Genomic DNA, 127,767 nt, shown 5'->3' on the forward strand with positions numbered 1-127,767 from the left:
TGGTAACTCTGCTCCCCCTGTCTATTCTGGAAGTTCTAGGTGTCCTCCATGGCCCTTCCACCATTATGTTTTTGGAAAACCCCGCAGATGGAATGGGCCTGAGAACAGGAGAGCTGGATGCCAGAAGCCACTGCCCAGTGTGAGGCTCCTAGGAGGGGCATCTCCTCTCCGTGGGCTCTGATCTAACCTCCCCTCTCCCCCACCCCCACCCCTCTCCTCCTGCATTTCCTGATTGATCCCTGGATAATGGTCCATACCAGGAATGACCTGGGAGAGGTTTTATGAGTCTTTAAGTGGAAAAAAAAAAAGAAATCTTTAGACAAGTTACTGAAAGTAACTTCCAGCTTTACCGGGAAAGACCTCATTCCAATGTTTAAGGCTAGTTGACAGGGTGTCAAATTGCTTAACCACTCACATCTGAGCAAGTGCTACCTCTCTCTCCAGCTCCCCGCAGCATCCACCTGTGGCAACTTGGCCAAAAGAAGGCAAGAAAGCTCTTTCCCCTCGCCAGCACCAGCGTGGCTTTGGAGTCAGTGGAGGCTGAGAGAAAGAGCCCCGCCCTGAGGTTTGAGGGGCCTCCAGCCACAGCCAGAGGAACGGGGGTTTCCAGAGTGGCCCAGCAGGGAAACCAGGCAAGGCCACCTGGCCCAAGTCTTCCCTGCCCAGAGAGCCCCATGAACTGCTTTGGGCCACACTCCCCGTTTGGGCCCCCTGCAAAAAGATACCACGGGAGCCACACCTGAGAAGGCAGAAGGACAGCCCTTTAGCCTGGGGTCCCAGCAGGTGTGTCCTGTGAGACCTGTGGCCACATAAGTTCCTTGTCTCTCCAGGTCACTGAAGGGACTGTGCTGGGCATCTTGGTGGTCAGGGACATGGGAACACCTCTAAACTCTGAAGAAGGACAGAGAGACTCTTCCTGGAAGCAAGGATTCCAGGGAGACACCTTGCCCAGAACTGGGGGACTGTGTCCTGAGTAGACCCCTGGGAGGCAATGTGGGGCTGTGGGGTCCTCTTCTGAGAAGGGAGCAGGTGAGTTTTCCGGGGGTGGGGTCCTGCTTTGTCCAGATATGTCCTTGTGTAAGACTCATTTACAAACACCTCCAAGTCCACCTAGGGGTGGCCCCAGAGGTGGGGGTAGAGGAGGAGAGTGAAGGGTGCAGACTTAGGGCCCCCTGAGCCACCCAGGGAGCCAAGGGTCAGTGGGAACATCTTGGGAGTCTAGTGCAGGGGTGGAGGACGAGCACTAAGAACATGCCAAGTCATGCAATAAAGTGACCCGTGACCACGAGACACAGGTGGCCGTACACCAAAAGAGGCAGATAGAAATTTAGACCCAGGATCTGAGAACCTTGAGAGGGGCTGGAGGGTCCCAGGAACCCTCAGGAACAGCTCTTCTAGGGGCACAGACATCCCAATACACACATTTCTCATGGAAGCTTTTTGGGGTGCAGAGTGAGTTACCAGGATCCTGAACTTAGTATGGAATCACGGTTCCTGGCAATAAATTGCTGTCATTTGTCCCTGGACATGCACAGGGGAGCTGACTGCTGTGGGGGTCACTGCAGGACTAGAATCTTCTGGTGTCTGCTCTGTGACCACAGAAACCCAGGGGGATTTCTCAACAGGAGAACCTGGAGACCATGCCTGCAAGGACCACCCTCATGGGATGGCCAAGGAGCTCGTGGTACCCAGGTCACCAAGTGACGAAGTTGTGAGGTTGCCTGGGGAATCGTGGGGGCATGTAGATTTCTGAGGTCAGCACGTGGGCCCAGCACTGCTGGATGGTCTGCACAAAGAGGGGCCTGCCCTCCTGATGATGGCTCTTAACACCTGCAGGGAAACTGCTCCCAGGGCTCCTGGAGGTCCATATTGAGAGTGTCCTGCCAGCCTTGTGGGGTCACCTTCCCCTGATGCAGAAGCAGACCTCTCTCCCTTGAGGCCCAGGGGACACCTGGCTCAGGTGCCACCTGTGTGCCCTGGACACGCAGAGCCCCAGAGCTCTGGCACAGCCTGGGGTGTGGTGGTGTCCGGGCAAGAAAGGCCCTGGGAAGGGGGTCATTCAAGGGCAGAGGCCACTCTGCAGGGATGCTGGACCTGGCAGCAATGCACTGCTTCAGTACTCCCTTGGGTTGGGTCTCCAACCTGTGGGATGGAAGGGCCACTCCTTCCTGTGTTGCAGTCGGGGGAACTAGATCCATCGTCAAGGTCAGCCCTGAAAATGGAGGCTGCGCTACCTCCATTCCTGGAAAGAAAATCAGTCCCCTCCAGTCCAGGTGATTCAGAAAGTCATTCAGCAATGTTCGGGGCCCCCACTTTAGGCTTTGAATTAGAGCTGAGCGGCTTAGGAGGCCAGATCCCTGTCCGTGGCTCCAGGAGCAGGTTTTCTGCTGGGGGACAGGATCCTCACAAACACCTGTGTCTTTGTGGGACACTCCCCTCTGACAAGCTGGGAGGCAGGGTGCAGTTGTGGGAAATCGTGTTTACATGAGCAGAGGGCCACCATGTGGTGGGGGCACAGGAGACTGTGAGAATGAGTCCCACAGCCTTTCTGGAATCAAAAAACTGGCAAATGTGAAAAAGTGCATAATTTGTTTTATTGAACAGGCTGCTTATGTACGTTTGGAGGACCAGGTTCAAGGACTCAGCATCCCTCCAGGACAATAGCCTCAAGAGAAGAACAGACAGAGCAGGAGGAGATCTGGGGTTTCTCCCAGGAATGAGGTGGAACAGGGATTTCTGCAGATTTGCAAGGAGTCCCCGACCACTGAGCATGGGGTTACAGCCCCACGAGCCCCTGTCATGTTTGGCTTGGGCTCTGGTTCTGGCCTGCTCATGTATTCTTCCAGCAGAGTTCCAGAAACTCAGAGGGTGGAGTTAGAGGGGCTGCGTTTGGAACTTAGTGAGGAGTTGGAGGATCCTTTATATTGAGTCCCTTCATCCTAATCACCGTAGCTGAAGCCCAACACCCCCCAGGCCCCCATGGTTTCCGTGGAGGGAGAACAAGCCTGGCAGGCGACCTAGGGGTCCCACTACTGTGTCCTTCCCTTGTCTTCGTTCCCTTTCACCCCGGAAGGTGTGATTGTCTCGTGTCATGGTGGCCTCCACAATGTCCCTCCCAGTAATCTCTCTTCTCCATCAGGTGGGGTTCCCAACCCCGCTCAGCCTTCTCTGCATGGATGCTGAAGGACCAGGCCCACCTGAAGTTCTGAGCTCGAGCAGTAAGGTGGAAACAAAGAAACCAATGGAAAAAAGAAGCAAGTGATTGTGGCAAAGCTCCCCACCACAGAGAAGCTGCCCTGAGTGGAAGGGAGAGTGTGGGCATGCCCGTTTGTTTCCTATCTCCCAGTGCTCTTAGCTTTCTTATTGCCTACCTGCATGGTTACAACAAAATGATCTGCAAAACTGAAAATATTTACTCTCTCGCTTTTACAGAAAAGGCTGGCCAGCCTCTGGTCCGGTACCAGGCAAGAGATTGGAGTTCCTTTCCAGTTTGGAAACATCTTGGCAGGCCCAGGTTTGCAAAGGTCTTTAAGAGTAGTTACGGAGTTTTGCTTTTAAACTTTTTTACGGCTGTATATACTTGTGAGATGTGGTTGTGATGTATAATTCTGAGCCGGGATTTTCTCAAACTGTTTCTCACTTCTTATACCAGACATTCCTAAATTCCAAGTGGAACTGCATATTAAGGAAGCCATGGAATTTAGCAAAAGGATACAGATCTCATTTCCTTTTAAGCATCGATGTACCTCCATCATGGCAGTATTTGTTATGTGTTATTGATAGGGGAACTAAGTAGTAAACAGATTAATAGAAAATAGGGGATTTTAGGTACACAGGTTCATCTTTTCAACATTGTTTGTAATATTTGCAGTTTAAGATGACCATTCCTGAGAAACAGGCAGCCTCTTAGAATGAAATAGCATTTCCTCTGAACCATAATTAATTTTTATTTTGTAGACAGCAGGAAGGGTAATAACACGTCACACATTTGGGGACGTCAAAGAGAAAATGTAACTTTCTGGGAGCGCACTCCCCCGCCTCCCCCTGCCCTTTTTACTGTCCCATTCTCCCTGGAAGGCTCTTTCTTATCTTCTGCTCATGGCTCCAGTAACTCTTTCTTCCTCCTTGTTCCTCAGCTGGTAAGGTTAGTTTTCTACTTTGAACAAGCAAACAAGCCAACAGAAGAGAAATTTCACAAGCAACTCCCAGCACATCCGCTCGCCTTCTGATGTCTGTGACCTCACTCTCGGTGCCCCACCGCTTATTAAAAGTGGCATCGAAAGCCAGTTCCTCCAAAAGTCCCCGAGGCCCCATCCCTCCCATCTTCTCTGGGTTGTCACTCCCAAAACCATCCTCTCTTTCACTGCCTCATCTATTTTGTTCTCCTGCTAGTTGGCACCATCAGTATATAAACGTCCATCCTCTTAAACCAACAGCACTCCTTGACCCTAATTCACCCCCACCAATTGCCACCCTGTGTCTTTGCAGCAAATCTTTAAGGAGTTGTTTAAACTCACTGTCTGCATCTTCTCTTGAGCCATCCCCTTTTACACCCATTCTGGCTTTTCGCCTGATCCCTCGCTCTATGGAAACTGCCCTGTCAAGGCCATCAGTGACCCCATGTTGCTAAATATAGTGGTCAATTTTGACTCCTCATCATGCTTGGCCCCTCAGCAGCATTTGACCCAGCTCTTCCATCCCTCCTACCCCGTGTTCCTGCTTCACTCAACCCCCAGCCCATCTCTCTGTCTGTTTCTGCTTTTGGCCTGCTGGCTGGTCCTTTGCCAATGTCTCCTGTTTTTTCCAAACATATACTGTGGGTGTTCCCCAGGGTGGGTTCCTGGGCCTCTCCTCTCTCTCTCTGCTATTCCTTTGGTGGAAGCAACCCAGCCTTGGAAATTGGCATGCCATCAATTTCTCGATTTCTCCAAAATTCCCTGATTTCCCCTTTCCATCTGAGCCTTTATCCCTGAGACTCACATCACATTCTTTTCCTTTCATTCATCTTGCTTTCACATTCATACATATGTTCTACTATGAAATTACTTTTCCAAATTTTGAATCAGTACATATATATCATGTAAAATGCTCAAATATGTATTATTTCCACTAAGATGCTAATTCTACCTTAGAACATTTCTGCACTTCTGTATTTATGTGAATAAAGCGAATAGTATTTCTACAAGCCTCATAGTTAAACACTGTTAGTTTGGGGCTATTATGTAACATGAAATAATGGTACATCAACATAGTCGTTTTTCATTTATTTTTATGTAACACCGAGATGAGGTTTATGCCCTGAAGACTGGTTTTATTGAAATTTTACCTACGTTACGGACAGTCAGTTTATGTGAAAGCCCTCATTTCTCCCCTTTTTGATATATGCTCCATTTGGCTATATATAACATATAACTTGGCATGAAACAAAATTCCCAAATCATTCACATAATACAATTAATATGTTTAATTATATTTTTTAAATGTTAAAAAGAAAAAGAAAACAGATTCCTCTACCTATTAGGCACTTCTGTGGCAATATGTAACACACCCCTTAACCATGACATTGAAGAACTGAGCTGATACCAGCCCCTTTCCACCTGCTCAGCCCCACCTTTTCCCATCCCCTTTCCCATCCGGAGAGGACATCCCTCCCATTGTCCAGGCCCAGATGTTGGAACCATGTCCTTTCTCTCTCTTTCTTTTACACTCACAGACAGCAAATCCAGCTTGTTAGAAAATTCTGGATATTCTGTCTTAATTAAATACCTGCTCTCTGCTCCCCGCCCTCCTAAGAGCCACCTTCAGCCTTTCCTGGATACCAATAGCCTTCTGTTTCCATCTTTGCTTTCCTACAATCTCCCATCCACACAGAGTCAGAGGGAGCCTGTAAAAACATACATTGGGGGTGGTGGGTGTTGCTCAGTGGTAGGGCGCATGCTTAGCATGCTTGAGATCCTGGGTTCAATCACCAGCACATTCATTAAAATAAATAAATTACTTCCCCCCAAAAAACACAAACACAAAAGCATAAGTTGGACTACATCACCCCTCCCCTCAAAACTCACTAAACGGGTCACCATGTCATTAGGAGCCAAAGTCGTCACAAAGGCCTCAGGACCCGGCGTGCTCTGCCTCTCTGCCCACACTCTCCCCCTCACTCTGGGGGCCTCTGGCTCCGGCTCTTCCTTCTTCCTCCGGATCTATTCTGCTTCAAGTTCATTACTCCGTGAGATCTGCCAGGATTGCCTTATTCTCTCCTGCCTGCCTCCCACCCCACCGCCATCACCCGAGTTTGCTCATATCACTCTTTTTTAAAAATTTTTCCAAACTCTTGCTACCCCAACATGCTGCCTGTTTCCTCTGCTAAAATTCTGAGCCCCCAGTGATGGGGAGTCATGTCTATTTTGTTGACTGATAAAGCCCGAGAGCCTTGGGAACGGTCTAGTTAGGAGATTCCCGTATGTAGTAGGAGCTTATACACATTTGCTGAATGAATGTAGATGCCCTGGTCCAATCCGATGGAGCACTTCTGTGACGTGCTCAAAGAATAACTCTCCTTTCCACCTGAGAGGGGGTGACAACTTCCCTGGTGATTAAAGGCAAGAATTTTTTGCTTTATGCTGTTAACCTTAGGCGGGGAGACTGGGGGATCTTCATATATATTTTTAAATTTGGTTCACTCTGCAGTTGGTCTTTGGTCTCTGTATAATTTTGAGAAACTCTTTATAAGTGATCATTCTTTGATCTGATTGAACAGGTTCCAGGGGGAAGGACCAAGCCTGTCCCATCAGCCATTCTATGTGTCTTGTCCTGGGACCCAGTGGATGCTCAGCATGTAAGTGAACCGACAGGAGTGAGTGAAGAGATGGGAGCATCTCATTATTGTGGCGGATCTCTGTCCAATGCCTTGAGATTTGGGGAAGGGTTTACGAGTGCAGAAGGGAGAGGTCAGGTCCTCTGTGCTTTTCCTGAGTGCCCTGGCCTTACCCATTCCCCCAGCCCCCTCTGGGCAGCCAAGCCAAGGAGCTGGGCCACCAATAATCCACCTTCACCCCAATTCCGGGGGTAGGTACACATGGTTGTAGACACTGGAGTCAGGTCCTTGGAGGAATTCCTCACCGAACTATGTTTTGGACCTTTTATTTTTCTCTAGAACCTCCAGCTGAAGAAGATTGTTTTAGACACATGAAAGTTGAGGACACCTTCTGTCCCCTCACAACCCAGGTGGGGCTGGGAGTCTGCTGTTTCTATAGCCGGTGGGCTCGTGTTGATTTGGGCATCCCTGTGCCTGAATTCCTGCAGTACACTCGGTGGTAAGGATGGGGGTGCCTGGCAGGGAGGGAAGCGGGTTGGGAGACTGTACAGCTGGGCTGATGTTAACCTGGGGTGAGCGGGAGCTTGCTGATGCATGGCATCTCGGGGCAGGGAACTCTCCACACTCAAGAGGGGTTCCCACTCCCGCAGGGTCCCTTTGATCAGGGTGCTGGGCTGTCAGGAGACCACAGGGGTCCCAGTGAGGATTAGGGTGCCTTCAGGCAATGGGAAGTGTGGGGTCCAGTGGCAATTGAATTAACTGTGCACCCAAACCCAGCCCCCACCTCTTTCAGCCTGTTTCCTAATCTGCAAAACTGGAATGTTATTAAACATCTCACGGGGTCATTGATGGGCTGGGACAGACTAGACAGTCAGGAGCTGGAATTCCTCTGTCCCCTGATTGTTTGCCTTCTTTCTGACTATTTGCTCTCACAAGCTCAGTCTCTCTGTCTCTCGCTCTTTCACTTCTAAGTGTCTCTCATGCTCTGGTTTCATTTGATTTCCAACCACCGCCCCTCCCCTCCGCCAAACTCCAGATGAGTGAACTTGATTTCTATGTGTCAGTTCCAAATTCCCAGGAAAGATGCTCTGTCACCTCTGGATCTGCTGTCCAACCCATGAGTTGTGACCAGAGGAGCGAGTCCTTCTGGGACCAGCAGAGGGTCTCTGCCGAGCCCCCAGCCACCACTGTGGGAGCACATAGCTCTCCGTGGAGGAAGTACTGGCTGTGACCTTGTGTCACTAAGTGTGAATTTATGTCTTCTCTTGAACCACCTTCATCCTCCTAAACAAAGATGAAAATTAAACACTCCCGGGATTTGTGTCATGGAACACTCAGGTTGGGGGCTAATGGGGCTGGAATTTCTGCTGTATTTAAGGGGCTACACTGAATCCCCAACGAGAGCCTACAAAGGGAACAGCACCGGCCCCACCCAGCACTTAGGGCGCTGAGTCTGCGTGACGGTGAGCCAGGCTTCTGACCACAGCTCAGGGGTCTGGTCTGACCAATTAGCCTTTGAAACCAACCAGCTTTGGATTCCTCAACCCCACCCTGAGGTTTTACCTGAACCATCAGCTTCTGTATCTCTGAAGACAGATGCTGAGGACCCTTCACGTAAGCCGTTCGCACAGCCCTGTTCAGGCCTTTGTGCTGCACGGTCTGCCCGGCGAGCTGACCGAGGTTGGTATTTTACTGATGTTAGAAGTAGTCTGGTTTCCCGATGTACTGTTTCACTGAACAAGCAACAGAAGCCACTTCTCGCTGATAAAAGCAGAAAAGGGACATAATGAAAAGATACTGGGAGGGTGTGTGGAGTGGCCAGGACCGGAGCCAACCCAGGAGCTGTAGGAGGTGTTAGGGAGCCCCAGGCACCAGGCTGGGAGGGGTGCTACCGGGCCCCCTGCCACCCCAGAAGGGACCCCCCTCCACCCGACCCTCCACCTCACTCACTGCAGGTTCATGTCCCGGCAGGGCCAGGTCACACTGAAGCCACCAGCACACACCTCAGTTGGGGAGCTGGCCCCGTCTGAGCTGCGGGCGTGCCTGGTGTGGGGAGAGGCCCAGTTAGAGGAAGGCAGTTCCCCTACTGTTCCGAGTTAAGGTGCAAGTCAGTGCCCATCACTCAGGAGAGCCAGGCTGGACGGACCTCATTGTGGTGACTAGGCTGTCTGAGTTCACTTATTACTTTCTACGTTTGAAGGCCCTGGAGGGAGAAAAAGTGAAGGTTCTAGTACTTATTTTGTGTTTCCCACGTACCAGGTGTGGTAAACAAGCCACTTCAGACAAGGCCCGGAGCAACCACGTAAATAGGCCACGGAGCAAGTCGTGCAGTCAGGCCTCTGTGGTCCCGAAACCCGTGTCCCCATCGGCTCCATAGTTACCAGTGGAAACTAGGGGGATTTATGGGACTGTGTGCTCCTGTGAGGGCTGGGATATGTGTGTTTAAGTCCACATCTTCAGAAACTCGGCTAGAACCACAGCCACTGATTGCACGGTGGCAGAGGAAGGGAGGATTCCAGCCTCTGGTCCAGCTCGTGTGGAGCTCAGAAGTTCTTCCTCCTGTCCTGAAAATAACACCAAATCTGAGGGAGCTGCAAACCCACTGCTCTTCTTAGATCCCAGAAGACTGAGGGGGAAAGCTGCTTCCAACCCAGAGAGGTTGCAAAGGGAACAGCGGGCAGGCTTGGAGAGTCACAGCTCCCAAGGCAGAACCTGCTTTTGTAAGAACCCTGGGGGCAGGCAGATTTAACAGGTCCCTGAGGCCAGCAGGAGGCTCAGTGTGGGGAAATCAGAGTGTGACAACTCCAGGGGGCCAGTCAGAGGGGCCCCATGCTCTTTTTCATGTATTTTACATCCAGGACCGTGTCCTGTTCTCAGAATGAAGGTCAGAGGATAACTCCTCATGCTTCCTGCCTGGAGAGGAGAAAATAACTGTATTGAAATACACCCAGAACATTCTGTTTCATTGGGGGAAGTTGTTTTTTGTTTGTTTTTTTAATGAGAAATTATTTTACCAGAGCCTAACCAACCTGGGAGAAGGGAAATCCCTTCTGTGTCACCCAAATTGGGGTGGGGGGAAAGAGACACACTTGTGGAGGTCACAGCTCAGGGCACAGGCTCAATGAGAACTAATCACAGGACTGCAGATGCCCTGCTCTGTCCCGCTCCCCCAACACCTTACCTCCATGTCAGTAGGGCCCGTGTGTAATAACAGGAATAATACTAACAGAAGTAAATGTCTCAGGAGTGTCTAGGGAAAACCCAAAGACAGCGGGGAGATGAAAACAAGGACACACAGGCTGTTTTAGCCTCTCACACCAATAGCTGTAGCAAACTACACACAGCCCAGCCCCAGTAGATAAACAGACAACCTCACAGAAGAAATTATTTATTTTGGTTCTCTTACCCAGTGCATTCCATGGTGCATCCTCGCCTAGAATTGAGTGGAAGCAAGTCCATCTCAGAAGGGACATAACTGAAGAGGGATGGCTTCCCAGACTCTGAGGGGCAGAGAGAGCACCAGCCTGGGTTAGAGAAAGGTGAGGGGTGGGGTAGGGTGTGGGCTGCCTTCTTCCCCATATAAGGAACCTTCCTGAGGCCAGCACAGTAGGAGGGAGGGCCATGGGGTGGAAGCAGCCAGACTTCATCCTGAGAACTGTTGGGATGCCTCAAAGGGACCATTCAGGTGCCCAAACTGGGCCCTGATTGAGGGAGCCAGTCGGTCTGACTCAGAGCCCAGGACTGAGGTGGGCTCACAGCAGGCCGGTATTACTTGGCCGGATCCATTTCACTTCTCCGAAGCCCTGTGTAAAACATGAAGCGTGGACGGCCTGGTGAGCACAGCTCTGCCCTCAAGACCGGTTTCAACTCCTCTCTTCCCAGAGAACAGCATCTCTGAACCCGTCCTGGGTGACCTCACAGAGATCACCCTAGTGGCCCAGGCTAGTGACCGGGAACATGTACCTTCCTGCAGGCAACCCCTGACGTCCACTGATGCATCATATACTGGCAAAGAGTGAGTCACTGTGCATTGGTCTAACAGCAGAGACTCTGCCAAAGGCCCAAGAGGTGGTGTGTGGGACATGCAGGGGTGCAGGAGTGTAAGCAGTGCAAAAGTGTAACTGGTGACAGGGGTGCAGGGGCTGTGGAGGGCGCAGGCATTTCAGGGGATGTGGGGGTGGAGGGATGCAGAATTGCAGAGAGTAGCAGGGGTGCAGAGGTGCAGGGAGTGTAGGGATGCAGGGAGGTGCTCAGGGACCTGGCCAGGATAAGAAGGCAAGTGCACATCCTTGCAGTCAGCCTGACCCCGGTAGGCTATTGCAATGCTTTTGGGCTGCGGCGGCGGCGGTGGCGGTTGGGAGGCTGCCCGGGCAAGCCGATCGATTTCTTCTCTTCCCTGCAGCCTGGCCTGGGGTGGGGCTTGGCCGCCGGAGATTCGCCAGATGTTGCACTCCAGGTAAGCTTGCTCCTGGTAGGTGGGGCGGTTAGGTCAGAAGGCAGTGGCAGCGGCAGAGGGGCGGAGCGGGTCTACCCCTGGTGAACGGGTGGAATAGCTGCCTTGTCCCGGCTGCTGGGCCTGGGAGCGGCCTCTTCTTCCCCAGGTCGCCGGACACTCCTGTCCCACTCAGCTTGCTGAGTGCGGAGTGGGGGCGGGGCCGTTAAGGTGCGGGACCCACGGGGGGAGGGAGGCTGCCGCGGGGGAGCCGATCAATTCGCTCCGCTCTCCCCAGAGGCGGAGCCAGGGGCGGCTTCTGCTGCCCTAGAGGCGGGACGCGGGTCTCCAGATGAACTTGCTCCTGGGAGGCGGCGGCGGAGGCGGCAGGGGCAGGGGATGTGTTCCAGGGAGTTGCTCCATTTCTTCTCTCCCCCACGGCCTGGCTTGGGGGCGACGTCTGCCGCCGGAGATTTGCCTCAGGTCCGACTCCAGGTGAGCTTGCTCCTGGGAGATGGGTGCGGTGCGGTCAGGGGGCTGGTAAGGTGGTGGCTGCAGGCATAGGGAGGCTGCCCCGGAGGAGACTGTGGATTAGCTCCATGTCTGCACCGCGTGGCCTGAAGGCGGCCTCTGCTGCTCCAGGTCCCGGGACACCCCTGTCCCACTTTGCCTGCTGGGGGCGGGAGGCAGGGTAGTCAGGGTGCAGGGGTGGCGGTGGTCGGGGGCCTGCAGCGGGGGAGCGGACCATTTGCTCCCATCTTCCCCGCGTCTTGTCCTGGGGGCGGTCGCTGTTGCCCTGTGTTATGAGACGCGTGTATCCTAGTCGGCCTGACCCCGGGAGTTGGACTTGGTACTTTGGGGGTGGTGGCAGCAGCGGCAGGTTTTCCCATGGAACTTGTCCATTTGCTCCCACTTCCCCCCATGGTTTGCCCTGGGGGCGGTCCCTGTTGTCCCAAGTTCGTCGGACGTCCATCTCCAGGTCAGCCTGCTCCCTAGAGGAGGCCACTGTGAGGTCATGGGCAAGAGTGGTGGCTGCTGCGGGGGTAGGGGCTGCCTTGGGGAGCTGGTGGATTGGCTCCCGTCTCCCCGATGGCCTGGTGTGGGAGTGGCCTCTCCTGCCCCAGGTCACCAGACGCACCTGTCCCACTCAGCCTGCTGGGGGAGGGGCGCCCTGGGCGGTGCCTTTAAGGTGCGGGGGTGGCGATGGCGGGGGTAGAAGACCTGCAGCGCGGAGCCTGTCAATTTGCTCTCCTCTTCCCCGTGACCAATCCTGGGGGCGTCCTCTGCTGCCCAAGAAGCCGGATGCCCGTCTCCAGGTCAGCTTGCTCCTGGGAGACGGGCCCGATGCGGTCAAGGGGCAGAGGCAGTTGCGACGGCCGGCTGCCCCGCCTAATGGGGCCACTTCTTCTCCTCTCCCCTGACCTGGCCTGGGGACGTCCTCTCTGGCGCAAGATTCGCCTGACACCCCACACCTGGTCTGATTGCTCCTGGAAGGTGGGCGCGGTGAGATCAGGAGGTGGAGAGGACAGGGGCTGCCCCTGGAGAGCTGGAGGATAAGCTCCAATCTCTCTGCAGGCCTGACGTGGGGGCGGCCTCTGCTGCCCCTCGTTCCCAGGTCACACTTCTTCGGGTCATATTTCCCCGGGGTTGCGGTAGGGTGCGGGGGCGTCGGGGTGTTGGCGGGGGTATGGAGCCTGTCACTCGGGAGCTGGGGGTTTAGCGCCCATCTTTTCCGCAGATTGGCCTGTGGGCAGCCTCTGTTGCTCCAGATCGCAAAGCAATTTCCCTGACAGCTTAGCCACCAGAGGTGGGCAGGATGGGCTGAGAGGGCTGAGGCAGCCGCCAAGGCAGCGACGGAGGGGGCTGTCCCTGGCCAGCTGGTCAATTTGTTCCCATCTCAACCTTTGCTGCCCCAGTTTCGCAGAACGCCCTTCTCCAGTTTATTCTTCTCCAGGGAGGTGGGCACAGTGCATGCAGCCCGAGGTCTGGGCTCTCCCTTGGGAGGGGCAGAACTCTCTTGTTCTCCTTTGTCTTTATTCTTCAGCGAAGTGGTTACTGGACGCAATTCTTAATTCTGAGAAAGTGTAGCCTGTGTTATGGAAGAGCTGCTGGACAGTGAGGTTTCTGGGTGGATTTTCACATCAGCTGATGCCCCAGGCAGGCAGGAAAGCTATTACTCAGAGCTTCTTAGTCTGGGGTTGGGGATGGCCCCGCCATCCTCGCCATGCTTTTTAAAAATGTGTTACTCCCCTCTTTTTCCTAGGTGACATTTTAGGTTATTGGGTCTCAGATTGCTGGCACACTCATCCCTGTTCTCAGACATCTTTTAAACTTGGGTGAAGTGATAAGTAGGGGAAGATGATTTACTGAAAGGTAAGAATACTTAAATTCGCATTAAAGCTACATTCTGTCAATCTTTCTAAAATGATTTTCCTCTGATTCTAAATCCACGACCTAGTGAATGTTGTACTCCTGTGTAAAATCATTGATCTTCACATCACATTTGTTGAGTGGTCAACGAGATTTGTTAATTAGATTATTCCTGAAAGGAAAAGTTCAGGCTTTTCAGAATTCCTTGTCTGATGTCACCCAGGCAGTCACAGTAGAAGACAGAGCTGATATAAAAATCCCTCAGCTGCCTGAACTGCAAAGCTTCTGGGATTACTGATCCCTGAAATGCAGGTGACTCTTGATGATAATCTGGGGGATGGTTTAAATGATCAGATTCTTCCAGTCCTATAAATGGGTTCCGTGGCCCCAGCCCCGGGAGAACTGGACATAAGGGCCATATCATGTGTGGTGGGATGGGAAGGCAAGGTGTAAGAGCTGGAATCACTGAGATTCCACACTCGCTAAACACAGACTCCAGAGCCTAATTGTTGTCAGGTTCTGTTCTGGATTTGAGAGTGTGTTCATACATGATTCTTGCCCTTCTGGAGTCACTGCCTGGGTGGAAGTAACCTTTACATAGATCTGTGGAGGATGACATTTAAGTAGATGGGCTGTTATGGTTCTCAATGTGCCCAGGCTTGCTCTTCCAGGCACTCGTGGGACTAACGCGAGTCATGTTATTCACTCATTCACTGATTTATTACCCTTGAATTGATCACTCGTCCCACAGTAAGTGAAACAAGGTAACAGGAAGCTGAGTTTTGTCCCCTCTCCTATCACTGATTGTTTTTCAGTCGGGCGCCCTGCGTATGCATTGTGAAACGGTGGTATTTCGTGCCCAATGGGGCAGCACTGTCAGTTCTGAGAATCAGGGGAGACACATGGGTAGGACAGCACCCTGACACACATGGCACCCCCCATCCCGTGAGACAGAATTGTCGATGCTCAGGTGACCCGATGTAGACTGCGGTGCTAAACCTGAGCATGTTTAGTTATCCCGGTGGCTATGAAAATACAGACTACCAGTCGCTACCTCTGGAGACTCTGAGGGTGTGCACCCCAGGATTCTGCATTTTAAGAAGCACTTTAACGAATCCTGATGAAGAGATCTGAGTGTCCCACGGAGAAACACTGGTGTGCGAGGCACCAATATTGAGGATTCTCAGGGAACGATGTCTTTTTAGGATGGTCCATGGGCCCTCACTTTAGACTTTTGCCTTGAGTTTAATTTTATGTGTTCAGAAGTGATGTCTTTCAATTCCAGTGCATGTCAGCATGCTCTGTGCAGGGATTTACTCTCAGTAGATGGCAAAAACTATGATTCTTCAGGTCACCGAGCTACACTGTGAACGATATTTTATTTTGGTTTTCTTTGTAGCAATGCAGAGTCTCCCGAGAAGAGATTTAGACTCAACAGCTTTGTGTCAGACTTTGGAAGACCGCTGCTGCCCAAGGTGTTCTCTGGCAGTGCAATGATGAATCTAGGTCCCTCTTTCACTGCTACATCAATGAAGTGGACCACTTGGACAAGGCCAAAGCTGGTATCCCTACCATAGCCCTTTACAGTGTTATTCGGCTCCAGGAAGCCATCAGATGCAGCAGGTGTCCAGAGGAGGAGCCGAACAGACTCATGAAATGTGACATCCCCAACTTTATCAACACGGACCAGAACTCTGCCTTTGTGGAAGATGATTTCCTGATTTTGTAACTACCGATTGTTCTAGAAAATAAGCCAGTTGCCCAGAACTCACACAAAGACTTGAATTGAGAAACGTGCTTTCTCAGGTATCTTTCTGAAGATGTGAAGTCTGTCTTTGTATGGAAGGAAGTCCCCTTTCACAAAACTGAATGTGTTTGTGTCTGAGAGAGGGAAATGGAGACAGAAAGACGAAGAAGCAGAAGAGAGCCCCCTCAGAAGAGATCTAGTTAAGGTGAGTTTTTGTGCCTTTAAAAAACATTTGGGGTTTTAGGGGGAACAAAGTATTTACACTGTCTTATTCTCCTCATTGGAAACCTTGGCCCCGTCGTCAGAGTCAGCGGCCTTGAACGGGGGTTGCACGCTGCGTTTCATCTGGCACTGCCACTTCCACGCTCTGCCTTTAGCACGTTGCTTTGCCTGTCAGGGTTGCCACCCTTTTAACTGTAAGGTGAGGAGTCTGGAGTAGATGATCCACCCCAGCTCTGCTGTTTTGCAAATTTCTGATTTCGTATTCGGATGAGTCTGGGATACACCCAGAGCAGTATAAACCAGGCCCTACCTCCTGCCTATTGCTGGGGCATCCCTCAGGTCTGTGCCTTCTACTCAACCCTTTACTGAGCCCAGCTTTTGTCAGGAGCCCAAGTGCCTACCGGGATGGCAGGGGACTTGTCTTTCGTGGTCACGGTGGCCAAGAATTCTATTGGTGTGCTGAAACAACTCTTCTGAGATCCTCCACCCACCCCTGCTCAAACCTAATGACAGCACTACGGTTCCTTTCCTAGGAGGAGGATCAATCCATGGTGCATTTTATGACAATCCTGTCCCCAGGGATGCACGGAAGTTTATCAGCTGAGTGAGGGGAGGTGCCTCTGTGTCCCTGTATCTCTGTCTGCTGACAGTTCGCTGCCACCGGCTACTGAACAAGAAAAGTGCTATTCACCATGTTGTGTGTTTTCCAAATGTGTAGGTGATGGTCTTGTGGCTCGTGCGTGGGCTTTGATTTGGGATGGTGAAGGGCTTATAAATACCTCATCAACATGTATTCGAGGTGGCCTGGTGCCACACAGATTTGATTCATGAAGGCATCAAGCCTGCACACTGGTTTGGAAACAACTTGGTTTTGATCATTCACACTGCATGCATGACTCGCTGCTAATCTCTGGGTGGTTTTTTCATTTCAGATTTATTCACCCCATGTCTTGCTTAAGCTGAAAAATACATTTATTTCACCAGAATATTCTCTGATTCTTTGTTTACACACATCCAGTTTTTTTAATTCCTTTAAAAATGATTCTGTGTTTATAATGCCTCCTAATTTCTATCATCTCTATGTTGCCAGTGGCCTGAGACATGCACCAGATTTGATGCCGGAACAGTTCCACCAAAAGAAATCCCTTTGCCGTAATATCTTTTGAGGAAAATATTATTCTTTAAGGCTCTAACAGTAAATCGTAGAAGAAAGCATGGAACATTTCTTGTAGTTAATACATGTTCATGCGAAAAGAAATGATATTTTCATTAAACAATGTTGATTTTAATAACTTTTACAAATGTGAACATTATTATTCATAATTTAAGTAACCAGATAAAACCACAGTTATTTATTATGAAGATTGAAAACTATTTACACGGTCTCTTAATTATAAGTAGCTTTATTAGAAGACTGAAGGGTATTTAAAAGATGGAAAAATACCCATGATGACACCATCATTTTTATTAACTAAATATCAAGAACTGTGCAGGGATAAGATTTAACCCTCTGCAAACTGCCAAGTTAGCATGAGGTAGTTTGTGGATGCTGCCAGAGGACAGGACACTCCCCCAGGATCAGAGACAAAGGACTCCCTGCCAGCACAGAAGGCAGCCTGTGGTTCAAGTTCATATTGGTTCCTGAGTTCCTTTCCTATTGCTGTTGTAACAAAGGACCACAGACTCAGTGGCTTAAAGCAATACACATTCATCTTCTCACTGTTCTAGGGTGCAGTAGTGCAAAGTCAATGTCAGTGGGCTAAAACCAACGAGTGGCCAAGGCTAAGTTCCACACCTAGGCTCTTGGGAGGGATTCATCATCCTACCTTTCCCAGCTTGCAGAGGTGCTCACACTCCTTGGCCCAGGGCCCTGTGTCACTGTGACCTCTGCTGCCACTTTACATCTCTGTCTCTGACTATATAGATATAGAGGAAGAGTCTTCTACATCTGGTATGGACCCTTTTTCCTACATGTGCAGATGAAAACCCCTTCCCTCCAGGGTGCGGTGGCATCAGCTCACAAGATGACCACTCTGGGCTTTAAGTGTCCTCTTTGTATTGTCATCAGGGAACTTCTCTTTCCATAGTTAGCTCTGTGTTACGTTGTTGTTATATTTTACCCAGAATTACTGAAAGTTTTACTTAAAAGGGATCCTAATTAGCTCTGTTTACCTGTTTCCAGAGCTGAAAGCTTCAGTTCTAGAGTATCAGTTTGATTTTTCCTAAAAATACATTCCAGTATATTTCTCTGGTGAAAGTCTCTACCCTGTTATCTATTCTCCCATCATTTCCTTATTTTCTTGAATATATTAAAAGTATTTTATAGCCTTTATTGGTAACTCTGATGCCTACATCACCTGGGATTTGCATCCTTTGTCTAATGCTCCTTATTCTCATGTTATCTGTCATATAGTCTGGACATGTTGCATGTCTAGAAATTCTTTATTACATGGCAGACATTGCAAATGAAAAATCCATGTTATCTTCTGTGAGATCTTTTCTACCTTCCCGTTAGGCAGACAGTGTGAGGGACTGATCATGTCAATCCAATCAGGCGCTGAGGTGGATCAGGACTAAAGTGCCTTTTTTCTTAAAACAGCTTTGAGGTATACTTGGCAAAATAATTTTCACACGTTTAAAGTGTACAGCTTAATACGTTTTGACGTAAGAATATCCCCAAGGAACCATGACCACACTCAAGACAGTGAACATACCCATCACCCACAAAGCTTCTCTCCTGACTTTTTTTGTCCCTCCCTCCCTCCCCGTCTCTTCCCCTGGGAACCATTGGTCTGCTTTCTATCACAACATATTGGTTTGCATTTTCAAGATCCTTATATGAATGGATTCATGCAGTATCTACTCTATGTTGTCTGACTTCTTTCATTCAGTGTAATTATTTTGAGAATCATCTGTGTTGCTGTATTAATAGCTTATTTGTCTTATAGTAGAGTATTGTTTAGTGCTGAGTTTTTACTGAAGAGTTTATTGTGAGCAGTGTTTGTATAGACCATCATTTCTTTCTGCATTTACTTCTTGATGGATGCATGGGTTATTTACAACTTGTGCTATTATAAGTAAAATAGCAGTGAATATTTGGTTATAAGTCTTTGTATGGACATATGCTTTTCCTTTCTAAAGCACCAGATGAGGAATGTCTGGGTTATATGATACATAGGTGTTTACATTTTTAAAAGAATCTGTTAAAGACTTTTCTAAAATGGTTGTACTATTGTAAATTCCTCGTGGTGTGTATCAGTTCTGGTTGCTCTACTTCCTTGCCAGCATCTTGTAAGGTCAGTCTTTCTAACTGTATTCATTCTAGTATGTATGTGAACTAGTATCTCACTGTGGTTTTTAAAAGTATTTCTCTAATCATTAATGACACCTTTAATCAGCATCTTTTCATATGCTTATTATCCATCTGGATATCTTTACTGAAGTGTGTTTTCTGGCCTCATTCATTCAGGTGTTTGAATTATTATTGAATTTTGAGACCTCTTTATTCTGGATCAGATACAAAGAGAGACCATTATCAGATATATGATCTGCAAATAGCTTCTGTCTATGGCTTGTCTTTTCATTTGCTTAGCAGTGTTTAGAAGAGCATTGAAGAGTCTTCATGTTCATAAAGTTCACTCTATCAGTTTCTTTTTAAAATAGATGATACTTTTGGTGTCATAGCAAAGAAAAATTTGCCAAACCCAAGGCCATAAAGCTTAAGCCTATGCTTGTTCTCCTAGCTGTTTTATAGTTTTAGATTTCCTATTAAGATCTATGATCCATTTTGAGGTAAATTTTGTATATTTTGTGAGGTGTGAATCAAAGTTCATTTTTTTTTTTTGCGTATCACTATCAAATTGTTCCAGCACTACATGCTGAAAAGATCCTTTCTCCACAGCATCCTTTTTGAGAATCAATTGTCTGTATAAGTCTTGGTTTAGTTCTGAACATTCTATTGTGTTCCATTATTCTATTTTCCTGTTTTACACCAACACCCTAATTTCTGATTACTGTAGCTTTATAAAAAAAAAGTTTGAAAATCAGATAGTGCAAGTCTTCCAACATTGTTTTTCTTGTTCAAAGTTGTTTTGGATTTTTGGGATCCTTTGAATTTTTATATGAATTATAGAATAAGTTTTTAAATTCCTTACATCCTGTTCTGCCAAAATTCCACCCATGTCTTTGGCCGTCTCCAGAGCCACATTTTCTGAAGAAGTCTCTCTAGATCCCAGGTGAAAGGAATTTCTCTTTCGTCTGTGCTCAAATCACATTTGATATTATTTGATTCCATTTAATCATATTTGCCTGTATGTACTTGTCTGATCTTTCCAGCCATTTAGTAAATCTCAAAAGATTAGGAATCTTGACTTGGTTCCCTCTGTGTGCTGAGAAACTAGTTCTATGCTTTGCAGGAGTGAGCCCTGCAGTAAGAGGTATCTGCAGCACACATCTAGCTCATTGCTTGAATATTGTCAAGGAATTCTGCAGATTTAGAATTGTTTATTGATTGTTGTCTCCAAGACGGCTCAGTCTTTTTTATTTCTATTGCTACTGCTGCAGTTTCAAAGAACAATGGGCTAGTTATTTTCCAAATATCAAATCATACTCTAATTGTGTTGTCATGCAAATTATGTGCTGCTGTGTCTTAACAACCTGCTTAGTGTTCACAGGCTCCTTCACTCATGGAAAATTTGGGAGAATGTCATATCCTTAGAGATAGCAATGCTGTCTTTGGCGACCTGAGCAGCAGTATCTGAATTCACTCCTGCTGTTTTTCCAGTGTCCCCTCTAGACCTCCTCCAGCCCTCCATGGGGGGCCCTGCAGTTCTGCCCTAGAAAAGCCTGTTGCTTCTCAGGAAGACTTCCCTATGAAACATAATCATGTCCTTCTTGTGGGGACATTCAGTCCAGAGACCTGAAAGCAGGGGAAAATGTTCAGCCTGCTTTTGGTAGAACCTAAATTCTTCCATACTTGTTAGAAGCAATTTCAATGAGGAAACTGTTTTGGCATCTAACAAATCAGCATAAATGACTGATGAGGAAGATCAGCTTCCCCATCCCACTCAGTCGTCATGTTGATGTGACACACACATTGGCAAACATTTTCCCCTGTGAGCAACGTAAAGTTCAAGACGTTATGAATGGCTTTTTATTTTTATTTCTTAGTCTTTCCACATTCACTGTGTCTCGTGAGATTATATGAATCCTGCTTATTTTCAGCCCAGCACTAAACTTTTTAAAAGGATCACGTGTTTAAAAGGCTAGTGGACAATTTTTTAGAAGACAGAAATCCTTAGATTTTGGTCCCAGAGTTGAATCTTGGTTAGTGGTGAATGAAAATTCCCGTTAAAATTTTAAATTCAGTGATATAAAGTCTTAAAAATAGTTAAATATTAGTCAATTTCATTAAACACTATAAGAGTTATTTACCTTTAAGCCTGTTTCTGGGGCAATTTTGCAATGATTCCCTCCCTTTATCGATTCCCTCTTTATCAGAATCCTTGAGAGGCCCCTGTCATCATTGTCAGTATCATCATCATCATCATGGAACTGATTCTTCTGGAAGATTCTAGGAAAATAAAGAGATGGACGGGATTATGTGTAGGTCAGTGTGTGCATGTACAATAAGAACAGCTGTCAGGCATTAGATGCAAGATACCCATTTCATTTAGGGGAGAATGTGGTCATGAAATCCTGATGTGGTGAATGAAGGAAGCGGTGGGAACAGGATAGTCAATGCAAAGGAGGAGGAAGTGAGTGAGTTGGAGAGCATAGATCCTTGGTTAGTTGATCAGCACATTGGTAAGAATGAGGGGAGTGTGATGGCAGAATCATGTCCCTCCCCGGCCACAGGGTAGCCACCTGTGACATGTTACTGTACATGGCAAAAGGGATGACAGATATTTTAGGATTAAAAATCTTAGAGGATTTCTGTCTCCTAAATTGTCTATTAGTTAGCCTTTAAACCCATGATACATTATTATAGATTAGTGCAGGGGCACAAATAAAAAGGATTCATATAATCTCACCAGACAAACTGAATGTAGAAAGGATAAGGAAGAAAAACAAAAAGTCACTTGTAAGTGCCTTGAACCATAAATTGCTCATGAGGAAATGTTACACAAGGTGAATGTCACAGCCACATACATACTGCCTGAGTGGGATGGGACAAGGGGATCCTGAGATGAGACAATAGGGTGAGTAGTCTGGATTGTCCAGGTGGGCTGAATGTAATCACAGGGGTCCTTAAAATGGAGGATATTTCCCAGCTGAGTTTAAAATCAGAGGGAGGTGTAGCGATGGAGCAATGTTCAGAAAGGCTGCTGACCATGAAAATGGAGGAAGTTGAGGGGCACAAGCTAAGGAAGGTGGGTGACCTCTGTAAACTGGAAAAAAAAAAAAGGAAACATTCTCTTCTAGACCCTCTAGAAGGAAGGAACCCTGCTGGTATCTTGAATTTATCCCAATGAGAACTGTGTTGGATCTCTGACATCCACAGCCATAAGCTGATAAGTCTGTGCTGGTTTAAGCTATTAAGCTTAATGGAATTTGTTACAGTGGTAATAGGAAAATAACATAGTGAGCGGTAGTGTAAGGGATTAAAGGTCTAGGATGGGGTGTGGAGAGAATTCTGACATTTACACCTAAAAAACAACCAGGTGAAGTGGGAAGGTGTTTTAAGGAAGTCCTACCTGGCAGGGCTGTCAAGCAGACTGGAGTGAGCGAATCCTTGGAGTTAGAGGAATCAATTAAACCTCTACAAGGAAAATAAGAAATAAAATGTAGCAGGGCTTCAGTGTTAGTAGATGTAGGAATGGAAATGGGCAGAGAGATATAAACATTATTTTGAAATTAGCTACAGGTTTGATGACTGCATGTTTGGGAGGGTTAGCCGATGTGTGGACTGAATGCATCCCCTCAAAATCCATATGTCGAAACCTCATCTCCCAGGTTGATGATATAAGGATGCGGGGCCTTTGGGAGGTGATTAGTAGGATAAAATGAGGTCATGAGAGTATTGCCCTCATGAATGGTATTAGTGTTCTTATACAGGGCCCCAAAGTGCTTGCTTCTCTCTCCTCTCTGGGCCATGAAGATAGTGGGAAGACAGCCATCTTCGAGCTGGCAATCCTCTCCCAGATACATTGACCTTGAAAGCCTCAGCCTCCAAACCATAAGGAATATGCTGGTTGTTTAAGCCACCCGACACACGGTAATTTGTTACAGAATCCCAGACTGACGAAGACAGTGGAGAATGCCACTGCGTTTGGCACTGATTGCCTGGAGAATGCTGAAACCCAGGGAAGTGGGCAGCACAGACGTTTACTCATTTAATCCTGCCAACACTGTAGGGGATAGAGTCTACATTTTCCTCGCTATTTAAAAGGTAAGGAAAAAGAGGCACAAATAATAACAATGACAACGACAACAACAGCAACAACAGCAACAATAATTTGTCCAAGATTCACACAGAACTCCCTGGAGGGAGAGTGAGAATTAATACTTATGCAGGCTGGCCCCAGAGCCCCTGCTCATAACTACTAAGTCAGATCACCTTGCTTATTTAGATCAGTTTTTTTTCAACTGTGATATGAGTGTACTGTGTCCAGTAACTTATAATTTCAAAATACCTCACTGTAAGGGAAACATTAGTTGCAGGCATTACAACCCACAGAAAGCTAGACATACAAAAATAACTTGTTAGGGCAAGATAACCAATAATGTTTTTAAATATTATACCTGCTGACCCTTTGCAATAAAGTGTTTATTTATAATTCTGTCTGGCTACAGAATAACATCATAATCCTGCATGTGGCTGGTGGCTCCCGTGTTGGACAGCACGGGTCTAGAGAATTTAAATGACTTGCCCAGCCTTGCCCAGGAAGCTCGTGGTGGGATCAGAGCTATAGTCTGGGACTGTTCCTTCCTATCCAACAATTCCCTCATGGAAGTTTAGAAGCTTCTCCTTTGGTGCCCAGCTGTCTATCCGTACTTATGACATCTTGTCAGGTGCCCCGGCCTGGTCCTGAACATCAGCCAGAACCCACTTCTGCTCTTTTTTGGCCAGGTAATACCTTCTAGCAACTTCCATTGCCTTCTTGGCATCAGTTTTTACATGGAAGGGTAGTGGCTAGAGAAGGAAATGTGTCCACATGACAGGTTTTTCATAAATATAGTAGGAGTGGTCAAGAGAAGAAAACCTCAGGAATACGAGTGGAAGCAGGTCATTTAATATACCAAATGCGTACTTTCAATGTATGTTTGTGTTTCCGAGTCCACGCTTGTTCTACTCGTGCATTATAGGCCAACACATCAGGAGACAAGGATTTGGGGCAAGAAATAGCGGCTTTAATTTGTAAAGCCAGCGGAGAAGATGGTAGACCAATGTCCTGGAGAACCATCATCCCAAGTCAGAATTCAGGCTCTTCTTATATTAAAAAGGGGAAGCGGGAATGCTTGGTTGTTGCAAACTTGGTGTATGAATTCTTTGTTGTTAGAATCCTTTGTTCTTGCAGCTCTTCACCTGGGTCAGATCCGTGTAAACCTCCAACAAGCAAATGTTATTTTCTATTCTGTATCTTGTTATCTTTATACGAATGGAAAAGTGATAATATCCTTCAAAGTCAGAGCCTTGAGAATAGGGTCTCCTGTATATTTCAGGATCTAGGCAACATTGTTTCACAAAAGGTGCAGAAACAGCAAGACTAAGCCTAGGAAACAGGGCACAGGTTTAAAGTCAAAGGAACAGATCTAATATGGAGTCAGATTTGTTCTTTCCTATTTCAGTAGTGCCATGGAGAAGGCACTGTGGGCAGCTTTCTGTAGGGTCCTGGAGGCTTTCTCTCTCAGCCTCTGTGCGCCTCTATTGAAAACCCGTCATCGCTATCTGGCCTGCTGGAAAACCAGTCCGCCTGTTTTGCCCTGAAGTTGTGTTCTGTTTATAACTCATCTCTACTCCTTGGAAAACAACTCAATAAAAACTCAGTTGGTTTCCCACCAGCCCTGAGCAGGGGTGAGGGATAGCATGTTATTATTTTATTAAAAAAATATATAAAAGAGTTTTAAAACAGCACTGGGCACATAGGAGAGAGACAATCAATGCTTCCTGGCTTAAATCGAAAATGATGACTCAGTGAGTCTATGGCTGCTGTATTTGCTGAGCTAGTTACTCCTTTGCTCCATTACACATTTATTTTAACTGAAAAAGAAATATATGCATATGGTTAAAAAAATTCAAACAGAGCAAAAAATACTCAAGTGAAAGAAGTTTTCCCTCATCCTCTGTTCTTACATGCCTCCCTGGAGATGCCAATGTTTACAATCCTTTGTGTGCTTTTCCAGATATGCTATGCAAGTTCCCACCAATGTATGCAAATTCCTTTAAAGTTTTACTTATTTTTAACTTTAAGGGATTTAAATCCTCAAGTGGCTTCTGCCACAGTAATAGAAAAGAAGAAATCTGACTCCATATTAGATCTGTTCCTTTGACTTTAACCCTGTGCTCTGTCTCCTAGGCTTCTTCTTGCTTGTAAAACAATGTTGCCTAGAGCCTAAAATATACAGGAGAGCCTATTCTGAAGGCTCTGACCTTTAAGGGTATTTAACACTTTTCCAATCATATAAAGATAACACGTTGCAGAATAGAAAATAACGTTTGTTTTGTTGGAGGTTTACAGGGATCTGACCCAGGGAGATAGCTGCAAGAACAAAGGATTCTAACAAGAAGGAATTCCTACACCAAGAAGTTTGCAAAAACCAAGCACATAGGAAAGCAGCCTGAATTCTGACTTGGGAGATGGTTTTCCAGGACATTAGTTTGCCATCTAGGTCTACAGAAACTTGCTATTCCATGCCCCAACACTTGGTCTCCCAACTTACTGGCCTGTCCTGCACTGAGGAGAATGAATTTGGACTCAATAACACTTCTACCTACCTAGCAAGTTGGACACTGGGACTGAGGGCAGCTCTCCCACACACAGGGGCCTACGGTGAGCCCTTGATTATTCCCCGAGGTTGGGGTGTGGTTTACCCAGGAGGGATGGGGACTCTACACCAACACTCAGGCAGTCTGCTCCTCCTGGGGCTCTGACATTTTACCTCCCGCTCCCTGCCAGCCCAACATTTGGGACAGTGGAGCTAAGGCAGAGATCGTGCCTGCCTGTTTCCCAGCGTGTAAAAGGGGAATATGTACTCTTCCCAAGGTAGTTCTGAGAAACAACACCTGCGGGTGCTTGGTTCCCTGAGCAACAGTAAACCTAGCTCCTTGTGGGGGCAACGGGTATGATACCCGTAGGGTTTCTGCAGAGACCTTAGCTGGAGGGCTGGGCCAGGGACGTAAAATATGAGCTGTGGGCAATGACGGGTAAGAGAAGGGTGTATAGGCAGGACTGCTGCCTCCTTCGGGGTGCCACAAGAGGTAAAACGCTTTCTCCCCATCTCTGTTACTCCCCTCCCAATTCCAGATAACTGCCTTCCCTCTGCTCCTCCTGTCCATGTGTCTCCCTCCACTTTTCCCCGCCTCCCCTCCTCCTCCCCTATTCTCCCTCCCTCGGTTCCCCTTCTCTCTCAGGACCCAGAGCGGATCGCTGGCCCTCCTGCGCATGCGCAGTTGCTGCCAGCTGGACCGCGGGTTGGAAGCTCCAGCTCCGAGCCGGGGATCGGCCCCAATGGCTTCTCAGCTCTGTCGCCCTGTAGGCCTTTGGCTACTGCCTGGGGCCGGGGCCTCTGGCTGTGGAAGTGCAAGGTGAGGGGATATCGGGAAAGGGGTGAGGCGGCTGCGGGAGGGCGGTCGGCGTGTCACAGCCCCCCAGGGCGCCAGTCAGCGTGTGTTCAGCTGGATTGCTCGGGCCAGACCCCTCTGCCCGCGCCACCTGCCCCGGCGCACCGGCCACAGCTGCCCAGGGCCAGGTGTGCCCCTGCCGCCTCTTGACCCAGCCGGGCTCCCCTCAGTCCGCGGCTGGCATCCGCTTCCCCTCTCCCGCCGGCGAGTCCTCCCCTCCCGGTCTTCCTCTCCTTGGCCGCCGACCCGTCCCCACCACTGGGCGGGCTGTGTCCCGGGCGGGCGGGGTCTGCACACCCGGACGGGGCGGGCGGCTTGGGCTGGGGCTGGGGCTGGCCTCCGAGCGGGGCTGCAGCCCGCGTCCCCCACCCCGCTCTCCCTGCCCCGCGACCCCGGGGCTGCCTTCCTCTCCCTTTCCCGATCCCTGAGGTCCAGATTAGCGGCGTGGGCGCTGCTCCCCAGGCTGAGAGCCCGCGGCTGTAACTCCCAGCTTCTCCTGGTGGAGTCGGGAAAAGGGAGCGGCAGTGCTGAGGGAGCTTCTGTCTCCTTGATCAGGATTTCTGCCCCAGGTAAGTACCTTGAACACTTTCAGGTGTTATGATGGCGGTGCTTGTTGATGTCACATGTTTTTATACTGAGAGGGATTACAGTGGTGAAAGCAGGGCTTGGTTCAGTTAAAAATGAGCTGAAGGCATGAGGCTGTCTCATCCTCCATCATTCACTCTCCCAGGGTGAAACGTGAGACCGTCGATCTTAAAAAGATACTTATAGTCCGTAACTAGTCCAGCCCAGCTACTGTGTGTTAACAGGAACAGCACAACCTGAGGCGTTGGAGACCCAGGGACATTGCACTCCTAAAGAGCTCCTGGCAAAATCTGGTTTGTTTTGTTTTTTTTTGTTTGTTTGTTTTACTTAAATTGTGGGACAGACTAGTAGTATAGAGGGAAAAATAATTGGCAAGAAGGATTTTTTCATATAACAGCTTTATTGTGATATTGTTCACACACCATGAAGTCCACCCACTTGAATGTTACAATTCAGCAGCTTTTAGCATATTCACATTTGTGCAACCATTATTATTCCAGAACGTTTTCATCACATCAGAAAGACCAGTTGAAATGCATGACCTATCCACCCCTTCCCAGTGGTGGTTCTAAAGAAGTTTCTTGGCTGTTCCTGACCATAAATTAACTTGTTACATTCCATGAAATATCTGGGAGGAATTCTAATCAGAATTGCAATGAATCTGTCTATCAAAGCAGGAAGAATTAATGTCTTTATGGCATAAACTTCTTCTACACATGAATATATCTGGGACCCTATCTTTTCATCTGTCCAGAGCCAGGCCTATGGGAAATCCTCATTAATTCTTGGGTTTGTGAATGATGAGATTCAATACATCATTAGATGGAACTGTAGCCTTTCACTGAAGAGAAAAGTAACCTCGTAGAAGCCAAGTGATTCTCTGATGGTTAGAATGAGAGACCGCCAGTGCTGGAGTATTCGAGTGGACTTGGTGCTTGCAGAGTTCTCCACCACCTACAGCTAAGGGGATTACCGTGTTCTTTTACTTTTTTCTTTATGGCGTTGCTTTTATTTTTACTTATTATATAAAATTATTTTTTATTGAAGTGTTGTAAATTTACCATGTTAGCTTCAGATGTACAGCAGAGATTCAGTTATAAGCTTATGCATATGTATATAAATGTTTTTCAGATTGTTTCTAGTACAACTCATTACAAGAAATTGAAAATAGTACCCTGTGCTATATAGTAGGTCCTTGTCATTTATTTTATATTTATTAATGTGTATCTGTTAATCCTCCCTTTCCTGCCTGCTAACAACAGTTTGCTTTCTATGTCCATGAGTCTATTTCTAGCAGCACCGTTTTTGCTAGCAATATATGCTGGTTGGCTCTTTTCTGTTTCAGTAGTTCCATCTTATGTGTGGGCGTTTTTCTTCTGGTGGGCCTGTGTGTGGTTTGCACACGTGATAATAGAGATCTGTATTTGGGAGAACTCCAGGCCTCGTGTAGTCCCTCGTATGGAGCGCCCACTGAACTGATGCTTGAACTTGGAAAAAAACAGTAAATGTTGGAATTTCCACTATGGTTGAGACTTCCAGGTTTCTATAACCTCTTTAGCCCACCTAAATTTTGGCTGCACCCAATACTGGATAATTTGGTGGAACTTCATGGTATGGTGGTGTAGAGACAGGGCCTTGTATGCTTCTTCTCTTTCCTTTTTCTAACAATCATTTTCCTGGGCCTTCCAGGTACTCCCCCAGAAGGGCCCAGGGCTGGCTTGGTGCTGCACTGAGGCAATATTTGTTAATAAGTCCCTTTCCTCATCTCTTCTGAGCCTCCATTTCCTTCTCTACACAATGAGGGCTTAGACTAGATAAGTGCTTTTCAGTTTCTTTTAAAGCCATGTTTCCTTTGAGAAACAGAAAATTCAAATCTCTCCTCCCATCACAACCCTTTAGATTTTGACACGTCCTCCAAGGAGTCACATAGCTCTTTGTGGTAAATTGACGTGATTGTGATTCCACGTGGCACAGAAAAGACTCTTCAGAGATTTATTGCAGGGAGAGGGCAGGAAAGGGGCAGTATGTCACACTTTCTTGTGTGAGCACTGGAGCAAAGGCTTGGGTTTAAATACAGTGTCTGATGTGGCATCTCTCTAATCTTGCACAATGTGATAAACCTCTATCCCTAGTTTCTTAATGTGTCAAGTTGGGGTGGTAATGTTTTAAGGCTTTTGTGAAACATTATACACATAAGCCATTTGTGTCTCGGTAGATACAAGACCTGCTAGAGAGTCGGAATTTCTTTAAAAATACATATATATTGTCCACATCACTCTGTCTGTGTGTATTTTGAAGTTCCTGGAGGGTGAGGGTTGAGTGTAATGTCCATCGTGGGACAGGTGGCCCATGGGTCTGTGTGCCTCAGATTGCCCCCTCCTCCCCAGTCCTCTTCCTCTCAGTCCAGGATGAAGTTCCCTAGTAGATTTACACACAGGTCTTGTGGAAATGGCTTTTCATTTTATTGTTTCACCAAGGAGGGTTGCCATCATGATCTCTGTGGTCAGGTTTTGGTGACCTGAAGGCTATGCAATTGGGGATTTCTATTTTATAAAAAGAAAAAAAATTACAAATACAAAATTAGACCTAGGTTGGTGGCAGGGGCTTTTGAAAGTGGGGACCATTAGCTTTTTTAGCTTCAGGTGCAGTGGCCTCTGGCCACGAGGACACATCCTCATGCTCTGAATTTGGAGGGACCAGTGGGTTCAGTGGGAATATTTACTGAGTGCATCTCATGGGCTGCGCATTCTCTTATTTGTACTGTGTGTTCCTTATTTGAGATGGTGAGCTGATTTAAACTCAATAGCCTCTTTAAAATAATAGACTTTTTATTTTTAGATGTAATGTAGATTCCCATGTAGTTGTAAGAGATAATATGGAGAGGGCCTATGGACTCTTTGCCCAATTTTCTTTAATAGTTCCATCTTGCAAAGTTGGGGTACTATTCATTCGTGACTCACTAACCCTTTTAGGTTTGTGTTATTGCCCTCATTTCTATTTATGAATAAACTGGTGTTGAGAGAAGCACACAGGTCTGCCCAGGTCACCCACGTGGTTAGTGAAGATTTGGGTGGAACGTGGGCTTGGCATTTCCAAGCAGTACCATTATGATGGTCTGTGGCAGGGAGCAGCATTCACTTTGCTTGTTTATTCATTCATTCAACAAACATTTATTGAATAAACTCTGTGGGTCAGATGCTTTCATAGGGTTATCTGATTCTTCAGCAGTATGGAGAATCAGGTAATGTTTTCTTTTTCTTTTTTTTTTTAATATGAGAAAAATATCTCTGAGAGGTTATAATCTCCCCAAGGGAAAAATAGCTCATAAATGAGGGATAGTACATTTGTACAGTTCCTTCTTCTTATGCAGGTGGTACCCTAGGCATTTTACATTTGCAAACTTCCATAATCCAGATATATTCTTGTAAGGCAAGAAGTTTTTTTTTAATTGAAGTATAGTCAAGTTTACAATGTTGTGTCAATTGCAAGGTGGTTTGTTTTGAATTTTGAATGGAGAAAATATTTTTTGAGTGGGTTAATTAAGTTTATTTATTTGTTTCATTTTTCTAAAATGAGGTACTGAGGATTGAGCCTAGGTCCTTGAACATGCTAAGCACGTGCTCTACCACTGAACTGTACCCTCCTCCCCAAAGCAAGTTTTCTTACCCATTATTCTGCACCTTAGGAGTTCAAATAAATTGGCGTTGAAATCCAGATATTTTGATCCTACTATGGTTCTTTGCATTATATCCTGCTGAGGGGTGGGGAAGCAGTTCCTTTATTCATTCATTTATTCAGCAGTTTTGAGCACCGACTTTGCATCAGGGCCTGCCTAGGTGCTTGGAAACAGAAAACAAGAAATGATCCTTTTCTGCAGGGGATGGAAGCCTAGACCAAAAGCTGGGTAATGTGATCTGAGCTTCAGTAGCCATGTGCAGACGCTGAGGGCAAACTTATCCCCGATTTGCTTGGACTTCCCTTGCCTTCTGGCTGGTGCACACCAGGTCGCCGCATCCCAGTGAGGCCCGCAGCCCACAGCACAGTATGTACATCGATTTACCCTCCCTTCTCGGCAGCGCCTGCAACATGAACGCCCCTGACTACATGCAGTGCGCTGAGGACCGCCAGACTCTCCCGATTGTGGTCCAACCCGTGGGGATCATCTTAGAGAATTTCTTTTGCATCTATAATGGAATCTCCTTGGTGAGCCAGATCAGACCGTGCGGCTCCCAGTGGGCACTCTGTATCTACTATAGGTATCTCTATGCGCCCGAGAATGGATGGAGTGACTTCCAGACCCACCGCAATGTCAAGGGCCTTGTCACCATTACTGACTGCCTCTTGGCCAAGACCTTCTAGAAGCTCCACGCACAGAGGAGCTGTATGGCACCACGCTCTACGACTCTCAGCTCTTTGTCTTTGTGCTGTATGGGGAGGTGGCCGAGCAGCCGCACACCGACGTGGCCTTCAATCTATGAGGACTGCAGGGTGGTGGAGAAGAGGATCGGCGACTTCACTGAGTCACTCTTCATCTTGCCCAAGTCCAAGTGGCTGGATGGGGACCCCGAAAATTCTGGGGAGAAGACCCCCCTCCTCTACATCCTATTTGAGAAGGAGGACTTCGTGGGACTGGACACAGACAGCAGGCAAGTCAACCTGAAGGCCGGGCCACCCTGGCTGTGTGACAGATTGCTTCCCTACATCCAGAATGGGATCATCAAGGAGGAGGGCTTTCTTGTAGCCAAGGCGGGAAGGAGGTGTAGCCCGCCGGTTTTCAGACGTTTAAAACTAAATCCGCCTTTGTTTCAGAGAGATCCTTTTAGGGTTAGTGTGGACACTTACTCCCCTCTTTCAGCCAGGACACTTGGGGGGACCCCTGGAGTTGCTGTCCAATAGAGTAGCCACAGCTACTGTTGTTAGTAGTGCTGGGGAGGAGGCCGGTCTGAGCTGAGATGTGCTGTAGGTCAAATGCACATCAGACGCTGAAACTTGTCTAGTAAAAAGAATATAAACTATCTTGTTACTTTCTATATTGATTACACGTCAAAATGATAGTATTTTACATACAGTAGAATAAGTAAGGTCTGTTCTTAAATCAGTTACTTGGTTCTTTTTTTGTTGTTACATTTTAAACGTGGCAACTGAGAAACATTATTTACATGACTCTCATTTCATTCCTGTTGGACAGCCTGTCCTGGGACAGTTTCATCCCTTTGCTTATAAATGAGACTCTGAATCCCGAGACGCAGAACGAGGTGCTGGTTGAGCTCAGGGTGGAGCCGATGTCTTCTGCCTCCCAGGCCCAGCACCAGCACGGCTCAGGCCCTCTCCCCTGCCTGACAGCCACCATGCCAAGTTAGGGCATCAGAAACACTGCCAGGGGCTTCCGAATTAGCTCCTTACGCAGGGAAAGGCATGTCACGGTGTATGGGACACAGCAGGGAAAAATTCGTCCTCACTTTGTCCCTGTGATTAGGTCAAAGACCCCACTCTGCCTTGGAAGTGCAGATGATCTCTTCTGGGCTGCCTAACCCCTCACCCTCTACTATGTTTCCCTGTGTATCTTTCAAGCTGTCCCTCGGGCAGAAGAGGGTGAGACGTCTTTGCCGAGAGGTGGTCCCCCTTTACTGGGGAGAGTGAGGTGAGCTGTGTCCCCCCGGCCTACGGCCTCGGGCCTTGAGTCTGGAGAGCGCTCATGGCGGTCCCACAGGTGACGGTCGGAGGACATGGCACGTGCTGCCGGGCCCGCTGTGCAGGAGGGGCTCTGTGATTCTCTGTGATTCTAAGGTCAGATTCTACTTTCTTGTTGTTGGTAAGATGGAGGAGAAGATGCCAGAGAATTGATAAAAAGAAAATCCACACCAGTCCTGTGAATGACAGACACAGGGGATCCGTGTCCCACCTGCGTGTGGTGCCTGGCAGGCTCTGGAATAATTTTCACTTCCTCCCCGGACATTCCTCTATGGCTTAAGGAAGGGGAGAGGCATGTCGTGGCCATGATCTGTACTTGTCCTCACAGGGCCCTGTGATCTACATGCCCACACTACACTTCTGCTCCTTGGAGATGAGGTGTCAGGTTTAGGAAACTGGGCACTGCTGAGGGCATAGCTGCCAGAACCGTGCTACACCAAGGCTGGCTCCGTTCACCTCACCTGTCACCTCCTGTTGAGTCCTAAGGCGTCATTCAAGGTAGGTGCATCGGTGCAATGAAAGCAGGGACCTCCTTCACCCCCTGGACAGACTGGTGGTTGATCAGTGGAAGCCTGGAGCCCTGCCCCAGCCCCACGCCAGTGCCTCCTATTTTGTCATAGGAGGCACTGGTGACATTTTTGCTCAGCAACTGCTTGGCTCTGATTCTGCAGAGCCAACAGAGAATGCCAGCTTGTTTTTGCCTTTTGAAGTCTGCCCTTGGGATTTGGCGGAGTAGCTGGATGTGTGCTTAGCCCATAGTGGTTGACACTGTCACCATTGTTTACCCAGAACCTCGTGTACCAGGCATGGCTGCCGGCATCAAAATACAGCAGCACATTAAACCTCCCTCCTGGTGGGTCTGTCTGTTCTGGTACCATAAGGGCTCAGCCAGCATCTGAACGTCAGTGAGATAACGTGGCCAGTGAGCTCGGGTCAAGCACGTTCTCCTCCAGTGACTTTTACTCCATTGTTGCTTTTACTATTACACAGTCATTAATTTTTTAAACAATGCTTTGGTTCAGGAGCAGAACCTAATTCTCCCCTGTTCCTCTTGGTGGGAGTGAGTAAAGTTGTCCAGCTTGAAATGCGACCACATTTTCTAGCTCAAAAGCTGTCTACACGCATCTAGGTGAAGTTTTGGTTTGGGGCGCTGACCACGTTGGGGTCCCCCGGCAGCATCGCTCCCCTCAGGCCCCTGCCTTCCCTGGATCAGGAGGTGAGGGTGGGTCTCACCGTCCCCGCATCCCTGTCCTCATCACACTCACGTAATTTCTTGTAAATGCTGTCAAAGTCATTTTTGTTCTCGTGTGTTTCTAATTTTGGCTGTTCCTCTATTCCTTTTTCTATTTTCCTTTATCCCTTATACCACCCCGTGAGCATGTTGTTGGGTCTGAAAATGTGGGCTGTGCACACCCTGCATTGGAATAGCCAGATCGCCCTCTGTGCCGTCTCCATCGCTATAAAAAGCAAAAACTTAACAGTTGCCATGATTCGTATATTATCCTAGTCATCTTATTTTCTACTTTTTTGGAATTTTTGCTATGTTAGCACATCACCCACTGGAGTTTGATATATGTTAAAGTCCTTGCTTTGAGGAACCTATTAGTTCGTCCTTATATTTGGTAACAAATGCTCTCTTACTAATTTTGTTTATTTGTTTTGAAGAAGTGAGATGCGAATTGATTTAGGCGGCTGCTGAGGGATTTTTTTCATGGAGTATTTAAACTTGGAAAGTCAAAATCTGCAGCACCTTGCTTGATTCTGGCTTTTACACAAACGTGCTCGGCACACGGTTCCTGGCTGTCGCTGTGTGACGTGCGTGACGGCGCTTCCTGGCCGGCGGTCACTGGTGAGGTAGTGGCCGGCTCGGGGGTGAGCAGCTGCAGGGGACGCTGTTGGAGGAAGCAGTCACCGGTTTTTTGTTTTTTGGTTTTTTTTTTTGCATTCACCTTCCCAGTGCCATTTACTTTACTTTGCATTCATAGAGGGGCAGGAGCGGGCCTAAAACCATGCCACTCTTTTGTTCCCTTTATGAGGCTGGTTTTTCTAAGTATCAGGAAAACATTGCCTTGTCCTAAGGAGCTGGTTCACTTGGATCTGGCGGACACAGGGACCCCTAAATGGGACCATAGCTTCCTCTCTGCTTCAGCCAGTGGGCATTCAGAGCCGGGTCTGTGGTTTGCCTCAGCAGCCGTGCAGGCCTCCCTGCACCTGCCTTTACTTTTACCCCTTTTTGGCAGTAAATAGCTGACTCTGTGTCTGTTGCAGCTGATGTCCACCACTGACGGCCGTGTGGTTATTTTGCGGTAGTGAGTCTCCAACACCCCTGTCAGCCGTGAAGGGACCTTGCATTCTCACCCCGACCCTGGTTCATCTCACCCAGGGAAAGGGCTTGGCCACCACCATCATGCTGGACATGAGGCCTTGTTTCTCCTTTCATGCTCTGGTCCAAATGTGGACACTTCATCCTTCACTGACTTGGTCTCGCTTGAGACAGTCCAGACTTTCTGAAAGAGTCCATCACATTCTGTGGGGGAACAGAACAGAAGTAAGGGTCGCAAGTAGGAGTCTAGGCTGTCTGGGTTGGCAAATGCAGGCTGGGATCTGTGATGGCCGGTCTGTGCCCTGGAAACTGGCCTTTCCCGTGGCTCCCGAGAGAAAAGGGGTCAGAGCGAGAACAGACTTGCCTGGGTTCCTACCATCCTCATCTGCTCACTGACAGGAGTGTCAGCTAACTAGGAGCTCCCCCAGACCTCGGGCCCTTCAAACCTCAGATCACGGGAGATCCTTGAGTCCCTTCTTCTGGTCCTTCTTTGTGAGAATCCAGTGCCTTCTGAGGTGACTGGCAGCAGGAGATGCCTCCCCCTCCAGGGAACTCCCTTCGGAGGACTGTGACTCAGTGCACCTTGCTGTGAGCTTGTGGGTTTCCATCGTGCTCCCTGCAGAACCAGACTTGAGACTGGCTTAGCGACAGAAATAACAAGACTGATTCCAGGGCAGGGCCAGGTGGAGGGAACAGTGGAAATTGAATGTGACCTCAAACACCTAGGTGGGTGCTGGGGCTGTTACTAAAATGGGGAGCCTGGGAGGTACCTGCCAGGAATCGAAGTCTAGAGTAAATGGTGGACATAAGGCCTTTTTTTTTTGACATATGGCATTTTTAAGATGCCATTTGTCATCCAAGTTAGGACTTCCAAGAGGCACTCGTGTCTATGAGCCTGGGGCTCAGGTGAAGGAGCCGGACTAGAGATACACATTGGGATTCGTCATTCTTAGCTGGTGTTCACAGCCGTGCAAGTGGATCAGCTCATCTCAAGAGGTGCAGACTGTGTCTGAGGGGGGGCAGGGCTGTGTCTGGTTTGGAGGAAAGCCCGGACCATGCAGCTTTGGTGTGTCAGACAGCGGCGTTTGTGATTTTCAGAGCAATGGCATTTATCCTTAAGGTTCTGGGGGGTGGGCAGGCCCACCCAGGAAGAAATCTGAAGAGAGGGTTTTGGCCACGTGTGCGCGTCTTGGGACGATCCAGAGGCTTCAGGGTCCAGAAGGGGAAACTCCTCAGAAGCTGGAGTCGGAGTGGGGAGTTGGGAGAATGTAGTCACACTCTCCTGTGATGAAGGGAGGGAGGCCTAGGGAGTCCGCACCCTAGCGGACTCTCTTTCCCACGAACAAAAGGCAATCAGACAGAAGATTTGAGGTAAGAAGGGATGGGCGTTGGGAGAGGAGCCAACCTGGAGGACGGTGGTTGAACAATTCTTGAATAGTCTCCCTGAAACATAGAGTTAAAAAAACCCAGACTCTTAAGAATATTGATAGTGACTGGGGAGGAGGCAGTTGTTTTTCTGACCTCCTAAGGGTAAGGTATGTATCCGGGGATATACAGAAGAATCGGGCAGTCTGTTCCTGGGGCTTCACCCTTACCAGGGGGAACAGTGCAAGTTTAAAGGGGGAGAAGGGCAGCGGAGGGAAACTAGCCAGGCCCCGTGTCACGTACCAGTCGGCCGCCCTACTTGCGTGTTGCATTCACATCCATGCCTCCCAAGTGGGCGGTGGCAGCCCCGTTTTGAAGATTGGGAAGCCTCCTCAGAGGTTTAAGGAATTGGTTCATTTAGCAGCTAGTAAATGCTGTAGCAGGATTCCAGCAGGGCCTTGTCAGACTTCAAGGGCATGTTCTCTCTACTAATTCCGGTTGTACCTGAAATGGTGAAGTGAGTCAGTTTCGGAGCCTTTCAGAGAAAGTACGCTTTAAGTGCCTCAGGACTGTTGCACAAAGCTCAGTGTTCTTTCATGGTTCAGAACCACCGCAGTGCTTTTTGCCCCACAGATGTAAGGTCTTACTCCTTTGACGATGGCGTGGTTGTAAATGACATACAGGTGCAAAACCACACTTAGCAGCTTCTGAAGGGAAACTCTCCTGTTCTCCCTTGATCGGCTTTCTTCCACGGGATGTAACTGTGCTGCAGCTAAGGCCTGAGCTTTCCGTATGGAGTGAGGGTTTGATATCCAAATTTAGCATAAAACAGTCAGATGGAGAAAATCGAAGATGACAATATATTTTGGGGTTTCATTAGACAAGACATACTATCTGTTAATGGCTCATAAAGCTAATGAGATTGAGTACAGAACATTGCATTTCTTACTTTCTACTGAGAGCTGTCTTCCAACATAAGGTTCTCTGCTTTGGAACTTCAGCTCAGCCACTAGGGCGCCTGTCATTGTGTTGGTGTGATTGCATTTACACAGTGCATGTAATCTGGGCTTCCTTAGCCCCAAACACTCCAGTGCAGAATCATAGGCTGTAGCCATCACTTAGTTATACAAATACTTCTAAAACTATATGATACCAAAAAAAATAAATAAATAAAAATAAAGAGAGAGAGGGAGATTGCCTTTATCAAAGTTCCTTTGGATTTTAACTGCAAAGTGTTGTTGAGCAGCTCTGGTTTCCTTTGGATATGAATATATACATTTCTTTGCATGTAACTTGGATTTCAGGCTTGAACACCAAGCTCTTGTTTTCCATGAGCCACAAAAATCATAGCCAAATGACACACGTATGAAACAGTTTATTCTTTTTATCTGAGACAGAATCCTTGAATTTGGGACTTGAGCTGCGACTTTCCTGTTTGCTCTTCCCACCCCTCTTGTCACCTCACTCCTTTTTCCCACGTGGCCTCCAAGAGGTCATGGTCTCATAGGAGCAGGTGGACAAATACCAGTTGGTCGCCAAGCAGTGCTGCTGTAGATGGAGCCAGCCAAGAGCTAAAGGACATCATCAGGGAGGACTTCCTGGAAGAAATTGGCTCTACATTCAGTTCTGAGGACAGAGTAAGAGTCAGCCAGGGGAAGGAATCAAGAGGGTGACTCAGGTGGCAGGAGCAGCCTGGGTAGAGGCCTGGAGGCTTGTGGGGTGAGGACTCGGGGAGACTGCCCTGTGTGGTCCAGGGTGGTGGGTGACCCTGCTTTGAAGGACACTGGAGAGGGCCTAGGGGTGGAGGGCTTTGGAGGAGCTTGGTTTTTACTAGAACTGACACAGAAGAGGCAGTGAAGGGTGTCAGCAGGAAGTGACCCTTAGGAGAGCAGCTCTGCCTGTCCTTTTGATTCCCACCCCTTCATTTTTTATTCACAACACACGCAATTCTGAGTGTCTAGGGGAGAGGGGGTGGACCTACAGTAGTAAGCAAAATGTACTTGCTTCTTGAGAGCTTAGCAGTGTCAGAAGTTGACTTAGATTAAAATGTTTTATTAACACAGCAGGGCACCTAATCCAAAGTGCGGAGGTTGGAGGGAAGGAAGACTTCCTTGACAAACAGTTAAAATGAGCCTGGAGGCTAGTGGGAAGTAGCAGCAGGTCACGGGGCCCCTGAGGTCACTGGGGACCTGGTACTGAGGTGAGGATGGACAAGCAGGGTCGGGGGTGGGGCTAGAACTCTACCAGGGAGCCTCTGATGGGTTTGAAGTGGGGGAGATGTAATCAAATTTGTGCTTTGGGAAGGCTGCCTTGGCTGTGTGTGTGTGTGTGTGTGTGTGTGTGTGTGTAGCGGGGAAGAGGGGGAGGGTGTCACCAACTGGGAGGGTCATTAGAAGACCATTCACAGGCTCGGAGGCCACCAGTGGGAGAGGGGCGTCGGGACTGCTTGGGGACCGCAGGGGCAGAGTGGATGCCGGGTTTCCTTGTGTGGAGGGCTTGTTAGCGGGGTCGCTCTAGCGACACCTTGTGGCTGGAAGTAAACAGATGGAGGCCGCCAGGTGGACTTACCTCTTCTCTCCTTCCCTGCCTTGTGTGATGATCTTAGCTCTGCCAACATATGGAACAGAAGAGCTAAGTTCCAGAGTAGCCCAGGACTTTGCTGGGCTCGTTCAAGTGAGAGCAGATAGGATTTAGGCTTGTGTTGAGATCTGTAAGTTAACTTAGCTAGAAACGTCCTGTCTTTTGGATTTTCATAGGGGTAGTAATTCTTGATAAAGATTGCTTTCTTGGTGAGAGGAAATTTAATACAACTGATGTCTTTCTCAAAAAATATCTTATCTTTTAAGAAATTTAATATTCAAAATAATAGGAATATTTTAAAATGATAAACTAAGGCTTTCGTGTAGTTTCTTTGGTTTCTGAGTTGATGTGTAGGTAGACCCTTTGCATTACATAATAGCACATCTTTGACAGTATTTAAAGAGCTGTTAGTGAGCGCCCCCAATTTGAAAGCATCATTAAAGCTTGCTCTGAAATAGTGAAGTCATATAGGTCTTGTTTGCAGAAGCCAGATATTTGGTTTATAATCTGCAGCATAGCTCCCTTTATAAAATAATAATAGATTCAAAATTAACAAAGTGGAAAATAATTGATTTTTTTTAAAAAATGAAACATAAACTTTCTTGTGCTATTGTTGTAACTGGAAATTTTGAAAAGAAAAATCCTATTGTAATATCATCTAAGTGAAATACATATATGCCTGTCACATTTGAATAGTAACTGCACAGTGGTTTTTGAAGTCAGGATCATTCCAGCTCAGATACTGGCAGTGATGGTTGCTGGTTTTCAATGGAAGAGCCTAAATTTGCTTTCTTAGCTTTATTCTTTTTTTTCTTATATTTTCTTTTCTTTTCTTTTCTTCTCTTTTCTTTTCTTTTCTCTCTCTTTTTTTTTTTTGGGGGGGGTAGTGCGAGGGTTGAGTAGTGCTGTGCCAGCATGATTTGGGGGCAATTTGTGGGCAGATGTCGTGCAGCAGCAGTGAGATATTTCCATGCATTTTACTTTCCGGACATCACCAGGGAACATGTGTGGTTTGTGCCTGCAGGATGGGATGCTGCAGGACTCCCTGGTCCATCAATGTTATGTCTTGGAGCTGCTCCGGTCAGTGAATGATTTTCTGTGGCTTGGAGCTAATGTGGTCTGATGCAGATGATCAGATGTGTAACTAAAGTACTGTTACTTGAAATAAGAGAAAAGCTAGCAAAAATGTCTCTAAAATACAGGATGAGGGAGGAGAATTGGCTGAGCTGCTTGCAGTGGGGATATTCTTAGGTGACTCCCTCACTGTGTCTCCTGTCACTATCCCCCACAGCCCTGCATGGCAGTCCTACTGAAGCAACCATGCACTTTCTCAGAAACGCGCTGAATTTCCTTGTGCCTCTGATTGTTCACTTTTTTTTTTGAAAGCACATCTTGCCCTTTGCTTAAATGCCATCCCTGCTAGCCACCACTTACACTCATTCTTCTGGACCTCATCCATATATAGCTGCTGAATGAAAGAACAAAATGTAGTATCTCCATTTAGTGGAATATTATTCAGACATAAGAGTGAATAAAAAAGAAAAAATAAATAAAGGGGAATATGAAAAAAGCCATCTGCTCTGGGTAGTCCACCCTGACTGCTCAACCCGGCCTTTTCCCTTTGAAACCCCACCCCTTATACCCCACTCTACTATTTTTGATAGTATTTACCACCTTCTAATAAAGTTTAACATTTTCAAAAAAAAAAGAGACATGCTGATACCACTTCAACATGGGAAAGCCTTGATAACAGCACGTTAACTGAAAGGAACCAGACACAAACAGCCACATATTGTTGATTTCAGTGATCTTAGAAATGCCCAGAATTGGCTCATGCAGTGGCAGAGAGCAGATGATGGTTGCAAGGGGCTGGGTGGAGGGGGGTTGTGGAGTGACTGCTAGTGACAGGGGTGTTCTATTGGGGTGATGAAGTGTTCTGGAAATAGATGGTGGTGAGGGCTGCACAACCGTGAGTGTGCAGAAGACTGCTGAGCGCTGTCTCTGGGAGTGCTTGTTGTTGGGGCGGCTTTATTTTGTTCTCATCCTGTAATGTGAAGGGTCATCTTGTGCTGAGACCATTCAACTCCTGTGAGTGGTAAGGCTAAGAGACTTTGCAGAGTCATGTTTCTTTTTTCCCCCTTGCTGAGTGTAGGCAAAAATGGTTTAAGCCTGAGAAAGTGCTCCATATGCAGAAATGTCTTTCAGTTTTGGCTGGTGTAAAAATCTTGTGAGCTTTTTAATCATTTAGGACAGTCTGTAGGGGGAAACAGCCTGTGAAGCCTGGGTGAGACTTGGAAGAGCCGCGCTACCCTCCCAGACACGGGTGGGGATTTCACCCCCATTCAGGCAGTGAAGGGCCAAGACCCGTGAGAGGAGTTGACAGTCATGAATATTTATGTGTATCCGCTGCTTCATCTTGGATATTAATTTCTAGCTGAGTCATTTTGTGGCGGCAGCCTCATCCTACATCAGGAATTTATAGTATCTGCTCTTTGAGGTGAAGAGCTGACAGACTTGATTATTTAACAGTCTATCTTGTATTGATATCTCAGATTCCTTTGTCAATTGCAAAACAGCAGAAATACAGACGTCCTTTAATGCCGATGTGACCTGGAGCAGGTTTAGTTTCTGTACCTCAGTGACCTTATCTGCGTGTGGGGAAGATGATAACAGTGCTTCCCTCAGAGGGGCTGGTGAGAGGAGACTGAGAAGCATAAATGGAAGACTTACACGAGATGCTCATGAATGACAAAATTTAGTGCTCTCAGCCTGGTGAGGCCTCAGGGGCAGAGATGTCAGAACAGAGCAGTCCTAGCCGGAGTTCGATCCGCATTGGCAGGTTTTATGATCACTATCACCACTGTGGGTTATCAGGTAGTTTTAAGACTTGGTAATATGAATTCATGAATAATGTTAAAGACTAGACAACTCAGATCCGGTTTACATAGTTCTCAAGATTTCCTGTGAGAAATGGATATTTTTTCCCCATCTTAAATCTGAGTGGATTCTCTAAAAAAATTCTGTAGTCCTCCATCTTTTTCCTTTAATTCTCCTTTTTTTTAAATAAAAGTTTTTAAATGGAGTTACTGGGGACTGAACTGAGGGCCTCATGCGTGCTGAGCACATACTCTCTCAACTGAGGTATACTCTCCCCCATAATTTTTTTAAACTTTACTTTCTTAGTATTCAGAGGTTAGAGGCCTCTAATTCTTTTTTTGGAGACTTGTCCATAAACCGGTAAATCTAAAATTAATGGACAAAATTTGGTTTATTAAAAAAATCATTAGAACTTTTATCAATCCATTCAAAAGGAAATGCTTATTGAGTTAAAATGTTTCTCCTTTATGGTGATTTCTAATTTTTGGTCTAGCTTAACTTATTAAAAGTAATCCTCATCATCATAATGACCAAGCTTGCTGTGAGTGGACACCTACCAAAGGCTAAACTGTTTTTCTCATGTTTTACTTCAAAGCAGGTGTTTGACGGTAGGTATCAATGTCTCCTTTTTGCAGCTGAGGGATTGAGAGGTGGGCAGCTTGTCCCAAATCAAACGCAGCTGGCGGTGCCTAGCTCGGTGCTGGAACCCAGGCTGCACAGGATGCATTCTCAATTTCTCCTCTGATCAGCCTCCCGTTGAGTGGTTTCCCGAACTCCTGTGAGTCCATAAATGACCGATTTTGGCGATCTCAGCCTGATGAGGCCTTCAAAGGAGAGACACCAGTGAGAATGTGAGACAGAGCGGCATAAATTAAAATTGTACATTTTCACAAATGTTGCATTCTCAGGTAATGACTTAAATAGTTTATGTTTTCTTTATATTAGTGCTATGTAAGCACTAAAAACAAAACATTAAAAATGATTATAGTGCAAAATAGGAGTGGGCTTTGAAAGTCCAATCATTGCTAATGATGTTGCTTGTTTTTCTCTAGTGGTGCTTATTGACAGAATAATTTACAATGACTGAATTTGTTTTATGTATGTAGTCTTAGTATGGAGGAAAAGTTTGTCAGTGCATATTGAAAGTAAAATCTTTACTCTTTTCTTTCCTGATGATAAATATGTACGTTGTTTCCATGGCTTAAGTATATTTCCTCATTTGTGAAATTTGAGTGATGCCGTTTACCATGTCTGACTGTGAGAGGTAGACGCCTTGTATACAAAGCATCCAAGAGCTGCTTAGTAAAAATGTGCTGTCACAATGACAGATAGTTTAGAAGGATCAACTGTGAATACTAAAGAGGGTGGCTTGTTTCTGATGCATATTCAATATGGATATATATGAATATGGCTTAAAGTAACAAGGATTCAGGGTTTTGTGTGTGTGTGTGCGTGCAGTATGAAGTTTTAATGAAATCTGTATCATTCTATTGAGACAGGGACTAGTTAAATTGACTTAAGCAGACGACCTTGAAGATTATTTACACAGAATGTGTATTGTTACAACTCAGTGTTCATGCTGCCGTGTAACTATACACTCAGACATTTAAATTCGTAGGACTCTGACCAGAAGCATTAAGTTTAGAAAAATCCACATTGATCATTTTCAGGGAATAAGCTTCTCTCTTTTGTGATTAAAGAAAATTTTGATTTATTTTTCTGCACTCTTAATAGGTTTTAAAATATCAAAACATTGATTTGACATGTCAGCTTTTTTAATAGAAAAAAGCTCATGCTGTTTTAATATGTAAATAAATGTTTTTGTATTTCAATACACTTCTATGATTTCCTGGCTCTTTGAGAAGTATTTTGCAAGATACTTAGATTACCTCCTGTTGGAAAAATACAGACATGACTTTTATGAATATAGGCCTAGTACAGGTCTGTTGGTTTTTGCTACAGTGCAAGACATGAAGACTAGGAGAGCAGTATGTACTACATAAGCTTTTAGTTATCTGATTCTTGTTTCTGATCCACAGGCAATTTTTGTGTTGCACCTTTCCAGGCAACCAGGAAGGCCTTTTAAGCCATAGGTGGCGCTGTTGCACCTTCTTACAGTCTTAACTTTCCTGTTTGTAAAGGAAGTCTTAAACGTTTTTTTTTTTTTTTGATTCCTTTGCTTAATGCTTCAGGGTAGCACAATGTCCATTATGTCTGACTACCTGGAACTATTATTCTGCTTATGTCTTAGTTTTATTCTATCATCTCGCTGTGAACATTTCAGACTTCCTGTGCAAACAGTTGCAACATCGGACTTTTCTTGCAGTGTTAGAAACCAGTGAGCCGGGATTTTATAAAAGAGCTAGAAGCGGCCTCTGGAGCACCTTAAAGCTGAAAAGTGTACTGAGTTCCCTAAGTATTATCCCCACCGCTGTGTGTCAATGGGTGGTAGGAGATTTGGTACATATACAAAGGGGTGTGGTGTTTTGACTTGGGTTTGTGTGCACGCGCTGCCACTGAGCTACGTGATCCTGAGTCAGTTCGTTCTGAGTTTTTCCCTCGTCTGTGAGATAGGGACACTCATTTCTGCTTTGTAGAATTGTGAGAATTAGAAATTATGTAAAGTGTTTAGCACAGTGTGTATGACAAGAGGGCTCATAATCTTAACTGCTATTTGGTGTGAAGCCATCATTTGATAGTCTTTGGCAATTACTGAGAAACAGGAAAATAAGAAAAGCTGGTTTTATGATGAAAGATATTTGAGGAGGTTCCATAGTTCCTATACACATAATTTAGCATCAGCAGAGTCAGGACAGTTACACAGTCGCCCTGAACCAATGTTAAGCCACAGAATTTTTGTTACTTCATATATGTTGGGGCTTAAGGGGACCCAATACTTATACACATGTTGTGTCCAGCAGCCAACTGAGAGATGACAAAGAAGAACAGGCAGGCGATAAATGTCTCCTTTATTACTGATGAAGCCACGTTCTCCATGAAATTCAGGGCTGTGGGAGAGTGAGTGTCATGACACTATGTCCCAGAATTAGAGACTTACGCAGTCCCAGGTAACTCTGTTCCACAGCGAGCATTCCCTTGAGAGATTCTGACCCATAATGCACAGGACTGTCTTGCCATGGAACTGAGCATCCCGGCTGCTTCCTAAGGGTGGCCAACACTGGAGGGGAAGGAAAGCTTTCATATGCCCTGCTTGTCTCCCCGGACTCACACCTCAATCTGTTAGTGTGAGGAGGGCTAGCCGTGGGCCAGTGGTCAGGAGTGTGAAGGGAGAAGCAGTCTCCCATGGACCAGAGGAGTGGGGAGGAGGGAATCCCCCCTCAGTTTAAACAGGTGGTGGCTTGAAACAGAAGGGTGCTCCTCAAGAGTTTATAAGAGGGGAAATAAGGATTTCCTTTGGGACTCAGAATAGTCATGAAACACAGAAGATGATTAGATGGGAGACTTGTAAATCACTTTCTTATTAAATTGAAATTTGTTGGGCACCAAAAATGTGCTACATTCTTTTCTGAGAGTTTTACAGAAATGAATCCTCCAATTTTCACAAGTGAGTAAGAAAGATTTGATTGTTATCCCAGGTTTACAGTGTGGAAATTGAGGCACACAGAGGGTAAGTAATTTGGCCAAGGTAACAGAGCTAGTAAGTGGCAGAGCTGGGATTTAAATCCTGGCTATCTGGTTTCCAGGCTCCCAGGGATGGGCTTTGGGTGTTTACAGGTATCTGCATCCCTGGATCTCTGTACCTCTGCATCAGTTAGACCAGAAAGGACAGGGAAAGTGGAGTTATACAGGTGCTCACAGTCGTGTCTCAGCCACTGTCCATGGAGTGTGCCCCGTGATTGGCATTAATTGTTTTCCAGGCAGTAGATCTGTTCTTATAACAGAAATTTAGTCCATTGAGTTAATCTAGAAACCCTTCCTGCTCTGCTTCTGTCCACGCTTGCCATGTGACTGCCTGCCCGAGATTGGGCCGTGGAGGAGAATCTGTACTCATGGTTGAACTCTGATATTTCAATCTGGTTTGTAGTTTCACATCTCCTGTTACATTAATAAATTAAATTTCTGGTTTTCTTGCATCAGTGTGTCATAAGTTTGCTTAATGTGAAACCAGTCCATGGGAGCCCAGGGGTGCTGACGGTATAATTTCTGAGCATGTGGCATTTCTACCCGTGCAGAAATGGCTGGAGGATGTCCACCTTCCTCACTGATTTCTCCCAGCAGCAGGGTCCTCTCCCACCCCCGGATGTGAGGATGGGATCTCTCTGAGTAGGCCATTCAGAGGCCGAGTCCACCAATCCGAAAATGATGAAGTACCTGGAAGTGGGTTTAATAGAAGACAAGGGCTTCCAGGTTGTCAGATGTGCTGTTCGAGTCCATTTGGTGAAAAGCTGTCCACTGTCTGTGGTTGAGCTGCTTCTTTGCTGTTTAAAAGTCTGTATTACATGAAGGGATTTTAAAAAGCAGAAAGGTGTGATTTCAGGTGGTACATCCGCACCGGTGAGTAGTGCTGGATGACCGCCTGTGTGAGGAATAGACAGAGTCTTACAAACTTCATAAAACAGCTTTTAAAGCTCTTCCATCTGAGTGCACTTCGTATGGGGTCCAGTTCATGACTGGTCGCGCTGAGAGGGCACGTACCTGATGATGGCAGAAAGGACACGGAGGCATCAAAAAGGTCCCAGACATGTTCTGTGTTTAGAGGATGGGGCACAGAGTAATATATTTGAGCTGGTTTTTCATTGAACACTTTTGAGTATTTTCTAGGACTCCCCAATCCCCCATGGTTCCATGCAGCTGGGTGTCCCCTCAGTGCAGCTCTGTCAGCGCTTGCCCTGGGCTGATGCGGTGTCACGGGGAGCAGGACGGTCAGTGTCCCCGGCTCCTCCGAGCTCCGTCTCCTCATCCGCAGAGCCGGGTTTCTCATCCGTGTCTACTTAGTAGGATTGCTGAGAATCACACGTGATGGTTGTCAGGTGTGATTTGTGGTTGTCTCTGTGATTGGCGTATAGTCAATATTTGATAGAAACTCTTGTTTTTTATTATAATTGTGGCTCCTAGATTGCAGTGGTTTTTAGTCTGCATTTATTTTTTTATATAAATTTATTCTTATTTTTAAGTAAGCACTTGTATTTATTTATTTTCATGAAGGTACTGGGGATTGAAGCCAGGAACATGTGCGTGCACAACAGGTGCTCTACAATGGAGTAATACCCACCATCCTTGTCTGCACTTAAAAATAAATATTTCAATACACAAAATATTTCTTAAACACCATCATGGGTCCTATTTTCTGCATAGACAATTGAATACATATGCCATCTCAATAAGAATAAATGTCATAGGGACATACCTTTCTAAATCTGTTTACATGTTTTAAAACGATCATAGCTAGTGAAAAACACGAGTCTTGGATCCACTACTTCTTAGGGTCTGCTTTGCCATCATGGGGAATTACATTCTACAGAGAAGGCTAATTGGATCTCATTGATATTTGGATGATTTTGCAATGTTCAAGGCTTTCAAAAGCTGACCGTTTTGTATTTTAAACTAACTACAAAGTTATCTTCTAGAAGTTGTAAGTCCTTAGCTTGTGAAGTGCCCAGTAATTCAGTTTGTATATGTCTGTGTCTCTGTGAACGTGTATGTGTGTGATTTCAGGAATGTAGCAATAAGTTCCATATAGCCTTCTGAAATCTTTCTCCTCCAGTTCAAGGTGTAGGTATATATTTACACAAATAAATTGATACTCTTTTGTGATTTGGCATATTGGTGGGAATAAGAGGTTCTCATAATTGTTTCAGAAGGGTTGGGGAGCATGAGCTTAGAAAATGGGAGGAGATAGAGGCAGGGAGGTTCTTTAAACTTTGTGCAAGATGAGAAACAGTAGCTTTTCTTTTTTCTTCTAAAGCAAACTGGCACTGAATTGTAACATACTAATACTCAGAATTGCTTTTCTGATCAGAGACAAGTGCCTCAGATTTTTCAAGGCAACATGAATGATGAAATGTGTTTTAGCAGTTATCTTTAAAAGTAGTTTTATTTTTCAAGTATAAGTCTATAGACTGTTCTTTTTTTCCAGCTGTACAAGAATTTCTCATTGATCCAGGTACGTGATCAATGTGTTTAGTTTCTTTGGGTTATTTATTTTTTTTAAGTGCTTGATTCATTCTGGTGTGAATGAATGTTTAAAATTTCTGGATTTTGATCTTTAAAACTTGCTGATTTATCAGAACTGCAAAAAACCTGATGTTTGTTCCTTGTTTGGTGGGGCAACCTATTGATTTATGTTGTCTGTTATAGAGGGAAATTCTTCCTCTAGCCTGTAGATAATTAAGTGAATGGTTTGCAGTGTGCCTTAAAAATTATTTGAATGCATTGAGCATGTTTGTCCAGTGAATTTTGGATTGAGTCATAATAATGACTTTGCTTTGATTCTGTGGCTTTTGTCCTCTCCACAAGAATTTGAATTCTGTTGCATTTTGTATTCATGTTCTTAACAGGGGAAGGAATTTTGCATTTTTTACAGAGGTGGGTTTTCCTATCCCCTCTGAATTCCTTCTGTAATTGATACAGCGAAAATCTGTTATTGCAGTGCTTAATTATTTCATAAAAAATTTTTTGGCTTAATCAGAAACAATGACAAAGAATGATAATAAAAAATACGAAAACCTTCCTTCCTTTGAAGAATAGAAATGAGGTGGTCAGGCTCACGCATGCTTTGTACCTGACACACTTACTCTCATGTCATTGTGTATCATGAGTCGGAGATGGAGTTGCTTCAGGTTTATAGATTTTTGTTTTAACATTTGTGTTGAATTCATTCTCTAGGCATGATGATTCCTGTTGCCTTTGTGGAAAGTGTAGATGAAGGGAAACAAATGCTTTGTTTTGTTTTCAGGAGGCCTGAGATGCTGATGAGAAAAGAGTAGAGGGGGGGCTGAGGAAAATAGTGATAGACCCTCACCTCCAGGCTGAAATTGATGAACAAAGAAATCAATTAAGTGTATTGGTATTTGACTAATAGAAGTCAGACAGCCCAGACTGTCTAGTTATGCCCAAAGGAAAGTACTGAATTCACCTGCAGAATTAGGTGCTTTACCATGTAGAAGCAGCTTAGAGCAATCAGAAAAATCAGTCTTATGATGAGATATAAAAAGAATATAATATCTTTTATTTCTGAAACTTTTCTACATTAAGTTGTGTAGAGCTAAAATTAAGTTTCAAGCACCAGGAGTTAAGAGTTTAGGTGGTTCTGTGGGATCGTTATTCAGGGATGTGTCTAGACCCTGCTGGAGTGGCCGAAGCTGGCAGGAAAAGATCCAGAGCCAGGATTTGTCATCCTAGGATGTCCTCCATAATGGTTCCATGTGGGAGCCCATGATTGAGTTAACAAGTTGTAACACATCGCAGCCGCCTGTCAACTTTAAGAAAAAAAATGTGCTTATTCACTGCTTTAAAGCAAACACCTGTGCATCCTCACTCCTGTCTCCTTGCCATAAAAAGCAGAGACAATGCCTTGCTTGCATATTTGAGGTTATAGATAGCACACTGCTTATTGCAGAGCAATGACCCAGGCCCTCAGCTATAAACGCCAGGCCTGCGTGGTGTTAGATAGTCTATTATCCCCAAAACAGGGACCAGGCTGGTCTGGTGGTCTGCTTTGTAATGAACATGTCTAAAAAATGTATCTTGTTCCCCTCAGCCCATGACTTCCCTAAAGGTAAACTAAGCCTTAGTACTCATGGTGGAGTCTACAATCTCTGTCTCATCCCTTCTTTCCCCAAGTTCTTGCCTACTATCTCACAACTGTTATTGACTTTTTACTTTGATTATACACAATAAATATGGGAGCATTTGAGAGACTCGTGGATTTGGCTCCCTAATCCCTCTCGCTTTCTTTCCTTTTTCCGCAGTCTTGAGAAATTCATTCCGTGTCGGTAAGACTTCCGCCAGCCAGAACCCACAGTTCCAGGTGAGAAGGATGCAGGCTTTATCCCTCCTACCCGAGGGAGAGAGAGGAGATAATTGAGATATGCTCCCCTGTGGTCCCTTCCTGCCCCAGGGCCACTCCAGTTCACCTGCAGCCTTCTGGCCTCTGCTCACAGGGCCTCTGTCCCAGGATTGACCGCAGCCTTTTATTCCCTTGTCAACATTCCCTGTGCCTTTCAGAGGTTGCTCTCTTCTCTGCAATTCAACCCTGGCAGATGTGATGGTGGTCAGCGTGCTGATGGGCAGTTACTTGGGGACTCCCAGGAGCCATGCTGATTCTCCTGAGTCATTCGGGGTTACAGAACTGTCAAGCACTGCAGGAAGCCCATTCACGTGAGTTCAACACAGCATTACATCACTTTCATTTTATTTTTGAATTTTCAGTGGAGAAATTATTTGTAGCACACTGTTCCAGATTTTAGGCCGCCTGCTTTCCTCACCACCATTTCCTTGTTGGCTCTGGTGCTTGTTTTAAGAACCAGGTTTCTTCTCTGGTCATTTGTAGCAGCTGGGCTTGCCGAATCCTTGATTTGCATTTGAAGCAGAATGCTTCTTCGTGATGTCAAACTGATTTTCCTTGTCATGTCTGAATATTTCTTGTACACTCAGCAACAGTTTCAAGTGAAATGCTCTTGTCCAATTTCGGTTAACTAATATTTGCTGATCTCCTGCTTTCATGCTGAGGGCAGTTTCTTCTTCCTGTAATAAATGTTAGCAATTTGCATTTACTATGGAAGGTACTAATCCGAGGTGCTTTTGTTCTTAACAGTTTTAATACAAATCACCCATTAAAATGTACAGCGGATTTTACTCTATGCCCAGAAATGTGCATCCCAGTCAATCTTAGAATATTTTCTTCCCCCCAACAGGAAACCCAGTACGCATAAGCAGACATTATCAACTTCCCCATCCTCCCCAAGCCCCAGGGAGCCACTCTTCTGTCTCTGTGGATTTGCCTGTGCTGAACATTTCATGCAAATCGAGTCACTTCATGTAAGTGGAACCGTCTATTTTGACTGACTTCTTTCACACTGAGTAACGTTTTCAATGTTTGTCCATGTTGTGGCCTGAGTCAGTACTCTATGCTTTGCTATTGCTGAATAATATTTCACTGTATGGCTGGGCCCCTTTATTTACCCATTCATCACGTGATAGTCATTTGGGTTGTTTCTGTTTTTTGGCTCTGAAAATTAATGGCGAAAAGTAATGGTGAATATTCCTGTAGGAGTTTTTATGTTAACATTTGTTTTCAGTTCTCTTACTTGTGTGCCCAGGAAGCAGAATTGCTGGATCATTCAGAAGCCAAATGTTCAACTCTCTGAGGACGTGCCAGGATGTTTTCCAAAGTGGTCACGCTGTGTTACATCCTCACAAGCAATGGCTGAGGGCTCTGCTTCCTCTGTGTCCTCATTAGTGCTTGTTAATCTTTTTTTGATTTTAACCTATTGTAGTGAATGTGAAGTGGTTTCTCCTAGTTGTTTTGACTTGATTTCCTTTAGAGCTAATGTTATTGAACACCGTTTCATTGTGCTTATTGGCCATTTGTATATTTTCCTTGAAAAATATCTTTTCAGATTCTTTTTTCATTTTTTAATTGAGTTGCCTTTTTATTGTTGAGCTGTGGAATTTTTTTTTTGATACACAAATTCCTTATCAGATAAATGATTTGAAAAAATTTTCTCCTGAGTGTTGTTTTTTCACTTTCTGGATGGTGTCTTTTGAAGCAAAGTTTTAAAGTTTAATGAACTCCAATTTATCTCTGTTTTCATTTTTCCTTGTGCTTTTGGGGTAATATTTAATATCTGATGTATTTTATTAAAACTTGTATATATAAAATAACTTAATTCTTAGGACCGTTCTAGGAGATGGGTGCGGTTGTTGTCCCCAGTCTATGCATCGGAGACTGAGATGCAGAGAATTTGACTGACATATTAGTGTCAAAGCTACCCAGTGCTGTGGGAATTCAGACCCTCATGTTTTTCCCTAGCATCTGAGCTCAACACCACCATGCTCCAATCTTTCCAGGAAACGTTAATGAAAAAATCTTTACTTTTTTGATTTCTTGTTAGATTTTTTTCTTATTGGGGACCTCAAATTCTCATTTTCTTTTCGGATATCAGTGTCGATTTATTTTAGGTCTCATGTAGGGAGAAGCATTGCTATCAGTTAACTTCTTTATTACTCACTCTCCAGTGATGATTGTTGCTAGTTGATCTAATCAAGTCATGCTTAAGTCTTTCCTGCTCATGACACTAACAGCAGAGTCATGACATATAGAATGCTCAAAGAAGAAAGTACTTGATTGATTTTATTTTGCCAACAAATCAAACCAATCAGATAAAACCCTGGTGTTGACACAGACTATAAACCCTCCAGAATAGGGTCACTGTCTTCATTGTGTTTCATTTGTTGGGTCACAGTGTCTGGATAGTGCCTTGCTGTCCAGCAGTTTTGTGAGGATACGGTGCTCGTGAATCATTGTAAGGACAGAATTTTGACAACAGACTGTGTTGTTCATTTCACGACGGGAAAGGTAATATAGAATTACTGTTCAGATCTGTTTTAAAATTAAGCTTTGAATTTTGAGAATATTTCAAGAAGCCATACAAAGCTCTTTTTCACTAATTTTAGATCTATCTTAGACACATTATGTTTACATAGCAGAGTAACTTATCAAGTAGATTTGACAAAAGGAGTGTTATATTGATTATTTGTTTTAGTTGAAATATTCTACCAGGGATAAAGTCATAAGTGCCCATAAATGAACAAATATATTTGTATTTAAATGCAACATGGGAGCAGACTACATATGTTTCTATATAATATATATGACTGTGTGTTTTAATCTTTCTGTCAGTGTTTTAATAGTTTTTCAGCAATTTTGTAACTTTAGAATTCTTCTATGGAAATCACCCCCAATTCTAGTGCAGTTTGTACTGTGTATCCTGTCTTATGCATGGGATTCCACTGTCCCCTCAGTGAGGAATTTCCTCTCCTATTGTGTTAGGAGCAGAGTTAAAGGAACTGTGATTTCTAGGCCTTTGCTCTCCATGTGTTTGCAGTTGGCTCTCAGTCACGATTTTCCCTTTCCAGAGTTTTTATTGTTAAATTAGAATTTCTGAAAATAACTATTAATATGTTGCATTGGTCTCCCTAGAAACTTGACGTCTTTGTGCTTTTCAGTTTTCAATTTATGAAAAATGCAAATGCACTCTTGTTTTTAAGTTGTCCTTTTTCAATAGATATTTATCTCTTAATTGATAGAATAATTTTTTCCCAATGAATGAATCAGTGTGCATGTTTTAAAGGATAACTTACTTTTTATTTTTCTTATTGTAACAGTAATATTCATTGTAGAGAATTTAGTAAATAAGGATTAACACAGTAATAACTTCACAATGGCCTCTAATCTCACCTGGAGATACAGTTGTAAGGTTTGAAATTGAGAATTATAAGTCCTCTCAAATTTTTCTTTTTCAAGTACGTATAGGTTACTGAGATCCTCGAATTCCCATATGAATTGTAGCAGCAGATAGTCAGTTTCTGCAGAGGAGCCCGCTGGGATTGTGATCGAGACCACGTTGAATATACGGATCGCTCTGGGGAGCACTGCCATTCCAAGAGCACTTTCTTTTGATAGGGGAATGTGTGTGGAGTGTCTGTCCTGGTATTTAGGTCTTCTTTAACTTTTTTTTTCAACAATGCTTTGAGTTTACAGAGTATTATTTTACTTTAATTATCTTTGCCTTTATATTGAGGACAAGTGTGCAAGGTACCGGGATCAGAAGTGTATTTGAGCCCCGCAACTTGCTGCCACCATGGACGCTGCGCTCTTGCTTCACCCGCTGTACAATCTTGCACAGAATACGACCTCAGTAACTCTCTCTTGAATGAATGATTATATGATTGTTGGATGATGCTTGAGAGTCCTTGTGATGATTTTTTTCCCCAGCCTTTCCCCAGTTCTTAACTATGCCCTTTCTCTTCCTAAACTCCAGCCTGGGTTTCAGCCTGCCTGTGGCATTGATTTTCCTTGTCTGTGGACTCTTCCTTTCACTGGTTCCCGATAATGTTACATGTGGGCTGTGGAAACTTGCTAGATGTCAAGAAAGAGCTAATCCATTGTAGGCCAGTATTTTTAGAGTTTGTTATTGTTTTATTGATTGAAATTAAATGAGGCTGCCCCCTGAGCCCTCCCGTGAGCACTTTTGACCTTCCTACAGCTGATACTGCTCTAGTTGCTGCATGTGCCCTTTCCCCAGCCTTGATTTTGTAATTGAATAAGTCACCATCACTGGAGCCCTCTCTTTAAAAGATAAAGAGAACATTTGCTCCTTTTCCCTGTTTGGAGACTTCGATGAGATGAGATCCCAGATAAAGAATGGAGCCCCACCTCTTTCTGACCCCCGCTGTTTCCGTTCCTTTCTTCAGGGGAAAAGAGTACAATTCAACAGTATAAAGATTGATTGTGAGCTAATGAGATAGACAAGACAACCGATCATTTATTAAATAACCTTTCATGATAGAAACAAATGTATTATACACACAAACAGCACACAAAGCACTGTAGTACCATGGTTACAATCGTGGGTCCGAGTTCGTGTCCTGCTCTGGAGAGACCAGTCCTGTGAGATGGAGAACTGGTAAGTCGGCTTAGCCTCTCCAGAACTGGTTTTCTGTCCTGCAGAGACGGGGCTCGCTAGGCGTCCCCCCCGTAGAGGTGCTGTGGGGTGTAAATGATGCGCATGGGCAGCCTGAGCACAGCTGCTAATTCCTCGTAAGTGCAGGGTAGCATAGCTTTTGCGGTGATGGCTTTATGACCGCCCCATGTAGACTGTCAGTGCTCTGAAGGGATGCCTTGTGGTTTGGAGATGGGATTCTCACTTCTGTAAATACCCAAGTGTAGTGTTATTGGGCCCTGCTGATTTCAGTCTATTCTTTAGAAAGTACATATTGTAGATATATTTTTCAAGCATGCGTGCTTTTTTTCTTTTACTATTTAAAGTTCTACCCTCTCATCTCTTGGTATTACTTTTCATGGAATCCAGGAAACAGTCCTAAGCTACCTGCCTCTTCACACTTTTCCGTGGTGGTTTCCTTCCCTGATTAGAAGAGGGTTTTGCATAGGAAATTTTATTTGTTCCCCTTTTCTTGGAGTCTCTCTCTCTGTCTGCCCATCTCTCACCTCTCAATCTGTCCATTTCTCAACCCACTGCTTCTTCTGACATGTTCCAAAACGCATTTCAGGTAGCTTACAGAAGAACAGATTCCAAATAAACAGGTGAGAAAATGGGGCCCAGTTCAGACAGTGAGGCTAGGAGGCGAGCCTGTGTGAGGATTGCAGGCGTGAGACACATGTCTCTGCCATGTGACTTATAAGATCGACAGCAGCAGTGTGCTTCAAGCTCCCAGCAGACACAGGGAAGCAGGATTTGAGGGAGATGCTTACTGGCTGTGAAATAAATAAGTGACTTAGGAGAAGCCCAGCCTTTCCAGCTACTAAGGCTTAGGAGAATATTTTGAGTGTCTTCCAAAATCAGAGTATGGCATCTTTTCTTTTTCAGAGTTCTATGTATAGTTGGTTACATTCTATACCTGGAAATTTCTCCAAAACTGCTTCCCACGTGAGTCCCATGGCTCGGGGATTGGGTGGTTCTGCTCATTGATGGGGGTTGGCCAGAAACAGAAAATGAGAGCCTCAAAGGGGCCTGGGATTTGTCAGTTATGTTTTGTCAGTGCTGTAGGGTTCAAGAAATGCTTTCACCGTTTCTCTCCATCTGAGGCGGCAGCGTAATCTCTTACCAGCATCAGGAGCTCAGGGCCACGGGATGGTGGGGGCTGACTGCACTGCCGTCAAGACAGCTGAGCTAGTCACTGCAGGTGTGGTTCTTTTACATACTGCATTTCATGTTCTTTACTAGAATGTTTCAACAGGGAGTTAATTAACTGAGTTAATTAACATTTAATAAATATGATCTTTGTTGAAAAGACAGTTATAGGCAGAATATAAGCTGTGAAGTCTTTAAAAATGGTTTCATTACTGAAATTTCATTTGGGGAGATACACGGTTTATCTTATATATTGCTCTCTTTTAAAGTAACAAAGAAACAAGACAGAAAAGGCAGAGGATGATTTCTGTTCTTCCTCTCGGCTTGCAGGTGCCCTCACCCCCAGTAGCATCAATCAGGACACCAGCACTGACACTGGCCGTGCTCAGAACTGCCTCAGCCCTGAAGACACTGCTGACAAATAGAAGGGGGCCACGCCCTGTTACAGCAGGTGCTCTCACTTTGTGGGTCCTTATGTAACTGCGTGGTGTTAATCAGGATCGCCCGTCCTACATTGTGTGATGCTGCTGCTTTGTCTCCTAGTTACTTGTTTCTCTAAGTATTCTTGTATTATTCTCCAATGCATAGTACTACACACCCAAAAATGCTTTTTTCAGATGAAAAAGAATGTGCATTTAAAATAATAACTCTGAAAAGGGGGGCAAAAGAGGCTATCCTTGTCCCGCTATTCAAAGATAATAATTAAGACGTTAACGTATATTTTCATCAGTGTGGATCACCTCTGTCATAAAAAACCAGAGAGCACTCTGTGACTGTTTACTGTGTGGACACCTCCATTTTCCATTTGGCTTTTTATATGTTTTTCTACAATATTCTATCTCCTCTGGCATGATTTTTGATGACCAGTATAGCATTCTGTCTTGTGGAGGCATTGTCAATTTTACTTCGGACTTAAATAAACTTTTAAATTCCAAGTATACTTAACTGAAATACTGAAAAGAGAACTGTGGTGGTACAGGAAGGCCCTACCTCCCTTCCCCTTATTTCCGAAGAGTAAAAACTGTTGAAAATTTGATATATATATTTCATGACCTTTATGCCTATGACATACATATATACACACATATGAGAATTCCATGTATACGTGTGTGTATATATGCTTTATTTAAAATGAGACCATACTATATGTTTTTCTGCAGCTCGCTTTAATCACTCAGGTGTATATCATAGACGTCCTCCCACTCCAGACTCACCCGGTCCTTTCAGATAGAGTGGAGGGGTCTCCTGATTTGCGGGTGTGGTCTCTTTCCCACGCACAGCTTTGGTGAGAGAATGCTGTGGACAAGGCCCTGGACCACGGCGAAACGCTGGCTCCCTCATTGCTCGCAGCTCGTCGTGATTTACCGCATCATTGTCTTGATGGTGGACAGTTAAATTTTCTCCATTTTCCACTGTCAGAAAGGATATTTGACTGGCATCCTTCTTGTACAGACATTCCTGTGATCTTTTATGAGTATTCCCTTAGTTAAGGCTTCTGGAAATTTAGTCCCTGGATGTGACATTTACATTCATCACAGACTCCATTCAAGTAAGTCTAGAAATTCCTTCCATAGGGGAATGAAAAGATGCACAATTACTTATGTAACCAATTCTCTATTGCTGGATATGATTTCACTTCAGTTTTTCTTCCCACCATTGTAAACAGTGCTGTGTAAATGCCCTGATGGGTACATCTTTTTGGACCTAATTTGTTTTTTCCTAAAGGAAACGATTCCTAGAAGTGGTGTTGAGTCATTGTGTACGTACGTTTTTCAGAGTTTACATATCCATTGACATGTCGTCCTCTGAAAATGTCGCTCATGGTTTCTTCTCCCACAGATGGACACTAGATAGAATATCTTTTAAAAATATTTGCCAATATGATGAGCAAAAGTGCTTTTTCATTGTTTTAGTTTGCATTTGATGACCAGTGAGGTATTGAGCATTTTTCACTCATTAGCCATTTGACTTTTTTAAAATGAATGATTCCTTTTATCCTTTGCACACATTTAAGTGGGGGAGCTTCTTGTTGGTTTGTGACAGCTCTTTGTATGTTATGAACATTAACTTCTTGTCTTCAACAACATGTATCACAGAGCTTTTTCTTGTCATTTCTTTCCTTTCATTTTGTTTAGGAGGATTTTTATTTTGGTAGTGTCTCAAAATATTCTTATGATAATAAATGTATTCCTTATGTGTTTTATCTTTGAAATTATTCTTAAAAATAATTTCTTATACTGGAATAAATCTCCTCTGTAGGTTTTTTTTAATCTCTAAGATGGAGATGATAATAGTACTTGTTAATGTAAGGGTAAGTTGAGTTAATAAGAGCAAAGTGTTGTATTTGCTGTTATTAGTACTTTTTTATATTTACATCACTGTCTGTAAATTATCTTGTGGTCCTTATGAGAGGAATAGTATTTATTCTTTCTAGGTGTTTGTCTGATTGTCTCAGGACAATTACTGAAGTCATACTTTTCTCTTTGATTTGAAATCCCACCTTTACAAAATACTTGTGTACACTAGAGTCTCTTTTTGAGCTCATGGTTCCCTTCTGTCAATCTGCCTTTCTTACTCCAGCACCATAACTTACATATTGTAAAAATTTATTTAATAATTGGCAGTCTGAATTTTTTTCATTCTTTTCTTCCATCCCAAATTTTCTTGTCTAGTATTATGATTTTATTATTCCTGAAGAATTCCAAAATATTTTGTTCAAGTTAAAAAAAATCAGATTGGAGTTGTCATGGGAGTTTTCAGTAAGTTTTGAATTATTCTGATGAGAACTTACATCTTTACAAAACTGCTTTCCTCCATGCAATTTGTTGATGTCTCTACATTCTCACCTCTTACTTTACCCCTCAGTACAGCCCTGAAGTTTCTCCATTTAGAACATGGGCATTATTTTTTAACTTATTCCAGATTATTGTTTATGTTTTTGTCAATTTTGTAAGTGAAAATTTTTTGCTATTATATTTTTAAACACTTAAAACTGAAATTTAGAAAGGAAGATTCGGTTTGTAAATACTCACTTTGTATTTTGTCATTTAAAATTGTAAGTATTAAGTAGTTGTTCCAGAATCCTTTCTTTTTTGTTTTTAAAAATTTGTGTCGAAGATTCCCAAATGTTCATAGCTAAGTAGTATAGGTGGGGAGACAGATGGAGAGAGGTAGTGTGGCTCATGTACAAACTGTGAGCAGTTTCATGGCTGCCTTTAGGCTGGAGAAACCACAGAAGAGCCCAGGTTAGACAAGGAATGGCTTTGTATGCACTTGAAAGCCAGCTTTCCTGCCTGTATGGTGAAGCCTGGTGGGCGTGGCAGGTAGATGATCAAGGTCTGATCAAGGTCATTTGCTGCACAGAGCGCTGTGTCTGTGAGAAATGGTGACCATTGCCATGGCAAATGTTTGGTGCCAGGAACAATGCAGGGGAGCTGGGGAGCCTGTGTTAAGGATTTTCCAGTCCTGGGAGTGGGAAGATAAGACTCTGCATTCAGATCTGAGTTTGAATTAATCCTCTTTAGTTTACTGGACCTCTGACTTTTGTCAAGTTATGCATCCTGTTTGAACTCCTGCTTTGTTGTCTCTCAAAACAGAAGAATTACAGCCTGCTGCTAGAGTGTTTGATCAGGGTAAATGATTTGTGTCTATAAGATGCCACGTACAGTCACAAGCTCAGTGAGCAATGAGCTGTCCCCTCTTCTCCTGCAACTCAGTGCTCGATAAGTCATCAGCAGAAAGCGAGTCCCTAATTTGTATGTGGTGCAAGGAAGAACAAAACTAACGTCTTGCCTTTCCCTGGCAGTATTCTTAGTTCTTTGCTTCATGTACCTCTTTCCTCCTTCACTCTCCCCTTTCACCTCCTCCACCAAGAGCCTGAGACTCTCTCAGAACACTAGATTCAAATTATTTAAATGGTGGCTCATTCCCATGAAATGACAGTGACTTAAAAATACTGTACACATCCCAGAATTCATTGTATTTGATTTACACACACACACACGTGCACACACACACACACACACATCAGGCTACCTCCCATTTGCTGAGGGAGAAGGGCCACTTTTTCTGAGTTTTCAATTACTCAGCGTGAGAGCAGTCTCTTAAGCAGAATTTCACCTGGCTTCGTGCATGGTTTTTTAAATTGGATTTCTGCTTTTTGTCCATAAAAATATTCTCCTATTAGAAGACAGGAAGTGGAGACATAGATATTCTGCTGAGATATTGGTGTTATCATATTTGAGTTTTAATGGACATAAGGCGGCATAGAGTCATACATTAGTATGGGTGAGAATCCATGATGATGTAACTTAGACAAGAATCTGGGTCTCCTGCCATCGTGTCCATGCGGGTGAAGAGGCAACTGGGTGGGGGATGGCAGGGAACCTTCTTGCTTGAGTTCCAGGTTCTTGTTAGTTTTCATTGCTCAGCTGCCTTTAGTTTATGTCCATGAGGCCTCTCATGGGAAGGTCACTATATCCTGAGAGACTGAGTTACTAATCAGCAGAAAGCTCTGGACCCACTCATATTTTCCAGAGTTTTTCTGCTGACCTGCTGACACTTTATATAAATGAGACCTAACAAACTACTGGATATAAAATCCTTATTGTTATCATTTGCCCTCGAGTTCCATAGGAATGTGGTGCTGTCTCAGGCTGTCTAAGGCTAGATCTGAACAAAGATAGGGTGATAGGCTCTGCTGCTGGACCCTCCCCAGTCAAATGGGATTTCCACCTTAGTTTTTAGAATCAGGCAGATTAGTTCAAATCTTGTCTTTACCAGTTATTAGCTTTGTGACCTTGGGGAAATAACTACTTTTTTGGTTCCAATTTTCTTTATCTGTAAATAAGTTCAGTATTTATTTTAGGGTTTTTGTTTTAGAATTGAATGTGCTAATTCCCTAATTTATTCCTAAAATACTGATCACATGGTTCTATGCTGGTGCCTTAGTAGTTGATTGCTAAGGGACTCAACAGTGAGAATGGGGGTGGAGCCCCCTGGATCATACAGCTTATATTCCAGGATATGCTTGTAAAAGACAAGATTGCAGTGGATTTTTAGTAAATGTCCATTCCTTTCCTAATCCCCATTGATTGTGTATATATCTTTATACTAATATATGAACAATTTTTTGCAGTTTAAATCTCTTTGTAGTATTTAAAGAATGTAGCTATAACAAAAATACGTGAAATAAAATGACTTGACTTTTATTTTCCTTTCAATAAGCAAAACAAAATAAAATAGAAAAGAAAAGAAAAAGTATTGAAGGAGTAGAAATAATTTTATTTCCGTGGAATCAACTCCCTATGTTAGGTTTTTCCATTGTGTTGTTCAAAATCATATAAAATTGACAGGTTGTGACTTCAGTGTTGATAGCTAGGTGAGTATAGTTTCTTTTTGTGGTTGTCTTTGATGAATTATTTGCACTAGATCATAAATGATGTGCATGTTACATATTGGAAATGAGGAAACATTGGAGACATACTACCTCCAATGCAGTCATTTTGTTACTGAGTCCAAACTCGTTCTGCTCGCCACATGACAGGCCAATAAACAGGGAGATGAGGTGTTGGAGCAAGGAATAGTGACTTCACTTGCAATGCTGGCAGACCCAGAAGACGGCAGACTGATGTCCTGGAGAACTATCTTCCCCAAGTAAGAATTCAGTCTCCTTTTATACTAAAAAGGGGCGGGGTTGTGGTTGGTTGTTGCATACTTCTTGCTTTATGAATTGTTTGTCCTTTGAATCCGCTGTTCTTGCAGCTGTCCATGTGGATCAAATCATGGTACCCCTGTAAAACCTCCAAAAAAACAAAGGCTATTCTCTATTATGCAACTTGCCATCTCTACAGAAGTGCAGATGAGCTAACATTTTTAAAGATCAGGGCCAGGAGAATAGGCTTTCCTGCAGATTTCAGGCTAAAGGCAACTTTCTTTTTCAAATGGTGCAGAGCTACCAAGTCTGAGCCTAGGAAACAGGGCACAGGTTTAAACTCAAAGGAACAGATTTAACATAGGGTAAAAACTGTACATTTTATTACAATTCCGTTTCCAGCTTCATAGATAATATTAGTAAGAAATACGAGCAATTTTGTATTTTTGCTTCTTAATAACCGATAAGTGTACCAACTATATTTTGTGAGCAGGGATGCTGTGCAGGCATTGGGGTGACAGCAAACTCTTGTAGGGGGTGGCCGACCCTGCAACATCTCTGATGCCCCGTGAGTGTTGGTGAGGGTCCCCGTAGCCAGGGGCTCTCTTCAGGAACCAGCATATGGGCATTGACCTCTGGAGACCTCTTTTTCGGCTGCAGGAATTTTTTTCAGATGTTGAGATTGAAAAATCACTCCAGCTGGGAATAATTAGGGAAAAAAACAAAAGGAAAAGGGTTTGGAGTAGAGTAGAAGAGTAGGACATAAGATCACGGAGCCTGAGTGCTTGGCAGCGGGGCCTCGGGAGAGAGGGGAGCAGAGGTGGGGAGGGGCCTGGCTCCAGAACCAGCTCCTGTAATTGCCCCCGCACGCAAGCCACATAGCTTTAAATTGGCCTGGGCCACCTCTCTGGGCTGGATATCACCCTGGGCAGAACCGTGGTATCTGTAAAGTAAAATGACTTCACAACTATTGCACAGAGCTGCAGGTGTAAGAGAGCCTAAGCCTGTCTCAGAGTGCAGGGGACAAGCGGAAAGGAATGGCAAAATTTCCACTGACAATTGAAATTTTGTTAAATAGCCTGCTACAGTTGTTTGCATCACTTGAATGAATGCAGGCATATTTCTGTGGGCATTTATAGGTTCACTGAACCCCACCAGCCCCTCTTGCCCCCATCGGAGATGGGCTTTCTCAAGCACAGTGCCCCTCCTGCTTGGGTGGAAAACGCTGCTGGTCCTTGCCTGGGGCCGGGATGCTGCAGGGCACTGAATCCCCGAGGCACGGCCTGTGAGACACGACAGGAACATCTCTGCTCTTGACTGGGTGCCTCCGTTTCCCCTGCAGTGTAAAAATGCCGATGACTGAGTTAGAAGCATGCTTCCAAGCTGTCCATGTCCTTGGCATCCAGAAGCGGAGCCTGGAAGCTTTCGAATTTATCCAGAATGCGGTTTACATTCACCTTCAGCAGGTGAGTGTATGTCCTTACACAAGTGGAGGAATTACTGCAGTTTTCCTGGAACTTTCTCACTACAAGTCCATTTGATTTTTCTGTGCTAGGATTCAGTATGGCCTGCTAAAAACTCTGGAGTGAGATCTTGAAACCCTGATGAAGAGCATTATTTATTTCATTTCTCTATATGATACTCTTTTACTTTTAAAATTCAGAATTTTTGGTTGTTTCAAAAATTTTTGGGGGGGTTGGAGAATCATGTTTGCTCTTACCATCTTTGCAACCTGTTGCTTTGTGCCTCTCACCTGTCTTCTGTCACTTGTGAGGCGGTTCCATTTGTGACCCTGTCCGGGTTGTTCATGTTATAAAACATAAAGCCTGTAAAAGTACAGTCCCTTTTCCTCCGAAGACATTCCACAAATACTCCTTTAAACTGGGTGTGGTTTTAAGAAGACAGAATCTTTAGAACATGTCCTTGCAGGTTGCTAGTGCAAAATCCCAAAATCAATAGTCTAGCTCAACATCTAAAATCTTTCTAATTTACCTTGGAATTGTATGGATAATTGAAGCAGTTTGCTAAGAACTCAGACCAGGTTTAGAATACAGGCTGGTGTAGCTCAGCAGGTCCTCCCAAGCTGATGCTCTGCCAGAGGGCGGGGCCGAGGGGAGAGGGCGGGGCCGAGGGGAGAGGGCGGGTCCTGCCCTCCCTGAGGTGACAATTTCATGGCAAAGACTTTCACCTGGTGAAGAACTTGGAGTTTCTTCTAAGAAGAGTGGGTCTGAAAAGAGTCCAAAAAGCGCGGGAGTGACAAAGTCCCATTTGTCTCAAGTAGGGGAGAGTGGCTGTGGGGCCACGTAGGAGACTCATGTGTCCAGGTGGGCAGTGTTGGTGGCTTCCACTTGAGCGGTGGGACGGTCAGTGTTTAAAAGCGAACATATTGAAGGCATGTTTAGATGGTAAAAAGGAAAGGATGAAGGCTGTCTGTGAATGTAGGATGGAGTAAGGCCCAGGTTTCTGGGTGGATTAATGAGGTAAATGATGGTCCTTCTGTGCTCTGAGGAGGGAAAGCTGCAGAGGGAGTTCTGCGGAAATCTGATGAGTTCAGCTGTGGGTAAAGTGAAAGGTTGTTAGATGTGTGGTCTGGGAGCTCAGGTGAGAGCCAGTAGTGAGTAGGGGGAGGTGAGAGGGACTTTCAAATAATTTTGTATTGTGAACATACAAATAAGTATGAGTAATGACACATTTAACACCTCTATATTCTGGATTTAAAGCCCAGTAACATTTTGCTATACTGACTGCAGAGGTTCTTAATATTTTTTAATAGAAATAAGTAGAAACAAAATAGTGGAGTTAGTGAGCATCTTAGAGTAGATGTGTGTCCTTGTATGTATTTTTATACCTCATCTGTTTATAACCATAATCTACAAAAAGTTATCTTGCTTAGCATAAGAGTTAAACACAGGGACGTGACACACATTGTTGGGGGTTGAAGCTGATCTTCTCGGGCAAATTATGGACCCTCTCTTTGCCTTAGTTGCATCGTCTGTGACTGCCCCAGGGCCCCTCATCACAGCTGATTTCCTAGAGTAGATGTTGGGAGGGAGGCTGCTGAAGGGAGTAAGAGGTGGCAACTGCTAGGGATATTGAAGAGAGACAAAAACAGATTAAAGCCGATAAACTGAGTACAAATACCCTCTAAATAGAAGGAATCCCGCAGTGTTTTGAGCCGCTTATCATAAGGGAAAGAAAATCACGTGGATCCAAAGCTCTTGAGCATATGAATATTGTGGGTGGGAGGGTGTCATTATAAAAGTGTTGAGAAAAGGCCTCTTTGTTTTCCTTGACATTACCAGTAAGGATGGGGAGCAGAAGCGAAACCCTCTGCTTCACAGTTGAAGGTGCTGTTTTGTGCGAAACTGACCAAAGTTTGGAAACCAGTCATCAGCGATGCTGGCAAATGAAGAGGCTTCTGGATTGGGTGGGGCACTTGCTGTGACTTCCAGGTGACCTGCTGGCTGGGGACTGTGTGGCGGGCAGTAGTTTTGCAGGGTAGCCTGGGCATAATCCCTGGCTCTGATGCTGCTGGTCTGATTAACAGACCTGGGCGCACACTGTCCTAATGGGGCAGCTCGGGATGTGGCCCTGCCGTGCTGAGAGCGAGAAGAGGGCTCCCCTGAGGAGGTGTCCCTGCGGAGAGTGGAAATGTACTCCTGCAGGGGAGGAAGAGCCTCTGAGCAGCGGGCCGGATGCACAGGCAAGACCAGCATGAGCACTGATGTTTCCGGGAGCCGGAAGTCATACAGTGGCCCAAACGGCCTTGTTCCTGAGAGACTGGAGGGAATAGATGCTGAAAAGGCAGGCTAGGGTCAGACCATGTGGTGGGTTATGAGTGACAGGAGAGGATTGTTCAGGCAGGCATGAGACAACCCTGTGGGCGTCCCAGCTGGGGCGTCACGCCGAAGGGAAGAGCAGAGTTATAGACTTTGCCACTTATTAGCTGTGTGACTTTAAGCAATATCACCCCACCTCTCTCTATATATATCTTCATCTGTAAAGTGACACAGTGACAAGGTCGTGTCATCAGAAGTATTAGCTTAGCTCTGATCCTCTTTGTCGACTCCTGTCAGTGCTTCCCTGCAAGGTTCTGCAATGGCTGCTTTTACTCTGAGACAGGAGGGCGTAGAGGGACACTGTAATACCCGAGGGCAGGAAGGGGTTGCTTTAAAAGCAGACATGTAACAGCCTGCAGCTGCAGACCTGCAGGCAGTTTGGTTGACGGTCCTTGAGAGGACTTTGGAGGCCTTAGCGTCGTCTTAAGTCTTGTTTCCCCTTGGGGACCGGATTTGCCTTTGGGGATTGATGTTGAAGATTTGAGCTTCTGCAAAGCTGTTTTCAGAGATGGGTATATACGTAAAATATCATATAAAATAAAATGATTTATTTAACGAGTGCGAATTTGTAGCTGTTAGGAACAGCTCTGTTGGCCTGGTCTCCACGGGGGACACCAAGGGTCAGCAGAGCGTGCAGGAGGGCAGGCAGCCTGCAGTGCTTCTGCGGGGTGTTCTCCCCAGCAGGGCGCTCTGCTGAGTTGAGTCTTCTCTGAGTTTGGTTGCCAGAGGAGCAGACAGCAAATTAATGAGTTCTAGAGGGATTGTATAATGACAGGAAGAAATAGGAACCCGGAGATTTTCCGGACTAAAACACGCTTTGGTTCCTGATTCAGTGTGTTCCATTACAGAATTGATGAGTTGTGTCTATTCTGGAACGTCATTGAAATAAACGTTCAGCCTATATGTTAAGGGCTTTGTTTTATTTGGCTGGAGGACTCGAGCCGGGATGACAGCCTCTCAGATCACTCTGAGGGACTGCTCCCAAGAGGTAGGGGAGGAGCTAGGATATATAGAAGCTTACAACAAAGACCAGGTAATTGGAACAATAAAACATTGCTTGTTATCTAAAGAAAACCAGATATCTCAAGTTCAAGTATTTACTGCTTTTCTATGTATGGTGAGAAGCAAACATTTGGGTCATTGAATTCATTCCTTTGGCAATCCCCTGGCTATCTAGGGCCAGTATCCTGTCCTTTCTTACTCTGAGTCTGCTCAGAGGGCACCACTGTGAGTGGCTGAGAGGCCGGGCTGTAGGCATGTACTCGCTGGGGGTTGGCAGCAGCCGCTGATGATTCGGATTCAGCATTCTTTGTTTACTGTCATGGTTGCAGTATTTTCATGCACATTGTAGTATTTTCATTCACAGTGCTCCCACTTGGTCCTAAATTCGACCAATATTTTGAGAGAAATTTCATGACCAATTTTGTCCCACGGTGCTAGGATGGCTCATTCCTAGTTCAGGTGAAGAATCTTCTGAGTTGCCATTCAAGGTGTTAGTTTTTTTTGTCAGGCCCTGTTGATACTAAAAGTTCTCTGGATCACCTGTCTTACTAGTCTATTATGATACAGAAAGTGTTTACCCATCTTTGCTCATTCCCATACCTAGAATCACACTATTATATTTATTTTATTCAGGGTTATAAATTTTATCTGTTTCTTCAAGATGTTTAGCCATCATCAATCTTGTGGGCCTAGTTACACATTGGGAATTGTAACAGACAACAATTTTATAAAATAGACAGGATATAAGTAATACAGCTAGTAACGTTAATAAAGTCACGATTAAGAATTTAATAGTCGAGAAGTTGTATTTTTGGGTTAAAATTTTGCTTGTGTTTCTGAGTTTGATCCTATGAGAAAGTTCATATTTATGGTCAGGGTCAGAGCAGGTATTAATTGGCCAGTTGAAATCTCCCACCTTGTAAGATCAACAGTGGCCTAAACAGAACTATAAATTCTTTTTAGAATAACGTTTCTGAGGGCTATCTAGTTAGAGCCTTGGAGTAGGGAAACCCACCAAGGTAACACAGAAGTACTAGACATAGGTAATTTATCATAAACTTAACAAGTGGAGTAGTTCATAATCAAAGGTTGGAGAAATTATCAAAGTAATTGGTATACAGTCCTGGTCCGGTGTCTTGGGTCAGCTGTCTAGCTCAGATGTCATCTTCTTCTCATCCTGGTCTGGTAGCTTTTTCTCCATTTGGGCATTGTTTTCAGGGGAGCAGCACTCGATAGGCCAGTGCAGTGCAGGGGATGTTTCAGATAGGAAATGAATCGGAGACTCCGTTTCCTTCAGCTTTGGTGTGTATGGTCTGGTAAAGAGTACCTGAAAAAGGGTCCTTCCATTCAGGTTGGAGACAGTTCTTTAAGTCATGCCTGTTGCAGTATGTATAACCCCTGGCTGCAGGTCATGGGGCATTGGAACTTTACCCAAGGATAGATTTCTGAGCTTCAGAAACAAACCTAGAGTATCTTTTTCATAATTCAATTAAACCGTACAGTAATGTGACATAACAGCAAGGAATGATCTGGGAAGTGTCTTAGTAAATATGGACCTCAATTAACAAAACTAGAATTTAATATCCACTAAAATATAATTTATTTTCTCTCTTAAGTTACCCTCAGTTTTCTCAAATATAGCCAAATCAAGATTAATTTTTTACAACTTAAGTCTGATTATTTGATCATATAGGCTTTTTTAAATTGGCTGTGTTGGAAGTTTTAATACGGAGTCTCAGGGTAGAATGTTAAGGTTTGCTAAGGCCAAGAAAGCCACGTCAAGGCTTTTCATGGGTTTCTGCCTTACAGATTTAGGTAAATTCTTTTCTCTTTAAAATCCTTAAAATATCTTTATACTCCTATATCTGTTAGGAGATGATCTCCCTAATTTGTTTGATAGAGCCACTGGGGACCTAAGTGTTTTTAGTCTATTGAGGGATCAGATAGAGAGAAAAGATAAGTGTTCCAAGTGTGATTACATAGGTATAATTTATCAAATTGCTGTGAACCATAACTAGCTTAAGGAGAAGAGATTCTTTACGTCTGGGAAACAGGTTAAAAGCCAGTAGTATTTCAAACAATATCAAAAATTATAACCATATTCAGCAGGTTAACCAGTCCCATGTAACTAATTCTTTTAATGAGAGTTTTCATTAGAACTTTAAAATTTCTAACCCAGTTTAGTTCAGTGCTGTAGTTTGAAATTTATTAGAAATCAGTAAATCTCCTTGAAGAGAAAGCATTTTGCAAAACCATCAGAAGAAAACAATTAACTGTCTATAAATGACAAAAATTTAAAAGCATGGTTAAACACCGTTACACTATAATCAATAAAGAAACCTGTTCACTATACCCATAATTATCACTGGTAACATTTCAGATATGCCAGAATTTTAGGGAGTCCATGTAATTTCTACAATACCTATATTAATAATATTTCTCATTCAATATAACCTTAGAAGTTTTATGATTCATTTGACAATTCCATGTTATTTAAAATGCCAAATGAAACTTTATAGTTAAAAATCTCTCTTTGGGATGTTTCAGGGGCCTTCTGTAGCATCCCAAACTTAACTGGAGATTAAAAGAATTTTAATTAATTAAATTAATTTTTATTTAATTAATTAGAATTTTATATTTGGGGAGCTTTGTGAAAGATTTCAGAACACTTGATCAGATAAACATATAGATCACTGTAAAGTAGTACTAATTCATTAACAAGAAAATATGTCAAATGTAAAGGCAGAACAGATCAGCTAAGTGGTATAAGAAGTTTTACAATCTGTTACTGAAGGTGGATTAATATTTTAAGAAAATTTTTTCCTCTTAACAGAGAGAAAACCAAATCTAATCTTGTTCCAGCTAACTTCTAAGATTCCTTTACGTTGCCCAATTTGTTTCTAAACTTAGCCAATTCTGACCATGTACAAAACTCTTCCCTCAGGGTTCCTTTTCCACAAGCCTTCCACAGCTTTCTATACTTATATTAGTGTGTCCCTTATTTTGTCTTCCATTCAGAGGTAACCAGCTTCAGGAGAAAGTCACTATTTTTCATTAACAAAGTATTATTCCATTCTTACATCTTCCTTTACGCATTTATATTACTTTCCTAGGATACTGAGATCATTCCCTTACTAATAGAGACTATTTCAGTGTGGCACCAACCATTTATTAATATTTCTATATACCTTTAGTTTCACTGTAAGAGGAAGTCAAATGTTAAGTAATTCGTATTTCAATGTTATTTTATCTGAAAATGGCATAGCTATTTAATAAAATCTTGTCATTTAACTTAATTTAGCACACCACTAGAATTTAAAGATACCAAACACTTAGAGATTATCTTAAACATACATTTTAAAAATATATTTTAAATATTTACCCAAAGCTCTCATCTCATTTGCATTTAATTTAATTAAAATTTTACCACAGCACATTACTTTTATTTTTTTTTTGACAAATCTGCAACAGATATAACAGGATCTTATTTGACTTTCATTAAACCTAGGTACAGTAAAGGTATTATACATAATATTGATGACTTTAAAGATGTCTATATTAATTAGAACATACTTAAACTAAACAATATCAAATATTATCTTAATATTGAATATTTTCCATTTCACATGACGCTGAAAGTCAATTTGTTCAGTTGTTATTTTAAAAATACTTAATGTTTAAGCTCTTATATTTTTACGTCAATTAAGCAGAGCTCTATGACTTTGAATTTTTTTTCTTTAGCAGTAGAAATATCTCACTTCTATAATGTGTACACAGGCTTATAATCAGATAAAAGCTAGAGATCTCATAGCTTCACTTTAAAACTTACTTATAAGATAGGTATAATAATAGTTGGAGTAAGCTGAATTTGCTTGCTCAAATCACTAAGGCTTACTATTTATGAAACAGACAGTTAAAATTTCTTCACAAAGGCTGAAGGACCCTTCAGAGTTCTGAGTTCTAATATGCCAAAAATTTCTTGGCCTTAAGGTTTATTTCGTTGAGCTAATTAGACTCAGTCCTAGGTCACTGTTTGTTGTATTTATATTTCTGATGTGCAAGACAAAGACACTGTCTTCCAGGTCCCCAGAGAACTGCTCTCTCACCCATGCCGTATTTTATCTCCTTAAATGGCATTTTTGTATCAGTGAGAAGAGCTGTAAACAAAGAATTCCATGTTTTAAAACATTAAGGCTTACTTAAATATGTCTTCCAAAACTTGCATAAGGCATTTAGTAAGATCTCTTTTCCTTGTGTTATAAGTTAAACCCAGGGTAAACCTGTATTTTTTTATTAGCCACTCAAATTAGTTTTTAGTTTTACATTATATTGGACGGCTTATGTAACTATATTGGTTTATTTTAATTTGTTCAATTAATATTTTCAGAGGGACAGATATGTGCCTAGCCTTATAATACCAAGAAGGGGAAGTGTTTTTCCTCTTAAACATATGTATCCCACAACATAAGCAAAAGTTTTGTATAAAGACCATTTAAATATACCAATTTCACAAACTTTTATCTCAATTTTATTAAATCTTATACCTTTAATTTTTATATTTATTAAGTTTAATCAATAATTCTTATTTCTAGAAGGAGTGCCAGAAACCTTTTTTTGTGTGTGTGTGCATTGTATATAATTTTATAGAAGTCTCTAGGATGCCCAAGTTTCAGCCAAAGAGCTTAGGCACTTCTCAGTTTTTAATTTCATTAATTGGTCTGTTATCCCACTCCTTGATCAAGTATTTCAGTCTACATATAAATATATTTTAAACTGTGGTAAATAAAACGGACTTGTTTGAACTTTAGTCTTGGGGGGGAGTAGGTGAACTCTTTGGCCCTTTTTTTTTTAACTTTACGTTGTGTAGTATCAAAACCCTGTATGTAAATCCAAAAATGTCCATTTTATGTATTTGATTCAAAATAACCATATAAAAATATTTATCCTTTTGGGATAAGCCACTTAATTTTTTTTTCGACATTTTTACAATCATTTTTCCAGTTATTCAACCTAATTAACATTAATTATTCTAAGTTTTATTAGCATATCTAGAAACATTTATTAGAAAGGAAAAACACAAACGTAGCTTTTCAAACCAGTTTTATTTTTTTAACTAAGTTCTTAGGTTAACCATTAGATATATTTTTCTACATTTAAACTTGATTTTAATAGAAACCATAAAACAACTGTTTATAATGAGATCTCTTTAAACTTTCACCAATTAAAAAGTTTTCCAAATTAAAAAATCCATCATATGGCCGTCAATTTATATACAAATATAATATATATATAGTGATTTTAAACCAATAAGATGAAGAGGCCCTTCCACATGAGAGTCGGGGTGTTGCCTAAATAAAATTCAAAGGTTTACTCTCCAAAAGCTAAAAGCCTTTGTGGTCCAGGCTGATGCAACAAAGTTTAAGATGGCAAAATATCTGAAAATTGGTACTATCAAAGAATTGCTTAGAATCCCAATTTATTTGCGTGGCCACCATATGTACACAATACTTGAAACTTTTGTATGGTGGAGTCCAAGGTTTCCTTTAAAAAATAAACTAAACATACATATACATACATACACACACTTAAAACACCCAGAGAAAGATAAAACATTTACATTTCAAGGACACAGGAAGAGAAATCCAAGTTACCCCTAAAGGGGATTTTGTTTTTATAAGTTCAGAATGCCAAAAAATGTTTTTATCAGGCCTGGTTAGTTATTTTCAGAGTGAGTTTTTTTTTTCTTATTCCCAATTAATGTTGTAAATTTTGTATGTACATAAACCTGGCTGGGGTAATAGTTGGAGACTGGCAATCTGTCATTTCTTTTTCTTTTCTGTTCTGTTCTTTATTTTTTTTTTGAAAGTTCTATTCCCCATTGTAAGGTCGGGTTCTCAGAATAAATTTGCTAGTAAGATTTCCCACAGGGACAACTCTGTGTCATGAAGTCTTTGTGTCTACCACTCCTGGAAGATTCTCTGTCACCCGAGAAAGCTGTTACCAGCCAGGAGGATGGTCCGAATTTTGGAGTTGAAAGTTTCCTCATAAGAGTTTTACTTTTATCCTGAAAAATTCAATGTAGGTAACCAAATTGAGGAAAATATTAGACCAGACTCTTACCTAACCACTCAGTCCTGAACCCAGTGTCTTTCAACTTGGACTCACTCAGGATGTCTCCACTGGGTGAGTATTTTCCTCATATGTTTCCACCAGCCCCACTTTGGACATATCCTCAAGGTGGATATTTCCTGTTATCTTTCAACCAGGCCCCACCCAATATGTCTCCACTGGGTGGGTAATTCACCTCAGTTTCCTTCAACTGGAGGGCCACGTACCTGGATACACTGCCAGATAAACTTAGGATCATCAACCAATATGTGAGATCCGAGAACCAAGAGAGACTCAACCAAATTCATCTGGACTCCCCGAGGAGGTGGATGGGCACAAAGGGCCACTGCTGGTACCAAGGCTCCGGTTACTTGGAGAGTTCAGGTGGAGAGAAATCTGCTGTGGTGCTTCATGGTGTCCAAAACTGTTGACTGAAGTACATGTGCAGCCTAAAAGTTAAGAGTTATGTTTCATTTGGCGGGAGGACTCGAGCCGGGATGACAGCCTGTCAGAACTCTTTGAGGGACTGCTCCCAAGAGGTTGAGGCAGAGCTAGGATATATAAGAGCTTTACAACAAAGACCAGGTTGTTGGAACAATAAAAGATTGCTTGTTATCTAAAGAAAGCCAGGTATCTCAAGTTCAAGAATTTAGTACTTTTGTATGTGTGAGAGGAAGCAAATATTTGGACTCACTGAATTCATTTTTTAGACAAGCACCTAGCTATCTCGGGCCAGTAGCCTGTCCTTTCTTATTCTGAGTCTGCTCAGACGACACCATTGTGAGTTGCTGTAGCAGCTGGGCTGCAGGCCTGTCCTAGCTGGGGGGTGGCGGCAGCCTTTAATGACTTGGTTTCAGTATTCTTTGTTTACTGTCATGGTTGCAGTATTCTCATTCACATTGTAGTATTTTCGTTCACAGACTGATTATGGATAATCTGCAACCTTGGAAAGCAACCGAGATGGAATTACTGCAGGTACCTTCTGCTTTAATAAGCCGTGTGCAAACATAAACAGGGAGGAAGCATACACTTGGATTTGGAGGTGTAGGAAAGGGATCCTGCACATTGCAGGAGAACGCAATGCAGAATTCCTTAAGTCCACCTTTCTTTACTCTAGTGGTTTCTGAGAACAGTTTATGGTAATTAACCAACATTGACAAACTGCACAAATTGCATTTAAGAGCTGGCCGGCTGAAACTTGTGTATTGGAGAGGTGGAATTCAAAGGCAAGTGGTCAGGTGGATTGGAGAGAGATGGAGCCAAGGCCTGGGCCCAGATTCCGGTTTAAATTGCCATTTCTTCACCATAGGGCCTTGAAATAGAATTCAAAATCTCTTAACCTGTTGGTGAATCTGTGAAATGGGCATAACATTCGTTTCACCCTGGGATTGTTGTAAGATCTAAAGAGTATTATAGCACACATGAAGCACTTAACCCACTGGCACTTAGCAGTGTTCACTGTGTGGGGCCGCCCCGCTTAGCATGTGTCAGAGCCGTAAAGGCAGCATTTGTCTGCTGAGGATGCACTTGTAGCCCCTTGGCTAGGTTATGAATTTGGTGATTTCCTATAATCCTTGTAATTCTATGTGCCATGGACAGTTATTTTCATGGACAGATGAGGAATCTCATGGTAAAAAGACTGTATAATTTGCCCAAAATCAGACCATAATTTTGGGTGCAGAGGCCTCGGTTCAGCATGGCCCCCTGGGCCTTCTGCCCTCTCTGTTCAGCACCAGAGCCAGATATGGAGTCGGCTGTTTCCCTGCCCAGAATATCCGGCAGGCCGCAAGACACATCTGGCCCTGTGCTGCTTGAGCAAAAACTCCGAAGGAGAGACAGTTACAAAAGGGATAAACATAAAAACAGACGACAGCAAATTGTGATCAGCTCTGAGAAGGAAAGGAACACGTCTCGCCGTGCAGAGCTGGGAGCTTTCCCGTCGAGGCTGCTCTGGGGGTGTTCATCTCAGCTAAACAATTTCTGCTGCTGCACCAAGGCAGGAAGGCAGGGCGCGTGTGGCCAGGTAGACAGGGCCTCGTTGATCGTACTCATTCCCCATTAAGCGGCAGCTTTCACGGGCACTTACCTAGTAAACAGATGTTGGCCATAATCATCACGCACTTTGCTTGGTAGTTTTCTTGGCCCCAGCATTGAGATGAGGTCATTGAAGCTGGGGAGTTTGCTGCATGCCCGTGATTACTTTGCAAATACCCCGACTGTTCTTTCAATCTAGACTGGTGTGGCTGTCATGTCCCAGCCCTGTGAATGGCATCGTGTAGCTTCTCCCAAGTGGCCCAAATGACTGACATTGATATGCTCAATTCGTTGGAAATAGTATGTGACAATAATAGAAAAAGGTAGTAAGAAATTGTTTGGAAAACTGGAAAAAACCTTTTCTTCCCCAGCTGGGGGAGCGTAACCCGTATCACTCACCCTACTCACTGCCTGTCACCTCCTCCCCGCCGACTCCGTGTTCATAAGCCACACTGAGCCTTGGGAGAACATTTTGCCTCATGACACTTTTGACTAGGACCTGCAACTTCTTTGTCCCTAGTTAACTCTCTCTTCAAAGCCATTCAACTTTTTTGCAGGCTCCTCCACTCAGATGTAAGAATAGCCTCTTTAAACTTCTTGATGCAGCTCCTTAATGAAGATCTTGTGATGGAAACCTAGCCAAAACTGGGATGTATGCATATAGTGACTGCAACCTCAGCACTTTGTTAGTTCAGAATCAGAGGGGTGAGTGACTCAGGAAATGCTTTTTTAAGGTAACAAGGGGAAAGTGAAAGGACGCAGGCTGTGTGAGAAAGAAACATCTCAATCACAGCCAGTAAGGCACCTGTGTTCAGGATGGGGTGTGGCGAGTGCAGAGTTCTCACAAAAAATAGTGGTGTGATGGGAGCGAGGACAGTTGGGTACTTTATTGGGGAGGAAAATAGTGGGCTGAACATTTCCTTGTTGAACAAGAGGATTGTGACATGATGTGCTTGTATTTTGGAGAGAAGGGTTTTGTGGGGACAAGCCTAGGAGTACGCTGTATGTCTGGGGAGTCAGCACAACAGAGAAACACAGAGAACCGGGCAGACCCCAAGACCCATGCTGGGGGAGAGACTGCCCACCAATTGGAGCCCTGGAGGCTGCTTCTGTCCCTTAGCTGTGGCCTCAGACCTCCCTTCACAGCCCAGTCCTGTTGATACAAGAATAAAAAACGTTGGGCATGAGAAGGGCTGTGTCCCAGGCTTTCATTGAGCCCCTGGGATGTGCCCCACCAGATTTTGTTCCTTAACTTCATGCAGTAAAGAATTCAAGAGCAAGCCAGTGTTGAGTAAAGGTAGATTTATTCAGAGAGATACATTGAAATGCAAGAGAAACGTCACGAGGTGTGGGGGTTTGATGCTCATATTAGAAGTAGGTACACACTCCACAGATTGAGGGCCTTCCCCAAAGAGGGAGAGAGAGTGGTGACCGCGAGGTGGCACTGTGTTGCTTGTTTTCTTGGGCTTGGTGGTTTCATATGCTAATAAGTAGAAGGACCAGCCTTATGGTAAGGCGCTGGGATTCCCAGGGAGTTGGCCATTTCCCACCCTTTGACCTTTTGTGGCTATCATTGGGACTGCCATGTTGCCTGGGGCATGTTATTGACCAAGTTACTAATACAATGGATGTTTACTGAAGCTCAAGATCTGCTAGAAGTTAAATCTCTTCATCCTGAGCCTCAAGGCCTATTGGGGGTTGAATCCTTTAACATTTTGATGTTAATTGCTGTGGCCTTCCTTGAATGGCTGTGCTCTTCCCCCTTCCATCCTGTCTCACTGTGATGACACAGAGACAGCAAAGATCTGGCCCTACCTGTGCTCTTGCATTTAACTGCGGGAGGTGTGAGGTGGGCTTATAATGACCCTGAATGGTGAGAAAAATGTTTCAGATTTTCCTACGTGAGACATGGGGACCTGACAGCAACCTCCGCAGATTTATCTCACGGGCATTATCGCTTGTGTTGTTATAGAAACAACAGGCAAGCCAAGAAACAAGTATAACTCACAGGGTTGTAGTACTGAGATTTATTATGCTGACACGCTCAGAGGGGCTTCTTTTCCAAAGCTCTGAGCACCTCCAAGACGTGCACATGAGGTTTTATAGGGTTAATTACAAGTATGGGGCTATTAGCCAATAAGGCTCAAACAACAAAAAGCAAGGAATCAGTACACTGAAGCTTATCAATTTGGAACAGATCCCGTTACTGACAATTGTTGTCCTTGGATTTACGTGTTAGCTTATTAGCCCATTAAACTGACACTAAACTTCAGGTTTACCAAGTAGCTCAGCAAAACTTAGATCAGTAAACCGACATTATCACACTTAGATTTGTGACTTAGCTTGTTAGCCCAGCTGGGGTTTTCCTTCACAGTGTCACTTATCTTTTTTATTTTTCTTTTTATCTGTTTTTAAGTATTTAACCCAAATTTAATATCAGGGTTTTTTGGGAAAGAAATTTCTCTTTTTCTTTTCTTTGGGGTTCTTTTGGTGGGAAGGTAATTAGATGTATTTATCTGTTAGTGGAGGCCCTGGGGCTTGAACCCAGGACCCCGTGCACGCTAAGCACATGCTCTACCACCCGCCCCTTCATCATTTTCTTTTTGCTTTAGCTGCCAAGAATCTTACAGCTGAATTTGTAGTCGGCCTTTAACACTTGCCCTGACTTCATGGAATCCATTTTTATGAGTTTATCTCCCCCTGGTTTCATTTAAGTATTGAATCTCCATTTTCTCTTCACTCTCCGTTTTGCCTTTTTGTTGTTATGGTTGTTAAGCTGTGTTTAAAAAAATTGTTTAAATTCTCTTTTAGCAAGAGGCTGAATGTAAATATGCAAACAAACAGTACAATTAAATGCTTTTATATATTCTAAGCTGTTTAGTATTTACTTAAAAACCAATTTGAATATTAAAGTGATAACATTTTAAAAATATTTTTTAATTTTTTATAGAGATATAGCTGATTTAAAATATGATATTAGTTTCAGGTGTACAATAGATGCTCCATTTATAGTTACTGTAAAACATTGTCTGTATTCCCTGTGTTGTAAGATACATCCCTCTAGCGTGTTTACATTACATGTTGCAGTTTGTATAAGAAAGTTGGGTAACGCAGAGTCTGGAACGTGGCTGTGTATGACTCAGGTTCACGCTCACCCTGCCTGTCAGAGCTCAGGCCTTCACTCCTTTCTGCAGGGGAGCGAGTGGAGGCAGCTCTCATCAGCGCTGGCACCACCCTCTGAGTGGCAGTGACAGCAGTGACTGTGTGTGGACGTGCAAATTGTTTTTCCAAGAGCTTCATATGCGTTTCTGCATTTAATAATCAAAGCCCTCCTGTGAGGAAGCGTTTTAAGTTTTTAATGCATAATACATTTTATTTTGATATTGATAGATTTCAAACCTCTGGAAAATTTACAGGAGTAGTACAATAAACGTTTAGATACAGTTCACCTTTAAGGGCACTATTTGGCTTTCTGTGTCTGGCTTATTTTAGCATAAAATTTCAAGGTTCATCCATATTGTAGCCTGAATCAGTACTTTATTCTTTTTGTTTGATAATATCCTTTTCCATTTTTTTTGGTTTTAGTCTATTTAAAAATATTTTCATTGAAGTCTAGTCAGTTTATAATGTTGTGTCAGTTTCTTGTCTACAGCACAAGACTTCAGTTAAAAAGGAACATACCGGCATTCATTTTCATACTGTTTTTAAACATAAGTTACTATAAGATATTAAATATATTCTCCTGTGCTATACAGTATAAACTTGCTGTTTATTCTTTACATACTCAGTAACTGAAAATCTTGAACTCCCAATTTATTCCTTCCCACACCCTCCCCCCTCTGGTAACCACAGTTTGGTTCCTGTGACTCTGTCTGTTTCTGTTCTGTAGAGAAATTTATCTTTTTGTTTCTTTCTTTTTTTTTCTTTTTTAGATTCCACATGTCAGCAATCTCATGTGGTATTTTCCTTTCTCTTTCTGGCTTACTTCACTTAGAATGACATTCTCCAGGTCCATTGATGTTGCTGCAAATGGCATTATTTTATTATTATTTTATGGCTGAATAGTAGTCTATTGGACAAATATGCTACAACCTCTTTATCCAGCCATCTGTCAGTGGACATTTCGGTTGTTTCCATGTCTTGCTATTGTAAATAGTGCTGCTGTGAACATTGGGGTGTAGGTGTCTTTTTTAATTAGGGTTCCTTCTGGATATATGCCCAGGAGTGGGATTGCTGGGTCATCTGGGAGGTCAAGGTTTTGTCTTTGATGAACCTGTATAATTTTTCCACAATGGCTCCACCAAACTGCATTCCCACCACAGTGTAGGAGGGTTCCCAATTCTCCGCAGCCTCTCCAGTATTTATTGTCTGTGAACTTCTGAATGATGGCTATTCTGACTGGTGAGAGGTGATATTTGATTGCAGTTTTGATTTGCATTTCTCTGATAATGATATTGAACATTTTTTCATGTGCCTACTGGTCATTTGTGCGTCTTCATTGGAGAAATGTTTCTTTAGGACTTCTGCCAATTTTTGAATTGAATTGTTTGTTTTTCTTTCTTATTAAGTGTAAAAGCTGTTTACATATTCTGGGAATTAAGCCCCTAGCAGTTTCATTTATTGCAAATATTTTCTCCCATTCCATAGGTTGGTTGTCTTTTTGTTTTGCTTACTGTTTCCATAGCTGTGCAAATGTTTGTAAGTTTAATTAGAGCCCTCTTGTATATTTTTGGTTGTTTTTCTATTGCTTGAGTAGACTGCTCTAGGAAAACATTGCTGAGATGTATGTCACATGTTTTGCCTATGGTTGCTTCTAAGAGGTTTATAGTGTCTTGTCTACATGTTTAATTCTTTAACACATTTTGAATTCATTTTTGTGTATGCTGTGAGGGAGTAGTCTAACTTCATTGATTTACATGCAGCTGTGCAGTTTTCCCTGCACCATTTGCTGAAGAGGCTGTCTTTACTCCATTGTATGTTCTCACCTCCTTTGTCAAAGTTTCAATGACCAAAAGTTTGTGGGCCTATTCTTGGTAAATGTGTTTATCCGTTCATTGATGGATGGATATTGTTAGTAACTTTTGGCTACTCTGAATGATACTGCTATGAATATTGATGTGAAATTTTTATGAGAATATGTTTTCATTCTGTTGGCTGTACAGTTGGCCCTCCATATCTGTAGTTTCCACTACATGGATCCAGATGGCTGATTGTAAAGGGACTCGAACATCCTTGGATTATGGTATCCAGGGTGTGGGGTTCCTGAAACCAACCCCCCAAGGGTATTGAGGGATGACTCTACATATAGGAGTGGAATTGCTGAGCCATATAACTCTAAGCTTTTGAGGAAATACCAGGCTTCTCCAAAGAAGTTGCACAATTGTCCCTTTCCCCTGGCCGCATATGAGGTTTCTCTGCCTCCTGAACGACATTTGTTATTGTCCGTGATTTGGTAATAACCATCCTAGTGGGTGTAATATGAGATCTCATTTTGATTTTGATTTGTCTAGTGATGTTGAGCATCTTTTCATATGCTTATTGGCCATTTGTATATGTATCTAAATTCGTGGTAAATTTAAAAATTGGGTCTGTTTTATTGTATTGTTCAGTTGTAAGAATTCGTTATATATCCTGGATGCTACTCTCTTATTAGATACATGTTTTGCAAAATTGTTCTTCTATTCTGCACATTGTCTTTCACTATAATTTTTTAAACATTAAAACAATTTCTTTACAAGGGAGGTAGTTAGATGTACTGATTTATTTTATTTTTCTTGCTAAGCAAGCACTCTCTGACTTGAGATACCCATTTCCCCTGTCATTTCACTTTCTTGATGATGTCCTTTGTAAGAAAAGGGTTTTAATTTTGATGAAGTCCAGTTTATCTGCTTTTTTCTTCTATCACTTGTGCTCTTTGTATTGTATCCAGGAAACCAAAGCCTATCCTAGGACCACAAAGATTTATACTGTGTCTTCTTTTAGAAAGTTTATAGGTTTAATTTTTACATTTCTGTCTGTGATCTACTTTGTTTTAATTTTTATTTGTTATATAAAATATGGGTGTTCAGATTCCAGATTGATTCTTTTGCCTGCAGACACCCAGCTGTCCCTGCACAATTTGTTGAATAGACTATTCTTTCAATGGAGTGTTTTTGGCCCCCTAGTGGAAAACTGTCTGTAAATGTAAGTTTTTCCCCGTGGGTTTTTATTGTGTCTCATAGATTTATTTATCCAAACTTATGCCAGCAACATACTGACTTATTACTATAGCATTTTAGTACCTTTTAAAGTGAGTCCTCCAACTTTACTCTTCTTTTGCAAGGTTGTTTTGGCTATCCTGGGCCCCTTGCACGTCCATATTAATTTTGGGATCAGTTTTTCAATTTTTGCAAAGAAGTCAGCTGGAATTTTGATAGGGATTCCACTGTATATGTAGATCATTTTGAGGATTCTTAATATTTTTAATAATACTGTCTATCATTCCATGGAAATGGGATGTCTTCCATATATGTAGATCTTTTAAAATTTATTTTGGTGATACTTCAAAAAGTTCAATGTACAAATCTTGTAAATTTTTGTTAAATGTATCTCTCATTTTATTTTTAATGCTGCTGTAATTGGAAATGCTGAGTTTCTTATGGGTGGGACTATATATCAATCTTCTTATTTCTAGAATTCCTTAACAGCAATTACCCTAGTTATATATTTGCTACTTAAATCTATCCACAACAATTTCCCACCCCGTGTTATAAGAAACCAAGACCCAAGTTAAGCTACCTGAACACCTATGTGGAAATGTGAAATGAGACCCTTGGGTGGGGCTTTGTGCAGATGATACTGGATCTTATTCAGGATGGCTTCATCGTAATTTCTTTTAAACAACCCTTTCGGTGTATTTAGTCAGATACATTAACAACATGCCCTTTTGATGTGCGGAGTAGCTAAGACTATGATTTTCAAATAATTTCTAGTGAGAGTGTTGTTCTTGAAACCTAATTTGCATCAATCTTTGAAGATTTATGTTTCAGGTGCTTTGACTAAAGAACCCCCACCTGTCTTTAATCAATAACGACAACTAAATGCTCAAGCAACATGTAAGAGCTTGAGCAAACTGCCCCCACCCCGTAGTGCTGGGTGGCTGCAGCTGCAACTGGAGTCAGCGCTTACCTATCCCAGTATGCTTGTGCTGATCTGCTCAAAGTGGTTCGTCCAACAGTTTGTCAGTAGTCTGTTGGACAAAGTCATTAAAAATTGATTGAAGGTTGCTGGAATGCAATATATTCTTATTAATATTAATTAAGCACATATTGAGTGCTTATTGTATGATGGAATTGTCCCTCAGCCTCACATGAATATTATTTCTCATAAAACCTCACATATTTCCTTGTTAATCTCACTTTACAGATAAGGAGACTGACAATTAGGTCTTCTCTCTTTCGGGGGAGCTCATTATCAATGATGGGAAGTTATAAGGAAAAAGATATTTATTCATCATGAGAAAACATTTTTCTGAGGGTCAGCAAAGAAGAAGATGAACACTGAAGAAGGTGATCATTGTTCAAGTGAGACAAGCCCTGGGTTGTGCGGAGTCTGCATCCCTGTCCTAGAGAAGGCACGTGTAGAGCTGCGTACTGGGTGAGGCGGCGTGGCCGCACAGGGAAATGGGATGCTGGGCCGTTGGGCTGTGCTCAGGCCTGGTGGGGCTTTCTCCTAAGGGCAGCGGACTATCATTGACAGATTTTATGTTGGAGAGTGGGGTGCTCTCGTAGTTCACTTTTGTCTTGTAGAATGCTTGGAAACATTTAGAAGGCTTGGCAGGAGGTGATGTGATGAGTCAGAGTAGGGTGGCTGCGAGGTGTAGCAGTGTTCAATTTTCAAGTGGTTTTCAGGCCCAGGCTTGTGGCTCAGTAGCCGTGTCAGTTTGAATGACGCACTCAAGGAAGTGAAACAATTTATCTAATCAATTGAAGCAGCGATGTACCCAATTCCCAGGACTGTTGTGGAGATCCAGTGAGATAACGTTTGCAGTGTGCAGCATGGTCCCAGCACAGAGTCAGTGCTGAGTGAGTGCCAGTGAGTATCTGGTAGGTCAGGTGTGGGTGGTGGGACTCGGTGTCTGAGGATATCTGGGCCCTGAAGGAGGGGTCCATTCATATCTGTGAGTGATGGGTCTGAGTTGGGATAGGCACGGAGAACTTAGCCCCCGACCAGAGGCCCTGGGCAGGACGGCTATTGGAGGAGCACCGTGAAGTCAGCTCTTTGCAGGTGGAGTTGGAGGTGCCCTTGTGACATCTAAGTGCAGTGTCACGAGCTGAAATTGGAGGCCTGCGTCCAGGCTGTGCATTTTCGAATAATGTCAACTCCTGAGGACACCGAAGTATTGATCACTGAACGGAAGTCATACTTTACAGGACAAATGAATAGTAGTATCACCTCTGTCATCAAAGCTCACGTCTATTTATTCATCACTCAGTTTGCTAATTGGGTACTTACAGAGCTCACTTCACCGTCCTCCCGTGGGCTCAGGCTCCACAGAAAAGAGCTGGTGTGTCTTCCTCTTTTCCAGAAGAAGACACATTTAGCTTGTAGCCTTCTGTACCTCGCCAGACTTAGGATATTAGTTTGTTGGTTTAATTGTATTTTCTGTTGGCCATGTCCTGACAGGAGAGAAATTTTACCTCATGGTCATGTTTCAATTAGCTGTTACTGAGAATTGCTGATCTGATACATAGTGTATGTATTATATTAACTTTGTAGAGTAGTTATCATTTTTCTGTCTTTGCCCTTTAATTTTGATTGCCCCTTCAGTGTTCTATCCTTTTTGGGGCCTTATTTTTTTTTAATTAAAAAATGTCTGTTAACAGTTAAGAAAACAAAAACAAAGAAAAAATGCACATGGGAGCTAAATTTAGAAAATGTCTAGTGTGTTTTCTTTCTCGGCAATGGAGGGTTCTAGAAACTCGTGAAAACTTTCATTACACAAGTTCCTTAAAATGCTGATTAAGAAATATAACCTTCCTTCCTCATCTTTCAAGCTGCACAACTAATTGTCAAGAAAGTGAGGGAAAATTCTCAGAAGCCAAGACAAATGAGAAAGCAGGGTTTCTGGGAGATATGCGAGCCTTAGAATCCCTGGGGTGCTGGTTTGATCCTGAACTGATTTTCAGTTGCCTTGACAGGAGGGCAGGATATGAGCCCCAGGCCTCTGACACTAGGAGTTGGATGGGGGATCATATTATGGGCCAAGCCCATCCTGAGGATCTTGGTTTACTAAAGGGTGAAATAGGAAAAAAAAAAATTCCTCAAGGCAAGAAATTAAGGAAAGTCAATTTTGTTGGAAGAGGGGAAAAATAACAAATCCAAAGTACGGATATAATTTAAAGTTGTTCTGGCATTAGAGTGACCACAAACACCTGGCAGAAAAGCACAGATACTCCTTGATTGATAAGTTGTGTTTTGAATGAATCAGTGAACAGCCATTCTGAAAAAGGCCTCCAGAGTCTTGTGGATCAAGATACTGGACAGCAAACACCTCCCTTCCAAGGTCTCATTCAAATAACCAGAAAGGTTTTAAAGGAAAGAAGCCATAATCATTGATTTATTTATTAACATTTCTATATGCTACGAATTCAGAGGTGACTATGTAGTTGTCTCCTCTATTATGGACCTTACTTTCTCTTTGGGGAGACAAAATGACATAGTTGGTAATCTTGGTGGAGGGAGGTGTTAGTCTGTTGCAATTAGCCAGGAGAGGAGATTAAGAAAACAGTGAAGGGTGGGTGAAATTTTTAGCTGAGGACAGTCTTGTTCACTTGGCTTTTAATTGCAGGCTCAATGAACTGTCACTGGAGGGAATAGATCTTACGGAGGATGGACATAGCTCAGGCCTCATTGGAATGGACAAATGAACCTGGAGAAAGACAGTCAAATCTGTGCAGACATTAAAGTTCACTTGAACGTGCTGCATCCCTGAGCCAAAGATAGGACAAATATGCAGCAATTCGTGAGGACAGAAGAGTGGTTTTTAAGGTTCTCCAAGAATGAATCCCATGGAACCGAGATGGCCAGTTGTCAAACTGAGACTTTGTTCTTTGGACGGTGTACCCAGCAAGGGTATTGGCCTTTTATATGTTTCCATTTGTCTTTAATACATGTCTGTTGATGAGGACATGGGCACAAATGTTTGACACCTTGTCGAGGCGATTTTGGATACCTGCCTAGAAGCACGGGCACAGTTGCGGCTGCTTCATACATCTTGCAACCCATCCCTTTCCCCGGCTCCGTGATCACGGCAGAGTGGTTCCTTGTTGACCTGTCCGTTTCCTCTGTGACATCATAACCCATGAAAAGACCGGAGCATATTAACTTGGCTTTGTTAAAGTCAAAGAAACAGATCAAATGTGGAGTCAGATTTGTTCTTTCCTATTTCAGTAGTACCATGGAGATGGCAGTTTGGGCAGCTTTTTGTAGTGTCCTTGAGGCTTTCTCTCTCAGCTTCTGGGCGCCTCTATTGAAAACCCTTCATTGCTGTCTGGCCTGCTGGTAATGCACACTGCCTGTTTTGCCCTGAAGATGTGTTCTGTTTATAAACTCATCTCTACTCCTTGGAAAACAACTCAAGAAAAACTCAGTTGGTTTTCCACCAGTCATGGGCAGGGGTGAGGTGTACCATGTTATTATTTCATAAAATAATAGTAATAATAGTAATAGTAATAGTACTAGAAAAAATAATAGTATAATAATAATAAATAAAATTATTATTTTATTATTATAATAAAAGAAGTCTTAAAACAGGACTGAGCACATTGGAGAGAGTCTATAAATGTTTCTGGCTTAAATCAAAAGTGATGACTTAGTGATTCCATGGCTGCTTTATTTGCTAAGCTAGTTACTCCTTTGCTCCATTACACATTATTTTAACTGAGAAAGAAATGCAAGCAAAAGGTTAAAAAAAAAAACTCAAACAGAGCACAAAAATACACAAGTGAAAGAAGTTTTCCCTCATCCTCTGTTCTTTCAGCCCTGTCTGGAGATGCCACTGTTTACTATCTTTTGGGTGCTTTTCCAGATATGCTTTGCACATTCCCACCTATGTATGTAAATTCCTTTAAAATTTTAGTTATTTTTAACTTAAAGAGATTTAAATCCTCAAGTGGCTTCTGCCCGGGTAATAGAACAGAACAAATCTGACTCCATATTAGATCTGTTCCTTTGAATTTAACCCTATGCTCTGTCTCCTTGGCTTCATCTTGCTTGTAAAAAATTGTTGCCTAGAGCCTGAAATACACAGGAGAGCTTATTCTGAAGCTCTGACCTTTAAGGATATTTAACATTTTTTCATTCATTAAAAGATAGCAAATTGCAGAATAGAAAATAACGTTTGTTTTGTTGGAGATTTACAGGGATCTGACCCACGCAGATAGCTGTAAGAACAAAGGATTCTAACAAGAAGGAATTCCTACACTAAGAAGTTTGCAACAACCAAGCGCGTAGGAAAGGAGCCTGAATTGTGACTTGGGGAGATGGTTTTCCAGAACATTAGTTTGCCAACTAGGTCTACAGAAACTTGCTATTCCAAGCCCCAACATCTGGTTTCCAAACTTATTGGCCTGTCCTGCACTGAGGAGTATGAATTTGGACTTGGTAACACTCCTATCTACCTAGAAAGCAGGGCACTGGAGCTGAGTGTTATGGAAACAGGCCAGCCAAGAAACAAGCACCAATCGGAGTGCTGGAGTACTCAGAATTATTATGCCGGCGGGCTCAGAGGGGCTTCTGCTCCGAATTTCTGAGCACCTCCAAGACGTGCACATGAGGTTTTAAAGACTTCAATACAAGTAAGGGGATATTAGCCAATAAGACTCAAAGAACAAAATGCAAGGAATCAGTACACTGGAGCTTATCAATTTGTAATAGTTCACATTACTGACACTTGTTGAGCTTGGAATTACGAGTTAGGTTGTTAGCCCAATAAACTGACACTAAACTTCAGATTTACGAGATAGCCCAGCAGAACTTAGATCAGTAAACCGACACTTATCACACTTAGATTTGTGACTTAGCTTGTTAGCCCAGCTGGACTTTTCCTTCACATGAGGACAGCTCTCCCACCCCCAGGAAACCACTGTGAGCCCTTGATGTTTCCACTAGGTTGGGGTATGGTTTACCCAGGAGGGATGGGGACTATGCACCAACACTCAGGCAGTCTGCTCTGTCTGGGGCTCTGATCTTGTACCACACCACTCCCCGCCAGCCCAACACCTGGGACAGTGGAGCTAAGGCAGTGATCCTTCCTGCCTGTTTCCCAGCGTGTAAAAGGGGAATATGTACTCTTCCCAAGGAAGTTCTGAGCGACAACACCTGCGGGTGCTTGGTTCTCAGAGCAACAGAAAACCCAAATCCGCATGGGGGCAACGGGTGTGATCCCCGTAGTGTTTCTGCAGAAGCATCTGATGGAGGGCTGGATCAGGGAGGTAAAACATGAGCTGCGGGACTTGAAGGGTTACAGAAGGGTACAGAGGTAGGTCTGCCATCTCAGGGTGCCCTAGAGGTAAAGCTTTTTCTCTCCAACTCCGCTACGACACTCCCCTATCCAGACCCATCCCTTCTCTGCTCTTCCTGTCCATCTGTATCCCTCCACTTTTCCCCTCTTCTCCACCCGCTCCCATCTTCTCCCTCCCTCGCTGTCCCACCTTCTCTTGCAGAATCCAGAGGATCCATGTCCCTCCTGCGCATGCGCTGTCGGTGCCTGGTGGTCCCCTGGTTCGAAGCTCCATGTCCGAGCCGGGGATTGGCCCCAAATGCTTCTCAACTCTGTCGCCCGTTAGGCCTTTGGTTCCTGCCTGGGGCCGGGGCTTCTGGCTGTGGAAGTGCAAGGTGGGGGGCTCCCGGGAAAGGTTTCAGGCGGCTTCGAGAGGGTGATCTGCCTTTCACAGCCCCCAAGGGCGCCAGTCAGCCCCTGTTCAGCTGAATTTCTCTGGCCAGACCCTTCTGACAGCACCACCTGCCCCGGCGCCCCGGCCACAGCTGTCCAGGTCCAGGTGTGCGCCTGCCACCTCTCACGCAGCCGGGATCCCCTCAGTCCACGGCTGGCGTCCCCTTCCCCTCTCCCGCCCGCGAGTCCTCTCCTCCCGGGCTTCCTCTCCTCGGCCGCCTGCCCGTCCCCACCAATGGGCGGGCTGTTTCCCGGGCGGGCGTGGTCTGCGGACCTGGACGGGAGCGGGCGGCTTATGCTGGTGCTGGGGCTGGCCTCCGAGCGGGGCTGCAGCCCGCACCCCCCCTTTCCCTCCCCCCTAGGGCTGCCCTCCTTTCCCTTTCACCCTCCCTCAGGACCAGCTCAGTGGCGTGTGTGCTGCTCCCCGGACTGAGAGCCTCTGGCTGTAGCGCCCAGCTTCACCTGGTGGAGTCGGGAAAAGGGAGCATCAGTGCTGAGCAAGCTTCTGTCTCCTCCCTCAGTGTTTCTGCCGCAGGTAAGTATCTTGAACACTTTCAGGTGTTATGATGGCGGTGCTTGTTGATGTCACGTGTTTTTATAGTGAGAGGGATTAACAGTGGTGAAAGCAGGGCTTGGTTCTGTTAAAAATGAGCTGAAGGCATGAAGCTGTGATATCCTCCTTCCTTCCCTCTCCAAGGGTGAAACGTGTGACAGTCAATTTTAAAAAGATAGTTACAGTCCCTAGCTAGCCCAGCCCAGCTAGTGTATGTTAACAGGAACAGCATCACCAGAGGCCTTGGAGACCCAGGGATATTGCAGTCCTAAAGAACTCCTGGCACAGTTTGGTTTGTATTGGTTTTTTGTTTTTCTTAAATTGTGGGACAGACTAGTGGTATAAAAAGAAAAATATTTGTCAAGAAATATTTTTTCATACAACAGCGTTATTGTGATATAGTTCACACACCATGAAGTACATCCATTTAAATGGTAAAATTCAGCAGCTTTTAGCATATTCACAGTTGTGCAACCATTATTATTCCAGAACGTTTTTATCACTTCAGAAAGAGCAGTGGAAATTAATGACCTTTCCACCCCTCCCCAGTGGTGGTTCTAAAGAAATTTCTTGGCTAATCTTGACCATAAATTCACTTGTTACATTCCAAGAAAAATCTGGTAGGAATTCTAATCAGAATTGCAATGAATCTGTCTATCAAAACAGGAAGAATTAACGTCTTTATGGCACAAACTTCTTCTACCCATGAATATATTTCGGACCCTATATTTTCCTCTGTCCAGAGCCTGGCCCATGGGAAGTCCTCACTACTTGTTGGGCTTGTGAATGATGAGATTCTATACATCGTTAGTTGCAGCTGTAGCCTTTCACAGAAGAGAAAAGAAACCTCAGTGAAGCAAGTGACTCTCTGATGGTCAGAAAGAGTGACAGCCATTGCTGGAGTGATCCAGTGGACTTGGTGTTTGCAACCAGAATTCTCCACCACCTACAGCTAAGGGGATTAGAGTGTTCTTTTATTTTTTCTTAATGGCGTTGCTTTTATTTTTACTTATTTTTTAAATTATTTTTTATTTAAGTGTAGTCAATTTACAATGTTAGTTTCAGGTGTACAGCAGAGATTCAGTTATAAACATATGCATATGTATATACATATGTTTTAGATTGTTTTTAGTATAACTCATTACAAGAAATTGAATATAGTTCCCTGTGTTATATAGCAGGTCCTTGTCATTTATTTTATATATACTAATTTGTATCTGTTAATCCCTCCTTTCCTGCCTGCTAAATACAGTTTGCTTTCTATGTCCATGAGTCCATTTATAGGAGCACCATTTTTCCTAGTAATATATGCTCTTTGGCTGCTTTCAGTTTCAGTAATTCCATCTTATCTGTGGGCGCTTTTCTTCTGGTTGCCTTTATGTGGTTTGCACACGTGGTAATAGAGATCTTTATTTGGGAGAACTCCAGGTCTCGTGTAGTCCCTGGTACAGAATGCCCACTGAATTGATGATTGAACTGGGAAAAAAGCACAGTAAATGCTGGAATTTCCACTATGGTTGAGAATTCCAGGTTTCAATAACCTGTTTAGACAACCTTACTATTGGCTGCACCCATACTGGGTAATTTGGTGGAAATTCATGGTATGGTGGTGTAGAGACGGGACCTTATATTCTTCTTCTCTTTCTATTTTCTAACACTCATTTTCCTGGGCCTTCCAGATCCTCCCCCAGAAGTGCCCAGGGCTGGCTTAGTGCTGCGCTGAGGCAATATTTGTTAATAACGCCCTTTCCTCTTCTCCTCTGAGCCTCCGTTTCTTTCTGTGCACAATGAGCGCTTAGACTAGATAAATACTTTTCAGTTTCTTTTAAAGCCATGTTTCCTTTGAGAAACAGAAAATGCAAATATCTCCTCTCAACCCAACCCTTTAGATTTTGGTATGTCCTCCAAGGAGTGACATAGCTCTTTGTGAAAAATTGATGTGATTTTGATTGCAGGTGACACAGAAAAGACTCTTCAGAGATTTATTGCAGGGAGAGGGCAGGAAAGAGGCAGTATGTGACACTTTCTAGTGTGAGCAACGGAGCAGGGACTTGGATTTAAATACGGTGTCTGACGTGGCCTCTCTCTAATCTTGTAGAATGTGATAAACTTCTCTACCTCAGTTTCTTGATGTGTCAAGTTGGGGTGATAATATTTTAAGGCTTCTGTGAAACATTATACAAATAAGACATTTGTGTCTCGGTAGAAACAAGATCTGCTAGGGATTCAGGGATTTGTTTAAAAAAAATTCTTGTCCATAGCACTCTGTCTGTGTGTATTTAGAAGTTCCTGGAGGGTGAGGGTGAGTCTAAAGTCCATTGTGGGACAGGTGGCCCATATTTCTCCGTGTCCCAGTTTACCCCCTACTCCCCAGTCCTCTTCCTCAGTCCAGGATGAAGTTCCCTAGTAGATTTACACAGAGGTCTTGTGGAAATGGCTTTTCATTTTATTCTTTCACCAAGAAGGGCTGCCATCATGATCTCTGTGGTCAGGTTTTGAAGGGCTGCCATCATGATATCTGGTAAGAATTCTATGCAATTTGGAGTTCCAATTTAATGAAAAGAAAAAAATTACAAATAGAAAATTAGAACAAGGGTGGTGACAGGGGCTCTTTTAAGTGGACACCATTAGCTTTGTTAGCTTCAGGTGCTGTGGCCTGTTGCCACGAGGACCCATCCTCTTGCTCTGAAGTTGGAGGGACTAGTGGGCTCAGTGGGAATGTTAACTGAGTGTATCTCATGGGCTGGGCATTGTCCTATTTGTACTGTGTGTTCCTTATTTGAGACAGTGAGCTCACCTAACTTCGATAACCTCTTTAAAATATTAGACTTTTAATTTTGAGATGTAATGTAGATTCCCATGTGGTAGTAAGAGATTATATGGAGAGGGCCTATGGACCCTTTGCCCAGTTTTCTTAATGGTTCCATCATGCAGTGTTGGGGTACAATTCATTACTGACTCACTAACAATTTGAGGTTTGTGTTATTGCCCTTATTTCTATTCACGATTAAACTGGGGCTTCGTGAAGCACGCAGGCCTGTCCAGGTCACCCACATTGTTAATGCAGAGTCGGGTGAACGTGGGCTTGGGATTTCCAGGCAGTACCATTATGATGGTTTGTGGCAGGGAGCAGCATTCACTTTGCTTGTTTATTCATTCATTCAACAAACATTTATTGAGTAAACTCTGTGGGTCAGATGCTTTCATAGAGTTATCTGATTCTTCAGCAGTACTGAGAATCAGGTAATGTTTATATTTTTTAATCTGAGAAAATTAGCTCTGAGAGGTTATAACCTCCCCAAAGGAAGTATAACTCATAAAGGAGGGATAGAACATGTGTACAGTCACCTCCTTTTATGCAGGTGGTACCCTATGCATTTTACATTTTCAAACATCCGTAATCCAGATATATTCTTGTAAGGCAAGGCTTTTTTTTTAATTGAAGTATAGTCAAGTTTACAATGTTGTGTCAATTGCAAGGTGTTTTTTGACTTTTGAATTAAAAAATACTTTTTCAGGAGGGAAATTAGGTGTATTTATTTGTTTGATTTTTTAAAATGAGGTACTGGGGTTTGAACCCAGGACCTCGTACATGCTAAGCATGTGCTCCACCAATGAACAGTACCCTCTACCCCAAGGCAAGTTTTCTTATCCATTATTATGAAGCTTAGGAGTTCAAATAAATTGAATAGGAATCCAGATCTTTTGATCCTACTGTGGTCCTTCTCTTTATATTCTGCTGAAGGGGGTTGGGGAAGCATTTCCTTTGTTCATTTCTTTATTCAGCATTTTTGAGCAGTGACTTTGCATCAGGGCCTTGCTAGGTGCTTGGAAATAGAAAATAAGAAATGACCTTTCTCTGCAGAGGCAGGAAGCCTAGACCAAAAGCTGGGTAATGTGATCCGAGCTACAGTAGCCATATGCAGACTCTGAGGACAAACTGTACCCTTGGATTTGCTTTGGCTTCCCTTGTCTTCTGGCTGGTACACACCAGGTCACCGCAACCCAGATGGGCCCGTAGCACACAGCAGAGAATGTACCTCGATCTCCTCTCCCCTCTCGGCAGGGCCTGCAACATGAGCATCCCTGACTACGTGCAGTGTGCTGAGGACCACCAGACTCGTCCTGTTGTGGTCCAATCCATAGAGATCATCTCAGAGGAGAATTTCTTTTGCATCTATCAGCTACTCACCTCGGTTAGCCATATCAGCCCTTGTGGCTCCCAGTGGACACTCTGTATCCACTACAGGCACCGCTATGTGCCCGAGAATCGGTGGAGCGTCTTCCAGAAACACCCCAAGGTCGTGGGCCTTGTCACCATTACCGAATGTCTCTCTGCCAAGGCCTTCGAGAAGCTCCACATGCAGAGGAGCTGTATGGTGCATCGCTTAATGACTCTCAGCTTTTTGTCTTTGTGCAGCATGGGGAGGTAGCCGAGCAGACACGCACCGACGTTGCCTTCAATCTAAGAGTACTGCAGGGTGGTGGAGAAGAGGATCGAGGACTTCACTGAGTCACTCTTCATCTTGCTCAAGTCCAAGTGGCTGGATGGTGGCCCCAAGAATTCTGGGGACAAGATCCCCCTCCCCTGCATCCCGTTTGAGAAGGAGGACTTCATGGGACTGGACACAGACAGCAGGTAAGTTTACCTGGAAGCCAGTCCACCTTGGCTGTGTGCTGGATTGCTTCCCTACATCCAGAAAGGGATCAGCAAGGAAGAAGTCAATCTTGTAGCCAAGGGGGGAGGGAGGTGCAGCCCGCCGGTTTCCAGACATTTCAAAGTGAATCCGCCTTTATTTCAGAGAGATCCTTTTAGGGTTAGTGTGGACACTTACTCCCGCTTTACAGCCAGGAACATGGTGGGACCCCTGGAGTTGCTGTCCAATAAAGTAGCCAAAGCCACATGCTAGGAGCACTGGGGAGGAGGCTGGACTCAGCTGAGATGTACTGTAGGTCAAATGCACATCAGACGCTGAGGCTTGTCTAGTAAAAGTACATAAACTATCTCTCTACTTCCTATATTGATAACATGTCAAAATAATAGTATTTTACATACAGTAGATTAAGTAAGATCTGTTCTTAAAATCACATTCTAGTATTTGTTTTTTGTTTGTTGGTTTGTTTCTTTGTTTCAAATTTTAAACGTGGCAACTGGGAAACTTTCTTTACATGGCTCTCATTTCATTTCTGTTGCGCAGCCTGTCCTGGTACATGCTCATCCCTTTGCTTATAGATGAGATGCTGAGCCCCGAGAGGCAGAACGAGGCGCTGGTTGAGCTGCGGCTGGAGCCGCTGTCACCTGCCTCCCAGGCCCAGCACCTTTTCAGCTCAGGCCGTCTCTTCCTGCCCGACAGCCACCATGCCAAGTTAGGACATCAGAAACACCGCCAGGGACTTCCTAATGAACTCCTTATGCAGGGAAAGGCGTATCACGGTGTATGGGACAGAGCAGGGAAATGTTCATTCCCACTTTGTCCCTGTGATTAAGTCAATGGCCCCACTTTGCCTCGGAAGTACAGATGAGCTCTTCTGGGCTGCCTACCCCCCACCTTCTGCTCTGTTTCCCCGTATATCTATCATGTTTTCCCTCGGGCTGAAGAGGGTGAGATGCCTTTGCCGAGACGTGGTCCCCCTTTGCTGGGGTGAGTGAGGGAAGCTGTGTCCCCCCGGCCTACGGCCTCGGTCCTTGAGTCTGGAGAGGGCTCATGGTGGTCCCACAGGTGGCGGTCAGAAGACCTGGCATGTGCTACCGGGCCCGCTTTGGAGGTGGTGCTCTGTGATTCTTGAACTTACCTAAGATCAGATCCTACTTTCTGGTTGTTGGTAAGTTGGAGGAGAAGATGCTAGGGAATTAATAAAAAGAATGTCTAGACCAGCCCTGTGAGTGAGAAGCACAGGGGACACTAGTCCCACCTGCGAGAGCCCACCTAGCAGGCTCTGGATGAATTTTCTGTTCCTCCCCAGAAATACCTCTATGGCTTAAGGAAGAGGAGAGGCATGTCGTGGCCATGATCTGTACTTGTCCTCACAGGGCCCTGTGATCTACATGCCCGCACTCCCCATCTGCTTCTTGGAGATGAGCTGGCATGTTTAGGAGCCTGGGCACTGCTGAGGGCATAGCTCCCAGCACCGTGCTACACAGAGTCTCGCTCCGTTCACCTCATCTGTCAACTCCTGCTGAGGCCCCAGACATTAGTCAAGTAGGTGCATCAGCGAAACCTAAGCAGGGACCACCTTCTCCCCCTGGACAGACTGGTGAGTGAGCAGTGGAAGCCTGGAGCCCTGCCCCAGCCCCCACGCCAGTGCCACTTCTTTTGTCATAGGAGGCACTGGTGACATTTTTGCTCAACAAATGCTTGTCTCTGAGTCTGCAGACCCACCAGAGAATGCCAGCTTGTTTTTGCCTTTTGAAGTCTGCCCTTGGGACTTGGCGGAGTAGCCGGATGTGTACTTAGCCCACAGTGGTTCAGCGCATTAAACCTGCCTCCTTGTGGGTCTGTCTATTCTGGTACCATAAGGGCTCAGCCAGCATCTGAACGTCATTGAGATAACGCGGCCAGTGAGCTCGGGTCAAGCATATTCTCCTCCAGTCACTTTTACTCCATTGTTTCTTTTACTATTCCACAGTCATTAATTTTTTAAACAATGCTTTGGTGCAGGAGCAGAGCCTCATTCTCTCCTGCTACTCTTGGTGGAAGTGAGTAAAACGGTCCAGACTGAAATGCGACAATAATTTGTAGCTCAAAAGTTGCCTAGTCGCTTGTAGGTCGAATTTTGGTTAGGGGAGCTGAACACGTTGTGGTCCCCCGGCAGCGCCGCTCCCCTCAGGCCCCTGCTTTCCCTTGAGCAGGAGGTGAGGTTGGGCCTCACCATCCCCGCGTCCCTGGCCTCACACACTCACATAAATTCTTGTACATGCAGTCAAAATTATTTTTGTTCTTGTGTGATTCTAATTTTCTCTTGTTCCTCTTTTCCTTTTTCTTTACTCCTTTTTCACTTGTACTGCCCAGTGAGCATGTTGTTGCTTCTGAAAATGTGGGCTGTGCACACCCTGCATTTGAAATAGCCAGATTGCCCTCCGTACAGTCTCCATCGCTTTAAAAAGCAACAAATTAACAGCTGTATTGATCCATCTATTATCTTAGTCATTTTTTATTTTCTAATTTTTTGGAATATTTGCTTTGTTAGCTCATCACCCACTGGTGTTTGATACCTGTTGAAATCCTTGCTTTTGAGGAACATGTTTGGTCCTCCTTTTATTTGGTGACAAATGCGCCCTTATTAAATTTGTTTCATTGTTTTGAAGAAGTAAGATGTGAATTGATTTAGTCGGCTGCTCAGGGATTCTTTTCATGGAGTATTTAAGCTTGTAAGGTCAAACTCTGCAGCATTTTGCTCGATTCCTGCTTTTACACAAACGTGCTCAGCACGCGGTTCCTGGCTGTCGCTGTGTGACGTGCGTGACGTCGCTTCCTGGCCGGCGGTCACTGGTGAGGATGTGGCCGCCACGGAGGTGACAGCTGCAGGGGACGCTGTTGGAGGAAGCGGTCACCGTTTGGTTCTTTAATTTTTTTTTTTTGCATTCAACTTCCCCGTGCCATTTACTTTACTTTGCCTTCATAAAGGGGCAGAATTGGGTCTAAAATCCATGCCACTATTTTTTCCCTTTACGAGGCTGGTTTTTCTGAGTATCAGGACAACATGGCCTTCTCCTAAGTAGCTGGCTCACCTGGATCTGTTGGGCAAAGGGACTGCTAAAAGGGCAGTAGCTTCCTCTCTGCTCCAGCCAGTGGGCATTCAGAGCTGGGTCTGTGGTTTGCCTCAGCAGCCGTGCAGACCTTCCTGCCTCGGCCTTTACTTTTAACCCATGTTGGCAGTAAAGAGCTGAATCCGTTTCTGTTGCAGCTGACGCCCACCACGTGGGCCCCCTAACGTGTCGTTAGTTTGTGGTAGTCAGTCCCCAACACCCCAGTCAACAATGAAGGAAGATGATTTGTCCAACCCAGGACCTTGGATCCTCAACCCTACCCTGGTTCATCTCACCTGGTGGAATTGTTTGGCCACCACCATCATGCTGACCATGAGGCCTTGTTTCTCCTTTCATGCTCTGGTCCAAATGTGGACACTTCATTTTTCACTGAATTTGTCTCGCTTGAGACAGGCCAGAATATCTGAATGAGTCCATCACATTCTGGGTGGGGAACCGAACAGAAGTAAGTGTCGCAAGTAGATGGAGTCTAGGCTGTCCGGGTTGGCAAATGCAGGCTGGGATCTGTGATGGCTGGGCTGTACACTGGACACAGGCCTTTCCCATGGCTCCTGAGAGCCCATGAGTTGAAGTGATAACAGCCTTGCGTGGGTTCCCCCATCCTCATCTGCTCATTGGCAAGTGTGTCTGCTAATTAGGAGCTCCCCCAGACCTCGGGCCCTTCAAAGCTCAGACCATGGGAGAACCTTGAGTCCCTTCTCCTGGGCCTCCTGTGTGAGAATCCACTGCCTTCTGAGGTGAACAGCGGCAGGAGATGCCTCCCCATCCAGGGAGCACCCTACGGAGGACTTTTAGTGCACCATGCTGTGAGCTTGTGTGTTTCCGGCCATGGTCCCTACAGAACTACACTTGAGATGGGCTTATTGATGGAGATAACAGGACTGATTCCAGGGCAGGGCCGGGGGGAGGGAACAGTGGAAATTGAATGTGACCTCAGACACCTCGGTGGGTGCTGGGGCTGTTACTAAAATGGGGAGTCTGGGAGATACCTGACAGGAATGGAATTCCAGAGTAAATGGTGGACATGAGGCATTTTTAAGATGCCATTTGTCATCCAAATTAGGACTTCAAAGAGGCACTCGGGTCGATGAGCCTGGGGCTCAGGTGAAGGAGCCGGACTCGAGATACACGTTGGGAGTCGTCATTCTTAGCTGGTGTTCACAGCCTTGCATGTGAATTAGATCATCTCGAGAGCTGCAGACTGAGACTGAGGGGGGCAGGGCTGTGTCTTGGTTGGAGGAAAGCCCAGACCATACAGCTCTGGTGTGTCAGTCAGTGGCGTTTGCCATTTTCAAAGCAATGCCAGTTATCCTTAAGGGGCCAGGGGCTGGGCAGGGCCAGCCAGGAAGAAATCTGAAGGGAGGGTCGTGGCCACGTGTGCGTCTTGGGAAGGTGCAGAGGCTGCAGGGTACGGGAGGGTAGACTCCTCAGAAGCTAGAGTTGCAGTGAGGAGTGGGGAGAAGTTAGTCACAATCACCTGTGAGGGAGGGAGGGAGGCCTAGGGAGCCCCACCTTACCGGACTCGCTTTCCCATGAACAGAAGGCAGTCAGACAGAGGATCTGAGGTGAGAAGGGATGGGTACTGGGAGGGGAGCCAACCTGGAGAATGGTGCTTGCAAAATTCTGGAATAGTCTCCCTGAAAAATAGAGTTAAAAATCCCCAGACTCTTAAGAACATTGTTAGTGACTTGGGAGGAGGCAGTTGTTTTTCTGGCCTCCTAAGGGTAAGGCATGTATCCAGGGATACACAGAAGATACGGGCAGTCTGTTCCGGGGGCTTGATCGTTACCGGGGGAACAGTGCAAGTTTAAAGGGGGAGAAGGGCAGCGGAGGGAAACTAGCCAGGCCCCGTGTCAGGTACCAGTCGGCCGGCCTACTTGCGTGTTTCATTCACATCCATGCCTCCCAGGTGGGCGGTGGCTGCCCCCTTTTGGGGATTGGGAAGCCTTCTCAGAGGGGTTAAAGAATTGGTCCATTTAGCGACTAGTAAATGCTGTAGCAGGATTCAAGCAGGGCCTTGTCAGAATTCAAGGGCATGTTCTCTCTACTGTTTCCAGTACTTCCCTGTTATACCTGGAATGGTGAAGTGGGTCAGTTTTGGAGCCTTTCAGAAAAAGTATGATTTAAGCGCCTCTGGACTGTTTCACAAAGCTCAGCATTCTTTGATGGTTCTGAAGCACGCAGTGATTTTCGTCCCAGAGAGGTAACGTCTAACTCCTTTGATGATGACGTGGTTGCAAATGGTGTACAGGTGCAAAACCAGACTTTGCAGCTTCTGAAGGGAAACTCTCCAGTTCTCCCTTGGTCGGCTTTCTTCCACAGGATGTAACTGTGCTGCAGCGTAGGCCTGAGCTTTCCATATGGAGTGAGAGTTTAATATCCGATGTTAGCATAAAACGGTCAGATGAAGAAAATCGAAGTTGACAATTTATTTTTGGGTTTCATTAGTCAAAATATACTATCAGTTAATGGCCCATATAGCAAATGAAATTGAGTACAGGACATTGCATTTCTTACTTTGTATTTAGAGTTCTCTTACAGAATAATGTTGCCTGCTTTGGAACATCAGCTCCACCACTCACGGCACCTATCAGTGTGTTGGTGTGATTGCATTTACAGAGTGAATGTAATCTAGGCTTCCTCAGCCTCAAACACTTCAGTGCAGAATCACGGGCTGTAGCCGTCTGTTAGTCACGCAAATACTTCTAAAATTATATGATTCCAGAAAAGAAAGAAGAGAGAGAGAGAGATTGCCTTTATCAAATTTCCTTTCAGTTCTAACTGAAAACTGTTGTTGAGCAGCTCTGGTTTCCTTTGGATAAGAATATATACATTTCTTTGCATGTAACCTGGGTTTTGGGCTAGAACACAAAGTTCTTGCTGTCCACAAGCCACAAAAATAGTAGCCAAATGGCACACGTGTGAAATAGTTTATACTTTTTTCTGAGAAAGTATCCTTGAATTTGGGACTTGGGCTGTGATTTCTGCTTTTTGATTCCCCCACCTGTCTTGTAATCTCTCACTCCTTCCCACGTGGTTCCCAAGTGTTCATGGTCTCAAAGGAGCGGGCAAACACCCAGTTGGTCACCATGTACTGCTGCTATAGATAGAGCCCAGACAAGACCTAAAGGACATTATCAGAGAGGACTTCCTGGAAGAAATGGGCTGTACATTCAGTTGTGAGGACAGAGTAAGAGTCAGCCAAGAGAAGGAGTCAAGAATGTGGCTCAGGTCGCAGGTGCAGCCCGGGCAGAGGCCTGGAGGCTTTTGGCGTGGGGACCCGGGGAGAGTGCCCTGTGCGGTCCAGGGTGGAGGGAGCCCCTGCTGGGGAGGACACTGGAGAGAGTCCGGGGTGTAGGGCTTTGGAAGAAGTTGAGTTTTACTAGAACTGACACAGTAGGCAGTGAAGGGTGTCAACAGAAGTGACCCTCAGGGAAGGTACTTCTGGTTTTGCTTCTGATATACTACAGACAAAAGGGTCGGGACGGGTGAGAGCAGGTATGTCTGTCCCTTTGAGATCCAACCCGTCATTCATTTATTCATAACACGTGCACTTCAGTGAGTCTAGGGGAGAGAGAGTGTAGCCACATAAATAAGCAAAATGTATTTGCTTCTTGAGAGCTTAGCGTTGTCAGTTAGCCTAGAATGTTCTAGGAAGAGAGGAACAAATTGTGGAGGTTGGAGGGAGGGAAGGCTTCCTTGGGAAACAGTCAAAATGAACCTGGAGGCAAGTGGGAAGTAGGAGCAGGTCAGGGGGCTCCTGAGGTCACTGGGGACCTATGTACTGAGATGAGGCTGGGCGAGCAGGGTCTGGGGTGGGGCTAGAACTCTACCAGGGAGCCTCTGAACTGTTTGAAGTGGGGTTGATGTAATCAAATTTGTGCTTTGGGAAGGCTGTCGTGGCTTTGTTTGTGTGTGTAGCGGGGAAGAGGTGGAGGGTGCCACCAACTGGGGGATCATTTGAAGACCATTCACAGGCTGGGATATGGGCTTCGGGGCTACTTGGGGACGGCAGGGGCAGTGTGGATGCCGGCTTTTCTTATGGGGGACTTGTTAGCGGGGCTGCCCTAGAGGCACCTTGTGGCTGGAAGAAAACTGATGGAGGCTGCCAGGTGGACATTCCTCTTCTCTCTTTCCATGCCTAGTGTGATTATCTTAGCTCAGCCAACATTTGGAACAAAAGAGCTAATCTCCAGGGTTGCCCAGGCCTTTGTAGAGCTCCTTCGAGTGAGATCTGATAGGATTTAGGTTTGTGTTCAGATCTGGATGTTCACTTAGCTAGAAACGTCCTGTCATTTCGATTTCCATAGGGGTTTTTATTCCTGATAAAGATTGCTTTCTTGGTGAGAGGAAAATTATTACAGCTGTTGTCTTTTTCAAAAAAAATCATATGTTTTAAGAGCTTTAATATTCAAAAGAATAGGAATATATAAAATATTTAAGGAAGTCTTTGGTGTGGTTTCTTTGCTTTCTGAGCTAATGTGGACTTAGAGCCTTTGTATTACTTAATAGCACATCCTTGTCAGTATTTAAAGAGCTGTTAGTGAGCACCCCAGGCCCCACCTCTCAAAGAATCGTTAAAGTTTGCTCTGAAATAGTGAGGTCATAAACGTCTTGTTTTCAGAAATCAAAAGGTTTTAAATACGCACCATAGCTCCATTTATAAAATAATAATAAGTTCAAAATTAAGAAAATGGAGAATAATTGACTTTTTTTAAAGCCTAAACATAAACTTTCTTGTGCTAATTTTGCAACTGGAAATTTTGAAAAGAAAAATCCTACTGCAATATCATCTACGTGGTATATATATATGAGTTTCACGTTTGAAAAGTAACTGCGCAGTGGTTTTCAAAGTCAGGAGCATTCCAGCTCAAATACTGGCAGTGGTGGCTGCTGGTTTTCAATGGAAGAGCCTAAATTTGCCTTCTTAGCTTTTTTTTTTTTTTTGTACTGCGAAGGTTGAGTAGTGCTTTGCCAGCATGATTTTCGGGCAATTTGAGGGCAGATGTCGTGTTCCAGCAGTGAGATATTTCCATGCATTTTATTTTCTGGACATCACCAGGGCACATGTGGGGTTTGTGCCTGCAGGCTGGAATGCTGCAGGACTCCCTAATCCATCACCATTATGTCCTGGTGCTGCTCCGGTCAGTGAATGATTTTCTGTGACTTGGAGGTAATGTGGTCTGATGGTGATGATCAGACGTGCAGTTAAATGCTATTAATTGAAATAAGAGTAACCTAGAAACATTGCTCTAACAATACAGGATGAGGGAGGAGGATTGGCTGAGCTGCTTGCAGTGGGATGTCTTCTCAGGTGACTCCCTCACCGTGATTCCTGCCAATATCCGCCCCAGCCCTGCACGGTAGTCCTGCTGAAGCAAGCAAGCACTTTGCTCAGAAACGCACTGAATTTCCTTGCGCCTCTGTTTGTTGGCTTTTTTTTGAAAACACATTTTGCCCTTTGCTTAAATGCCATCCATGCTAGTCACCCCTTACACTCATTCTTCTGGACCTCGTCCATACATAGCTGCTGAAGGATGAACAGAATGTAGTATCTCCATGTAGTGGAACATTATTCACACGTAAGAGTGAATAAAAAAGAAAAAAAAAAGAGGAAAATGAAAAATGCCACCTGTTTTGGGAAGTCCACCCTGACTGTTCAACCCACACTTTTCCCTTTGAAACACAATCACTTATGCTCCACTCTACTCTTTTTGATAGTACTTACCACCTTCTAATAATCTTTAACGTTTCCAAAAAAAATAAAAAATAAAGAGATGCTGATGCCACTTCAAAATATACAAGCCTTGCTAACAGCATGTTAATTGAAAGGAAGCAGACACAAACGGCCAGATATTGTTGATTTCAGTGATCTGAAAAGCCCAGAAAAGGCACATGCAGAGGCAGAGAGCAGGTGATGGTTGGAAGGGGCTGGGTGGAGGGGGATTACGGAGTGAATGCTAGTGATAGGGGGATTCTTTTGGGCTGATGAAGTGTTCTGGAAATAGAAGGTGTTGAGGGCTGCACAACTGTGATTGTGCAGAAGACTGCTGAGCGCTGTGTCTGGGAGTGCCTGTTGTTGGGGCATCTTTATTTTGTTCACATCCTGCAATGTGAAGGGCCATCTTCTGCTGTGGTCATTCTACTCCTGTGAGTGGTGAGGGTCAGGACTTTGTAGAGTCCTGTTTCTTTTCTCCCTCTGGCTGAGTGTAGGCAAAAAAATTTAAGCCTGAGAAAGTGCTCCATCTACAGAAATGTCTTTCAGTTTTGCCTGGTGTAAAAATCTTGAGAGCTTTTAACCGTTGAGGCTAGTCTGTGGGGGTAAATAGCCTATGAAGCCTGGGTGAGCCCGGGAAGAGCCGCACTTCCCTCCCAGACACGGGTGGGGATTTCACCCCCTTTCAGGCAGTGAAGGGCCCAGACCCGTGGGCAGACTTGACAATCGTGAATATTTACGTGTATCCGCTGCTTCATCTTGGATATTAATTTCAAGCTGAGTCAGTTTGTGACGGCAGCCTCATCCTACAGCAGGAATTTATAGTATCTGCTCTTTGAGGTGAAGACCTGACAGACTTGATTATTTAACAGTCTGCTTTGAATTGATATCTCAGATTCCTTTGTCAAAAGCAAAACAGCAGAAATACAGACGTCCTTTAATTCCAATGTGACCTGGAACGGGTTTAGTGTCTGTGCCTCAGTGGCCTTATCTGCGGGTGGGGAAGATGATAACAGTGCTTCCCTCAGAGGAGCTGGTGAGGGGAGAGTGAGAAGCACAAATGGAGGACTTACACGAGATGCTCATAAATGACCGAATTTAGTGCTCTCCGCCTGGTGAGGCCTTAGGGGTAGAGATGTCAGAACAGAGCAGTCCTAGCCGGAGCTCGATACGTGATGGTAGCTGTTATGATCAGTATCACCACTGTGGGTTATCAGGTAGTTTTAAGACTTGGTAATATGATTTCATGAATAATGTTAAAAGACTAGACATCTCAGATCCAGTTTACATAGTCCTCAAGATTTCTTCTGAGAATTGGATGGTTTCTTCCCTATCTTAAATCTGAGATGAGTCTCTAAAAATTTCCGTATTCCTCCATCCTTTTGCTTTAATTCTCTATTTCTTAAAAAAACAAAGTTTTTAGATGGAGTTACTGGGGACTGAATTGAGGGCCTCATGCATGCTAAGCACATACTCTCCCAAATGAGGTATAATCTCTTCCCTGATTTTTTTTTAAATTTACATCTTAATTTTCAGAGGTTAGAGGCCTCTAATTATTTTTCTGGAGACTTGTCCATGGACCTGTAAATCTACAATTAATGGACAAAATTTGGTTTATTAAAAAAAATTCTATAGAATATTCTACAGTCCACCCAAAAGGAAATACTCATGGACTTAAAATGTTTCTCCTTTAAGGTGATTTCTCCTGTTTGGTCGAGCTTAATTTGTTAACAGCCATCCTCATCATCATAATGACCAAACTCGCTGTGAGTGGACGCCTAACTGAGGCTAAAATGCTTTGCTCATATTTTACTTCATAGCAAGTGTTTGATTGTAGGTATCAGTGTCTCCTTTTTTGTAGCTGAGGGATTGAGAGATGGGTCAGCTTGCCCCAAATGACACGCAGCTGGCGGTGGCTAGCTCGATGCTGGAATCCAGGCTGCACAGGATGAATTCTCAATTGCTCCTCTAATCAGCTTCCCGTTGAGTGTTTTCCCGAACTCCTGTGAGCCCATAAATGACCGATTTTAGCTATCTCAGCCTGATGAGGTCTTCAAAGGAGAGACACCAGTGAGAATGAGAGGCAGAGTGGCATAAATTAAAATTGTACATTTTCACAAATGTTTTATTCTCAGGTAATGACTGTAAAGGAAATAGTTTTTTAATTTAGTGCTTTGTGAGAACTAAAAACAAAACATTTAAAATAACTATTGTGCAAGAGAGAAGTGGTCTTTGAAAGTCCAACTGTTGCTAATGATGTTACTTGTTTTTTCTAGTGGTGCTTATTTACTGAAAAATTTCCAAACACTGAATTTGTTTTATGTAGTCTTAGTATGAAAGAAAACTTTGTCAGTGAGTATTGTAAGTAAAATCCTTACTCTTTTCTTTCCTGATGATGAATATCTTAGTTGTTTACATGGCTTAAGTATATTTCGTCATTTGTGAAATTTGAGTAATATGGTTTACCTTGTCTGACTGTGAGAGCTGGACGCCTTGTATACAAAGCACCGTAGAGGTGCTTAATAAAAATGTGCTTTCACAGTGACTGATAGTTTAGAAGTATCAACTCTGAATACTAAAAAGGGTAGCTTATTTCTGATGCATATTCAATATGTGTATATATGATATACATTAATATGGCTTAAAGTAACTAGGATTGTTTTTTTTAAGTGCAGTATGAAGCTTTAATGAAATCTGTGTCATTCTAGTGAGACAGGGACTACTTAAATTGCCTTAAGCAGACGACCTTGAAGATTATTTACACAGAATGTAAGCTCAGAATTCATGTTGCCGTGTAACCATCCATCAGACATTTAATTTCTCGGGATCCTGACCAGAACCATTAAGTTTAGAAGAATCCACATTGATTATTATCAGGGAATAAGCTTCTCTCTTTTGTGACTAAAGAAAATTTTGATTTTTTTCTGCACTCTTTTCAGGTTTTAAAATTTCAAAATTTTGATTTGACATGTCACTTTTTTAATAGAGAGAATAAAGCTCATGCTGTTTTAATATGTAAATAAATGTTTTTGTATTTCAATACCCTTCTATGATTTCCTGGCTCTTTGAGAAGTATTTTGCAAGATACTTAGATTACCTACTGTTGGAAAAATACAGACGTGACTTTTATGAATATAGGCGTAGTACAGTTCTGTTGGTTTTTACTACAGTGCAAGACATGAGACCTAGGAGAGCTTTGCTGCTGATTGCCAGGAGGACAGATTTCAGGTCTCAGTCTCCCCTCGTGTAAAATGAAGTGGCTGGACTGGATTCTTTCCTCTTCTAAGATGAGCTTCCATGAGCCTATGTCTTTTGTTTATATTTAGGAGTATTAGCAATATCAGATTAAATACTGAATACCCCTCCATCCCCCCGAAGCAAAGTGCAGTATATGCTACATAAGCTTCTAGTTATCTGATTCTCGTTTCTCATCTTACAGTCAATTTTTGTGTTGCATGTTTCCCGGCAACCTGGAAGGTCTTTTTAGCCATAGGTGGCGCTGTTGCAACTTTTTACAGTCTTAATTTTTCTGTTTGTAAAATAAGGCTTAAACAATGTGATTTTATTTTGATTCCTTTGCTTAATGCTTCAGAATAGCACAACGTCCATTATGTCTTTCTACCTGGAAAATTTTTTCTGCTTATATCATAGTTTTATTCTTTTATCTCGCTGTGAACATTTCAGACTTGCTGTGCAAACAATGGCAAAATCGGGCTTTTCTTCTAGTGTTAGAAACCAGTGAGCCGGGATATTATAAAACAGCTAGAAGCTGCCTCTGGAGCACCATAAAGCTGAAAGGTGTGTTGAGTTCCCTGAGTATTGACCCCGCCGCTGTGTGTTAATTGGTGGGAGTTGATTTGGTACATATATGATGGGGTGTAGTTTCTTGACTTGGGTTTGCCTGCACGTGCTGACACTGAACCATGTGATCCTGAGTCAGCTCGTTCTGAGTTTTCCCCTCGTCTGTGAGAAGGGGACACTCATATCTGCTTTGTAGAATTGTGAGAATTAGTAATTATGTAACATGTTTACCACAGTGGGTATGTCAAGAGAGCTCATAAACTTTAGCTGCTGTTTTGTGTGCAGCCATCATTTTATAGTCTTTGGTAATTACAAAGAAACAAGAAAATAAGAAAAGCTGATTTTATGATGAAAGATATTTGAGGACGTTCCATAATTCCTACACCCATAATTTAGCATCAGCAGAGTCAGAACTGTTACACAGTCGCCCTGGACCAACGTTAAGCCACAGAAATTTTTGTTACTTCATATATGTTGGGGCCTAAGGGGAACCAATACTTATACACATGTTGTCTCCAGCAGCCAACTGAGAGATGACACAAAAGAGTAGGCAGGCGATAAATGTCTTCTTTGTTACTGATGAAGCCACGTTCTCCATGAACTTCAGGGCTGTGGATAAATGAGTGTCATGATACTGTGTCCCAGAAGTAGAGACTCACCCTGTCCCAGGTATCTCTGGGCCACAGCAAGCCTTCCCTTGAGAGAATGAGCCCCATCATGCACAGGGCTGTTCTGCAATGGAGCTGAGCATCCAGGGTGCTTCCCTAGGGTAGTCAACACTGGAGGGAAAGGAAGGGTTTCACATGCCCTGCTTGTCTCCCCGGAATCACAACTCAATCTGTTAATGTGAGGAGGGCTAGCTGTGGGCCAGGGGTCAGGGCTGTGAAGGGAGTAGCACTCTGCATGGCCCAGAGGAGTGGGGAGGAGGTATCCCTTCCATCAGTTTAAACAGGTGGTGGGATGGAACAGAAGGGTTCATCCCATGAGTTTATAAAAGGAGAAATAAGAATTTCCTTTGGGTATTAGTCTAGCCAGGAAACACAGAAGATGATTAGGAAGGAGACTTGTAAACCACTGTAATATTAATTTGACATTTGTTGAGCACCCAAAATGTGCTACATTCTTTTCTGAGCGTTTTACAGAAATGAATCCTTCAATCTTCTCAACAAGCGAGTAAGGAAGGTTTGATTGTTATCCCAGTTTCACAGTGTGGAAATTGAGGCACACAGAGGGTAAGTTGACCAAGGTCACAGAACTAGTAAGTGGCAGAGCAAGTATTTTAACCCTGGCTGTATGGTATTGTGGCTCCCAGAATGGGCTTTGGGTGTTTAGATGTATCTGCATCCCTCGATTTCTGTACGTCTGTGCATCAATTAGCCCAGAAAGGACAGGGAAAGGAGAGTTACACAGGTGCTCACAGTCGTGTCTCGGCAACTGTCCACGAAGAGTGCACCGTGATTAGAATTAATTGTTTTCCAGGCAGCAGATCTGTTGGTATAACAGAAATTTAGTCCATTGAATTCATCTAGAAATCCTTCCTGCTCTGCTTCTGTCCACACTTGCCATGTGACTGCCTGCCCGTGTTTGGGCCGTGGAGGAGAACATATACTCATGGTTGAACTCTGATATTGCAGTCTGGTTCATAGTTTCACATCTTCTGTTACATTAATAAGTTAAATTTCTGGTTTTCTTGCATCAGTGTCTCATGAGTTTGGTTAATGTGAAACCAGTCCATGGGAGCCCAGGGGTTATGATGGTATAAATTTTTAGCACGTTGTGGCACTTCTAGCCATGCAGACATGACTGGGGGATGTACGCCTTTCTCACTGATTTCTCCCAACAGCAGGGTCCTCTCACGGATGTGAGGCTGGGAGCTCTCTGAGTAGCTCAGTCAGAGGCCAAGTCCACCAATCCGAAAATGATGAAGTACCTGGAAGTGGGTTTAATAAAAGTAAAGGGCTTCCAGGTAGTCCGATGGGCTGTTCAAGAAATTTGGTGAAAAGCTGTCCACTGTCTGTGGTTTAGCTGCTTCTTTGCTATTGAAAAGTCTGGAGTAGATGAAGGGATTTTAAAAAGCAGAAAGGAGTGATTTCAGGTGGTACATCCACACCGGTGAGAAGTGATGGATGACCGCCTGTGTGAGGCACAGACAGAGTCTTACAAACTTCATAAAACAGCTTCAAATGCTCTGCCATCTGAGTGTGCTTCATATGGGGTCCAGTTCATCACTGGTCACGCTGTGAGGGCAAGTAGCTGACGATGGCAGAAAGGACACGGAGGCATCAAAAAGGTCTCACTCATGTTCCCTGTTTAAAGAATGTGGCACAGTGTATTATATTTGAGCTGGTTTTTCACTGAACAGTTTTTAGTGTTTTCTGGGACTCCCCAGTGCCCCAAGGTTCCATGCAGCTGGGTGTCCCCTCATTGCAGCTCCGTCAGCGCTTGCCCTGGGCTGATGTGGTGTCACGGGAAGCAGGACGGTCAGCGTCCCCGGCTCCTCTGAGCTCCGTCTCCTCATCTGCAGAGCCTGGTTTCCCATCCGTGTCTACTTAGTAGGGTTGCTGAGAATCACACGTGATGGTTATCAGGTGTGATTTCTGGTTGTCTCTGCGATTGGCAAATAGCCAATAATTGATAGAAACTCTTGTTTTTTTTAATTGTAATTGTGTCTCCTAGATTGCAGTGGTTTTTAGTCTGCATTTTTTTATAACTTTACTCATTTTTAAATATGCCCTTATTTTATTTATTTTTTTTTTGAGGTACTGGGGACTGAAGCCAGGACATTGTGCATGCTATGCAGGTGCTCTACAACTGAGTAATACCCACCCTCCTTTTCTGCACTTAAAAATAAATATTGCAATACACAAAATAGCTCTTAAACTCCATCATGGGACCTGGTCTCTGTATAGGCAAATGAACACGTATACTATTTCGATAAGAATAAATGCTGTTGAGACATACGTTTCTGAATCTGTTAATGTGCTTAAAAACGATCATAGCTAGTGATAAACACGAGACTTAGATCCAGGACTTTTTAGGGTATGTTTTGCCATCATGGGAAATTACATTCTACCGAGAAGGCTAATTGGGTCTCTTTGATATTTGGATGGTTTAGCAGGTGATCAAGGCTTTCCAAAGCTGACAGTTTTGTATTTTAAACTAACTACAAAGTTATCTTCTAGAAGATGGAAATCCTAAGCTTGTGAATTTCCCAGTAATCCAGGGGGTATGTGTCTGTGTCTGTGTCTGTGTGAACGTTTGTGTGTGTGATTTCAGGAATGTAGAAATAAGTTCCATATAGACTTCTGATATCTTTCTCTTCCAGTTCAAGGTTTAAGCATATACTTACACAAATAAATTGATTTTCTTTTGTCATTTGGCATATTGGCGGGAATAAGAGGTTCTCATACTTGTTTCAGAAGGGTTGGGAAGCATGAGCTTAGAAAACGGGAGGAGAAAGAGGCAGGGAGACACTTCACACTTTGTGCAGTATATGAGAAACGGTAGCTTTTCTTTTCTCTTTTCTTCTAAAGCAAACTGGCTCTGAATTGTAACACACTATTACTCAGAATTGCTTTTCTAATCAGATACAAGTGCCTCAGATTTTTCAAGGCAACATGAATGATGAAATGTGTTTTAGCATTTATCTTTAAAAGTAGTTTTATTTCTCAAGTAAAAGACTATAGCCTGTTTCTTCCAGCGTCTCAAGAAATTCTCATTGATCTATGTACATGTTCTATGTGCTTATTTTCTTTTCTTTTTTTTTAAGTGCTTGTTTCATTGTGGTGTGAATCAATGTTTAAAATTTCTGGATTTTGATCTTTAGAAAATGCTGATATATCAGAACTGTTAAAAACCTGATTGTTCTTTGGTCCTTGTTTGGTGGGGCACCCTATTGATTACTCTTGTCTGTTAAAGAGAGAAATTCTTCCTCTAGCCTGCAGATCATTAAGTGTATGGTTTGCAGTATGCCTTTAAATTTCATTGAATGCATTGAACATGATTGTCCAGTGAATTTTGAGTTGACTCATAGTAATGACTTTGCTTTGATTCTGTGGCTTTTGCTCCTCTCCACAAGAGCTTGAATTCTCTGTTGCATTTTGTATACGTGTTCTTCACAGTGGAAGAAATTTTGCATTTTTTACAGAGGTGGTTTTTCCTAACACCTCTGAATGCCTTCTGTAATGGATACAACAAAAATCTGTTATTTCAATGCTTAATTATTTCATAAACTAGTTTTTGGCTTAATCAGAAAGAATGACAGAGTGATAATAAAAAATAGGAAAACTTTCCTTCCTTTGAAGAATAGAAATCAGGTGGTCAGGCTCACCCATGCTTTGGGCCTGACACACTTAATCTCATGTCATTGTGTATCATGATTCGGAGATGGAGTTGCTTCAGGTTTATTGATTTTTGTTTTAACATTTGTGTTGAATTCTTTCTCCAGGCTTATGTATCCTGTTGGGTTTGTTGAAACTGTAGAAGGGAAACAAAAGCTTTTTTTGGTTTCCGGAGGCCTGAGTTGCTGATGATAAGGGTTGAGGGTGGGCTGAGGAACAGAGTGACACTCCCTCTGCTCCCAGCTGAAATTGATGAACAATGAAATCAATTAAGTGTATCGGTATTTGACCAATAGAAGTTAGCGAGCCCAAACTGGCTAGTTATGCCCAAAGAAAGTACTGAATTCACCTGCAGAATTAGGTGCTTTACCAAGAAGAAGCAGCTTAGAGCAATCAGAAAAATCAGTCCTATGATGAGATATAAAGTAAATATAATATCTTTTATTTCTGAAACTTTTCTACGTTAAGTTGTGTAGAGCTAAAATTAAGTTTCAAGCACCAGGAGTTAACAGTGTGGGTGGTTCTGTATGATCATTATTCAGGAATGTGCCTAGACTCTGCTAGAGTGGCTGAAGCTGGCAGGAAAAGACCCAGAGCCAGGATTTGTCACCTTAGGGTGTCCTCCATAATGGTTCCATGTGGGAGCCCATGATTGGGTTAACAAATTGTAACAGACCCCAGCCGCCTGTCAAATTTAAGAAGAAAACGTATGCTTAGTAACTGCTTTGCAAGCAAGTGCCTGTGCATCCTCACTCCTGTCTCCTTGCCTTAAAAAGCAGAGATAATGCTTTGCTTGCGTAGATGATGTTTTAGATAGCACTCTGCTCATCGCAAAGCAATGACCCAGGCCCACAGCTATAAAGGCTGGGCTTGTGTGCAGTTAGATACTCTATTATCCCCCAAGCAAGGACCTAGCTGGTCTGGTGGTCTGCTTTGTAATTCACATGTCTAAAGAATGTATCTTATTCCCCTCACCCCATGACTTACCTAAAGATACACTAAGCCTTTGTACTCATGGTGGATTCTACAATCTCTGTCTCATCCTTCTTTCCCCAAGTTCCTGCTTACTATCACACAACTGTTAATGACGTTTTCCTTTGATTATACACAATAAATATGGGATCATTTGAGAGGCTCGTGGAGTTGGGTCCCTACGCCCTCTCTCTTTCGTGACTTTTTCCACAGAGTCTTGAGTATTCATTCCCTGTACGTAAGACTTCTGCCAGCCAGAACCCACAGTTCCAGGTGAGAAGGATGCAGGCTTTATCTCTCCTACCCGAGGGAGAGAGAGTAGAAAATTGAGATCTGCTCTTCCGTGGTCCCTTCCTGCCCCAGGTCTGCTCCAGTTCACCTGCAGCCTTCTGGCCTCTGCTCACACTGCCTCTGTCCCAGGACTGACAGCAGCCTTTTCTTCCCTGGTAAACATTTCCTGTGCCTTTTAGAAGTTGGTCTCTTCTCTGCAATACAACCCTGGCAGATGTGATGGTGGTAAACGTGCTGGAGGGCAGTCACTTGGGGACTGCCAGGAGCCATGCTGATTCTCCTGAGTCTCTCATTCGGGGTTACAGAACTGTCGAGCAGCAGAGGAAGCCCTTTAACGTGAGGCCAGCTCAGCATTGCATCACTTTCATTTTATTTTTGAATTTTCAGTGGAGAAATTATTTGTAGCAAACTGTTCCAGATTTTTGGCTGCCTGCTTTCCTCACCACCATTTCCTTGTTGGCTCTGGTGCTTGTTGTAAGAACCAGGTTTCTTCTCTGGTTATTTGTAGCAGCTGGGCTTGCCGAATCCTTGATCTGCATTTGAAGCAGAATGCTTCTTCGTGATGTCAAGCTGATTTTCCTATTTCTGAATATTTCGTGTACACTCAGCAACTCTTTCAAGTGAAATGCTCTTGTCCAATTCTGTTAACCCATATTTGCCGATCTCCTGCTTTCATGCTGAGGGCAGTTTCTTCTTCCTGTAATAAAAGTTAGCAATTTGCATTTACTATTTGAAGGTTCTGGCCCTAGGTGCTTTTGTCCTTAACAGTTTTAATACAATTCACCCATTAAAATGTGCAGCGGTTTTTACTCAAAGCCCAGAATTGTGCATCGCAGTCAATCTTAGAATATTTTCATCCCCCAACAGGAAGCCCTGTATGCACAAGCAGTCATTCCCATCTTCCTCATCCTCCCCCAGCCCCAGGCAGCCATTGTTCTCTCTCTATGGATGTGCCTGTGCTGGACATTTCATGTAAAACAAGTTATTTCATGTAAATGGAACTGTCTATTGTGACTGACTTCTTTCACACTGAGTAACTTTTTCAATGTATTTCCAGGTTGTGGCCTGGGTCAGTACTCTATGCTTTGCTATTGCTGAATTATATTCTACTGTATATCTGGGCCCTACTGTTTACCCATTCATCAGGTGATAGTCGTTTGTGTTGTGTCTGCTTTTTGTTTGTGAAGAGTAATGGCGCCGTGAATACTCCTGTAGGAATTTTTATGTGGACATTTGTTTTCAGTTCTCTTACTTGTGTGACCAGAGAGCAGAAATGCTGGGTCATTCATAAACCAAATGTTCAACTCTCTGAGGACCTGCCAGGCTGTTTTCTAAAGTGGCCACCCTGTGTTACATCCTCAAAAGCAAGGGCTGCGCGCTCCGCTTCCTCTGTGTCTTCATTTGTGCTTGTTACACATTTTTTTTATTATAACCTATTGTAGTAAGTGTGAAGCGGTTTCTCCTAGTGGTTTTGACTTGATTTCTTTTACAGCTAATGATATTGAACATCGTTTGATTGTGCTTATTGGCCATTTGTATATTTTCTTTGAAAAATACATTTTCAGATACTTTATACACATTTTAATTGAGTTCTCTTTTTCTTGTTGAGTTGTAGGAGTTTTTTCTTTTATTTGAAGATACAAATACTTAATCAGATAAATAATTTGAAAAAATTTTCTCCTCTCTGATGTTTTTTCACCTTCTGGATGGTGTCCTTTGAAGCAAATTTTTAACATTTGATGAACTCCAATTTATCACTGTTTTCTTTGTTCCTTGAGCTTTTGGGGTAATATTTAAAATCTGAGGTATTTTATTTAAACTTTTATATAAAAAATAACTTAATTCTTAAGACTGTTCTAGGAGATGGGTGCTGTGGCTGTCCCCAGTCTATGGATAGGAGACTGAGGTGCAGAAAATTTCACTGAAATATCAGTGTCACAGCTACCCAGTGCTGTGGGATTTCAGACCCTCATGTTTGTCCCCAGCATTTGTGATCTTCACCACCATGCTCCACTACTGCCTGGAATCATTAATGAAAAAGTTTTCCTTTTTTGATTTCTTGATTGTTTGTTTTCTCATTGGGGAACTCACCTCTTCATTTTCCTTGCAGAGATCTGTGTAGGTTTATTTTAGATCTCATGTACTTATTTATTACACAGGCTCCAGCGATGATTGTGCCTAGTTGATCTAATCAATTCATACTCAAGTCTTTCCTGCTCATGACACTAAAAAGAGAGTCATGATTTACATAATGCTCAAAGAAGAATGTACTTGAGTGATTTTATTTTTCTAACCAATCAAACAAATCAAATAAAAACCCGGTGTTGGAACAGATTATAAGTCCTGCAGAATAGGGTCACTGTCTTCCTTGTGTTTCATTTGATTTGTCACAGTGTCTGGATAGTGCCTTGCTGTCCAACAGTTTTGTGAGTATACGGTGCTCGTGAATCATTGTAAGGAAAGAATTTTGACAACAGACTGTGTTGTTCATTTCACAAGGGAAAAGATCATATAGAAATACTGCTCAGATTTATTTTAAAATTAAGCTTGGTGTTTTGAGAAGGGTTCAAGAAACCATACAAAAATCTTTTTCACTAATTTTAAATCTATCTTAGACACATTATGCATACATAGCAGAGTAACTTATCAACTAGTTTTGACAAGAGGAGTGTATTATTGATTATCTATTTTAGTTGAAATATTCTACCTGGGATAAAGTAATCAGTGCCCATAAATGAACAAATATGTTTGTATTTCTATGCAACATGGGGGCAGACTTCATATGTTTCTATATAATATATATGACTGTGTGTTTTAATCTGTCTGTCAGTGTTTTTATAGTTTTTCAGCAATGTTGTAACTTTAGAATTCTTCTATGGAAATCACCCCCAATTCTAGTGCAGTTTGTACTGTGTATCCTGTCTTATGCATGGGATTCCACTGTCCCCTCTGTGAGGAATTTCTTCTCCTATTGAGTTAGTAGCAGAGTTAAAGGAACTGTGATTTCTAGGCCTTTGCTCTCCATGTGTTTGCAGTTGGCTGTCAATCAAGATTTTCTCTTTCTTGAGTTTTCATTGTTCAATTAGAATTTTGGAAATAACAATTAATATGTTGCAACACTCTCCCTAGAAACTTGATGTGTTTGTGCTTTTCCGTTTCCAATTTACAAAAAATGTAAATTCACTCCTGTTTTTAAATAGTCCTTTTTCACTAGATATTTGTTTACTTCTTTATAGTCAAAATATTTTCTTCCCAATGAATGAATCGGTTTGCATGTTTTAAAAGATACTTTACTTTTTAAATTTCTAATTCTAACAGGTATATTCGTTGTACAGAATTTAGAAAATAAGGATAAACACAATTATAACTTAAAAATGGCCTCTAATCTCACCTGGAGATACAGTTGTAAGGTTTGAAATTGAGAATTACAAGTCCTCTCAAACTCTTCTTCTATTTCAAGTACGGTTTGGTTACTGAGATCCTCGAATTCTCATATGAATTGTAGCAGCAGATAGTCAGTTTCTGCAGAGGAACCCACTGGGATTGTGATCGAGTCCACGTTGAATATATGGATCGCTCTGGGGAGCACTGCCATCCCACGAATGCTGTCATTTGATTCAGGAATGTGCGTGGTGTGTCTGTCCAGGTATTTAGGTATTCTTTAACTTTTTTCAGCATTGCATAGAGTTTACATTGGATTATTTTACTATATATTTTGCCTTTATACTGAGGACAAGTGTGCAAGGTACCGGGATCAGAAGTGTATTGGAGCTCCGCAACTTGCTGCCACCATGGACGCTGTGCTCTTGCTTCGCCCACTGTACAATGTTGCACAAAATAGGACCTAAGTAACTCTCCCTTGAAAGAATGATTATATGATTGCTGGATGATGCTTGAGATTCCTTGTGATGATGTCTTTTTCCCAGAATTTCGCCTCTTCTTAACTATGCCCTTTCCCTTCCTTTCCTCCAGCCTGTGTTTCAGCCTGCCTGTGGCATTGATTTTCCTTGTCTGTGGACTCTTCCTTTCACTAGTTCGTGATAATGTTACATGTGAGATGTGGAAACTTGCTAGATGTCAAGAAAGAGCAAATCCATTGCATGCTAGATTTTTTAGAGTGTGTTATTGTATTATCGATTGAAATTAAATCAGGCTGACCCATTGAGCCATCCCCTGAGCTCTTTTTGCCTTCCTACAGGTGATACTGCTCTCGTTGCTGCATGTGCCCTTCCCCCAGACTTGGTTTTGGAGTTGAGTAAGTCACCATCACTGGAGCCCTCTCTTTAAATGATGACGAGAACATTTGCTCTATCTCCTTGTTTGGGGACTTCGATGAGATGAGGCAACAGATAAAGAATGGAGCCCCACCTCATTCTGATCCCCGCTCTTTCCATTCCTTTCTCCAGGGGAAGAGTACAATTCAAATATATAAAGATTGTGAGCTAATGAGATAGACAAGACAACCGATCATTTATTAAATACCCTTTCATGCCAGAAACAAATGTATTATACACACAAAAAGCACATAAAATACGGTAGTACTGTGGTTACAAACGAGGGTCCGAGTTCGAGTCCTGGTCTGGAGTGACAAGTCCTGTGAGATGGAGAATTGATAGGTCGGCTTAGCCTCTCTTGGACTTGTTTTCTGTCCTGCAGAGATGGGGCTCGCTAGGCATCCCTCCCCCGTAGAGGTGCTGAGGGGTGTAAAAGACACGTGTAGGCAGACCGAGCACAGCTGCTCTTTCCTCGTAAGTGCAGGATAGCATCGCTTTTGCGGTGATGGCTTTATGACCGCACCGTGTAGACTCTCAGTGCTCCAAAGGGATGCCTTGCAGATTGGAGATGGGATTCTCACTTCTGTAAATACCCAAGGATTGTGTTATTGGGCCTTGCTGATTTGACTCTATTCTTTAGAAAGTACATAATGTAGATATATTTTTCAAACATGCATGAATTTTTTCATTTATTATTTATAGTTCTACCCTCTCATCTCTTGGTGTGACTTTTCATGGAATCCAGGAAACAGTCCTAAGCAACCTGCCTCTTCACACTTCTCCGTGGTGGTTTCCTTCCGTGACTAGAAGAGGGTTTTGCATAGGTAATTTTGATTGCTCCCCTTCTCTTGGAGACTCTCTGTTTTTCTGCCCATCTCTCACCTGTCCATCTGTCCATTTCTCTACCCACTCATTCTTCTGACTTGTTTCAATAAGCATTTCAGGCAGCTTACAGAAGAACAGATACCAAATAAACAGGTGAGAAAATGGGGCCAAGTTCATACAGTGAGGCTAGGAGTTGAGCCTGTGTGAGAGTTGCAAGCGTGAGACACACGCCTCTGCCTTGTGACTTATAAGATAGACAACATCAATGTGCCTGAAGCTCCCAGCAGACACAGGGAAACAGGGTTTGTGGGAGATGCTCATTGGCTGTGAAATAAATAAGTGGCTTAGTAGAAGCCCAGCCTTTCAAAGTACTAAGGCTTAGGAGAATATTTTAGTGTCTTCCAAAATCAGATTATTGCATCTTTTCTTTTTCAGAGTTTTATGTATAGTTGGTTTACATTCTATACCTGGAAATTTCTCCAAAACTGCTGCCCACGTGAGTCCCATGTCTCGGGAATGGGGTGGTTCTGCTCATTGACGGGTGTTGGCCAGAAACGGAAAATGACAGCCTCAAAGGAGCCTGGGATTTATCAGTTATGTTTTGTCAGTGCTGTAGATTTCAGAAAATGCTTTCACCTTTTCTTTCCATCTGAGGCAGCAGCGCGCTCTCTTACCAGCATCAGGAGCTCAGGGCCACGGGATGGTGGGGGCTGACTGCACTGCCGTCAAGACAGCTGAGCTAGTCACTGCAGGTGTGGTTCTTTTACATACTGCAGTTCATGCTCTTTACTAGAATGTTTCAACAGGGAGTTAATTAACTGAGTTAATTAACATTTTATAAATATGATGCTTTGATGAAAAGACAGTCATAGGCAGAATATAAGTTGTGATCACTTTAAAAATGGTTTCATTACTGAAATTTCAGTAGGAAAGATCCAGTTTATCTTATTTCCGCCTCTCTTTAAAAGTAATAAAGAAACAAGACAGAAAAAGCAGAGGATGATTTCTGTTCTTCCTCTCGGCTTGCAGGCACCCTCACCTCCAGTGGCATCCATCCAGACACCAGCACTGACACTGGCCGTGCTCAAAACTGCCTCAGCCCTGAAGACACATCTGACAAATGGAAGGGGGCCGCGCCCTGTTACAGCGGGTGCTCTCACTTTGTGGGTCCTTATGTAACTGCGCGGTGTTATTCAGGATCGCCCTTTCTACACTTTGTGACGCTGCTGCGGTGTCTCCTAGTTATTTGTTTCTGTAAGTACTCATGTAATTTTCCAATGTGTGGTACTAGACATCTAAAAATGCATTTTTCAGATGAAAAATAGTGTGTATTTAATATAAATGTCTGAAAAAAGGGTCAAAAGGATCTATCCTGGTGCCAGTACTCAGAGATAATAATTAACACATTAACATCTATTTTCTGTTCTTTTCATCAGTGTGTATTACCTCTGTCATAAAAACCAGCGAGCAATGTGTGCCTGTATACTGTGTGGAGACCTCCATTTTCCATTCGGCTTATTACACATTTTTCTACAATATTCTATCTCCCCTGGCATGATTTTTAATGACTAGTATAGCATTCTGTCTTGTGGAGTCCTCGTCCATTTTACTTTGGACTTAAATAAACTTTTAAATTCCAAGTATACTTAACTGAAATTCTGAAAAGAGATCTGTTGTGGTACCGAAAGTCCCCTACATCCCTTCCCCTTTTTTCCTGAGAGTAAAAACTGCTGACAATGTGGAGTATATATTTCATGACCTTTATGCCTATGTCATATAAATAAACACATACATACACGTATATGAGAAATCTATGTCTATGTGTGTGTATATATGCTTTATTGAAAAATAAGGCCATACTATATGTTTTCCGCAGCTCGGTTTATTCACTCAGGTATATATCACAGACGTCCTCTCCCTCCAGACTCACCCGGTCCTTTCAGATAGAGTAGAGGGTTTTCCTGATATGCAGGTTTGGTCTCTTGTGTAAGGACACCTTTCGTGGGAGCGTACTGTGGACAAGGCCTTGGACCACGCCGAAACACCGGAACTTTAGTGCCCACAGCTCACCGTGATTTACCGCATCATTGTCTTGATGGTGGACACTTAAGTTTTCTCCATTTTCCACTGTCAGAAAGGGTGTTTGACTGGCATACTTCTTATACAAACATTCCTGTGATCTTGTATGAGTATTATTTTCGTTAAGTTTTCTGGAAATTTAGTCCTTGGATGTGACAACTACATAAATCACAGGCTCCTTTCAAGTGAATCTAGAAATTCCTTCTCCTGTGGGACATGAAAAGATGTAGAATAACTTATGTAACCAATTCTCTATCGCTGGATATGATTTCACTTCAGCTTTTCTTCTCACCATTGTAAACAGTGCTGTGTAAATGCTCTGATAAGTACATCTTTTTGAACTGAATTTTTCTAAATGAAACGATTCCAAAATGTGGAGTTCAGCCTGTGTGTACACACGTTTTTCAGAGTTTACATATCCATTGACATGTCATCCTCCAAAAGATCGCTCACAGTTTGTTCTCTCAAAGATGGACACTAGCTAGAATATCTTTTAAAAATATGTGCCAATATGATGAGCAAAAGTACTTTTTCATTGTTTTAATTTGCACTTGATGACCAGTGAGGTATTGAGCATTTTTCACTCATTAGCCATCTGACTTTTAAAAAGTGAATGATCTCTTTTGTCCTTTGCACACATTTAAGTGAGGCAGCTTCTTGTTGCTTTGTGACAGCTCTATGTATATTATGAACATTAACCCCTTGTCTTCATCAACATGTATCAGAGAGCTTTTCCTTGTCATATTTTGCCTTTCATTTTGTTCAGTAGGTTCATTTTTGTTGTGGCCCAAAATAATCTTAAGATTGTAAATGTCTTCTTTTTGGGTTTTATTCCTGATATTATTCTTAGAAATACTTTCTTATAATGGTATAAATTTCTTCTGTAGGTTTTTTTAATCTCTAAGATGGAGATGATGATGGTACTTGTTATAGTGAAGAGAAGTTGAATTAATATGAGCAAAGAATTATATTCGCTGTTATTAGTACTTTCTAATATTCACATCACATTCTGTAATTTTTCTTGCGGTCATTATGACTGGAATAGAATTTGTTTTTTCCAGGGGATTCTCTGATTGTCCCAAGACAATTATTGAATTCCTACTTTGCTTTTTAACTTGAAATCCCACCTGTAAAGAATACTTATGTACACTAGAGTCTCTTTTTGAGCTCATGGTTTATTTTTATCAATCTTACTTTCTTACACTAGCACTATATCTTACATATTGTAAACATTTATTTAATATCTGACAGTGCGATTTTTTGATTCTCTTTTCGATCCCAAATTTTCTTGGTTAGTATTATGACTTTATTATTCCTGAAGAATTCTAATATAATTTTTCAAGTTAAAAAAAAAAAAGAAGTGCTGTCGTGGGATTTTTTAGTACTTTTGAATTATCTTTAGGAGAATGTACATTTTTACAAAACTGCTTTCCTCCATACAAAATGTTGATGTCTCTACTTTCACACCTCTTACTTTACCCCACAGTACAGTCGTGTACTTCCTCCATGTACAACATGGGCATTGTTTTTGAGTTTATTCCAGATTATTGTTGATGTTTTTGTTAATTTTTTAAGTCAGAATTTTTTGCTATTGTATATTTTAACTGTTAAAACTGACACCTAGGAAGGCAGATTCGGTTTGTAAATACTCACTTTGTAACTTCTCATTTAAATTGTAAGTATTAAGTACTTGTTACAGAATCCTTTCTTTTCTGTTTTTAAAAATTTGTTTCCAAGATTCTCAAAATGGTCATAGCAAAGTAGTATAGGTGGGGACAGAGATGGAGAGAGGTAGTGTGGCTCATGTACAAACTGTGAGCACTTTCATGGCTGTGTTTATGCTGGAAAAGCCGCTGAAGAGTCCAGGATAAAACAGGGGTGGCTTTGTATGCAGTTGAAAGCCAGCTTTCTTGCCTGGTGAAGCCTGGTGGGCGTGACAGGTAGATGATCAAGGTCGAATGGAGGTTATTGGCTGCACAGAGCGCTGTGTCTGAGAACTGGAGAATATCGCCATGGGAAATGCTTGGTGCCAGGAACAAAGCAGAGGAGCTGGGGACCCTGTGTGTTAAGGAATTTCCAGCCCTCGGAGTGGGAAGATCAGACTCTGCATTCAGATCTGAGTTTGAATTCATCCTCTTTAGTTTACTTGTCCTCTGACTTTTGTCAAGCTATATACCCTCTTTCACTTCCTGTTTTCTTATCTCTCAAAATAGGAGAATTACAGCCTGCTGCAAGATTGTTTGATCAGGTTAAATAATTAGTGTCTATAAGATGCCACGTACAGTCACAAGCTCAGTGAGGAATGGGCTGTCACCTGTTCTTCTGCAACTCAGTGCTTGACAAGACATGTGGGAAAGCCAGTCCCTAATTTGTGTGTGATGCAAGTAGGAACAAAATTAATGTCTTGCCTTTCCCTAGCAGTATACTTACAGCTTTGCTTCATTTACTTCTTTCCTCCTTTCCTTTCCCCTTTCCCATCCTCCACCAAAAGATCCTGAGACTCTCTCAGAATAGTAGATTCAAATTACTTTAAAGGTTGGCTCATCCTCATGAAATGATAGTAACATAAAAAAAATCTGTGCACATCCCACAATACATTGTATTTGATTTACACACACACGTGTGCACACATACACACACACAATCAGGCTACCTTCCACTTGCAGAGGGATAAGGACCACTTTTTCTGAGTTTTCACTCACTGAGCTTGAGAACAATGTCTCTTACTCAGACTTTCACCAGGCTTCGTGCATGGTGTTTTTAATTGAATTTCGGCTTTGTGGCCATAGATATAGTCTCCTAATAGAAGAGAGAAAGTGGAGACATAGACATTCCGCTGAGATATTGGTGTCATCATATTTTAGTTGGAAAGGACTTAAGACAGCATAGAGTCGTAATATTATATGGGTGAGAATCCATGATGTTGTAACTTGGACAAGAACATGGACCTTCTGCCGTCTTGTCCACAAAGGTGAAGAGGCAACTGGGCAGGGGATGGTAGGGATCCTTCTTGCTTGAGTTCCATGTTCTTGCTAGTTTTCATTGCTCAGTTGCCTTTAGTTTATGTCCATGAGGCCTCTCATGGGAAGGTCACTCTGTCCTGATAGATTGAGTTTCTTATCAGCAAAAAGCTCTGGACCCACTCATATTTCCCAGAGTTTTCTGCTGACCTGTTGACACTTTATATAATTGAGACCTAAGAAACTACTGAATATAAAATCCTTATTGTTATTGTTTGCCCTCGAGTTCCATAGGAAGGGGTGCTGTCTCAGGCTGTCTAAAGCCAGATCTGAACAAAGATAGGGTGACAGGCTGTGCTGCTGGTCCTCCACAGTTGAAGGGGATTTCCAACTTAGCTTTATATTCAAGGCAGATGAGTTCAAATCTTGCCTTTACCAGTTATTATCTTTGTGAATTTGGGGAGAAACTGTACTTTTTTGTGTCCAAATTTGTTTATCTGTAAGTAAGTTCAGTATTTATTTTAAGGTTTCTGTTTTAGAATTGAATGAGCTAATACTCTCATTTATACCTAAAATAGTGATCTCATGGTTCTATGCTGGTGCCTTGGTAGTTGATTACTAAGGGACTCCGCAGTGAGATTGGGGGTGGGGGACCCTGGATAATAGAGCTTATATTCCAGGATATGCTTGTAAAAGACTGGATGTGCAGTGGATTTTTAGTAAATATCTACTCCTTTCCTAATCTGCATTGATTGTGTATATATCTTTATACTAATATATGAACAATTTTTATTGCAATTTAAATATCTTTGTAGTATTTACAATATCTAGTTATAAAAATACGTGAAATAAAAAGATTTGAATTTATTTTCTTTTCAATAAGCAAAACAAAATAAAATAGAAAAGAAAAAAGTTTTGAAGGAGTAGAAATAATTTTATTTCTGTGGAATCAATTCCTTGTAATAGGTTTTTTGTTCATGTTGTTAAAAAGCATATAAAATTGATAGGTGGTGAAATACTGGAAATGAGGAAACAGTGGAGACATACTACCTCTAAGGCAGTCAATTTGTTACCAAGTCCAAACTCGTTCTGCTTGCTGCATGACAGGCCAATTAATCGGGAGATGAGATGTTGGAGTAAGGAAAAGAGACTTTATTTGTAAAGCTGGCAGACCCAGAAAATGGCATATTGTTATCCAGTAGAACTCTCTTCCCCAGGGCAGAATTCAGTCTCCTTTTATACTAAAAAGTGGCGGGGATGTGGCTGGTTGTTGCAAACTTCTTGCTGTATGAATTGTTTGTCCTTGAAATCCTTTGTTCCTGCAGCTGTCCATGTGGGTCAAATTATGGTGCCCCTGTAAATCCTCCAAAAAAAAGAAAGGTTATTCACTATTTTACAACTTGCCATCTATACATAAGTGTAGAAGAGCAAATATCCTTAAAGATCAGAGCCCGGAGAATAGACCCTCCTGGATATTTCAGGCTAAAGGCAACTTTCTTTTACAAAAGGTGCAGAGATAGCAAGTCTGAGCCTAGAAAACAAGGTACAGGATTAAAGCCAAATGAACACATCTAACATGGAGTGAAATTTGTTCTTTCTATTACAATTTCTTTTTCTCCCTCATAAATAATTTTAGTAAGAAACATGAGCAATTTTTTTATTTTTGCTTCTTAATAAAGGACTACAACTACAATTTAGTGAGCAGGGATGCTGTGCGTGCCTTGGTGTCACAGCAAACTCTTGTTGTTGGTGGTCGACCCTGCAACATGCCTGATGCCCCATGAGTGTTGGTGAGGGTCCCCCTAACCAGGGGCTCTATTCAGGAACCACCATATGCGCGTTGACCTCTGGCACCTCTTTTTCAGCTGCAGGAAATTTTTTCAGATTCTATGATAGAAAAATCACTCCAGCTAGGGATAATCAGGGAATAAATGAAGAGGAAAAGGGCTTGAAGTAGAGTAGAAGAGAAAGACAGAAGCTCAGGGAGCCTGGGGGCTTGGCAGCGCTGCCTCGGGAGAGAGAGGAGCAGAGGTGTGGATGGGACCAGCTACGGAACCAGCTCCTGCAGCTTTCCCTGCACCCAAGCCACACAGCTTTTAATAGGGCCCAGGACTCTCTCCTGGCTGGATGTCACCCTGGGCAGAACCTTGAGAGTCGAAGGTAAGGGGTGGGCAGCACTCACCTAGGGGGTCACTGAGGACTTTGTTCAAGTCCACATTAACTTTTCCAGTCATGTGCCTTCACCTGTTCTTTATCTCAGGATCTGAGAAGCAGGAGCAAGGAACTCAGGGAGAGATCCAGGAAGATTTCTGACTGTGTTAAGAGACGACAGTCACAGTGACACTGGGAGCGAAGACACTTGCAGCAAAGTAAAATAACTTCACAACTATTGCATCAGAGCTGCATGTGTGAGAGAGCCTAAGCCTGTCTCAGAGTGCAGGGGACAAGCGGAATGGAATGGTAAAATTAACACTGACAATTGAAATTTTGTTAAATAGCCTGCTACTTTTAATTTTATCACTTCAATGTATGCAGGTGTATTTCTATGAGCATTTATAGGTTCACACAACCCCACCAGCCCCTCTTGCCCCCATGGGGGATGGGATTTCTCAAGCACAGTGCCCCTCCTGCTTGCTTGGGCCACGCTGCGGGTCCTCACCTGGGGCCAGACTGCTACAGTACACAGAGTCCCCGAGGCACGGCCTGGGATACATGACAGGAACAACTGTGCTCTTGGCTGAGGGCCTCCATTTCCCCCTGCAGTGTAAGAATGCCGGTGACTCAGTTAGAAGCATGCATCCAAGCCGTCCTTCCGTGTCATCACCATCTAGAAGCGGTGCCTGAATCTTCTGAATTTCTGCAGAATGTGGTTTACAATCACCTTGAACAAGTGAGTGTGTGTCCTCTTTCAAGTGGAGGAGTTACTGCCGTTTTCCTGGAACTTACTCACCACTAGTCCATCTGATTTTTCTGTGCTAGGATTCAGTATGGCCTGCTAATAACTCTGCAGTCAGATCTAGAAACCCTGATGAAGAGGATTATTTATTTTCTTTCTTTATATGATAGTATTTTACTTTCAAATTTCTGAGTTTTCAGTTCTTGGAGGAATGTTTTCGGGGGTTGGAGAAACAACTTTGCTCTTACCATCTTTGTGACCTGTTGCTATATGCATCTCACCTGTCTTCTGTCACTTGTGAGGCGGTACTATTTTTGACCCTGTCCGGGTTGTTCATATTTTAAAACATAAAATCTGTAAAAGTACAGTCCCTTTTACTCCAAAGACATTCCACAAATACTCCTTTAATCTGGGTATGGTTTTAAGAAGACACAATAATTAGAATATATACTTGCAGGTTGCCAGTGCAAAATCCCCAAATTAATAGTCAAGCTCAACATCTAAAATCTTTCTAATCTACCATGGATTTGTATGGATAAGTGAAGTAGTTTGCTAAGAACTCAATCCTCCCAAGCTGATGCTCTGCCAGATGGTGGAGCCGAGGGACGAGGGTGTGTCCTGCCCTTCCTGAGCTGACAGTTTCATGGCAAAGACCTTCACCAGGTGAAGAAATTGAAGTTTCTTCTAAGAACAGTGGGTCTGAAATGAGTCCAAAAGCGTGGGAGAGACACAATCACATTTGTCTCAAGTAGGGGAGAGTGGCTGTGGGGCCACTTGGGAGACTCATGAGTCCAGGTGGGCAGTGTTGTTGGCTTCCACTTGAGCGGTGGGACGGTCAGTGGGTAAAAGCGAACAGATTGAAGGCATGTTTAGATGGTAAAGAGGAAAGGATCAATGATTTCTGAGAAGGTAGCATGGAGTAAGGCCCAGGTTTCTGGGTGGATTAATGAGTTAAATAATGGTCCTGCTGTGTTCTGAGGAGGGAAAGCAGCAGAGGGAGTTCTGGGGGAAAACTGATGAGTTCAGCTGTGAGTAAAGTGAAAGGCTGTTAGATGTGTGGTCTGGGAGCTCTGGTGAGAGCCAGTAGTGAGTAGGGGGCGGGGAGAGAGACTTTCAAATCATTTTGTCTTGTGAAAATACATACAAGAATGAGTAATGACACAACCCCTGTATATTCTGGATTTAAAACCCAGTAACATTTTGCTATATTGACTGCAGGGGTTCTTAATTTTTTAATAGAAATAAAATAAATAGAAACAAAATAGTGGAGTTAATGAATATCTTAGAGTTGATGTGTGTCCTTGTATGTATTTTCATACCTCATCTGTTTATAAACATAATCTACAAAAAGTTAACTTGCTTAGCATTAGAGTTAAACAGAGGGACGTGACACACTCTGTTGGTGGTTCAAGGTGATTTCTTGGGCAAATTATGTAGCCTCTCTGTGCCTTAGTTGCATCTTCTGTGACTGCCCCCATGCCCCTCATCACAGCTGATTTCCTAGACTTGAAGTTGGGAGGGAGGCTGCTGAAGGGAGTAAGAGGTGGCAACTGCTAGGGTCACTGAAGAGAGAGACAAAAACAGATTAAAGCCAAGAAACTGAGTGCTAATACCCTCAAAGGAGAAAGACTCCCTTAGTTTTTTGAGCCACTTAGCCTAAGAGAAAGAAAATCATGTGGATCCAAAGCTCTTGAGCATATGAGTATTGTGGGTGGGAGGGTTTCATCAGAAAAGGGTTGAGAAAAGGCCTTTTGGTTTCCCTTTACGTTTCCAGTAAGGATGAGGTGCAGAAGAAAAACCGCCCGTTTCACAGTTGAAGGTGCTGTTTTGTGCGAAACTGACCGAAGGTTGGAAACCATTCATCAGTGGTGCTGGCAAAAGAAGAGACTGCTGGATTGGGTGGGGCACTTGCTGTGACTTCCAGGTGACCTGCTGGCTGGGGGCTGTGAGGCGGGCAGTAGGTTTGCAGTGTGACCTGGGTATAATCCCTGGCAGTGAGGCTGCTGATCTGACTAGCAGAGCTGGGCAGACACCGTCCTAACGGGGCTGCTAGGGATGAGGCCTGGGATACCTGCCATGCTGAGGGCGAGAGGAGAGCTCCCCTGAGGTTGTGTCCCTGTGAAGATTAGAAACGTCCTCCTGCAGGGGAGGAAGAGCCTCTGAGCAGCGGGCCGGATGCACAGGCAAGACCAGCCTGAGCACGGAGATTTCAGGAAGCCGGAATTCATACAGGCCCGAACAGCCTTGTTCCTGAGAAACTGGAGGGAAAAGATGCTGCAAATGCAGGCTAAGTTCAGACACTATTGTGTGTCATGAGTGATAGGAAAAGACTGTTCAGGCAGCCACGAGAGAACCCTGTGGTTGTCCCAGTTGGGCGTCACACAGGAGGGAGGCGCAGAGTTATATACTTTGCCACTTATTAGCTGTGTGACTTTGAGCAATATCACCCCACTTCTCTCTATATATATCTACATCTGTAAAGAGACACAGTGACAAGCTCGTGTCATCAGAATGCTTTGTTTAGCTCTGATCCCCTTTGTCCAGTCCTGTCAGTGCTGCCCTGCAAGGTTCTGCAGCGGCTGCTCTTGCCCTGTGATGGGAGGGCATAAAAGGGCATTGTAGCACCCGAGGGCAGAAAGGGGTTGCTTTAAAAGCAGACCTGTAGCCTCCTGCAGCTGCAGACCTGCATGCAGTTTGGTTCATGTTCGTGGAGAGGACTTTGGAGGCCTTAGCGTCGTCTTAAGACTTGTTTTCCCTTGGGACCTGATTTGCCTTTGCAGATTAATGTTGAAGATTTGGGCTTCTGGCAAAGCTGTTTTCAGAGATGGGTATATACGTAAAATATCATATAAAATAAAATGATTTATTTAACGTGTGCGACTTTGCAGCTGTTGGGAAGAGCTTTGTTGGCCTGGTCTCCACGGGGGACACCAAGGGTCAGCAGAGCGTGCGGGAGGGAAGGCAGCCTGCAGTGCTTCTGCGGGGTGTTCTCCCCAGCAGGGCGCTCTGCTGAGTTGTCTCTTCTCTGAGTTTGGTTGCCAGAGGAGCAGACAGCAAAGTAATGGGTTCTGGAGGGATTGTATAATGACAGGAAGAAATAGGAACCTGGAGATTTTCTGGACTAAAACACGCTTTTGGTTCCTGATTCAGTGTGTTCCATTACAGAATTGATGAGTTGTGTCTATTCTGGAACGTCATTGAAATAAACGTTCAGCCTAAATGTTAAGGGCTTTGATTTATTTGGCTGGAGGACTCGAGCCGGGATGACAGCCTCTCAGATCACTCTGAGGGACTGCTCCCAAGAGGTAGTGGAGGAGCTAGGATAAATAGAATCTTTACAACAAAGATCAGGTAATTGGAACAATAAAATATTGCTTGTTATCTAAAGAAAACCAGATATCTCAAGTTCAAGTATTTAGTGGTTTTCTATGTATGGTGGGAAGCAAACATTTGGGTCATTGAATTCATTCCTTTGGCAAGCACCTGGCTATCTAGGGCCAGTATCCTGTCCTTTCTTGCACTGAGTCTGCTCAGAGGGCACCACTGTGAGTGGCTGAGAGGCCGGGCTGTAGGCATGAACTCGCTGGGGGTTGGCAGCAGCCGCTGATGATTTGGATTCAGCATTCTTTGTTTACTGACATGGTTGCAGTATTTTCATGCACATTGTAGTATTTTCATTCACAGTGTTCCCCCTTGGTCCTAAATTCGACCAATATTTTGAGAGACATTTCATGACCAATTTTGTCCCACGGTGCTAGGATGGCTCATTCCTAGTTCAGGTGAAGAATCTTCTGAGTTGCCATTCAAGGTGTTAGTTTTTTTTATCAGGCCCTGTTGATACTAAAAGTTCTCTGGATCACCTGTCTTACTACTCTATTATGATCCAGGAAGTGTTTACCCATCTTTGCTCATTCCCATACCTAGAATCACACTATTATATTTATTTTATTCAGGGTTATAAATTTTATCTGTTTCTTCAAGATGTTTAGCCATCATCCATCTTGTGGGCCTAGTTACACATTGGGAAATGTAACAGACAACAATTTTATAAAATAGACAGGATATAAGTAATACAGCTAGTAACGTTAATAAAGTCAC

The 127,767-nt window shown here is 43.6% G+C and overlaps 1 protein-coding gene across 1 annotated transcript; it reads left to right on the forward strand.

Annotated features, from left to right (window-relative positions):
- The first annotated feature begins 25,384 nt into the window (after positions 1-25,384).
- LOC140687534 (uncharacterized) lies at positions 25,385-117,535 on the forward strand. The gene is made up of 20 exons (XM_072944650.1): positions 25,385-25,577; positions 26,052-26,496; positions 26,798-26,937; positions 27,178-27,246; positions 47,887-47,913; positions 49,721-49,779; positions 50,012-50,129; positions 50,666-50,789; positions 55,361-55,420; positions 55,519-55,676; positions 55,955-56,075; positions 61,170-61,279; positions 62,620-62,743; positions 87,590-87,729; positions 92,168-92,386; positions 115,612-115,733; positions 116,170-116,230; positions 116,389-116,486; positions 116,764-116,988; positions 117,171-117,535. The coding sequence occupies exons 1-7, from the start codon at positions 25,385-25,387 to the stop codon at positions 50,015-50,017; spliced, it is 939 nt and encodes a 312-aa protein (XP_072800751.1). The 3' UTR covers positions 50,018-50,129; positions 50,666-50,789; positions 55,361-55,420; positions 55,519-55,676; positions 55,955-56,075; positions 61,170-61,279; positions 62,620-62,743; positions 87,590-87,729; positions 92,168-92,386; positions 115,612-115,733; positions 116,170-116,230; positions 116,389-116,486; positions 116,764-116,988; positions 117,171-117,535.
- The last annotated feature ends 10,232 nt before the right edge of the window (positions 117,536-127,767 follow it).

The sequence above is a fragment of the Vicugna pacos genome, chromosome 20 (genome assembly GCF_048564905.1).
Source record: "Vicugna pacos chromosome 20, VicPac4, whole genome shotgun sequence".
NCBI classification, from domain to species: Eukaryota; Metazoa; Chordata; class Mammalia; order Artiodactyla; family Camelidae; genus Vicugna; species Vicugna pacos.

Bases quoted from the DNA above. Each gene is read 5' to 3' on its own strand.
- LOC140687534 (XM_072944650.1), top strand. From the start codon at position 25,385: ATGGTTTTCCAGGACATTAGTTTGCCATCTAGGTCTACAGAAACTTGC. The intron at 26,497-26,797 runs GTGTGCCCCTGC...CCGATCCCTGAG, and splicing joins CCACAGCTGCCCAGGGCCAG to GTCCAGATTAGCGGCGTGGG. The intron at 27,247-47,886 runs GTTTGTTTTGTT...CTTTTTTTCCAG, and splicing joins AGAGCTCCTGGCAAAATCTG to CTGTACAAGAATTTCTCATT.